Source organism: Phaenicophaeus curvirostris, chromosome 23 (assembly GCF_032191515.1).
Source record: "Phaenicophaeus curvirostris isolate KB17595 chromosome 23, BPBGC_Pcur_1.0, whole genome shotgun sequence".
In the NCBI taxonomy this organism is placed as follows: domain Eukaryota; kingdom Metazoa; phylum Chordata; class Aves; order Cuculiformes; family Cuculidae; genus Phaenicophaeus; species Phaenicophaeus curvirostris.
The window spans coordinates 8,155,632-8,297,730 of record NC_091414.1 but is presented as its reverse complement, the minus strand read 5'-3'; the positions used below and the strand labels follow the sequence as shown (position 1 = coordinate 8,297,730).

Sequence of the window (142,099 nt, the reverse complement as noted above, 5' to 3'; positions counted from 1 at the left end):
AAACCAGGCCTTTGCCAAGTTTAGCTGTTGGAGAGATTCTATATGATCTGTGTGCTCCCTGGGTGTAGGCAGCAGTTGAGATCCAGTAATTGAACTGATTCATCACCAGTGTGAAAAGCTGTTGGGCTGCAGTTCTTCTGGTCTTACTTGGCTTCTTTTTGGCTGGCAGGTTTGAGAATGCAGACCATAGGACTGATGTCAGCGTGGCAATACTGACCTTCCGTTTCAGAACATACATTAAAAGCCACAGTGGTGTTTTAAGATTTGCCACTGTAATCTCTCCCCACTTGGGACTGTTGGCTCTTGGGTTGATAAAGGAATACTGTCCCTCATATGCTTGACTGAAATATTTACAATGGTAAGAATCTTCTGCCCTAGTTGTAGCTGTTCTATTGGAAATGGAGTTTAAATAGGTGCAGTTAAACAAGAGTCCTAGGTTTACTCTTAAATTTAACTTACCCTTTGGGTTAAATCCTTGAGACCGAATATTAATATACTTTTGATATTTCACAGGTGCCATTTTGTGCCGCCAGTAATGATTACTGAAATCAATTTGAGACATACAGTGCTTTATCGCAGGAAGGAAGGAAGGCAGAAGATTGGCAGTGACAGTCTCATGCTACTCTATACATGCAGCGGTCTGTGAGCACTATATTTAGTTGTCTAAATACAACTGATTTCAAAATAGGTTCTGTCTAGCTGCCTAGAAATAAGTAGGTTTCTGGTCATCATCTCTTTCTTCATTCCTAGAAATACTGTGTTGCGCATTAAGTGGGCGTGTAGGAAGACAACGGTTTTTCAGTTGTCATTCAATAGCTCATCTTGTTGTGCGTTCAGAGGCTTCTGAAACCATAGACACTGGTGGATCTCTCTCTTTGTTTTCATTAATGCAGGCATCAGGAGCATCATGTCATCTTACATTGGCTGTTAAAGTGCATTGAAACTTCTAATCCAAGCAGCCCTCAGCAGGAGGAGGCACAGAGCCCACCATGTGTAGAAGCAGTGGAGGTTTTCTCACTCCATCACTTTTTTGAAGCAGAAGTGGTCAATAAGAAATATTAAATAGGACAGAAATACCAGAGCAGGATTGCATACGGGAAATTTGCAAACTGCGTGAAGCTAGCTCGTGTATTATTGTTAATTCATTCTCATTGCAAGCCTTAAGAAGTTCCTCTGTGTTTAAAATCTGCAAGCACAGAGGTGCCATGAAGATGTAACGCTGTCGTGTTACAGGTTAGGAGCTTTTGTTGAAAAGCCTAACTGTGCTAAGCTGACAGTATAATAGAGACCATAGCTGGTGTGTCATGAGTCTGTCCTCACAGACATTTAACAGCAGGAGGGGGTTAAGTGTCACACCTGAGACTATGGCAACATGCTGGTCTCATTTGGGATGGTTTCCATGATGTGTTCAGCTGTGGGGAATTCCAGAGGTTTTGGCTATGCAGTTTGTTACAAGTCTGAGTTTGCAGGATCTGCTGCATATTAGTGCAAAGCAGTTTAAAAAGACATAGCAGTAACTCATGATTAAGGTAATTCCTTAAAATATGTCTCTTCTTTTTTCATTTGAGAATTATTATCTGAACAGCATAGAGCTTCCAAAGTTGCTTCCAGTACTGACTGAGACTTGTGTTGCTGTGTGCCAATATCACTTTTAGAATTAAGAAGCTTGCTGCTTTTGTTTTTGTCCTCTAAGGGTCTTTTTTTGTTTGCCCTCGTAAATGAAGTTTTCATTTTTCTAGCTTCCTGAAGATTTTCTTTCCCAGCTCCTGTCTTTTTACTTTTGTCAGTATTCTTACTTTATGGTGATCTTCCATTTCTAGCTGCTGTTTTCTAAGGAAGTCTGGGACTGAATGCAGTCCACATTCCCACCAAGTGAATAGTCGAACTTAGTGGTGCTCTACCTCTGTTTTTCATCGGACTTGTCTATTTTCCTCATTAAATTTGGTGCTCGGGGTAATGGTGTGCCAATTTTAAGACAGTGGGTGACTGTGTGACGTGGACTCCTTTATAGACATTCTTCCTGATTGCTGTTCAGCTTCCTGATTGCTGTTCCTGATTGCAGGTCCATTATCCTGTAGCCATGAGCCTTTCTGCAGATTCTGTTTCTGCACATGCTGTGTTCAGCTGCAGTCATTTGATGTCAACACGAATCAGCAGTTTGCTTGCCACTCTGCTCCTTCGCAGCTGTAAAGTGTACAGGCAACCTGCACTAGCAGGCCTTCGTACCACTCCTCTGTGCTCGAACGGGGCACAGAGAATAAGAATTGGGTCTGAGCTGGCGATAACAGTGATGCTTTTTTTTTGACCTAACATTGAAAATGGTTTGGCTGTTGTTAGCAGGAGAGGAAAATGCTGATTTCTTTTTGTAAGTAAACAGAGAACGGTTTTGTCCCCTCTACTCGTTGTCAGTGCTGATGCAGGTGAACACCACGGCATCTTCTCATTTTCTTAACTTACAGAAGGCAGAAGTGTAACTTTTCCTGCAAATTAATGGCCTGTGTTGGAGTCTAAATGTTAGTGTTCCAGTTGTGTTAGTCGTTCCCAGAATGGAAACAGGCCTTGTCATTTTCCCAGCAAAATAAAGCACTTAACAGTGTTGGTGAAGTGAAACATTTTCTCTTGCTACTGCAGATCCATTAGTTCATAGAATCCCAACTTTAGGACTTCAGAGGCCTCTCAAAATACAGTTATTTGTTGTGGTCTCTTGTGAGTTTCTGAAGTTCCTTGCTGGTAGACTGGTTGTTACATGCAAGTACTGACTATTGCTTCTCTGATGTAGCTGAGTGGAAATGTCTTCCTTGTTTCATTTCCTATGTTATTTTACCTGTAGGTCTGTAATTTTACCGCAATCCAGATGTTAGTCAAGGTTATCAAAGTATGAAAATGTTTGGTTCACTCTGTGTCTTGTTCTAGGTGTTCAGTTTGTAGTTCAGATGAAATTCTTGTAATCGGTGTATCCTCTAAGAGCCTCAGGTTGCATCTGGAAAATTTGTCCCCCCAGTCCCAAACTCTAACCTTGACAATTGCGTTCAGCTCCAGACCAGGCCTTACTTGTACCCATTTGGACATGATGCCTCAAGCAGTTGTACTCTAGGTAGTGACTGTTCCCTTTGCTACCATGACCTCAGCAGTTTGTTTCCATGAGAGTTTGTTTGGACTTTGGGAAGCACCCAATGTGTGGACTATTGAATTCTCAGTTTGAAGGAGCAAGACACAGGAGCAGCCAAACAGTACGTGGCTGTCTCTGTAGTGGCCCGTGGCTTTCTGGTCTCTGGAGGTGACAGGACATCAGGCAGACGCCTAACTGTGGAAGAATTATCGCTTAGGAGCTAAATGCAGAGCTAGTGTCTCCTGTGAAGATGAGCAGCATCTGAGGTGACCTGTTTCAGCTTTGTTCCTGCGGGCATCACTGGTGCACTCATCTCTGCTCTAGAAATGCTCTGTTCCTGGTTGTGTTACAGTCCTGTCAAGGCTGCTATTTAGGACTTGCATGCAGGCTGAAGTAATTTTGAGACTTCGGATCTTTCAGATGAGTGCTTTGCCCTTCTTTATGTTTCCAGCCCCAGATATGTTGAAAGTCTGATGTGTTTCAGTGCTGGGTATTGATCGTATTACTGATCAATGAATCAGTGGTATTGCCATGCACTTGACTTCAACGATGTGCCAAAATAAAGAGGTGTGAGCCTTTTGAAAAAAGTTCTGTCATCAGACTTCAAGGAAGGGTTTATGGCAAAGAAAAAAAGAACAGGCTGTCTTGAAAGTAAGAGGCTTTTCAGAATGATTCAAAATACCCCCTTGCACATGGGAAGATTCAGGAGTACCAAGGGCAAGATGATCAAATTCTTATGATTGGAGATCCATAGAATCTGTTGGTGTCCATTCACCAGATCTTGGCAGTAAGAAATGTAATCTGATTATTCATATCTGAGCCATTAATGAAGTTGATCTTAAGTATTTAGCCACCAGGAATGCTACATGTTTTGTACTTCTTTATTTCCCATAAAGTCCGATGTAAACACTTTAGAAGACCACAGAGTTTGGTGCCTTGAACCCAGGTTCCAAAAGATGGGATTCTCAGAAAATGGGTTTAGTTAGTTGGTGAAATTTAATACCTAAAACGCCAACTGCCGGGCCTTTATGTCCAGTATGGTTTAACTTATGGAGTAAGGTCCCTGAGTTCTCCTCTTTCCTTCCACAGGGCAAGCAGGAGGACTTCAAGACGACAGTTCTGGAGGGTATGGAGACGGCCAAGCATCAGGTGAGGGTGGCGTTTGATGCTTGCCACTGGTAGCAGGAGCCGCCAGGTTAGGGATTGATGCTTGCGAGTGCGTATGGGTGTGGTTGTCTAGAACTTAGCCAGAGGGACAGGAGCTGGTTACCCTCCAGTTAGAAAAGCGGGGGGCATTTCCAAATTTCAGTTGAGATCTGTACCAACTGTGGAAAAGGATGCTAACCTGCGCTGAAATGCCTCAGGCCGATCTCTCCTCCCTCCGCTCCTCTCCATGTTTAGAGGAGTCCACGTGCGTGAAAAGACACCTTTTAGCTAGCCGGTTTCTGCTACCCAGAAAGATCCAGAAGGTGCTGGGTTCCTGCATTGCAGACCTTTTTTTCGCATTTGCTGAGGAAACATAGCATGGAGTACCTGTTTGCTCCTTTGGGTTTTTTTTTTGTTTTTTTTACTTTGAAAGGGTTTGTGTTTGAGGTGTGCCAGTGGGTAGCCCAGGAGATTTTTCTGGTGGGAATGAGTAGGAGTCTGCTGCTCAGTGGGCTGGATTGGGCATTGCATTTGCCAGTAAGGTCCAGATACTGCGGTTAGCTTCATTCACAGAACGGGTGTCATTACTCTGAATAATTAGAGTGCTACTGAAAATCTTCCAACAGTGCCACTTGCACTAGCACTGAGGATTGAGGATTAGGGTTTTAAGCAAAAGAATTGAAGGTTCCAGAACCGATTCTGTACCTCCGAGCTGCTCTTTGGAAGTAAATATAACTTCAAGAAATTCATCTGAGAGTGCATCCTAGCTGGTCTAAGTAAAGGAGCCTTGTTATGTTTTCTATCTTATCACCTTCCTGATTGTGGGCTTCAGGATGCATTGCCCGTTTCATTTTTAGTTAGGCACTGAATGTTTGAAAACCTACAGAGTTTGCATTTTATATTTACACTGAGGGTGTACTTTAGCAATTTTCTGATTCAGCAGCCAAATAACTTCTCTTCAGAGTGTTAATCATATGCAGGTGTTTTGATAAGTCTTTAAATGAGCAGTATCCCTCAAGATTTCTTCTGTGGGAAAGAAGATAAAAACTTGATCATATTAATCGCTGGTCCTGGAAGTCAGGAAGTGGCAAATGTGTGTGCAAGTGTTTGTGAAGAGGAGATCAGGGTCCAGTCCAGCAGAGCCATTGCTGGACTGAGAGTTGCCTGCCCCAAGGAAAGAGTATAGAGTTCTGAACTGGTGCTCCCTGTGATGTGTTGCTTTCATGAAACACAGACAGTAAGGATGGGGGGATTTAATCAATTTGAAGTGGAATGAACTTTGAGCTGTATAGGTGCAAAAGTAAATTCAAGGACAAGGTCTTCCTGTGGTTAGGCCAAATAAAACAATACCTTTACTAATAAGAGCTAAGGTTTTTCTAAATTCTGGTGTCAAACCCCATTGTGGTGTTTTTCTCATAAAAACCAGTGCTTATATGAAGCTATTCTGACATTTTAGTTTTAAAGTTCAAGTACTGCCACAAAAGACATGACCTTAAAAAAAACAAAACCCCACTATGGAGTTCTTCTCAAGGGTGCTGGGAACGCCAGTGTCTGACTTCTCAATTTGAAGAAATAGATCACAAAGCTTTTCAATAAACAAAATTAAATGCCCACGTCTGTGGGTTTGCTGGGAGCTGATGCTGCCTGACTGCACTCCGTAGCATGTATCTGAAGAAGGTGCGCTCGTTTTACAATGAGCCTGTAAGAGGGAGTCAGGTTCGGTATTTCATGTCTTTGTTGAACTAGTCATTCTCTGAAAATTGTGCTGCTGGACATTTTGCTAGCAATCCAGAACCTTAGTTCAGATTTGTAACTGTTAATAAAGTAGCAGAGAACTGGTAACTTTAGTTTGATTCACATACGCAGTTTCATGGGGTTCATAGTTTAGCACGTGCAGTCACCAGGAGGTGTTTGCACAGCTGGTCCAGCGTTGGGCTGAAGCACAGCAGAAGGGCTGGGGGAGGTTTGTTACTGGAGAAGCTGAAGTTCTAGCAGAGCTGTTGTTGTGTGTTGTTTCTGTTTCATAGCTGAACTCTGGTGTCAGGCAGCGTTGTTGATGTGTTAGCTCCTCCTGTTGATTCCATTTGACTTCCTTGCAGTGTTCTGTAGCCTGTTACTGATTTTCTCATGTGGTAAAATTCCTGTAAATGGTTACAGACAGTTGTCTTTACCTTCAGTCATCACACAGTTAGATCTTCTCATCTTTGCCTGTGAATTTTGCTAGCTTCATAACTGTTTCCTTGCTTAAATTTGTTTTCTTTGCCTTTGGGATGTAAAAATGCTTGGAAGTTAATGAGGTGAGTGGTTGCAGCAGAACTGAAAGAAGAGAGTACTTCTTCCCAAGACAGTGGCGTGTATACCTCTGCACATGGACTTCAAACCGTTGTCTTGGTTAGCTTAGAACATTGCAAGCTTATATTGTCTTTGATGTTTATTATAATCTTTTTAACAATTCCGTTTTCAGCAAATGATCTCAATCTCACTGCATTACTTGGGGTTTTTTTCCCCTTGGGATATATTGACTTTTGATCTTAAGTCACTTCCTAGAACACACAAGATTTATATTGTTCTTGCTGTATTTTGCATCTCAGTATTTCAGTTTGCTCGCTGTCCCTGCAAGATTCACTTTCTGCAATCTACTTGTGATGTTGCACTTTATGCAGCTGTGTCTTAGTTTGTTCCTTTATATAAAGTCTGGCATTCTAATGAGATTGGGGAATGTAGGATACGTAACTACTTTATTACTTAATGGCTAGTATTGGAATTGATAGGAATGCAGATGTCTATGAATGAAATCTTTTCCATAGCCGAAATGTCTCCTGTGTAGGATCAACGTCAGCCTTTCATATGTGGAGCTTTTAAAAAGGGAAGTCAGAAATCTGTAGCAGTACTTGAGGAGGGGACACAGGAAAAGCTTCAGTGGAACTGTATTTCATTGCACTGCCTGTTGTGAATATATAAGATGCGCACAATGATAGATATTCTTCTGTCTGGAGGAGTTCAGTGCAAATGGAACTTTGAAGAGCAGGTGAGGGGGACAGTAGGCATTGTGCTTGTATCCTGTAGATCTCTTGGCATTGAACGGGTTCCAAAATGTTGTTCATATTCTGGTAGAAACTAGAAACCACAGAAATTAAGAACAGCATCTAAAGCAGTTATATTTTATTGATATTATGTATATTATATATGATACTGGTCTGTGCCCCTGACACCCTTATTTTTCAGACTGGTCTTCCCCCTGACCTGAAAGTAGAGCTTTTTCCTTCGACCATAGGTGGTACCTCTAATTCAAATAACTATTGACTTGGGAACCTGCGTGTCTTGTAGAAATAAGTAAAAGGACTAAATGAAAGCATGACATGAAATTGGCCACCACATCACCTTGGGGCTGGATGTGTGGGCTAGGAAGGATCGCTTAAAAAGGCCTATTTAGCAGTTCATTTTGCAGTGCCTGTAGACAACTTGTGTTTCTGTTGTAGGTGTGGAGGGTGCAGCTTTCCAGAGCAGACTTCCTCATGACCGCATGACATCTCAAGAAGCTGCCTGCTTCCCTGATATAATCAGTGGGCCACAGCAGACACAGAAGGTGTTTCTGTACATCAGGAACCGCACTGTAAGTTTTGATGAAAAAAGAGAGGATGGTTGTGTACTATGCAAAGACTTTTTGGCAGTTACTATGTTTGACAGTTGAATTTTTTGGTTTTTGAGAAGGTGGGGTTCTATTTCTGACATGCTATCATGCTCTGACTTGCTAAGAAAGGTGTTGCCCAGTTCTTGATAGAGGCAATGCCGTGAGGCAACATAAGGACTCTAGTGTATTTACAATATACAAAACACGATCATAACCATCAGAATGACATGAGTTGGCTAATACAGCTTCAAAAAAGTAAACAAACAGAAAGCTGGTGCAAATGTTCTGTTACTCAGTCTCAGTTTAAAGAAGTCCCTGCAGAATACTTAAGTAATATTAAATCAAATACATTGTTGCTTAGAATAAGACAGACCTCTCAGTTTGTGTGTTTTGACTTTGCTGAGTGTTCAGTTGCTTTCGTACTGAGACATCAAGCCAGTGGTATGGCTGATTCTCTGAGCAGAGTAATGACTTTGCCAGCTCTGATTTCATAAAAGAAATTGTAACGTTGAAGAAATGAAACTCTGCTTCTGAATGTTTGTAGCATTTCTGCTCAGTCCAAAACTTCCATGCAACTTAAAGTATGGAGAGAAGGGGCAATATTCAAAGAATTAATTGGGGAGTTCATTTTCTTGGCCTCAGGCAAGCACACCTGAAGTTTAAACCTTAATAAAACTTAAACAGTGATATTATATTTTGCAGATAATGCTTTTAAGTTGTGACAAACCTTTTGGGTTCCTCAACACGCAAACATATGTATATGTTCTGTATATGTTAAAGAGTTGTTTAGAAAACTTGGGTCACGTTAGAACAATGAACAGCAGGAAAGCAAGAAATATTTTGAAAATTGCTGTTACCCATGTTAAGAGGGAAAATGCTTTGTGCATCATTCAGTTTTTTCACATACTTAGTCAAGTGTATTGACCGTGGCACGCAGCGCTTAATATCTTAGAGAAATAATTGAAATTTGAAATTTATGCATGGTAGACATCTGCATGTTGAGAACATGACTTTTTCTATTCCTGTGAAATCTTCCTCTAATTAACTGAAATTGTAACTTGGGAAGTCATGAGATATGTAAAAACAGACCAAGGCTAGCCGGAACATTTGTAAAGCAGTATACCCAGAGTGTACAGCGAGTAAATCCTTATACCAACACATTAGAAGCAGAAAAGCTTCCTACTGAAACTGGCAAATGGCTGGGATTTAAAGGGGTGCTTGGAAGGGGTATTTGCAGGGCTGCACTCAAAAAGCTGCTTTGTAGGTCTTAAGTCCCTGTTCGTTGTAGAGGAACGTGAGTAAGTTCCTAAGCAGGGACCCAAGGAAGACTTTAGATTTAGAGGACCTCCTGTGGTCAGGAGAGCAGAGGAACAACAGATGAAGCACGTGGTGATACAGACCAGTGCCCAGTAGAGTTCTGGAATAGCTGTGAGTAGCACAGCTCTGACAAATAGCTGGCATGATACCAAAGGATTGGGAGGTGTGGAAGAGGGCATGAACACCAGGAGGTTAGAGGAGTTAGACTACTCAGTCTGGTGCTTCCAGTTTGCCTGGTAGCAATTGGAGTCAAGAACTGAATGAATGATGTGGTAAGTGAAAACGGCTCTTAGAAGGCTCACAATAGCTTTTTTGAAGAGAAGTCATCTTTTGCCTCCATCTGAAAGACAGCAAAGGAGGTTCGAAGGAGGTTCGCTTCCTGTGCTCTTCTGCATGAGTTCCCCCCCTGCAGAACAAAACAGAAGCAACCAAGCAATGGGGAAAAAGAAGGCAAGCCAGTAAAAGCTCTTGGTAAATTCCTATTGGTTAAGGTAGACCATGATAATTCAGAAATTTGCAAATTGAATGCTCTGTTTTGGCAGTGCAGGGCAGTTGTGGTTTGAAGCCTTTAAAGTCTTTTCAGGTCTGCACTGTTCTGTGCATCCACAGAGGGTCTGAAAATCAGAATTTGAAAAGAAACAGTAAATTTCCAATTTACTTTAGGCAATAAAATGAGAGGTACAAAAGATGAAGACTCTTGTGAGTAACTGATAACGTAGCAGGTGAAATTAATTTTAAACAAAAATAAACTAACAGGAATAATAGAAGTAAGAGTATACATACATGATGAATTTGATGTATTAAAATATTGATCATGGGCATTGCACTGCCCACTGAGAATGGAACCTTAGTGTTATGGAACATTGCTATGAAGTGATTGGTTCCACACTCAGAAATGATCACAAAGAACATTGTTAAAAATTACTTGGAAAATGAGTAGAAGACAGTTCTGTGATAGAGATGGAATTTGCCTCAAGTGAACTCCCAAATTATATGGGAATCCTTCCTTAATCTTTCCTGTTCATTATGCCTGTATGTTTTCTCCTTTAATTTGGTATCTGTGAGGAGCTGAGAAGTTCAGTAGTGGAATTGTGGAGAAATACCCAAATAACTGATTCTGGAATGTGAAATGGCGTGAGATGCTCTGTATGAGCTAGATCTGAACATTGAAATTCAAAATATTAATTATTATTTATTAATTATTGCCATCCATGCCGAGAAGTAGATGGTTCTGTTGGGAAAACAGTTGGGATTCTGTTATTCTGTGCTTTTTTCCTACAATGAAGTGACACAATTGGTATTTCACATACAGCTCCTCCTGCTTTGTTTTTGAACTGTAGCTGTCCTCTAAATGTTCTTTAGCGGCTGAGAAAGCTGGGGTTGTTTAGCCTGGAGAAGAGGAGGCTGAGGGGAGACCTCATTGCTCTCTACAACTACCTGAAAGGAGGTTGTGGAGAGAAGGGAGCTGGGCTCTTCTCCCAAGTGACAGGGGACAGGACAAGAGGGAATGGCCTCAAGCTCCGCCAGGGGAGGTTTAGGCTGGACATTAGGAAAAAATTTTTCACGGGAAGGGTCATTGGGCACTGGCAGAGGCTGCCCAGGGATGGGTCACCTTCCCTGGAGGGGTTTAAAAGATGGATGAGGTGCTGAGGGGTGTGGTTTAGTGTTTGATAGGAATGGTTGGACTCGATGATCCTGGGGGTCTGTTCCAATCTGATGATTCTTTGTAGCCAGTGTAGTCCATGGCAGTGTCTTAAGTCAGTGAAGATTGATTAGATATTTAAAGATCTGAGAGAAATAAACTTCTTAAGATGACAAGCACTGTTGTAGCTTTTAGGAAAATAATGTGAAATTTGATGCTGAGAAGTCAGTTCCTGGCTGATGCTGTGCACAGCACTAGCTGGGCAGGTGGAAGGCAAGCTGTACATACAACCACTCTGACGTTTCCATTTTGTAGCCTGTGTTCATTCACTATGTGTTTTCTTGTGCGTGTGATGGGGAGGTTTCAAACTTGATGCATTTCCACGTATTTGAAGTGGTGTAGGATGTTAAAATGTTCTGTATTGCACCTGAAAGAGCAGTGGCAGGTGAATTTTAGTGCAGCTGGGATAGCACTGCTGAAGTTTAACTCATTAAAGGGGTTAATCTCTTAACAATATTTTGTAACAACAGACACATGGAAAACAACTGTTTTGTGTTGTTTAAAATAATCTATCTTACTGTTTGTTTAAATACAGCTGCAGCTCTGGCTGGATAACCCAAAGATTCAGTTGACATTTGAGGCAACTATCCAACAACTAGAAGCACCTTATAATAGTAAGTCAAGTCTTTTACTGCCAAAAACATCCCGTACATATCGATGCTGTTCTTTTCCAGTTTTGGTTGTGGAAAAGCTGCTTAGAATCAAGAGGGGACTTTTGACAGGTCTTTTTGTTAGTGGATCTTCATGAGCATTCCTATACAGAAAGGGTTATTGCAATGTGCTCATGTTCAAGGTTTGTTAGTTTGTTTGTCTCATAGAGACACATTCCTGGCAGAATGCCAGAAAGCTGGTAAAAAATGTGTTGTCACAGAAACTTCCTGCAAGTGTATTCACAGGCAGCTTTTAAAGTTTTCTACAGCTTCAGTGGTGGTTTGCAGCTCTGCGATTTTCTTAATCCTAAAGGTTTCTGAGAGGCTTTACAAAGTTGCATAAGTCTTGAACCGAATGGCAGTGATGAAAGAAGGCATGAGAAGTGTGAGGAGATACTGCTTGCAAGCATTTGCCCTTCTCAAAAATGATCGCAATTAAGCTGAAAAGGAGTGGAAAGGAGACACAAAGAAAGAGTAATCTAAGAAGAAAAAAATGCCAAAATGAATGCAGATGCACTGTCAAGTAGCGCAAAATAGTAGGTGATGGTGTTTATAAAAATGAAATGAGAATTCCCTGTTCCAGTAACAGGTTGGTTTAGTACTGGCAAATTGTGTTCTAGGTCTGTGTGCAGATCTCCTGATTTCTGCAATTGATTTCAAACAAGGTATTATTCCACACAAAATAAAAGTATTATATGTCCTGGACAGCTTTTCAGGCAGTATTCAAAACTGCCCGATAGCGTGGAAAACAGCTTGTACTTTCCAGAACACTTTAACGTGTGCCATCTTTCAGAGGTGGGATTCTCCAGTGGGGCAGCAGGGGTGCAGAAGGTCTGTGCTCAGGGTGACTTTGCTGGGTGGCTGCTGCGACATGTTTGCTTGTGAATGTTTTCAGTACATATGTGATGCTGAACATAGAGAATAATCGTAAAACATTGCAATTCTCTAGGCGATACAGTGCTTGTTCACAGAGTGCACAGCTACCTGGAACGGCATGGACTGATCAACTTCGGAATCTACAAACGCGTGAAGCCCTTTCCAAGTAAGAAACTTGAAAATTGTTTCAATGTGGAGTTCTGTTTTATTGTTTTGTGACTCCTTAGGCCAAATTTTTGAGTCCTCCTTTAAGGATTGTGATGCTGAGAAAATAAAAAGTGGCTGGAAAGCCATCTGGCTGTAGATGTCCATCGGTTTTATTTTGGCATGAGGAAGCTGTGTATTTGAGTAAATCACTTTGAGAGGGACAGTGTTTGCAAACCTTCTGTACATAATGTAGTGGCTGTCACTGTTAATGGAGTTATCCCTGTTCCTCATGTGAATAACAAAAGGCAAACCCAGTGCTCTGCTTACATCTGTTATGTGATGCTTGAATTTTACAGCTGAAATGACTTTGTCCTTTCTTGGTTTTAGTCTTCTAGGACAGAAAGAAATACAACTGTGGTGCTTTGTCCTACCATAATTAATAAGAACCAATTTCTTCAAACAGTTGTCCATCAACAGTATTTTTCCTCGTCTTCTCTCCCTTGTCACAGATGTACCACTTCTGTATTTTTCTTGTACCTGTCTCATAAAGAAAAATTGTAAAATGTTTTGCTGTTACCACATTGCATACATAATTACTTCCGATTTACTTTTGCAGCTATTTGTTTTGTTAAAGAATTTGTTCAGTCAGAACTACTGATGAGAAGGAAGCTTCTTTTTGTTCTCAGTATGTCTTAAATGTGGCTTTACTGTGACCGCGTACAATGCAGTAATTCACACATAAGGCCTATAGCTTATTTTTCCCCTTTCTTTAGCCAAGAAGACTGGCAAGGTGATCATTATCGGTTCTGGAGTCTCTGGGTTGGCAGCAGCCCGACAGTTGCAGAGTTTTGGGATGGATGTCACAGTTCTGGAAGCCAGGGTATGAATTTCTGAGCTGTTATATTTCTATATGGAAACTTTTATCAGTAACTACATTCCATACCGGCTTAAGGCGAAACATCCCAGTAGCATGCCTAGGGTGGGCAAGCTTGTGTACAGGCAGCCAGATGCATTGCTGAATGCTAAACCCTTCTCCCTATGAAACAAGCGTGTGTGTCCTCACGGGCACTGGCCCATGCCTTCTCAGGGTTTACTGCTTAGTCAGGTGCTGGAATTATATCCTTACACCAGAAACGGGCTGGAATCCTCTTTCTTTCTTGATAAGAAACTGATTTTGCACTAGACTGCAGAATGCCAGTCTGTATTTCAAGAACTTGCCCATTAAATAGAATGGTTGTTTGGATTTGTCATACAGTATCAGGCAGGACGTTTTCTCTTGCACCTTTTAAGTTGACATTAATTCTTTCTTTGTTTATTGCTGTGTGCTTAAAAGAGGCTATAAAGTTGATAGAGCTACGTTTTATGGTGCAGGAACTTAACTGATTGTTCTTCCAACAACAAGGTATTTTTTTTTATATCCAGCCCTAAGTGGAGTCTTTTTTTTTTTTTTAAAGTTGAAATTCTTTTCCATATAATCTAATGAATTGAGAACAGTTTGATAGCCTTAAAATAAATAAATTCATTGACCAGTTACTTTGGAATTTATCTTATGTTTTACTTCCTGACTTCATTTTAGCAATGTCTAGCACAAATTAAAATAATCTGTCTGAGTTTTTTTTATTAGAGTAATGTTTCAGGCTCTTTATTTTGCTGGATCCTGCACTTGTTGCTAGGGAGCAGGAGCTGCTGGCTCTATGCTTCCCAGGTTCCATACCACCAGAGCAAAGGAGAGAATAACAGCTGAAACCCTGAAGTATAGTTTTCTCAAGCACAACTGAATCATTTCCTATATAGCTATTGGATTTTCTGATGGGAAATGGGAGGTGAATATCTAGTATGTAACTTAATCTATCCATGGATAGTGAAGGGATGGTTTTAGAGTCACAGTGGATCCTGCAGAGAGTACAGGGAAATCTGTCCAAACTAGGTTAGGCACGTTTTTTAAAATTTTTTTTTCCTTTTATTTTAATGGAACTTAAACATTTTATTCCTTAACTTAAGCAAATTAATTGAGATCAAGTGTCGATTTATAGAGGTTCTTGGAAAAGAGTATATTCTACTTATTGAACCTCTGAACAAGAGAATACTTACACCACATTCTGTAGTAGTTGCAGTGCTGATGTTTAAATGAAATGCATTTCTAAATGTTACCAGAGGTTTAATATACTGTGCTTTTACAAGGACCGTGTGGGAGGAAGAGTTGCCACCTTTCGCAAAGGGAACTATGTTGCTGATCTGGGAGCAATGGTGGTGACCGGACTTGGTGAGTTTTTCAAAATATGGAGGGAGGAGGAACAAGATAAGGAGGAGGGAGAAAAATTGTGGGACAGGATATTACAACTCTGAAACCATATGCTATTTCCTTTAATGACCAAAATAGCTGGGTATTTTTGATTGTTAAAAAGTGTTTCCACTTCACCTTCTCTGGCAAGTTACCATTTTACATCAGTGAATCTTAAGACTTGATGGCAGCCTACACTAAAGCTGGGATTTCTGTTGGTGCCATCACTGTCATCGGTCTCTGAAGTCAGCCAGGTGCCTGTCACGTCACAGAACTGTTGTAGATCCATATTTTTACAGTTCCCTTGTGCTCAGTGAAATTCTTTGCTGTTTTCTTGGCATGCTGTCCTTTTATGTGTCTGTTCCTTTAAGGTGGTATATGCGCTGGGCTTGCTGCACTTGCTGAGCAAGTCTTTCTGAAGCCACTTTGCTCAACTGCCAGTGGCATCTGAGCCCGGGGTCAGGGGTGGAATTTCTTGGTAATTCTATTAGTTGTTCCCTTGGATCACGTAAGTATGAGCTGAAATTAAACGTGGAGATGTAGGAATTTAGTGAGGGGATTAGTTGGGTAGCTAAAAGCAAAGTAAATAAGAGCAAAGAAATAGTGGAGTTGTAAGCTGGGAGAAGAGAACCCAAGGAGATGGAATGTGTGTGTTTGTTTACATAGGAAAACTTGTGGGGACAGGGAATGGAACCCAAGAAGTCCTTTCTCTAAGTGATTTAAAAAATAGTTGTAAAAATAATGGCAAACGAGCCCTTTTTTTTCCTGTTTAATGCTGATATCATTTACTGGTACTGTCTGCTGTGCAAAGATGTGCAAGTGTTTGGTGTGGAATACTGTTTCACAATGCAGTGAAAGGATAAAATATTATCAAACCAATAGTAAAACCTACCTGAGTTTCCCAGACTGCCAAAAATTTGTGTCTGTCTTACGGTTACTCTTCATTAAATTGTATACAGAAACCGTCTCCAGACAGGGAGTATTGAAGTTGCACAGTCCTGGTAAAACAGATCTCAGGTTGCCTAGTGAAAGCCTGTGGTATTTTTATATTTAATTCACATGGATGTTTCCTTTCCAAAAGAATCTTTGCCTTGAGTGAGCAGCAGATGCTGTAAGGAAGGAAAGATTGCTGTAGGGAAGGAGGTGGTTTGAAGAGTAGTCTTCATATTTCTGACTCTGGAAGAGAGATGAGGAGGGAAGGCTACTGAAGGGGTTGAGCTGTGGTTTGCAAAGGTGGAAAGGCTGTTCTGGTTTTGTTAATAAACTGTGGAAGAACTAAAATTCTTGGTAGGTTGTTGAATTTGAATTTAGACCTCTTCAAAACTCCCTTCTGTGTGTTGAGCTGCCTGTCTAAAAATGGGAAGGTGTCAGAGTGGCTGAACTTGCTCCTCTGCTCTGAACTAAGGCTCTGGGTTTGAACTGATTCAGAATCGGAGAACGGTGGGAAGGTAGATCTGAAAAACTTGCCCAAAGTTAATTTTGGGGAGAATCCCATGTTGCCTGTCCTCTGTGTTGTTCCCATTGTTCATTCTTTTCCTTTCTTCTCCTGTACTTGCAGAGAGGCTTTCATCTTTAATGTTTTGGGATGCTTAAAGCTCATGCTTTCTGCCTTTCTCCTGTTTTGATGTGGAGTTTTCTAGATTGTTTTCTAATCTGTTTAGTTTTGAATCTTCCAGGTGCAGTTGGCATGCCTCATTCATCTTCACTGGTTGTATTCACTGATGTCACTTGTTGGAGCTTCATGACGTTTTTAGGGAGTGAATTGTTTCGGTTCCATCTCCATGTTGCCCCACTTCCAGAAGCTCATGAAGTTGGTGTGCAGATGTGGCAGCTTTCCTCGTTTTTCCAAACACTCTGCACACCAGTGTTTTGAAGAAATGCTGATAGCTCTAAACTCTCAGTCATGGTAGGGTTGCTGCCACCCTAGGACTCTGCTTTTGCTATCAGCTCTTTTTACCTGCTGGCCTGTGAGTGTTGGTGGGCAAGGCTTTTTTTCATGACCTTGTTGCAAGAATTACTGTGAAGAGCAGAACTTTGGCAATGTTGAACAACTTCACTAGAGTGAATTTTGGAATGGATTTGACATGTTTGGTCTCTGAAATAGCTTTAACTATGGAATTCTTACTTAATTGCAGACAATCTCTGCAGGGGTACTCTGTTAACTATAGAAAATGTTTTCCAGGAGGAAATCCTATGGCTGTGGTCAGCAAACAAGTGAATATGGAGTTGGCTAAGATCAAACAAAAATGCCCACTTTATGAAGCAAATGGACAAGCTGTAAGTCTGATACTGTTTTCATGAACCTTTTAAAATGGAATAATCTCTCAGGTTTATTTGTTACCAGGCTATGGTCTAGCAGGAGAAAGCTTCAAGGAGGAGGAAGTAATGACAGTGTGTGTCCAGTTTTTGGTAGTGTAATAATCTCCTTGCATTTCTGCACCCATTCTTCTAAAACCTGTTCTTTCCACGTGATTTCTTAACTTCAAACTTCAGAGGTTTCTTGGAAGCTCAGTTCCTGTTTATTCTTCCCAAATTCATTACTGATTTTCCTTAATTGTCTCCTTTGCTCCTCTTTGAATCAATTGCCTGCTCTGCTACACTTGAGTTTTGGTCCTTGTTGCTACTACTCCTTTTCCCTGAAATAAGCTTGTTCTGGCTGTTCTGCGTACCTGTTGCTCTTTAAAGATTTGACTGATCAATGCCACCTGTCTGAATGCATGTCATAGTTCAATAATATTCTTGAGCTAGGATTCACAAACTGTATTAGCTTGCTTTCTACTGTAGTGCCAAGGAATGTTGTTAGAGATAGGAATGATAGATCCTAGCGTAGTGCTCAATCTCACACGTATTGACTGAAAGTGTTCGTACCTCTTGAGTCTTAAAACGTGGTAGAAAGAGTAACTGCTGAAGGGAGACAAATGAGGACCCTGGGCTTCTTGCCAGAGGTCTGAAAAAGTGATTGTTGGCACAAACCTGTTATAAACTGGAAGGGACCTTAAAGATCATCTAATTCCAACACCCCTGCCTTGGGCAGGGGCATCCCAGTAGATCAGGCTGCCCAAGAACAGATCCAGCCTGGCCTTGAACACCTCCAGGGATGGCGCAGCCACAGCTTCCCTGGGCAACCTGTTCCAGTGCCTCACCACTCTTATAGTGAAGAAATTCTTCCTTATATCAAGCCTAAATCTGCCTCTCTCCAGTTTATACCAATTCCCCTTCGTCCTGTCACTACAAGCCTTTATGAATAGTCCCTCTCCAGCTTTCTTGTTGGCCCCTTTCAGGTTCTGGCACTCTTCCTGCACACAAGTGAACAAGGTGTTAAAATAAGCCAGGGGAAAGCTGCCCAGGTGTTGTAGACAGTCCAAACAGTCAATATGCTCTCAGGTTGGGAAGCTAGTCCTGCACGTACCACACTCACACCTGTGCTGTTGTTCACCCTCTCCCAGCCCAAGTGATGATGCAGTCATCACAGCAGGGGCCGATGTGTCCCTTTGCAATTTGAAGAGACTCCTCCTGTTAACACCACCCAATAAGACATACAGTTCATCTACTTTGACCTTTAGACCATGCTTTTACTATCCCAGTAAGCATTGTGATACCTGCAGCTTGACCACATAGCTATCCTTCCTGTAGCCTGCTGTGTTCTGCTTGCAGCACTCTGGGATTGTATCACTCACATCCAGCTCAGCCTCACGGGCATATGCAGCTGCTGTGGTCCAGGAGTTTTTCTTGCTCACCAGATAGGCACTTAGAGAAGAAGCCAGTGGGAGTGGAGTATTTGTCTGAAAAGGGATATTCCTTCTGATTACTCTGTAGTGTTTCCAGTACTGCATTCAAATGCTGTTTATCCTAGGAGACTTAGGATGGAAACCAGCCGTGGGGCTGCAAGCACTGGGGTAGGGAGGAACCCTTCAGCACAAAAATGGTTCCTACTGCTCCTTTGGCTATGGTGTTACCTAATTAAGAAAGACTTTACGAAGAGCGATGATAGAATCAAATTCTCTACGTGTAGAATGGGCTCATGATAATAGCAAGTTTCAAATCTGTTCGTTTATGGTGTGTTGGTTTCCTCCAAAAAAACTTGACTGATTTAGGAGTTGTGAATAGTCTTTGCAAAGTTCTGCTGCCTGCATATCCACCCAAGGTTCTGAATGAGGCATTGATGTTGGCTATAAAAAGGCAGGCAACGAGAATATCAAAATGTCATTTCTCTTCCCTTTCTTCATCCAAACTTCACATTGCTGGGAAGTGTGCATTTTGTGGTGCCATCTTCAGTTTGTTGTCTCCCAGGATCCTCACATACTTTTCTTCTGAACTGATGCCCAGCAGTCGGTCCTCAGCCTGTCCCGATCCATGGGCATATTTGAACACAGTTTCAAGGCTTTGCCTGTGAAATTTGTAAGGTTTTTGTCAGTCTATTCCCACAGCATCTTGAGATTACAGTGAGAGGAGAAGAGATCTGGGAGGCCTGAGAGCAGACCTTGCCATAAAGTCTGAGGCAAAGAGGAATCCAGTGCTTAGCCTCTTCCATACCCATTACCATCAGGTTGAGCAGCAGGTCTGCTGTCTGCATTATCCTTACTTCTGTGGCTGCTGTGTATGTAGAGAGCTCCTCTTCTTGCACTCTTGTGTCCAGCATCTCAGTTTCAACTCTCACTGCCTTCTGCTTTCCTATTGCAATCTCTGCTTGCTTGGGCAATGTGTCATCATCACAGTGGACTTTGGTGTAATGGTAGTTGCTTTAGCTGGAACTTGGATGTTGAATCTTAAATGATAGAAGTTACTGCCATCAATTTTTTGAAACTGGGGCTCTAATTTTAATTTTTCAACCTTCAGGTGAACTGTCCTATGCCTCTTCATCCAGAAAAGATCATTGAAATCTGTTCTGTGGAGCCTGCCCTGTGGCTCTGGGGAGCCTCTGCTCAGTCTTAAGGCAGTGCTTGGTAGTAGAAGGGCTTCTCTCTTCCACGGAGACTTCTACTGTGGACATGTACCAAGTTCAGGCCCACAGAGACAAGGCTCATACATGAGCCAGAAGCTGCAGCAGCATCCTGTTTATCCCCAGGGTTGTCTCCTCAGAGGTGGAATCACGTATCTGGGGATTGAGTGTATGGAAGAATCCTAGAAACCAAGTAATTTAAATCATGCCTTTTCTTTTCTAGCTCTTCTTTTTTTCACGATTAAAAAAATTACAAGGCATGGTAGTATGTATGCACAACGTTAAAGCAGAACCTCATGTTTGAGTGTGGAGCAAGAATGCAAAAGTGAAATCAGCGGTGGGTGGACCACTGGGATGTGACAAAAAGTTTATGTTTGGGAGTTGCCATTTGAAATGTTCCTTACACTTCTGCTCTGCACGGTGGCCTTGTTGAAGCTTTCTGGTACATACAGGAAAATAGTCTTATCATGAAGTACTTTGTATAACCCCCAAATCTTTTTTTAATAGGTACAATTCTTTGAATATAATAGGTACAAATTACAAGTTATAAGGTTCTCAAATGTGCCTGGCAGCAACTACTAGAGAGGATTGTGTAGAGAAGCCTGAGTACAGACCAGGCTAAGGAGGAAGTTTCAATGTGTAATTCTGCAGGGGGGCGGTATTGATCAGGGAAAGTGATAGAGGTCTTTGGGACAGATTTTCAGTTTTTACACGAATGAGTAGAAATGTAAGCATGCGTTTACATCTTGAAATTGTAGATTGGACAGGACTGGAAATATAGAAGTTTGAAATATCCTGATATGCAATTAAAAAATAATAATCTTCAGACATGTCCTATAGTCCTCTTGCAATCTGTCTTCTGTTGTGCTGTTATGTATAATATTCCAGCCCTGGAGATGTTAATCTCCAAATTCTTATGTTTTAAAAGTGCATGATCTTGAGGCATAAGAAGTGGATATAATATACATTATGGTAGTGTCATGAAATCTTTAATTTTTGAGACATAATAACCTTGAATGACAGCAAAATTTCACTGGTAACCAAGGGAAAAGGAGACACTTGCAGTGATTGCAGAGTAGATGAGTCACTGATGTGTGGCAGCTGGGGAGAGTGTAGATCTTCATTCTGAAGGATCTCCCAAAAAGTTGGATCCATCAGAAATGGGGAAATTCATTTCATGGTGCAGTGAGTCTCCAAGGAGATGCTACCTGCGAACCGTGCAGGATTCTAAGGCATTTCACTGCAAGAATAGTGGATGTTTGGGAAAGTTGGCTTGTTATCCTTATGGTATGTACTTGGAGGTGAAGGACGTCTGTTAATCGTGAACCTCAGTGTTTCAGTCTGGGAAAATGACAGGAAAGACCTTCAGAGCTAGAAGGTAACCTTTGGCACCAGAATGAGTGGCGAGAAGTAAAGTGGAAGAGGAATCCTGTTTAAAGCAGTGAGATACTGATAGAATTTCCCAGTCAGCACTGGGTATACTTTGAGTTAGAGGTGATTAACAGTTGGAAAGGAGACATCTGATAGAGTGGTAGGGACAAGGCTTAGCACTTCTAACAGCACCTTTTTGTTCTTGTTAGCAATCATCCAAGAGGCTTCCCAGACTCTCTGAAGGGTATCTTTCCCCTGTATTCATCTGTGTTTTCTCTCTATCCTTTGTTCGGCCTAAACAGGGCTTGAAAGTTATTAATACCATATAGTGCTTGGTCTTTTCAGCACATGGAGCCGTCATCACCTAACAGGTACCGCCACACTGGCAGCAGCACATACTGTTTAAGAGTATCCTCAGTACGGTCAAATACCACTGTTCTGGAAGCGTCCCGCAGTGCTTCCTCCGTCATCCTAGAAAAGCTCGGTTGGTAGTTTTTAGTCGCACTGCCCACTCCAAGAGACAAGTTACTTTCTTTCTCTTCCATAAACTATGCCAAGCCTTCTAAAGCCTTGTGACTGTGTAGCACCATCCTACCATCAGGGTGGTCCTTTGTCCCATTGATGAGCTTCTGGAGCTTTGAACACACCTTCCAGTAAGGCAATCGGCCTGTGCCCACAAATTGGTTCACTTTCCTCATGCGAGAAAAGTCAGTTGTCGTCATGATTGCCGGTTCTTGTAGTGCTTTGGCCAGGCCTCCTGGCAGACAGAGCAAAGGTTATTGAATTTCTTGTTACAAGGGCTGTTCTCAGCTACGTTTTTTGTTGTATGCTTGAAGTGTTGTCACCGCTGGAACACTGCCCACCCTGTCCACTCAGTGAGGGTGCAGGGTCACATTTCAGAATCGGCTGTTTTGAGACATTTTGACCCACACCATGCCAGGACCATACAAGTGTCACTCCAGTTTAGGGCCTGTGATGCCTCCTTTTTTGAGCCCTGCTCTAACAGTTTGTCTGCGCCCTGCGTTTCTTGTTCCTCTGATTTGGGGAACGGGAGCATTTTGAATTTATTGTAAGGTGGCATGTATTTAGACTGTACTAGAGAAGGCACTCTGTATTACTCTTCTGGTTTCTTTAAACATTTTCTCTGTACCAGTTGAGTGTCTCTGAGTGTTTGAGCTGTGGTGAGCTATTCATTTTTTTTTATTTATTTATGAGTAGCTTATTAAAAAGCAAGTTTTGTTCTTTTGACTCCTAGGTTCCAAAAGAGAAAGATGAAATGGTGGAGCAAGAATTTAATCGTCTGCTGGAAGCCACCTCCTATCTCAGTCATCAACTGGATTTTAATATTCTCAATAATAAGCCTGTTTCCCTTGGTCAGGCTCTGGAGGTTGTCATACAGTAAGTGACTTCTCTCTTCAGGGTACACTTTCCTATTTTGTGAAGCTTTCAAAAGCTTCCTGGAACAGTTGTGGTGCTGTTAGGGTCAGCATTGCCCGCTTAATGCAGCTGCTTGGGCTCTGCTGAGTTCTCTGTTTTTCTCATTTATTGAAGCAAGATATGCCAAGGATGGTTAACAGAGCAAACTTCTTTACTGAAAGCTTCCTGAAAACCAGCACTACAGTAACTGATAGTGCAGAATTGACACAATATGAGTTGGTGTACGTACAGCCCACTTATGCTACTTGAAAGCTAGTGGCATTTGTAATACGCTTTTAAATAATACTGGGTATCTTCAGACTCATATTTTAGCTAGGCAAATATCCCTTATTTACAGAAACCTGTGTTAATTTTCTAATATTTACTAAAATATTCCATGACATGCTTTTATTGGGTTATACTAATTACCTTATGATAATGGGTCTTCTCAATAATACGAGGGTTTTATGGTAAACTGACTCTCATTTTTCATGTTTTCCAGATTGCAGGAGAAGCATGTGAAGGATGAGCAGATTGAACACTGGAAAAAAATTGTGAAAACACAGGAGGAATTGAAAGATCTTCTTAACAAGGTAGGATAATGTCATGTAGAACAAGAGGAGAGCATTGTGTTCCTCAGAAAGTAGCAAAATGTACAAAAACTTCCATGGAGAAATATCGTGAAATTGCCATTAGTGCTGTTCTGAAACATATCTTTTCATTTAAGACCTGTCTAGAAGCACTGTTCTGAGACAGGAATCCCCATTTCTGAGGAGAACTACATAGTTCTCCTACATTAGGCAGAAGACTGTAAAACACAAAAATGGGCAAAAATAAGGAGAACACAGACATGATAAACAGTGTTGAGTTGTAGCTTCCTTTAGAGATGTCTGTAATGGCTGGGGTTTTGGTGGATTATTTTAATACGTTCACTTTCTTTATCACAAATCCTATTTGTAGTGCAGAAACAGTGTGTTTAGGCCTACTTAGAACATTTTTGGTTGTGGTAGATGACATCTTTACTTCTCCATGGAAGTTTGTCAAATAAACAGTGTCTGAGGACAGCTCTCATCTTGAGTTATTTGCAATGTATTTTGTAAGAAATCAGTATTGTGGTTTCTTCGAGGTACAGTTGCATGTAAGTTACCTCTGCCCAACCCAGGAAATTGCATGGGTATAATGGCATAGCTTGAGGTGAAGATCCATCTTGCATGAAATCTACCTTCCCTCATCTTTTTTTTTTCCTCATTTTCTCCCTTTTCCTACTCCACATGAAAAAGATGGTGAATTTAAAAGAGAAGATTAAAGAACTTCACCAGCAGTATAAAGAAGCGTCAGAAGTGAAGCCACCTCGGGATATCACCGCAGAGTTCCTTGTGAAAAGCAAACACAGAGATCTGACTGCACTTTGCAAGGTAAGGCTGACATACGTACAGCGCTGAAATCGGTGCTTCTGGGGACTTCAGAAACCAGATGAAGTCAGCCAATATAAATGTTCCCACATCTCTCGTTCTGCTCCAACGCTCTCAAGAGAATGTGATTGATGGTAACCATGGGTTTTATAACACTGATAACAGGGCTGCATTCAGTACCTTTAGGTACTTGCGGCTCATGATGGAGGGTATGAAGATGTTGAAGGCTCACTTTTAGGTATGAGTCTGTGCTGGCTCATCTCAGACAGCAATTAATATTTTGAAGGCTGAATTTCAGGTCAGACTTGGTCTTTAGTACAGCTGGGGCTCATAATAGTCTGGAAATAAAGTCTGTATTTGAAGAGAAATGCCTTTTCTGTAAGATAAGAGACAGCTTCACGAATAAAAGGTTTCTTTCTTCCAGAGGTTATCATTTACTGAGCTTGATCCTGACAAGTAAAGGAGTTAGTCCCCTCCTGGTTTATATCTGATATAGAAATACACCTTAAAAAGGAAACCTTCAGAACTGTTCTTTCTAGGATGGTGTCAGACACCATGCTAACCCAGATCAGATTGAACCGAGGTTAATTTTTCAGCTACTTCTTCAACAGCAGATCTGTACCTTTATTTGGAAGTTCAATTTGTTTGTGTATACATAAGTCATAGCTCTTCTGTTTTGTCACCAATTAACGACTTTTATGCTCTTGTGGCTATTACTGGACACTCCAAATTATTCTGCCTTGAAGAACAATGCTGCCTTTAGACCTAGTTATGTATTTTCAATTATAATAAAAACAAACTCTGAAAGCAGCTTGAATGAGGTCATGTCTTTGCCTTTTGTGTGACTGCTGCTGCTTTGGAAGTCTTTGTAAGTCTTTGTTTGATACTAGCAATAATCTTGAGAGAAAGAAGAATAGAAATAACATTTTGTGCAACATGAAAAAGCTCCAGTTCCATAGGAATGCTTAAAATACTAGGACTGTAATGAACCTTTGTGTTCTTCAGATTGGAGTGATTAAATTCCTGAAACGTGAGCATACGAATCTTTTCTGCAGTTTACTTTGGCCTTCTGGATATTTGGACAGCAAAGGCGCAAAACATGCAGAGCTAAATGTTTTAAGAAGCATAGAGTGGTTTAATTTGGAAGGGACCTTAAAGATTATCTAATTCCATCCCCCTGCTATGGGCAGGGACACCTCCCACTGGATCAGGCGGCTCAAGGCCCCACCCAGCCTGACCTTGAACACCTCCAGGGGTGGGGCAGCCACAGCTTCCTTGGGCAACCTGTTCCAGTGCCTCCCCACTTTGTGAAAACTTTCCTCCTTATGTCTAGTCTAAATCTGCCTCTGTCCAATTTAACATCCTGTGCCTTTATAAAAGTCCCTCCTCAGCTTTCTTATAGCCCCCTTCATGTACTGGAAGGCCACTGTAAGGTCTCCTTGGAGCCTTCTCTTCTCCAGGCTGAACAACCCCAACTCTCAGCCTATTCTCATATGGGAGGTGCTCCAGCCATTTGATCATCCTTGTAGCCCTCCTCTAGAACCATTCCAACAGTTCCATATCCTTCTTATGTGAGCATTCCAGAACTGGACACAATACTCCAGATGAGGCCTCACAAGAGAGAAATAGAGGGGCAGAATCACCTCCCTCGACCTGCTGGCCACACTACGTTTGATGCAGCCCAGGATACAGTTGACCTGGGCTGTGAGCGCACATTGCTGGCTCACATCAAGCTTCTCGTCAATCGGGACCCCAAGTCCTTCTCTCCAGGGCTGCTTCTAATCACGTCATCCCCCATCCTGTGTTGAAACCATGGATAAAAATAAAGAACTTGATTTAGAGTCTACTAAAATCATTAATCTTCCACTCATTTCTCTTGAGATTAGGCCTAGTGTGACGCTATCTGATGTCATTGAGTCCTTTTACATGTACCATGATTTTAATGTTAGCTTTTAATCTTACTAGGAGTATGATGAATTGGCAGAAACACAAGGGAAACTGGAAGAGAAGTTACAGGAACTTGAAGCCAATCCACCAAGGTAAAGATACAAATTATAAAAATCAGAACTTGGGAAAGTGGATTTTTTATTATTTTTTGCTGAGTTTCACAATGCTTTTTATAAAGGGATTAGGAAGCTATAAACATGGAGTGTGAGCTCCCTCAGCTTTAAAGGGGAGGAAGATGAGGTTTAGAGGGAATTTGGACAAAAATGGTGGCTCTTAGCTCAGAGGCATTTCAGTAGCAATCCTTACTTTTCCCTGGGCTTGACCTCAGGAAGCCTTTGGGATTTGCAGTCCCCATCAATACTGACAGCGTTACCAATCTTGCTGATTTTGGCAGAGTGTTCCTTTGTGCTCTGTGTGATTATACTCACTTGTTGTCTAGTTGTCTAGTTGTTGGCTTTGTATATGCTACTTCAGCCATTATTTATGTAAATTCTTATTTCTAAAGTTAAGTTTATAGCTTCACTTAGAATATTTTACATGAACTGTACCTTGAAAGTGTGAATTTGCTGGGGTTTTATATTCAGCTTCCTCTGAATGTTTGAATCAGCATCTGTTTCTGTTCTTTTTTAATTCTTATCCCTGCACTAAGGAGGGACTCTAACAAAAAAGATGGTGAATAAATTTCCAAAAGCAATGCATTTGCAACATCCACCTCTAGCAAACTAAATGTCTTTGTGTTATGTTTGGCTTTTTTGTAGTGATGTTTATCTGTCATCAAGAGACAGGCAAATACTTGACTGGCACTTTGCAAACCTGGAATTTGCTAATGCTACGCCCCTGTCTACGCTTTCCCTGAAGCACTGGGACCAGGTACCAAATTAACATGTTCGTCCAGTAACACACTACAAGCTTAAGCTGTGTTTATTTTATCCTCAGAGAAACCTCTCTGTGTTCACAGTTTCTAAACATTTCAGTGCTGCCTGCTTTTATGCAGATAATGAGCTCTTGCCTTCTTATTTGCTGATGAAATTCCAGGCAGCTTTTTGCTACTGCCCAAACAATCTCTAGTAATAGGATCTGCTGAAGTTTCCTGTGCTGCTACATGACAGAAAACAGAAGGCTTTCAAATTGATTTGATGCACTCTTTGAAAAAAGTTTTTGAAAGAATTGTGCTGTTGTGTAGAGTTGCTGAATATTTTCTGTTGGATTATGTGATTTTGTTATTAAATGGATGGGTTTTATGCATCTTCACACTAGGATGACGACTTCGAGTTCACAGGCAGTCACTTGACAGTGAGGAATGGATACTCCTGTGTGCCGGTAGCCTTGGCAGAAGGGTTGGATATTAAGTTGAACACTGCAGTTCGACAGGTTCGCTATACAGCGTCAGGTAAATGAAACCTCCTCCTCTAGAAAACCACTCTGGGGGAGTGTGATTCTGGAAATGAGATTTCAGTGTTTCTGGAAGCAGATGTGTGAAGACTGTTTTCGTAAAACCACTGCCATTATACGTTTCAGTTGGATAAACAGCCACATTTCTTACTGTGATTGATTGTGTAAGAAGAAGTTAGAGGGTTTTTTGCTTATTTCTGTGGCTGGTTTGCTGCCATCCTTTTCAGTTCTATTTACCAGTTCACAAGTCCACATTTATTGAAGCATTTGAAGTAGGAGGTCTTGGACTGCTTAAGGCTTAGTGCAACAGGGTCTGGTGTTAGATGTACAAATGAGTGTCAGATGGACTCAAAATAGGTGGAAGAAATGTCTTTTTGTTGGTCTTCAAAATTTTGGGCTCGGGAAACTGTCAGTTGGGAGACCAACTTAATAAGAGGCTCACTCTCTGCTTGCTATTTATTTATACATATATTTAAATATCATTTACTGACCTGGATGAACCTTCAGGCTTATCCCAGTGTGGCCGTTTTCAGGTGCTGTGTAAATTACATTTTTTGGAGTTGAGCCATGTGGCCAGTAACATTCACTTGCCTGCCAGTTATTAGTGTAAAAGCCTGTGTGATTGTTAGTGTAAAGCTGTCTCTGTGAACAAAATATTTTCTGATTTGGGTAAGGGTTTTTTGTGATTTCTTTAATTTTTAATCCAGTGCTTTTGCCTCCTTGCCCAGTACATGATTTTCTCTCCCTTTTCCAGGCTGTGAAGTGATAGCTGTAAATACTCGATCTACCAGCCAGACTTTCATTTACAAATGTGATGCTGTGCTCTGTACTCTTCCCTTGGGTGTGTTAAAGCAGCAGCCTCCAGCAGTGCAATTTGTGCCGCCTCTTCCTGAGTGGAAAACGTCTGCAGTGCAGCGGATGGGGTTTGGCAACCTTAACAAGGTGAGGTTGTCGCTGAGCAAACTGCAGCAGAACAGGGGCTGTAGCAGGTAGAGTCCTAAATGTGTATGGGATATGGATGATTGAACAGAGGAGGAATGTTATTTCCACTGCTGTTTTGCTGGATTTTGATGCTGGAATTTTCTGATGAACTGTAAAGACTTCTGCTTAATTGTCCACACAATTTTTAAATAGTTACATATCAGAAATAGATTGACTCGGTGTGGCTGCTGTAGCTGCTTAAGCAGCAAATTTAAGTGTGAGAGCGTAGTAACTGATGTAGTTAATTATGGAAGGCAGCATAGGTGTACGCCTTCATGTATTATAGATATCCATTATATATTTGAGGTCCTTTCTCAACCTTACCAGTGATAAGCATCAATGAGCATAATTGTCTTTATTTCTACTTTTTCTGTGGGCTCTTCCTAATTCTTGATTCTTTTTGTTTCTAGGTTGTGTTGTGTTTTGATCGTGTCTTCTGGGATCCAAGTGTCAATTTATTTGGTCACGTTGGTAGCACTACTGCAAGCAGAGGAGAACTTTTCCTGTTCTGGAATCTGTACAAAGGTAGTTGTGGTGCATGTCGTCTTTGTGTAGTTTCAGATTTAGAAAAGAGCACTTTTTAAGGTGCTGTTAGTGTTCATGTATGGATATAAGAAGATAGTATTTGTAGGGAGTCAAATGGAAGCAGGGAGCACCACTGACTTGCAAGGAATTCTGTAGTAAATCAGGACAGAACATGGATGAGTATGAGTTTCCTAATGCTGAATTCCAGGCTGCGTCTGTTAAGTTGCCGTGCTACCTGTCTACTCTGACACTTGCATTTTATAGGCTACATTTTTGTCTTGCATCCTTGTGAAGTCATGTGGTGACTTACACAGTGTTACCTTTTTTGCTTTGTTAAGCAGCTGTGTAGTTGCCACTAGTATTCTGAAAAACTTAACTTTTTTATTTGTATTGTGCTATATTAGGAAAAAAACCTAATCTAACATGCTTATGTAGTGTTTCAGGAACACAGCAAATAATGTATGTTCTGTTTGTCTAAGAGCAGTGCTGTCTTAAGTGTCTGCTTTGTCTGATGGATGTATGGAGTTCTTCAAGAAAAGGTGATTTGTCGCTGCAGCATTCCTGAATTAAAAGTTACTTCTTAGTTCATAAGTTCTTGAAAAGAAATCCTATGCTAAAGCACAAGTCAGATACTGAAATTGGAAAACAATTCCCATTACTCGTGGTGGCAGTTAACAGGATTGCACTATGCGATGTTAAAGTAGACCTGACTGAGCTTGTGAAGCTGTTATTTATTTCTGTCATATTCTGTATTTCTGTAGCCATAGTGTTTTGATCTGTACTTACAGGAGAAAGATTATTAATCCAGAAATAAAAACCCTAGAAGTATTATGGCATGCACTTTGTTAGCTCTGTGGAAATTCTTCAGAGGCCTTGCATTGGCAGAGGCCAGCTGGTCTGTGAGCAATGTTCAATGATTGGTGGTGAGTGAGGCAAAACCTAGATGCAACACCTCACCTGGGTGGGCTGCTGTAGCTTGGACAGGAACCCTCTAGGGGTTTAAATCCATTTCAGGTGATGATGGCTGCGAAAACCCATAGACTCAGGAGTGCTATGCGTGCTCCTGAGCAGCAGCCTGTGCTGTTTGTGCCTCTTGCTCCACTGTGCTGTTGGATTGTTGTCATAGCTGTAGAACCCATAAAGATGGAGAGGCTCCAGGCAGCGGAACTCCTGGCAGAAACACTCAGTATTTTCTGAAATCCACTGACATTTCAGTCTGTTTTCTTGCCTGCTTGTCATAGAGACGAGGTGAAGATGATGAGGCCTTTTCTCTGCCATAGCTTTGTGGTTGCTCAGTGATCTCTGGCCAAAACCACGTTCTCTGGTTGCTCTTTAGTATCAAGGCTCAGTAAACATTACTGCCCCGAGGACAGAATCTTTTGTGAAGCAGTGACATATTCTCACCATGCAAGAAGCTTTTTCTCAGCAGCATTTTGGTACTCGCTGCTCTGCTGTAGCCTTCTGGCTTTCTGTTTAATCCAGGTGACTGACTGGTGACATTTTCAGGTCTGGATAAATGCTTGCGAAACAGGCCTCATGCCTGGAAAGGCAGAATTCCCATAAAAACATTTTGGGACATCTGAATACAAATTTTCATGAACAAATTCACTGGAAGCTGCATTGTCACAAGAAAAAAAGTACGTTGACTCAATAATTGCTGAGAAGTTCATGGATCATATTGTGTTAAGAATGGCAAATAAGGAAAGCTGGTACTGAAATGACAAAAAAAAATTCCCAATGCCTTTGCATTGATGGGAAACCAGTTTTTTGTTATTTCCTTCAGTTGTTTAAAAGGTGAGGCTTAATCTTTCAGAAAATGGATTTGAACTAGAGGAGCAATCCTGTGTCATTTTTCTCTAATAAACAGCTTCTAGTCCTAGAGGTCTTGCGTATTGAAGAGTCTTAATCATATTTTGAGTAGTGTCATTGTCTTTGTAGTGGTAACAGCCTCACCAGTCAAACTTCTTCAGAATTTTAAAGACTTTTAGTTTTAATCAGAATACGTGATCAGGTCTTCCAGCCTGTACACAACTGGATTTCAGCCAGATTTGTTTCAAGAACAGTAGATGTATGGGGATACATGCCCGGAGTACTCCCTCTCCTCTATACCAGGATATAAGGAATTTAATAATCATTTTGGGACACTGTACAAAAGTTAAAGCCAAATTTTTAAAGATGACTTTATTTCCCGTTTCAATGTGCTCAACATCTGTTTCGGGCTACGGTGTTTCCTTTGCTAAATGTAGTTCATAAATATCTCCAGGAGGAGAAAGATCAACTGAGAGAGTTTTCATTAAGTAACTGTGCTCAGTTCCAAGTCACTTCTTGTAAATGCAATTTTCTCGCCACTCGATTATTTTGGTGGCTTTTCTGTAGTTACCGAAGATTTTTCCTGAGTCTGTGACTCTCAGAACTATGTACTCGGTCTCACCATAGCCTGTTGGAGGTGAAATGACTCATCTACTTGTCTATGTGTCCTATAATCCGATTAACCCTCTCCACCACAGCATCACATGGGTAGATGAGTTATTTGATATCTGTCCATTTGACTTTGAATTTTTCTCAGAATTGCTGCTTTTCTGGATGTGGTTCCACAGTTTGTGGTTTACACTCCACTGAGATTAATTAGTGTGAGCATGCATCGGTAAAGAAGGAATCTAGATACTTTGTGTGAATGAAGTACTTGCACAGGTGGCTTAACTGCTCTGCTGGTGTTAATTGTCCCTAAATTTTGATTGCTTGAAAGGCATTGAGGTCCCTTAATTGTAGCACAGATGATTCCAGGGGAAACTCCTTTATCAAACAAGTAATGTCTGCACTAAAGAAAACCTTTCCGCTTTTATGCAATTCCCAAATGTGTGGATTTGATTTTTAATACATCAGTTCTCTTAATAATTCTGAACAATACCGTAGCATATATTAATTCGTTTTACTTTTGGCAATTTGACATGACTGTGGAGGATTTAGGGCTGCTTTGGGGTTTATTGCGTTTTTAACTTCATACCTTAGCTGTAGAGCCATGCCTGTTCAAGTCCAGCTTGTCTGGTTAAAAAGTTGAATATATGATTTCACTAATACAGTTGTTTTTCTCTCCTTCCCTCCTTTCCCCCCAGCACCAATTTTGTTGGCCTTGGTAGCAGGAGAAGCTGCAGGGATCATGGAAAATATCAGTGACGATGTCATTGTTGGACGGTGCCTTGCCATCCTCAAAGGCATCTTTGGCAGCAGCGCGGTGCCACAGGTCAGTATGGGTACCTGCTCTGCATTTCAGAACACACTGTTGTTCTCTGTAGCTTGGCTGCAGGGTTGAGCTGTTTGGTGCCTGCACCAGTGTTTGGTGGCTCACGAGTTTGGGGAGGAGGGGTTGTTTGGTTTGGGGTTTGTTTTGGTTTTTTTTTTTTTTTTTTTGAGAAGATTGCTTCAGACCTAGGAAGACTCCACCTTTTCCAGAGTGTCAAGTACTTCAGTTAATTTTTTGCCTTTGTTTCTGGGGTTACGGCATAGCTGCCCATGGCTAGCGGCAGCCCAGCTCAGATACTCCCTGCCACGGTCTGCCCCTTCTCTAAATATAGTAAAGCTCTGGACCAGTGAACTCCACAGAGAAAATGGTTTAGCTGGAAAATAACTGAAGGAGGAGGAAAGGAGTAAAGGCAATCCTTAAATATTACTCAAAAAAAAGACTTGTGCACTTAGGACATTGATTTGAAAAGTCTTGCAACTGTTCAGCCTGCAGTGTGTGAGACTTGGTTGAATACTTGGTCTGTTCTCTGAGCAGTTCTTACAAGTGGCGTTGGTTGTACGTAAACAGCTTTTCTCCACTGGGGTTTCTGTATGGTACAGTAGCAGGAAAACCACATGGTATATAGCATTCTTCTGTGAGCATTTGGCTGGGCATGAACTGGAGTGTTTACTTGCTTAGTATTTCACATGAGGAATAGATTCACTTCATTTGTCTTTCTTGTACAATGGTTGTAGAGGTCTTCTTGAACCCAGCTTTATCATCCCCAGTATCCTCCTGTTTTCTGCACGATGGACAGATCCTCACAGCTGACTATAAGCATGGACTTCTAGTTAATGACTGGATCTCATATTCTGAAAATAGTCAGTTGAACCTCTGAGGCTGGAGAGTGCAGGAGAAGGAAGCTCCAGGCTTGCCTTTCTGATAAATCCACAGCTCCTTCTCTGAACTTGCAGAAAACAATTTCACTTCCTAATGGGATCCCTCTCTGAGAGGAGCTTTGAGACTCCTCTGTCTACAGGTGCTGTAGAAATCATGCAATGTGTAGAAATCATTCTGGAGTGAACCAAGAGCCAAGTGTTCTACTGCAGCTACTTTCTAGTTGCATTTTCAAGTGGAAAAAAAAAGCACACTAGCAAATAGCAGAATCTGGAGAAGTAAGGTTTCTGCTGTAAATAAATATAACATTTAGAGAATTTATTTGAACTCTTAAAATATTTCAGTGCATTAAATTATGATCTCCTGGTATGGAATGACTCCATATCTGGTCAGGCATTCAAAGGAGAAAGCAGTTCTCTGTTGTGATAATTGAGATCTCTCAGTGAGCCTCTGTTTCGTGTATTCACAGTTCGGGTCCTTACGTACTGTGAACACTTGGTAGTGGAGAGGTTTGCTCAAGTCTGCCTTGTGGGCTGACATTTATCATCCAGATAAACTGCGTCTCGCCTGTTGGATTGGATGAACTCCTCTGTAAATAAAGTGGAGCTTTCTGTGCAAGTGCAGCGCCTTTATTTGTTCAAAAGAGAGAAGTAGAAGAGTTAAACAAAAGCAACACTTTATTTGAATGTGAGACATCCTCCTCATTCCTGTGCTGCTGCTTGTTCCTGTCATACTTTCTCATTCTGGTTTGACTTCCATTTCCCAAAGCTAGCTGTGACCACTTTTCCCCACAGCTGTTCTTCAGCACACGGAAACTTTTCCAGCCTTTCTGTGCAGCTGACCTGTGTGAGCCTCCTGTCCTCTGCTGAGGAGGATTCCCATTCTGTACCACTTCTGCTGCAGTACATGTAGTACATGTTTTATCCTCTAGCCACCCTCCTCCCCGTTCAGTGGGAATCCTAATTGCAGCCTTTGCTTGTCAGGATGAAAATAAAAGCCGGCTCATGTATGTGGTGTGTGGCACGTGAGTACTGCAGCTGCTGTTACGACTGGTGCAGTCTCCAAACTGGGGAACCAGTGCTTCCATATTCTGCCCTGCGTTGTATCTGGGTTGGCCGTAGCTGCAAAACCAACACGGTGAAGGAAAATTTCTCTCTGGCTTTATTTCCTGTTAGATGGCAATGCTTCATGTGATTACTAGAGAGAATTAAGAAATTCATGAAATACCTTAAAGACACAGGTGAGATAACATGCAGGGCTGTCACAGTGGTCTCCATCCAAGAGAGATGGCAATGTGAGGTTACTTTTTTCCCGGGAAGCAGTCTGTGAGGGCTTGGATCATCACTCCGTTTCTTACCTTTGGGATAAAAAAGTGCTGGAAATTATGGTGAGGGATTTTCTCAATTAAGTCATCAAACCATATTGGGAAATGTGGTCTCCAGGCCCCTGGAGAATTACACCTCAATACGTGGCCCCAGTCCTCTGTGGCCTTTTCACAGACTCAGCAGAAGGCATCAAATTAGTCCTGCTGAGGCCAGCCTCAGGGACACCGTCTCTGATCTGTTGGTGCTGGGGTCCAGGAGACTTTCCTTGCTAAGTTGTGATATGGTGCCTGCTGGAACAGATAATGCCCTCACTAGATAGACCCTCTTGCTCTTCGTTGGTGGGAAAGTCTGTTCAATCAGGAGCAATTCCATTAAATACCTTCATGCCCAGGAACAGGAGATGGGGTTCTTGTCTTGATGTTTGTATTTTTACAGGGTATGATTTCTGTTAAAACTCAGTTATGCATTTGGACCGAGTCTGTGCTGGTTTCAGATTCACACCCATCCCTTTTCAGTGTTTGCCTGTGAGGTGAAGAAGCTGTCCTGTGGTCTCAACTGCAGTTAGGCCTCAGTGTGATGCTGTTTTGAATCCCAGTGATGCTCCCACTTCTGCATCTTTCAGTGGAGTAACTTTAATCATGACCATTACCTTGGCAAACCAGATGGGTTGGAGAAGTGCAGGTGCCCGTGCAGGTGCCCTTCATGCAGTCATTTGCCCAGATGAGCTACAGACCATACATAGGTCTATAACATAGATCAGAAGAGACATTAAGATGAGCTGGGGGTGGAAGGAAGTGAAGGAATAGAAAGTGTGTGTTGTCATTTTGTCCATGAAGGGAGAAGTAATGGTGTGTGCAGCTGACAGCAGAGTCTGAGTTCCAGTGCAGAAGCTGTGTGCAGTGGGTTCTGGTAATATCCTGGAAAGAATTAAGGTACTGCCACCAAGCCACCATAGAATCATAGAATAACCAGGTTGGAAGAGACCCACCGGATCATCGAGTCCAACCGTTCCTATCAAACACTAAACCATTCCCCTTAGCACCTCGTCCACCCGTGCCTTAAACCCCTCCAGGGAAGGTGACTCAACCCCCTCCCTGGGCAGCCTCTGCCAGTGCCCAATGACCCTTTCTGTGAAGAATTTTTTCCTAATGTCCAGCCTGAACCTCCCCTGGCGGAGCTTGAGGCCATTCCCTCTTGTCCTGTCCCCTGTCACTTGGCAGAAGAGGCCAGCACCCTCCTCTCTACAACCTCCTTTCAGGTAGTTGTAGAGAGCAATGAGGTCTCCCCTGAGCCTCCTCTTCTCCAGGCTAAACACCCCCAGCTCTCTCAGGCGCTACTCGTAAGACCTGCTCTCCAGCCCCCTCACCAGCTTTGTTGCTCTTCTTCTCTGCTCTGCTCTTCTAACGAAAGACAAGTTATTTACCTTAGTGTGTGCTGTCACTTGGAATTCCGCCATTAACGTAGCCTGAGGACTTTGTGTCTTTTATTCTTGCAGTTTGCACCTTTTGTATCTTGCACTGACTGTAGAACTTGCACTGTGTCACAACTGAAGTTTCTGTCTTGTCTCAGCCTAAAGAGACTGTGGTGTCCCGCTGGCGTGCTGACCCGTGGGCGCGGGGATCGTACTCCTACGTAGCAGCTGGATCATCTGGGAATGATTATGATTTGATGGCTCAGCCGATTACTCCAGGGCCAGCCATTCCAGGTGCTCCACAGGTGAGAGATGCCTCTGTTCAATTTAGAAAAACCTCAGAACGGGATGGTTTTTCTAAGTTTTTTGCATACATGTCTAAACACAAGTATAGATAAATGGTATCTTCTGATGAATTACTAGAACCTGTGAAATAATTCAGTTTTCCATTCATCATTTCTGCCTTCCCAGGTTTGGTGTTATTTGATTGTTAGAAAAAGAGTTGGTTTATTCAAAAAGTCCATTTGATAATGTCTGAACAGAGTTGTAACATTATACATGTACTGTTTCAAACTTCGTATTTATGTTGTCCATCACCATATTTAAGGGAGTTGTAGTGATTTGGAAGAGGGTGAATGCCAGAGTGAGAGGAAAAGGAATCAAAAGGTCTCTGCCAAACTGGAGCAGAAACAATAAAGTATAAGTCATCCCCAGTTCACTTAGTGAGGATGAAGTTTTAAAAGCACTAGCCATTCCAAAAGCACTGGCAGAGAAAGATGTCTGGCTTTGGCTTTAATTATGTCATTTTTCTAGTGATGCAAGTCATTAATAAACAGAGCTATTGATAAAGCGATTCTCTGCACAGTACATAATAGGGAAGTTTGGTTTTCTCCTACTTTTTATGACACTGTCATAGTTGGTTTAGGTCTCAGTTTGAAGAGAAACTGCTAATTTACATGAATTGCTAAAGTTTTTGTTTGCTCGCTGTCTTGGAGTCTGGATCTCAGGACCAGAAACATCGTAGTACTTAAATATATGTAACAATTTGGCTGTATGGTTGTAGAGACAATATTCAAATGCTTTTTTGGTGTACAGCTGGGGACACTACTCTGCCCTGCGTATCTGGGTCTGAAAGGGCTGTTTTTCAAGTAGAGCATTATTGTCTTTGTATCAAAGTAAGAATATTGGCAAATAATTGGAAAATATATCCTTACGTTTACAGTCGTTACGAACATAAAGTTTCCTGTGAAATGAGAGACTTTCTTGGTAATTTGTAGGACAGGTTGAAGTATTTCTGACATAGACAGTCTTTTGTGCGTCACCTTCCTGTTGGTGGAGACTGGAGTAGGATTAGAGGACTCTGAGCATTCTTTTGAACATATTTGTTTGCTGCAGAATCTGAACAAATGTGAACAAACCATAACACTATTCTGTTTCACCCAGCCGATTCCTCGCCTGTTCTTTGCGGGAGAACATACAATTCGCAACTACCCTGCCACTGTTCATGGTGCTTTGCTGAGCGGACTGAGAGAAGCTGGCCGCATTGCTGACCAGTTCCTTGGGGCCATGTACACTTTGCCCCGCCAGCCAACGCCCGGGGTGCCTCCACAACAAGCAACCAGCATGTGAGAGAAGTAGAAGGTATCAATACGGAAGAGGAGCGATGAGACCACCTTGCCAGTGTTGTGGACTTCAGGATGAAGATCTTCACGTAGTCTGTAGCAGTGTCTGCTGGAAGGACTCAGCCAAGAGTGATGGAGAAATGCATCAGTTAGAACTACCTTACAGAAACATACCTGACGGTGGCTTGGCATCCTTCTACAAAACCTCTTAGAGCTGTTTGAGGTGTCAGTGGACACAGGATCCTTTCCTACCAAGCCGGGCAGGGACTTTTTTGACTCTGCAGATCCCTTTTGAACTCAAGCATATAGCAGGAGGTTTTTTAGGGTTTTTCTACCTGTCTGTGTATTTCAAGTTGGTGATTGCACAAGGCCCTCTAGGAGCTGTAGTGTAGCGTAGAATTTATGTAAAGTTCTTTGTTTTTTCTATTGTTTCATTTTGAAGAATAATATTTTTTGATGAATTCTATCCATGTCTGGAATTAGAATTTGGTGCAACTTTTTCCCTACCAGTAGCAGCAAAACGCGACCCTCCAAAATGGTTTGTTGGCTACTGTACTGTTTGCATCCTGCTTTAGAAATAAAGCTGGTGTTGCTAAGAGTGCTAAGCATACTGCTTATTAAATACTTTCAACAAAAGAAATCATCAGAATTGGATATTTGTAAAAGTTAAAAACTGGAAAAATTACTAACATTCGTTTAGGTAGAAGCAGAGTTGCTTCAACAGCGAGCAAGGTGGAAGGACCAAGTCTCTTACCATGTGTCGATGGACACTCTGGGTACCTGGTGATTTCATTTCTCTTAAGCTTGTGAGATGATGTTGCAGCTACCGTTGTTATGCTTCTGAACTCACTTTGGTTTTGCTGCTTTTCCAGACATTTTCCTTCCTATTAATTCAGTGCATGGAGCTTTCCTTTCATTGTACAGAGCAACCTTATTTCAGCATTCAGTTCCTTTTTCCTTCTCCTTTCCCTGTTTAGCATTAGACTTTTCTCATTTCTTCCGTCTTTTCTCATCCTCTTTCTACAATTTATTTCACTCTCGTCTAACCATGGTGTCTACTTACCCTGTTTTTTCTCCTGTTCAGTTTTCCTGTTCTCACTCTGACCCTATGCCTCTACATGTGCAGTCTGTCCCAACTTCCTTCTGTCTTTGCATCTGCAGTTCTTCTAGAGGACTGGTGCTCCCTCTGGTTCCATGTTTATCCCACTGCAGCTGCATTGCCCACAGTTCCTGAAGAAAATACACACACAGACTTTACTGCAGCACCTGGTTGTCGATAGCTCTGTTGGTTTTGGCCACAGACTCTCCATCTTTCAGCGTCATTGCTTTTACTGTGTTTTTGTGTCTACTTCTTAGTAGCTGGGGATCATTCTTCCTCCTCAGTCTGTTATCTTCTGGGCTAAGAAAGTGCTGCCTTCCCCATGGCAAGTGCTGTTGCTACTCAAGTCCTGTTTTCTCAGCAGCACTGCTGGTCCTTGTTTTCCCTTCAGGGGATGAGATAGATGTTGGGCAGGTTGGTCTGCTGCCAGTGGTGGAGTGGGGCAGGAACTGAATATCTGGCAGGACATGGAGGGCGTGTGTCCAGAGGGTGATGGAGAGTGAGCAGAGTGATTTGAGATTTAAAACTCGCTGCCTTATGTTTGGGTAAAGGCCTGTCAGCACCACTGTCCAGAGAAATCCTGTTCCAGGAGAGGTGTGATGGGCCTTCAAAATCCACCACAGCTGATCTGGTCTCTTGGCTGGTCTGGCTGAAATGGGAAAAGTATTTGAGAAGTAGAATAAAAGTCTAGAGAGAGTACAAAGAGCAGCCTCCAGTACCAGGTAAGTTGGGGAGGGGCTCTTGATCAGGGAGCGCAGGGACAGGATGAGGGGAACAGTTTTAAGCTGAAAGAGGGGAGATTTAGATAAGATCTTAGGAAGAAATGTTTTCCTGTGAGGGTGGGGGAGGCCCTGGCCCAGGTTGCCCAGAGCGGCGGTGGCTGCCCCATCCCTGGAGGGGTTCAAGGCCAGGTTGGATGGGGCTTGGAGCCCCTGATCCAGTGGGAGGTGTCCTTGCCCATGGCAGGGGTGGAACTGGATGGGCTTTGAGGTCCCTTCCAACACAAACCATTCCATGATTCTGTGAATCAGAGTGCTGTGTTCTGTAGCTGGGGTTCCAGCCTCTCTGGGTCTCTGGATTTGTGGAGTGGTTTGCTGTTGGGATTGGTGATGGTGCTGTGTCTCACTCTGAGGGTTGTCATCCCGCTTACTCTTACACCGTGGGCCCACTGGAAAATAAAATAGTCAAATGATGTCTTTTCCAGACAAATATCAAGCTACTTCTGCATCAGCTGTTTTATGTTGTTTTCAGCTTCTTTGTTATACTATATATTTGTTCTGACCGGGACTTAGCTGGTTTCATAGCAGATAATGCTGTCAGACAGCACTCAGTGGTTTGTCAACGACAGTCGAATGCAAACAGACTTTCTCTGGCTGTTGCAGTTGATGTGGCTCAGCAGGGACAACCTTTCACCTGACAACTGACTGACCTTCATTCTCTTTTCAAAGGCATCTGAAAACTATGGTGGCCACTGGAAGAAGGTGGAGATGAAGCGCTGATAGTTCCCAACCTTTTTGAAGGTGTGCAAGGAGCTGGTGGGTGTTGGCTGATGCTAGTGATGGGCATGAGCAAAGGAATGGGAATGACAGGAAGGAGACTAGGAGGCCCTGTGACTTGACGTAGCTTGTTCATTACTTTCAGAGTCTTCACTGGAAGATGACGACCATCATCTGTGGATGGCTGCACCCTGCCCTCTCAGTTATCTCTGGGAACTCTGGGCTTGTTCCTCAGCTGGTCCCTGCTAAGCAGCCATTGTAGGTACTGGAGAGTGAACACTCGGAATGCTGTCAGCTCCTGGGGTGGTTGCAGCTCAATGAGGACACATCTACAACTGTGCTGTTGCCTTGCTAGACCATTCAGAGCTGCTGTGCTGCAGCTCCTGCTGAAGACAGCCCAGTTTCTCATGGTCAATGGTGTTGGTTGCACACTAAGAGAGGGGAGCCATTGAAAGTGGTGACCTTGTAGCAACAGATGAGGAGAAGACTGAGGTACTCAACAACTTTATTTTGCCTCAGACTTCACTGACAACTGCTCCTCTCACCCCTTTTAGGTCAAGGGACAACAAGATGGTGACCAGGGGGGTAAACCTCCTTCCACAGTAGAGGAGTATCATGTTCATGACTGCCTGAGGAACCTGAGCATATAGAAGTCCATGGGAGCTGATGAGATGCATCCCAGAGTCCTGAGGGAACTGGCAGATGTGGTTGCCAAGCCACTCTCCATGATATTTGTAAAGTCATTGCAATCAGTAGAAGTCCCTGGTGACTGGAAGAAGGGTAATGTACCTGTTTTAAAAAAGGGTAGAAAAGACGACCCTGAGAACTACTGATCTGTCCCCCTCGCCTCTGTGCCTGGGAAGATCATGGAACAGATCCTCCTAGAAGCTCTGCTAAAGCACATGGAGGTGATTAATGGCAGCCAGCACGGCTTCACCAGGGGCAAATGCTGTATGATGAACTTAGTGGCTTTCTATGATGGGGTAACCACAGAAGTGGACGCGGATAAACCAACAGATGTGTGATCTATTTGGACATCTGTAAAGCCTTTGACATGGTCCCCCACAGCATCCTTCTCTCTAAATTGGCGAGATACGGATTTGATGGGTGGACTATTCAGTGGACAAGAAACTGGTTGGATGGTCGTATTCAGAGGGTAGCGGTCAATGGCTCAAAGTCCAGATGGAGATCTGTGACTAGTGGTGTCCCTTGGGGGTCTGTACTGTTGGGGATTGGTGCCGTTTAATATGTCCAGAAATTATATAGACAGCAAGACTGAGTGCACCTTCAGCAAGTCTGCAGATGACACCAAGCTGAGTGATGTAGTTGCCACATCAAAAGGACAGGATGTCATCCAGAGGGACCTGGTCAGGCTGGAGAAGTGGGTCTGAGAGAACCTCATGAAATTCAATAAGGCTAAGTGCAAGGTCCTACACCTGGGTCAGGGCAATTCCCTGTTTCAATAAAGGATGGGGGATGATGTGGTTGAGAGCAGCCCTGCGGAGGCTGGGGGATCAGTGATGAGAAGCTAGACATGAGCTGGCACTGTGCACTCACAGCCCAGAAGGCCAACCATATCCTGGGCTGCATCAAAAGAAGCGTGGCCAGCAGGTTGAGGGGGGTGATTCTGCCCCTCTATTCTTCTCTTTTGAGATCTCATCTGGAGTGTTGTGTGCAGTTCTGGGATCCTCAACATAAGAAGGATATGGAACTGTTGGAATGGGTCCAGAGGAGTCTACAAAGATGATCCCAGGGCTGGAGCACCTCCCATAGGAGGACAGGCTGAGGGAGTTGGGCTTGTTCAGCCTGGGGAAGAGAAGGCTCTGGGGAGACCTTAGAGTGACATTCCAGTACCTGAAGGGGGCTACAAGAAAGCCGGAGAGGGACTGTTTACAAACGCTTGCAGTGATAGGATTAGGGGAATGGGTATAAACTGGAGAGGGGCAGACGTAAGAAAGAATTTCTTCACTATGAGAGCGGTGAAGCACTGAACAGGTTGCCCAGGGAAGTTGTGGCTGCCCCATCCCTGGAGGTGTTCAAGGCCAGGTTGGATGGGCCTTGGGCAGCCTGATCCAGTGGGAGGTGTCCCTGCCCACGGCAGGGGGGTTGGAACTAGATTATCTTTAAAGTCCCTTCCAACCCAAACTATTCTGTGATTCTATATCTGGATCATAAATCCAGAGGAACAACTTTGCTGGAGGTGCTTCAGTTTCCTTTGTTATTATGAATCTTGATCTGACTAGGTCTCTTGCTTGACTTCTAACAAAGTTCAGCTGTGGGTCCACAAGGTGCTCGGGGGCCATCATACAGTCTTTAAGCCATGAAGTGTTTCTATAAAGTGAGGCAACTAAACTTAATTGATTTGTCTACTGCAGATTCCATATAAAGGTGCTAACAATTCCCCGAGTTACTTTTGCGTAAAATGTTTACTGAATGAGAATTACATGCCCAGGGCTGGTTTGTTTTCAAATTTGTTGCTTTCACCAATTGGGTTTTTTTGTGATTTCCAATGCATCTGATTTCTGAAGGTGCAATTTTTCGTTCATTTGGAAGAAATATTGACACTTAAAGGCAGTGCTTCCATTGATATTCTTACCCTTAGCACTTGGATAGTACAGAACTCTTGGCTTGCAGACGTCCTGCTCTGGCTAGTACAGTATTAGGTGGATAAATACCCAAAACCCTCACAAGTTGTCACCTTTCAAAAGAGAGTCATTTCCCCTTTTATTACTTGTGCATAGAACTTGGAGAATGTGTCTTATCCAAACAGCAGATTACCTTAAAATTATATTTTGCAAGCTTTGCCAATTTTATGAAGTGTGGGTTGTATTGTTAGAGATCCTGCAGGGCTGAAGACCCCATCCATTGCTTCCAGTTGCTAATGGGCATCAGGTTAATGTGGTGGTTAGGAATTCCCTGGAAAACTTCAACCACAGAGACTGAGAATAAAACAAAATATCCAATGCAAATATTCACATCAGGAATGTGACTCAGGCTTTGCACTTTGGTGTGTGCAGCGTCATAGAATCATAGAATGGTTTGAGTTGGAAGGGACCTCAAGGTCCATCCAGTTCCACCCCTGCCATGGGCAGGGACACCTCCCACTGGATCAGGGGCTCCAAGCCCCATCCAACCTGGCCTTGGACACCCCCAGGGACGGGGCAGCCACCACTGCTCTGGGCAACCTGGGCCAGGGCCTCCCCATCCTCACAGCAAGACATTTCTTCCTAAGCTCTCCTCTCAGTATCCCCTCTTTCATCACATCCTTACACCCCCACAAAGATACAAGGCAGAGTAGCTAACTAAATTCTCAGTACAGCATGGCTCTTCACCATTTCCAGCCAACCCATGACTGTGGTGATGTGGTACTGAGAGCCTTTCAGTCTTACAAGTGTGACCATGCTCAAAGAAACAAAGCAGACACGTTTTCAGGGTAGCTGTAAGTTAGCTTTTCTCTGTCTTTCCCAGTGAGTTTGTGCGGAGGCTGGTGCCTCAACTGGACTTGCCTTAGTGATGTTGTTAGTCTTGCACAGATAGAGTAATTGTTGTAGCTTCTCATCCAAATATTGTCAGGTTTATACATGTTTCATAAAATAACAAGCAAAAAAAAAAAAAGCAGCAGGGTGACTTTTCCGCAATCACCCAGAGGTGCAGTTGAGCCACAGAAATCCCTTGTCACGTATTGAAGTGTTAGAGGTGAACTTGGCTACACAAGTGCAAATTTCAGACCACTGCCAGACAAAAGATGTGCAAAGACGTTCCATGGAATATTTTGCAGAAGGAATTCTGATCTTGTTCAAAACGCCTGCTCAGAGTGGAGTTCATCTCACCCAGCCGTGTGCACCTCCTCTGTGCTCGCAGTCCAGGCTCCCTCCAGCAGCACTTCTCCAGAGGAACTCATAATTGCTGTGCCCGAATGATTTCAGGAACTGTGAGTTCTGGACTCAAAGTATCTACATGCGAATCTTTTACTGTTACGTGGCTGATTGTGCCACACTCGCAGACCTCAGGCATTGTTCGTGCAGTTCTGTCCTGTCAGCTCAAGGATCTGCTGGAGACTCTTTCTGTTTACCTCTTCTGTGTTCCTGATGCAGCTCACAGCTTTCCACTCACTGAGAAACTGGTTTGGTATACCCTGTGCTTGTGGTTCTGCTCTGTGATGGGGCAACAGTCTGGATCTCTCTTCTATTAAATTGTTTGTTCATCCCCATCAACGTAGTGTAAATTACACCTCTCCACAAAGGGACTTAGCACAGTCTTACTCTGTTGCTCTCTTTTCTAGAAACTGGATCACCACACCCCAGTAACTGTAAGGCTGTTTTTCTTGAACAAGGATGGATCAACCAGTTTTCAGTCCTCACACTTAAAAGACAGAGATACTTTGGCCTGCAACCCAGCCTGAATGATGAAGTATCTTTTCCATCTATCAATTTGTGCCTTTCAGAAGCTCCTGAATGTGTTTAACTTGTTTGTGGAGAGGTCTCAGGTGCCTGTCTCTCTGCAGGGACTGTCTGTTTGGAGAACCACTTGGTTTAGATTGCAGTTACCTGAGCAGAGTCCCAGCTGTAAATGCCTCATGGCAGGGCCCTGGGATACCTGATAGTGGTGCTCATCCTTACACAGAGCTGCTGCAGCATTCTCTCTTCACGCTGTTTCTCTGCTTGAGGATCTTGTAATTAGTGCTAGATTTTGCAAATGGTTAAAGGCCTGGGAAGCTGCACTGATATGGAATTCTGTTTGGAGTTACCCAAAGTTAGAACAGACATGTAGACCACAACCACATGAAAATGGACATTGCTTACCTAGGTGCTGCCTGGCACATGCTCTGTGTACTCGGTGCTTCTCTTCTCTCCTCGCAGGCCTATATGCCTTTTGTTTTCTTCAGGATTTTTTTGTTAAGCCTCGTGTACCCATGGCTCGACACGTGGGCAGGTTCAGCTCTCAGCCATGATTCTAGGACAGAAATATCTCCAATCTCAAGGTCTTGAGCAGAGTTAGAACTGATGTTTGGAAACACACTCCTGTCCTTAGTAATTTGTCCTTGCTCATGAAATCATATTCACACATATAAAGCTTGTTGAACTGCTCAGTTTGAATGCTTTTTCATGATTCACCAGGGATACTTCAGTTTAGGGGTCTCAGGCAGGCATGAAAAATAAATATTTCTGCCGCTTACAGCTTACCTGCTGGACTACTGAATCCCTGTGTAGCAGTGGGGCAAGCTTTTTCTGTAGCTGTCCATGCTGGAGGATGTCATAGAGTCATAGATCATCGAGTCCAACCATTCCTATCAAATATGAAGGAATTTCAGCTTCTTTTAGAGAAAAAGAACAGCAGAATAAACACGGTATTCATGGTACTGAAAACCTCTTTAAGAGACTTTGTGAGACAAGAGAAAAAAAAAAAAAGATTCAAAGATTCAAAAGATGTGATTTAGAATGGAGCACGTTTGCCTTAAAGAAGCCTTGCGCTCTCCCTGATGTTTTGTGTGTCCCCTTTGGCCCAGAGGGGCCGGGCACTTGCTACCCCTTGGTGTTCCTGCTGTGCTCCGGTGTGCGGTTTGGTTTGGGTTAGCGCAGGAGGGAGCACGCTGAGTTGATAAGGACTTAGGACATTATTTACCCAGGCTTCAGGGTGTCCTAGTGGGTGGGATCTACCCAGCATTTCCTTGTGGTTGGAAATGCAAAGAGTGGGCACTGCGCCTGTTCTCAGAAGCAGCTGAGATGCTGCGGCTTTTGAAGAAAACAAGATTCCCATTTATTGGCAATTCTACACAGTTCTGGAGGCAGCTGGTCCATCTGCAGAGCCGGGATAGCCAAGGTGCTCCTGGAATCTGGCCTGGAATTACTGCAGCTGGTAAGGTCTTGGTAAGAGATGATCTTGTCCTAGGCTCCATCTCTCCCTGGTTGCTGTGTTCAGCCTGCTTGGTTTTATGTCATTATTTACTCTGTATAATCCCAGCTTTGTTGGATGCACCATGGGAATATCCTGGATGGGCACTTGAAATTAACAGCTTCAACTTTCTGGCTGATCCAGGTTGAGTTCAGTCATTACTAGCAGGATGTTGGTTTTTCCTTCTCAGCAGTGTGACTGGCCCTAAGTGTGCAGAGGCACTGCCCACGGCACACAAAGGAACAAGGGAAATGAGAGCAGATCTGGAGGAGATGGGGGGTATGTGTCCTGGGGAGGAAGAAATAGCTTGTGCTCCTGATGACATGACAGGTTTTAAAGAGGTTGAGGGGAGTCCTGGGTAGCTGCATAAGGGAGCATCACAAAGGAAGAAGGTAGGCATTTGGCTGGCCCCAGGGAGGTGGTTTGGCTGTGGCCATCCCATCAAGGGGCTGGAGGGAAATATTTGTCTTCATGTTGTGGTGTAGTGGGGCAATGGGGTTACAGTCTGTGAACAGGAGCCACATGCTGCATCTCAGCCATGAAGTCCTAGAAGTGACTTGGAACTGAGTGAGTCCAGGCAGGCCTTGGACCATGTTAGGCAATTCTCCTCCCAGCTGAGCTCTGTAATGGCAAAGCCTCAATCCTAGCCTCCTACTTGTTCATTTATTCCCTCCTGACCCAGCTGTGTTCTTGCTTGCGCCATGTCTGCTGCAGCAGGAAGGTGCCCTCCACCCTGCTTTACCCCAGTTTTCTGAGGCCTGACTGGTGTGGGCTTGAACTCTCTGCAAGCTGAGGAGAATGAATGGAGACCTTCTCTTTCCTGGGAGTGTCAAGGCCACAAGTGATACAAATACCACCCCTTTATCAGGTGGTGTTTTGGAAAAGAAACAGCTGTAGCTGCTGTGCCCAGCTTGGTGCCATCTGTGTGCTTGGGCCGTGTGTAACAGTCTTTGGGGATGGGAGAGTCCGCATATCCTTAAACCACGTTTCCACAATCTGATGACAGCTACACAGAATTCCAACTTCAGGTTGAATGCAAAGAACTTGAAAACAATTCATAGAATCATTTAGGTTGGAAAAGATCTTGATTAAGGTCAAGTCCAACCCTTAACCCCACACTGACCAGACCATCACTCAGCCACGGCCCCACATGCCACAGCCACACACTGAACCCCACCAGGGATGGTGACTCTATCACTTCCCTGGGCAGCCTCTGCCAGTGCTTGACAACCCTTGTGGGGAAGTAATATCGCCTAATATCCAATCTAAACAACCCCTGGTGCAACTTGAGGCCATTTCTTCTCATCTATTAATTGTGCCTTGGGAGAAGAGATTGGCACCCACCCCACTACAACCTCCTTGCTGCGAACTGAGGAGAGCGATGAGGTCTCCCCTCAGCCTCCTCTTCTCCAGACTAAACAGCCCCAGTTCCCTCAGGCACTTCTTGTAACCTCTGTGCTCCAGACCCTTTCCCAGCTCCATTGCTCTTCTTTGGACGTGCTCCAGCCCCTCCATGTATTTTTTTGCTGGGAGGAGTCCAAAACAATGCAGGTTCTGAGGTGCAGCTTCTCACCTGTGCTGAGTATAGGGGCATAATCTCTTCCCCAGAAGATCAGGTCAGTCAAGAAGGACCTGCCTTTCCTGAACCCATGCTGACTGGGCCTGATCACTCAGCTACGCTGTATGTGCCACGCGATGGCACGTGAGATAAACTGCTCCATAATTGTCCCCAGTACTGAGGTCAGGCTGATAGACCTGTAGTTCTCCCTCTGACCCTTCTTGAGGCAGGTGTCACATTTGCTGACTTCCAGTCGTGTGGGACCTCCCCAGTGAGCCAGGACTGCTGATAAATGATGGAAAGTGGCTTGGTGAGCCGCTCCGCTGGTTCCTTTAATACCCTTGGTGGACTCCATCTGACCCCAAAGACCCCCCTGCTGTGCGTCTTGGAGGTGCAGCAGGTCGCTAACCCTTTCCCCTTGAATTATGAGGGCTCCATTCTGCTCCCCATCCCTGTCTTGCAGTGCAGAGGGCTGAATACCTCAAGAACAACTGGTCTTGCTATTAAAGGCTGAGGCAAAGGAGGCATTAAGCTGCTCAGTCTTTTCCTCACCCTTTGTCACTACAATCCCCTCCACATCCAGCAAAGGATAGAGATTCTCCTTCCTTCACCTCAGCAATGGGATTCATTCCTAGTTGGGTTTGGCCCTTCCAGCTTTCTCTCTGCATAACCTCACGCCATCCTCATCGCCCTCCTGAGCTGCTGCTCCAAAGAGGCCGCAAACTGTTCTTTTTCCTCAGAGTTACATCCAAAGCTCTCTGTTCAGCCAGGCCAGTCTCCTCCCTGCTGGCTCATCTTCTGACACATGGACACAGCCTGATACCGCGCCTTCCAGACTTCTTCCCTGAAAAGTGTCCGGCCTTTCCGGATTCCTTTGCCTTTCAGCGCTGCCTCCCAGGGGACTCCCTAAACAGGCCAGGGTCTGCCCTCCAGCACTGCAATGGCCACTCTGCTGACACCCCCTCAGCCCCTGCCACCCTCCTTGCTTCCCCATGAATCAAAACCTCTGTCCTTTCATGGTGGCTGTGCCCAATCACCCACAAGTCCTTCTTGATTCTGAACCACAGGTCTAGCAGGCACCTTCCCCAGTTGGATCCTTCACCAGCTGTATCAGGAAGTTCTCCACACACTCCAGGAATCTCCTGGACTGTTTCCTCTCTGCTGTATTGTATTCCCAGCAGACGTACGGGGGTTGAAGTCCCCCACGAGAAAAAGGCCCAGCAATCATGAGGCTTCCCATGGTTATGGTTAGACTTGACTTGATGATCCAGTGGGTCCTTTCTAACCTGGTGATTCTATGATTCTTCCAGCTACTTATAGAACAATTGATCTGCCTCCTCATCCTGGTCAGGTGGTCTGAAACAGGCTCCCACCATGACATCTGCCTTGCTGATTCTTGTGAACACTCGACCCTATTGCTGCCATCATTGAGCTCCAGACAATACAAACACTCCCTAACATCCAGGGCTACCCCTCTGCCTCTCCTTCCTTGCTGTCCTTTCTGAAGAGTTTGTAGCCATCCATTGCAGCACTCCAGCTGTGCAAGGTGTCCCACCATGTTTTCGTGATGGCAACTATCTCATGGTTTTCCTGCTGCACAATGGCTTCCAGCTCCTCCCTTTTGTTTTCTGTGTTGTGAGCTGGGCTAATGATCCTGCCACCTTTTGAGGGGAAGAAACCCCAGTTCCTATGTGACTGTTTTTAGGAATTTCTGTGGTTTCAAACACATCAATAATCCTCGTGTCTTTGCTGCCACATGGATCTCCATCCCCTACCTCTATAAAGACGGCAGAGCGAAGGCCCTCACTATCACATCATGCCTCAAACACTGCTATGCCACCCCCATGCTGACCTCCAGCGAGCCTGCATCTGTCCCTTTCCCCTATCAAATCTGGTTTCAAGTTCTTTCCATGAGCCCTGCTAACTCCTGTCTAGAGCTCCTTTGTCCCTTTTAAGACAGGTGAACTCTGTCTGGCAGCAGCAGCCCTGGCCTCGTGTAGACTGAGGGGTGATCAAAACACCAAATTCTGCTGCCGACACCAGGCGTGGAGCCAGAGACTGGTCTGCTCTTCCTTTGTGTCCCCATCTGTGCATGTGCCAAAAGCAAGGACAAAAGTCTGATTAAAAAGCATGTTAACAAAGATATTAACAGGGATAAGCGTATGGGGAGCTGATGGCAGGCAGGCTGCTGGTGCAAACAGGAGCAGTGGGGTGAAAGGCAGGGAATGTACCCTGTGCCAGTGAGAAGTGATGCTGCGTGCGAAAAGCAGCCAGAGATCAGTGGGACTGGCTCCAGCATCGGGCAGGGCTTCCCTACCTGACAACAAGGGCAGTGAGCAGTAGGACTCTTTTCCTGAAGGAGAGGTGGTACTGTGGGGGGAAACACAGGTAAGAAGAGCTGTTAGCAACCCCTGTAGCCTGAGTCACTACTGCTCTGGGTGTGCTGCCAGGATTAAAATACACCAGAGACCTCTGGGAGAAGCAGTGGCCTTCTCACTGAAAAACAGCAGAAAAGTTTGCAGCTGGACTACTTAGAGAATACACTTGTTTGTACGCAACATGAGGTCTCTTTAAGCCTGAAACCTGCTGGTTAAACTAAAGAAGAAGAGGGAACTGTACAGGCAGTGCAGGCAGGGGAACCTGTGAAGCTGCTTATGTGAGCTGGAACAGAAAGGGGTCTTAGCCAAGCCAAAAGTCAGTTTTCTTAGAGGGCATGTCTGCAGGACCGTACCTCTAGTTAACAAGCTCTACTCAGGGAGCAGCAGCTCATGTGACAGCTATGGATGGTCCTACAACATCAGTCCATACTAACAATCCATTTAACAGAACTTCTGGAAATGTGGCCAGTTTTGCAGTCAAATAGAAAAAAACAGATACAAAGAAAAGAGCTTTTCTAGAATTCAGTGTAGTGCCCAGGGGCCCTTACAACTGAATGTACTTCTCTTCAGGTGCCGTGGTTATAAACACGGAGACTCATCCTGTGAAGGAAAGGTGCTTAATTGCACCTACAGACTGCAAAATGTTGGACGGTGCAGGAGACTTTGCCACTGGTACTGACCACTGTATTCTTCAGCTTCTTCCAGGAGATGGTCAATGGCTCTGGGGTCCAATGCTATCTAACTGGTGAGGGAAGACAGGCAGCTCATTCTCCTCTGTAAGAATACTTGTTCCTCCAGCCCACTCTCAGCAAGTCCAGGCCATCCAGTCTAAGTGGAGAGTGGCTGTGTTGATTTGCTGTGTATGCACTGTTTGTGACTTCAATGCAGCCTAGGAATGGATGTATGGGATCAGCCTGGATGCAGGCAAAAACCTAAAAGCAAGGCAGTCAGGCTCAACACTAACGCAAAGTGCTGCAGCCTGGATCTGCAACAGCTCCTTACTGAGGGCCATCAGCACCTCTGAGTAACAGACACTGCAGGGACTCAACCAGAGCCATAAACACCATATCACAACATGTAAAAAGGCAAGAGTTTTTATTGGTTATATACTGCAGAGCTGACAGCATTTGAGTCAGGAGAGACATGCAGATTAAAGTGTGTGTTTACATTTGGCATGCAGACTAAAAGCACTGCGTAATTGGAAGGAGGTGAGCACCATCTGGATCTCCTGTGTGGGCAGCCTGAGGAGGAAAGGGCTGGCTTCCCTCTGCTGAGCATGCCAAGACAGGGAGTGTGAAACAGTGCTGACTGATAGCTCTAGTGGACACAACATTTGTTTTAGGGTGATACTGTAACCCTGGAAAATTTGCTTAACTTGTATGAGTCTGTGATTATGAAAAGATATCTTGCATTATTTGTCTTATAACTAAGCTGCATCAGTCCAAATATGTATCTGCAAATACAAAAAAATAGATCTATTCTCTTAAAAATATATTCCATGCAGCCTGGAGTGCTGCTTCCCCAAGTCAGAAGCCTGCCCCGCATGCTGAGCAGCCTAGGAAGATGATCCTTTGGGTCCTTAGGTTACCGACTGTCAGAGGCATCTGCAAACAATGGCTTCAGGTTTCCTCACATACAGACTTGGCCCTGGAACAGTGCTGTGACCACTCCAGTGATGTGCAAGTGGCAAAGATGAGGTCTACTATGTTAGAGATGACACCAATGTGACTATTGCTTTGACCTGTAACTAGAAAATTGTTCATGTCAAGTGTCCCTTGAAGCACCGAGCGTGCCCACCCCTTTCCTTTCCTGGAGGTGCTGTCAGCAGGAGGGCTGCGCGCCGCCCGCTGCACTGCAGTTTGACAACACGCGGCGGTTGCTCTGTGCAGCTGTGACACCCTGTGCTCCCCGAGCAGCTGAGAGGTGTTGCACTGCCATGGTGTTCTTGGACATAAAGGAGCCCCTCCGTGACACTGCTGATGCCAGCCGTCCTGGGGAAAGCTGCTGGCGCTCCAAAAAGGACCTTGCCTCCACTTTCTTGGGAAGTGCAAGCACTGATGCATTTCCTCTGTACAGCAAATACATTTACAACTTTGGAATTACCTGGGGACTTGATGCGCAGCCTTGTGCCATCACCAAGCCCACTGACAAGCCTGCTATAGTTATATGCTACATTACAAATACTTCTCCAGTGACAGCAACATTTACACATATTCTCTATCTTACAGCTGTTCAAAAAAGTGTGCAATTTGAGTAAAACACATTGTGTTTCCTGAAGTCTTTGTTAGAAATTCAGTAATACAATCAACTCCTATTGCACTCGCGATTAGAGGGCATGGCCCCTTTCCATTTCTGAGGAGGGTTTAATTTCTTGGATTTAATCTCAATTGTGATAAAACCCCAGAGAGACATTTGTGTTCATCATTTACAAGCAATGAGGCCGAGTTGAGCAGGAGTTCACGTGTGTGCTGCAAAATAATGAATAAGGGTCTGAGGCAGCAGGGGAACGGAGAGACATCACCTGAGGAGAGCAGAGCCAGAAGAGCTGTGCCGCTGGCTCAGTAGCTGAGGCTCCTGCAGCATGAGCCCACCAAGCAGCAGGGTGAAGACCTCTGGTGCCCATGGCTAAGGAAAAGCCCGATCCTGGTTGACAGAAGGGAAAAAACAACAGCTGTTGCTGCTGGTGGTCTTTTCTGTTGCACTTCAGATACAGAGTTGTGTTATCGAGGCAAGCTGTGGGGTTGAAAAGCCAGTGGGTAAGCCAGTGTTGTGAGTAGGTACAGCCTGAGCTAACCCAGTACAGCACATCTTAGGGATGCAGAGCTTTCATGGCCAGGACTGAGACCAGTTGCCTCAGAAGGATCTTTGGAAGCACCATGCTAAGATGGATCCATGCCAAGACCATGAGAGAGGGTTTGTGGATGGGTATGGGCATCCAAGCATCCAGTGGGACGTGGGCTACTGTCCTGCAGCAGCACAGGACTCCTCACTGGGAGGAAAGCCATGCAGTTGCTACTCAAAATCCCCTCATCCTTGGCAGTGTGGATGTGCTGTCTGGCTATTTCTAACACCAGCCTCCCAGCCCTGGATGGTGACACAGGAGGGGGTTCCCTCCAAACATGCAGCATCTCAGAGACTGAACTGCAGTGCCAGGTGGGTCATCGGCAGTGTTTCTGCCATGGTGACGGTAACTGGGGATGTTACACAGCAAGAGAGCTGCTTTGCAGCACAGAGGTAACTCATCGCTTTCTGGAGAGGCAGGGACATGCTGAGCTCCCAGGTGCAGCAGGCAGGTCCTGCAGGAGGCTTTGGGGCAGCATTGGCCTGGAGGCAGTTTTGCAGCAGCATATCCCACACGATGGACGGAAACAGCCCTGAGGCAGCAGAGTTAGTTCTGAAGGAAGATGTTTTCTTTAACATGAAAATAAAGGACAGAGTCCAAATGGAGCATCCTGAGGCTGGCAGAGTAAGCCAGCCCCACAAGAACCCTGCTGGGATGCAGCACGTCTGGTCAGGCTGTCATTCTGGTTACCATCACTGTACAGCTCACAGGATCACACGGCAAGGGGAGCGGATGCCATTCAGTTATCTGGAATGTCTTTTGTTGTGTGGTGGTGATCCCACCTTAGCATTAAGTCTGTGCAGGGCAGGATGCTCAGGGCAATACTGCAATTACACAGGCTTGATTTAAAAAAAAAATAAAAATCCATTGCAGTTTCAATTACAAAACCTGTGCGAATTTCCATATTTCCTGATAAATATGGGGCAGGGGAGGCGGTTCAGAAATCCTAACTTAACTTCAGAATTTCACTTCCCTTCACTTTTAGTTAGGATTTTGAGCTTAAAATTTTTTTCCTGTTATATTTGTGGATATATTTATCCCCTTCTTTAACAGCACTGCCATATCAAGTGTGAGAGAGAGCACTTAATAGGATTTATTTTAATATAATTTAAGATTACTAGCACTGCCACTTTGTACCAATTTAAAAGCATCTTTTTTGTCATTGCGCAACTTGACACAAAAACATGTCATGAAATACAAAAGAATAAAATGAAAGGTTAAAAATGTAACTTTGGGAAACCATCTTAAAATTGCAGAAGGGAACACTTTTTTTCAAAAATATTTTTCCTTTTCTCCAAACAATCTTTATTAACAAAACAAAATAATTTCCTTTTTATATAAATGTTTTCATAGATATTTTCCACCCAGCTCTGTTGTTGATTCCTTTGCCTCTCAGAATTGAGGCGTATAACTCCAAGGGACAGGGAGGGGACATGGCACAGAAGTGTACGCACATGGGCAGTCCCATGCGCTGCTGCACTGGCTGCTCCTCTGGAGGGGAGGCATGGGGATGGGTGTGGGGTGCAACCCAGCGATGGGAGCTGTGGGGTCGCAGCCATTCCCGCAGCACCTCCAGAACAGGACCTTTTCCCTGCTGCAGCCTTTTCCTTGTCCCTCAGCAGAGAGGGACACGTTTCCAACAGGCAGAAGCAAGCCCTTAGGGCATCAGTGGTGTTTGTGCACAGGACAGGAAAACCATGGGCCAGCCCTGCAGCCGAGTGATGGAAAGAAGGACTGGTGGAGCTCTGACTGGGTGAGCCAGATGCCATCACCCTGCTCAGGACTGATGCTGATCCAACACCTGAGCACCTCTTGAAGCTGTGGCAGCACTATCTCTCCCACAGTGATGCCATCTGCACTCAGTGGCCTGTGGGCACTGATAGGATAACACACTGCTGCAGGGCAAACAGTTTCTGACCACAACTGAGTCCCAGACATGACAGATGGGGTGTTCCTGAAGAAGGGCACAGACCGAGGCTGCCTAGGTAGCCACACTGGAGCTCAGCTTAGATTCCAATCCTGCTGTCTCCACCCTGGCTTTGGAAGGAACAAGCACACTCTGCTTGTATGTGAAGAAACACCCTTGTTTCTTCTTCCTTAGAGCTCAGCTGCTAAGATTAAGCAGCAGAGTTGTTGCCTGCAGAGCACGATGGACAGAAACCTTTGAGTAAAAAGTACTCCAGTCCAAGTCAGGAGGAAGTCACTGCTGCATGAACTGCTGTTGGTTTGGCTCAGAGGATGACTTCTTGGTGCAAGATCTCAGCTGGTGATGAGTAGGTCATGCAAAGCTTATTGCAGAGACTGACAGTAATTGCTTTTAAATAACATTTTCTGCTCTCCTTCCCTCTTACTGTGTAAAGCAACCTCTGGGGAATGGTTCCCTCTTGCCTGGACACAAAGGGTGCTGGGAACACAGGTACTGAATTGACCACAGCCCAAGCCAACAAGGGTGTGTTAGGAGAATGCTAACGCTAACCCTTCCTAGGAACTGTGGGTTTTCAGCTGTGAAGCTGCGGAGGACGGCTGTCATAGGGTGGTTGGCCATATTCAAGGAGAAACTGTTGGGATCTTGAATAAATGCAAGTGATTAATGAAAAGTTCTCTCTTGTCCAGGGAGTACCATTGTTCAGAGAAGCTATGCAGTCAGGGTTCCCATACGGAGACAGACCTGTCATCCTATGGAGAAGATTAAGATTGCAGGTACAGAGATGAGAAGTGGGAGTCACCTGAGCAAAGTCTTTGCAGCTGCCTCTTCAGCAATGAAGAAAAAGAATTGACTGGTAAAGCTCCTGTACCTTGCAAATCGCATTAGAACACTGGTTTCAGGCTCACTGAAGCCTCTGGAGAGATGACACCCATGAACTCGGTGCTGTCCTGCCTCTTGCTCCACTGTACAGCGTGTTCATTGCGTGGAAGAGAATACAACTCATCTCCGAGATGTTGTCCGGCAGGCACGGGAAGCACCCTGTAAGAGACAACCCGGCAGCATCACAAACTGACCAGGACCTGCCAATTGCCTCTGGCAGCATTTTTGCTCTGTGGGAGAGTATTGTGAGTGCCCTTTAGTGAACTTATTACCTTTCTTTATGCTGTAGCGTACCCCGCACCCACCTCCACACCTGGCAGATAAGGTGCACAACCCCTGACAGAACAGAGGAAATGGAGCTGATCTCATGTCAGAGCACACCTTCACGTGCAAGGTGTTCAGGCTCCTGTTACAGCCAGTGGAGGTCTGGGCAGGACAGAAGATTCAAATGACACTGTGTATCATGGGGATTTGACTTTATCCAGAGATTTATTTGCTGTTGACCCAGTCTGAGCAGACAAAGGAAGCACAGCACAGCCTCAGGTACAGGAGTCTGCATCTGACCAGATGAATATCACTGTTGGTAACACCCTTGGTGACCACACACCATCACTCATGTCCCGAAAGGCCACCGACAGATAGTGCCAGTTCACTGCTCTCCACTGCAACCACTGCCTGTCCCTAAATGCCACCCTGCACAGCTCAGCTGGGACCATGTCTCTCTGAGCTCTTAACGTTTTGCAGCATCACTGAGAGGTAGGACTGTGCCAGGTGCTCAGCCACCTGGCTGTGGTCCCGCTGCTGTCATGTCCACACTCAGCAACTCTGGCACATGTCCAGTAAGAGACACTAACAACAGGTTTGAGCACTGAAGAGATTTCCTACTGCAGGTGATCCATGAATGCACACCTGCACATTGGTCCAGGCAGCTGCCCAGGAAAAGAGGGAATGCCAGGAGAAAAACACAGTCTTTTGTACAGTCATAAGCATGGCTGTGTACCTAGAAATTACTGGCTGCCTGGCCCTCTGCCTCCTCTGAAGGGTGCCCCATGTGAAGAGGCTGGAATACACTTTTTTTTATATTTCAGGCAACAAGGGACGGTCACTCTAATGTGGGCTGTTTTCCACTTTGTGTATCCAGAAAGAGGTGTTTTAGGAGGGACAGGTGCGAGTATGTAGCATCTGACAAGCACCCTAGTGGTGCAGCAGCCAGCTGAAACAGGAAAGTCTGGGGCTCTGATTTGTCTCTTCAATATTTTTTCCAATCCTGACCAGGGGATGGCTCGATGCAGTGCCTCTTATTCCTTGGGAAATTTTTTAGCCTTAAAGCTAGCTGAGACCAGTTTAGAACAGAAAAATCAAGTAGCACTTTTTTACCAGTGTAGGCAACCAGTAGAATAATTTAGTGATGTGACACAGCAGCCTCTGCTTCTGGGCAGTACTAATTGAAGACTGGATTTCTTCTAAATGGTTTACATTCATTTGGACAAGTTCTCTGAATTATGTTCCTGGAAGGTTGGTTTAGACACTGATTTCTTGCCCTGCAACACCCTGTAATAGTCCTTGATCTCCCATACCTGCTCCTCTGCCTGGAGACCCACCGGTGGTGGGGGCTTGGATTCGGGGTCCTGCAGCTCCATTTTAGTGGCTGGCCTTTTCCCTGGTGTGTCCACCTGCGAGAGGTACTCTGAAGAGCCATAGTGTTTCCTTCTGGAACTAGGCACAAAATCTTTGCTTTCATCCTGCGCAAAGGAAAATAAAGAAGGTTGTGACTTAGGGACTATGAAGGGGTCTGGAATAATGTTAGATTTTTGGTCCTGGGCTTGCAGGGCAAGGTGCTGAAGTGCTTTCCGCAGCCCCACCAGGCTGGCTATGCCTGGGTCCTCCCTTATACACATCAAGATTTTTTTTTTTAAACCATCCGGTAATTTTAACCAAAGCAATAAGTCTGCTTTCCAGCAGTGATCCCTGCACAGACCAGCCTGCGTGGCTCACTGGGCCCTGTCTGCTTGTAACCATGAGGGACGACTGGCTCAAGAAAACCTCACAGGTCAGAGACTGAAGCAGTTTCTCAAAAATATTAGCTGAGTTTGGGAGGGGTGCCCAGCAACCTGATTCTCCCATTTTCGTGGCAGTGAGGCTGTGTGGGGCGGTGTCCTGCCCTGCTTTTCTGCTACTGGCATCAAACTGGCACTTTTAAACTCACTCGTGTTTTCTTGAATGTCTGCAGAAATGTTTATGGAATCATTCCCTGGGATTCTGACTCCTGGTGGAGGCACCTTTGTCTTTTATGAAGGCTGCACACTGCTGTGGGGCACAGGGATAAGGAGCCCCTGTCAGCCTCCACTCCCCAGGAAGATGGCAGAGCTTTTGTTGTTGCTGTCACTGGCTGGAAAACGTCCTTATGTACATGTTCCAGCACACCGTGAGGCACCACCCTATCAACATCGGAAACAAAACACATCCAGTGTTGAACTTATAATTGCAGTAAGGTATTTGGCTGCTGGGCAAATTGCAGCTGCTGCACTGCGCTCCTGAAGGCTTTATTGGCTCTGCTCACTTCAAGGATGGCATCATATTTGCTGAAACATGCATTGCACAGCCCGGTGAAGGGGCTGCAGGCACTGGTGGAAGAAATTTGGGCACTGCCTTGTGGTAGGGAAGGGAGAGGCAGCAGCCTGTGCCTGTCAGAAAAACACTTCTGAAGTGGCCACCAGGCTTTGGTAGGTTCTCAGAAAGAAGCTGTGACATCCTGTGGGTCTGGATGGGCAAACACCTGCCCTGATCTAGCCCCACTGTGGATGACATCCAGGTAACACTGGACCTGACCTCCACCTTACAATCCAAGCCCTATAAAAGAAGTGAGAAGTGAATAGCAGCAGCAGCAGCACCTCAATGAAAAGGCACAACACAGAGACAGGTCCCATAGGGACTTCCAATGAACAACGGGCCAGAGATAACCATGGTGGGACAGGCTGGTCAAAAAAGTGAGGTGATAATTTTCATTTTATGAATTGCAGTCATCTTGATGGACCCAGACGGCTTACCATGGCATGGGCATCTCTGTATTTCTGATACAGTCATCGTCTTCAGAGATGAGGCCACAGGGTGAGCATAGAGGTCCTCCAACCCCTTGGGTATCTGACAGTGTCAGTCCCGTCTCTGCTGTCAGGCACCATGAACTCTGCTATCAACCCAGACACATGAGTCTCAAAGAGTTTTGTAGACAAAAAGTTGAGTCAAGGCAATCAGGCTGGCCACCCAGCATGCGCCAGCAATGCAGACCAGTACCTCCTGGTACTGCAACAGTGCCAGGTTGGTGTGGAGCTCAGCATGCTCCATGGCACCTTGAAGGACAATCAACTGGGAGCGAATGCCTGGGAAGCTGCTCAGAACAGACTATGACCCCCAGGTTCACAAAGACCAGAATGGAACCCTTGGACAGAGTTACTGAGGTCCAAGTAAAGATAAACACACTGATGTAGCAGAGCTGGCTGCTTGAGTAGGAGCTTATGTAGAGTAAGTGAAGGTGACAAGTTGATGGATGCACTTTTTGTCAGTCCCTAAGCAAAGAAAAGAAAGGGCGAGATGCAGCACAGCCCTGGACACTGTCAGAGAGACTTTTCCATGAGATCCGCCCACAATAAGGAACACATGGCTTCCCTAGAAGAAAAGCCTACCTTTAGGCTTTTAGCTAATTCCTACAGCACCCAGCTCAGCTCCAGTCACATCAAGGTGACAGCCCCAACAATAATGAATCACAGGTACTCACCTCACAATGCTGCCTGCGCACTGCCCGCCAGTGCCTTTGAACTCACTGGGCCACTGCACATTTTCACAAATCAAACATCCCACCAGAGAAAGACCGACTGCAGTATCTGAAACTTGAAACCCGATGAAATGACTGCTCGAGGTGCTGCATCTCTTCAGGTCTTTCCTGGGAGCCTGCGATGGCTGCCAGTGAGCACAAGAGGGAGCAGCATCCACCCATCACACCTCCTGCTCCTGGGGGCTCCCAGGGGAGTGCTGCAAGGAGCACAGGTATTGCTAAACGCTGCCAATACCTCCTGCCCTTCACCGGGGACGGATACTACGTCAAAGGCTGAAAGCCTCTTCTGCCCTGGCATCTCCTGGCATGAACTATTTCCAGCACTCAGGCTGGGTCTGTCCTGAGGGGCTGTCAAAGTGCAGGGGCTGAGCCCCCAGCGGCACCTCAGCCAGTGGTCAGACATCAGCAATTTTTCATGAAAGAGAAGAATTATAGAATGGTTTGAGTTGGAACGGACCTTAAAGCCCATCCAGTTCTGACCCCCCTGCCACAGGCAGGGACACCCCTCACTGGACCAGGCTGCCCAAGGCCCCATCCAACCTGCCCTTGAACATGTCCAGGGATGGGGCAGCCACAACTTCCCTGGGCAACCTGGGCCAAGGCCTCAACATCCCCATCTTGAAGAATTTCCTCTTGTCTAGTCTAAATCTTCCCCTCTCCAATTTAAGGCCATTCCTCCTTGCCCTGTCACTACAGACCCCTGTAAAAAAGCCACCCCCCCCTCCACCGCCACTTTCTTGTAACCCCCCTTTAGGTACTGGAAGGTCGCTATAAGGTCTCCTCAGAGCCTTCTCTCCTCCAGGCTGAAGACACATTCTGGCAAAACCAGCACACAGCCTGTGCTTCCCAAATAGGATTCTTAAGGCAATTCTTAAGGACTTTGGATAGTGGAGCTGGGAAGAGGTGACTGAGAAAGCTGAATGTGCAAAGTTAGCATGGACCAGTGCCAGTCTTCTGACAGAGAAACAGCTACATCTTCAACTGAAACACAGATCCCAGCAGAAACAGACTGCTTGTGATAGGACACATTATAAGCCCAAAGATATCCTTCAAAGGCAGGTTTTTGATACCCTTCAAACTTCGGTCTTTTTCCAAGGGCACCTGAAATAATTTGAGCTGCCAAATACACTAAACTTGGTATCTGTGTATCTGCAGTCTTCCAGGGTAACTTCTTGCTCCCAGCTTACAAGCTAAAAATACACATATTTTATGACGAAGAATTTGGATTTGTGATAATGTGGTGTTAGGGTGAATTTATTTTAAAATCTGCTGCAGAGCTACTCAACCCTCAATGGCCCTGTGTCAGCCACACTGCCTCTTCCCTGATTGCTCTTCACTGCAGACATGGGCAAGGATGGGAGGCAGCCAATTCATCAGGGATACCAACAGGATGCTGCAGACGTCAGGCTGCTCAGTGAGGTGCAATTCTGCTGCTGTTGCACGCACGCACCAGAGCTGGCAAATCTAATCTGACAGTGACCTTGAGACTCCCTCCAGGAAGTACTGCAAGCTGGGAAAGGAATATCTGAGTGCCCACTCTGCAGAGCTCCATAAATGACCATGCGTGAGCCCTGCTGTGAGTAGAGACCTCCTCAGCTCTGAGACTCAAGCCTGTGGGAGCTGTGAATTCCAGCTCCTGGCATAAAGGGAGACTCAGGGATGGATCTCCCAGGGATGGATCTCTCTTGTTCCCCAAGCACATCAGTTGCCATTATGCAACAGGACAACTTCGGTCACATCAGTTCTGCCTGGATTCATGGAAGAGAAGTACAGACTGTCTGTAACCCATGAGTGACCCTGGCCAGGGAGACGATCTTGGCTTGGAATCTCCCAGCCTACTGGTGGGACAGAAGTGGGGTTCAAGCCCTTGTCCCCATGATTTCCATCACCTGCTTCAAACACAGTGTATGGGTAATACCATTCCTAGCTGTCCCCTTCAGTACAGGTAATTCAGGTCGCTCACTGGTGCTGATGAATGCAGCCTTTTGTCCCTGATGTATTCTTAGTGTCCATTTATAGCTGGAAGGCCAACCTGCATTTCCTAACACCAGGCAACAGACTCCCCACAAAGCAAAACAATGGTGCAGATTCTGTGCTTCTTATTGCCAGAGAAGTTGAAGAGAAGATTTGTAAATGTAAAACTCCTTTCACATCTTCACCACCTCATCCTTGTCAATGCCAGAGACATTCAGCTATGAATCTCTCCCCTCTACCACGAGCCCTGTCAGATTCCTCACCAGGATCTTGCTAGAGACTGACAATGGCAGCGGCTGCTTAGAGCAGTTCTGAGGGATAAGCAGAGGTAGGGGCTGCCACAGAGACTGCTATGTGGTTCCATGCACTGGAGGGGCACTTGGTGCCAGTAAGCTCACTTGAAATATGCTGGAATCTGCAACTCTAGTGGCAAGTACAGCTCACCAGACACTGTCTGCACATCTCAGCCCTGCACTGAGGGACTCCCCTCACTGGTACCCACCAAAGGAAAAGAGCACAGCCATTCCCATGGCTCTTGCTTCTTTCCAGGTGGCTCTCAAGAGGGAGCAGCCCTGAGGAACTAGCCACCCCTCACCTGTTTAGGAGTTGCCTAGGAAACATTTCCAGCCCAGAGTCCAGCTCTGGGCTCTGGTTTCACATGGGGAAACCACACAGCTCTTACCCAAAGGAGCTGTATCTCCACAGCTGCTATTAAAGCTACAGCTCCACCTGAAGCACAACCCTATTAAAACCTACTCCTTGCCATCATTTTTTCATTACTACTCCAAGCTGACAGTGCCATGCAAAGCCACTCTGAATAGCATACCACATCCTACATAAGCTGTGACTGTGCCCTCTCTGATCTTGGCAAGAGCAGATGCTACTATATAGTTATTCATATGGCATTACAAGACACAAGCAGATGGATCTCATTTCAAGAAGTCTAAATCAGGTACTTCACATATGAGATACTCCACTGAAGACAGCAGGAACAGGGAGAGGGCAGCATTCAGGAAATAAGCTGTAAGAATTTCAAATCAAGCACCCTAAAATGAACAGGCACTTGTAAAATCTTATGAACTGAGAGATAAATGTGTTTAACACAGGATACTTACAGGTAATGTGGTCTGGTGCCAAGCAGAAGCTGCTGTAGGATCACTTGCATAGCTCCTGCGTGTTAGCAGTTCAGATGCACTTAAGTTACTTTTGGTCCTTCGGGATCCCAGCTCAGGGGTGCTCCAGGAATCAGCCATGGCACTGGTCCTGGATGAGGTTTGCTCCAGGGAGTTTGTTCTTGCACTATTCCTTTCCATTCCTGACAGGTCCACTGAGGACCTACATACATTTGTAGTACTGGAAGCTGCACTTTTCTCCACTTTGGTTTGAGAGTTCTCCAGGGAATGTAAGCCTTGCCTTGTTCTCCAGGAACTTCTCACAGTGACGTGTTTTGTTTCAGATGAAGTTGCATCTGAAGAGCCATGGCTCTTCCAGTTGATTGTCTCTGAAGGCAGCTCACTGTTCCTCTCCATGAGTTCGGAAGTCTTTATCATAATGCTGCTCCTGGAGACCACTGTTTCTGCTTTACTTCTTGGCACTGCCTCTCCAATTCTGTCAGTCTCAGATTTCAGACCACTTTTATTAATCGATATCTCAAAGGGTGTGGGGACATTGTTTGTTACTGTTAAAGGCTCATTTGGAAAAACTCTGATGTCGCTGGTGGCAACATGTCTTTCCTTGGCTGCTGTGTCTACACTAGTCCTTGAAGCTGTCGGCTCAGAAGGGAAGATGGTGATGCTGCTCGTCATTTTATTTGTTACCATTTTAACAACAGATTTCTGTTTTTCTGACTCTGCCTCAGGAATAGTCCCTCCCATGACTGCTTTCATATCCTTTTCAACAATTGCAGGTTTAATGACAGCTTTTGATCTCAGAGCTTCTCTTGGGCTGAATGACCTTCTGGATTTCAGTCCTCCAGTGCTGGCATCTGATAGTTTTGTACATTTGGTGGAATCTTCATCATTTACAGAAATTTTGTCATTTTCAAAAAGTGACGCTCTGAAGACCCCCCTGGAATTGGAGAACTGCTTGGAACTGACTTTCTTTCTTGGCTCAGACTCTGAATGAGGGGTTGTTTTTTTGCTTCTTCCCAATTCTTCATCTGAATTAAGTTTTTCCTGGTTAGGCTGGATGATTTTGGAGTCCGTTTTTAAGCCAGCATTAACATGATCTGTTGCTGAAGTTGAAGACTGCTCTCTGTCTTTTTTATCAAGACTTGTGAGAATATGCAGGATGTCCTCCTGACTCCTGGAGTGATGGGAATGCTTTGTTAGTGTGGAAGGCTTTGCACTTTCCAGTGATACGTCTGCAGATTCTTTTTCCTGGGAGACTATTGCTCTTTTAGTTCTCCCCTCCACTGGCTGTCTGTGCGATGCAGAAAAAGCGTTCACTGCTTCTGCTTTAGAGCCAGTGGAGTCCAACGCTGACACCTGGGAGGTGAGGTGGTACCTGTATGCCGAGGCTGTGCCATTGGAAGCAGCGTGATTGCCCTTGACGGACAGCGTGTCCCCTGAGCAGTCACTGACTTCTGCCTGACAGGTTTTCAGCTTCTCGGCCAAAGAAGCCACTGATTCTCCTTTGCTTGACTTTTCATCCCGTGCATCAGCACCGGTTTGGCAGTTGCCACGATGAGATGCCACCTGAGATGGCTTTTCAGCATTGGATCTCAGACCTGTGTCACCAGCAGGTTTGGAAGGTGATTTCCAAGATTTCTGTTCCTGTGCAGCAGGAGGATATCGGCTGAGGACAGATGGCTGCTCTTTTGATCTCTTCCCCTCGTTCTGTGTGACACAGCCTTCCTTCTGACCAGAAGAAAAACTGGAAATCAAAGATTTCTCTTCCAGTCTTTTTGTGTCTGTCACAGCAGTGTCTGAAAGGGCAGATGCACCAGATGCTCTTCCTGCTTTTCTGTTCATTAGGTGGGGACTGGGTGCCTGCCTACTCCCATGGCTGTAGCTGTCGTTACTGACAGAGAAATCTCTGTTCCTTACTCTTTCCCGCCGCTGCTGTGGCGAGAGCTCCCTCGGTTTGTGCTTGGCAGCTGTCAAATCAGCGGTGACACCTCGGTATTTAGGTCTGTCATGTTTTCCCCTGCTAGAAAAGCTTATATCTTCATTTTCGACCTCTCCATTCTCCAGATCTTTCTGTTTCTTTATTTGCATTTTTATTTCTTCTAGCTGACCCATTAAGAGTTTGTTTTTATTCTGTTCACTCAGGTAACTGTCTTGTAGGTCATTGTTTTTGGCCCTCATTTTTTTAAGTTCTTCTTCTAAAGATTCAAAACGTTTGATCTGAGTTTTAAGTTTCTCGATTTCTTGGGTGAGATCTTTCACTTTGTTGTCTTCCTGATTTTTGTTCTTTTGGTTTTCTGATTTATTCCTGGTTTCATTTTCTACATGTTTCAGGTAATCCACACTGCCCTTCCTCCTGGTCTCCTTAGAGGGCAACGCAGAAGTCAAATCATCTTCAATTCTCAAATCATTTCTGTCCAGGAGATTATTTGATGACCTTTCTAGCAAGTTGGATGCATTTCTAGTTTGATCTGCCCTATTTAGTTTATTGTTTTGTTCTAGTTTCTGTGTTAGCTCCTGGATTATTTTTTCATTCTGCTTTTCTCTTTCATTAAAATGCTTTCTTTCCGTGATAAAGCTCAGTGCTAAGGATTTCAGTTTTTCTAACTCCCCTGTTAAGCTCTGCTCGGTTTTATCCAGCCTGTCCTCAGATGCTTCCAGTTCTTTCACTTTCACTCTAAGTATTTCTAACTCTGTAGATATCTTTTTGGTCAAGTTCTTTTCTTCATTGAGGCTAAGACACAGCTGCGTGCAGTCATTCTTGCTCCTGCCAAAGGCCTCCTCCAGCTTCTCCAGCTCTGCCATTCTCCTCTGAAGGTGTTCAATTTCTGCCTTTAGCTCTCGGGTGAGGCTCTCCTCCTCTTCAAGTTTTTCTTTCATTAACCGGCAAAGCTCTTCAGCCTTCCTAATTTCTTCATCCTTGCCTTCGATCTTCAGCACTCTTTTCCGAAGGGCTTCAACATCAGCCAGCATGCTGGAGTTGCTGCCTTCTGCCTGGATCACTTTGTCCTGGAGGTCAAGCAGCTCATCCTCTGCTTTCTGCAGATTTTTGGTTGCTTCCTCCAGTTCATCAAGGCGGCGACTAAGACTTTGTAGTTTGAATCGTAGGTGCCGGTTTGAGGTTTCCTTGTAACCTGTAAATTCTGCCATGTTTATTTCTTATTCCTTTTAGTTGAAAGTTTCGTTGGTGAATAGCGTCGTCTGTTAACACTTCATGTATTCCTGGTACATTACTGAACAGAGGCAAACTCACCCTGAAAGAAGAAATGCTTAAAATCAATATAAACCCTCAGAATATAAATATTCTCACTGTTTAAGTTAGACTATAAACATTTATATAAATAACTTTTTCATTAAACACATTTCTGAGTGCTAAATCAGGAGAGATGAAACTGTGGAGAAGAGCCACAGTCCATTTACTTTGGTTATACAGGGTTTCCAAAAACAGCTAAGGGAAGGAGTGCCCTGGTCTGCTGGTCTGCACAGATGACAGACTCAGCCCAGCGCTGGTCTGCACTGGTGGTGGGTGCCCAGCCGGCAGATCTTCACCCAACAGTCAGCACAAGCTGTCCATGTGCAAGCCCTTGGGCTGTGGAGATTTCTGCGTGCGCTGGGCTTGGGTCCCTGGACAAGCCCACACAGCAGACATCTCTCTTTGCAGCACTGCACCAGTCTCCTAAAGATGCCTTAAGAGATAGAACTTCAGGAATCATAAGCAAGACCTGGAAACCAAAAACCACAACCGCCAGCCATTTGATGGCCACTGAGGAGGGGGTGAGAGCTCCCACATAAAGGGAGCTGCTGCCTGTCAGCACTGCCCATCACTGCCAGGCTTTCTCCTGCGGCACAGGCTGCTCAGCAGAAATCTTCACCATGCCAGAGGAGTTCCCAGTTTCTTCCTCCTGTTTCGAAAGCTGTCACTTCCCTCTGCTGCCACCCACTCGCCCACCCAGGAGTCAAGCAGTTGCAAATACTTACGCCTCTCCTCCCTGCTTCCACTGACGACTACAAGCTGAGATTGTAACACACAGGCATGCTCTGACTCAAAGAATATATATCTCTTCCCAGCTCAGCTCAGAGGTGGCAGTGCTTTTTTGACACAGCCCCTCTGTACTTCACAGGGAGGGGGCCCTGAGTGGACCAGAACGGCAGCTGGGAGTAACCGAACTCCCTCTTCGGCGCTCAGCACCAGCACTGCCCTCTCCTGGGCCACATAGAATCATAGAATAACCAGGTTGGAAGAGACCCCCAGGATCATCGAGTCCAACCATTCCTATCAAACACTAAACCATTCCCCTTAGCACATCGTCCACCCGTCCCTTAAACACCTCCAGGGAAGGTGAATCAACCACCTCCCTGGGCAGCCTCTGCCAGGGACCAATGACCCTTTCTGTGAAGAATTTTTTCCTAATGTCCAGCCTAAACCTCCCCTGGCAGAGCTTGAGGCCATTCCCTCTTGTCCTGTCCCCTGTCACTTGGGAGAAGAGGCCAGCACCCTCCTCTCCACAACCTCCCTTCAGGTAGTTGTAGAGAGCAATGAGGTCTCCCCTCAGCCTCCTCTTCTCCAGGCTAAACACCCCCAGCTCTCTCAGCCGCTCCTCATAAGACCTGTTCTCCGGCCCCCTCTCCAGCTTTGTTGCTCTTCTCTGGACAGTGTTCATCCCTGCACTGGCATTGCCCTCTCCTGGGCCACAGGCACGTCCCAGCACGTAGGAGTGTGACTACAGGCTTGAGGGAAGGAAGGCGACGGCCGTTCTCTGACCTGTGCCCTCACTCAGGCTGCCTGCCTGGCAGCAGGACATGGCCTCCAGTCGTTTTGTGGAGCTTCCTGAAAAGGAAACACTCAAGAGTTTCCTATTTCACAGCGCCAAGACGCCAAGAGCAGGATGTGGGGAGGAGACAGCCCTGGTGAGGAGACAGCAGCGCCCGACACGCAGCCCATGGCGGAGGTGATTCACTTCCTGCCGGGCCGGGTCCTGGGCTGCCACCGCGCACCCACTGCCCCGCGGCCGGTCTCCAGGGCACGGCCTTGCACGGGGGTCACCCACCTGTGTGCTGAGTGCTGGACACCTTCGGCAGCCGTGAGGAGCCCCGTGAGGAGCCCCAGCGCCCCTTGGCCACTTGCCTGCCCCTCTGTCCCCACCACCCCAGGTCCTGCAGGGGTGCTGCGGCCGCCACAGCCGCACGGCAGGGCTGCCTGCCCATGGGACGGGCTGCACTGGTCGCCGCTGGTGCCATCGAGGCCAAACAGCTCTGCGGTGCCCTGAGAACAATGCCCTATCCCCAGCTCAGCATCGGCCACAGCTGCAGCCAAGCTCTCCCTCAGGGCGCAGCTGTGGAGCACAGGACTGCAAAGGCCGAGGTGCAGCACTGGCGTCCAGGTTGTGGCTCTGGCTGGTTGTTCCTGCAGGCCTGTTGAGGCTTGAGCTAAATTAGAGACAGTTCTGACTCCTAACTCAGTCATTCTAAGGAACTTCAAAGCCAACTACGTGTATTTCAGACTGTTCTCTAAAGTGATAACACAGGGCTCTGGTGTGCAAAAAGGCCAATGCTTACACTGAACCAAGGCATCCTCGAGCTGGCAGAAGGGGCTGCACCTGCGAGGAGGGGAGAATGGGGCAGGAGACCCCAAACTGACCAACAGATGACTCCATCCCATATATATCACGCTCCGGATAAATGTACCTATCACAAGGCCTCGCTCTCTTCTGCAATGGCCAACATCCAGTGAGGACCTCGTCTGCCTGGTTGCCTGATCCCAGATCCCTCTGTTCCTGAATCCGTTTCCTGAGCCCAGCTCCCTCCCAGCCTTGGACCCTTTCCCTCGTGTCTGCTCTGTAGCATTGGTGGCAACTACAGACATTGAGGGGTGGGGGCACAATCTCTGATATTTGTTTATATTTTATTATTTTCTTTTTCTAATTCTCCTTCTTGTTATTTTAATTAAGGCTGTAGTTTTAGTTTCCAACTCACAAGTCTTTTTCCTCTCATTTCACTTTCCTCTTTCCCTGCAGGGTGTTGGGGGGAAGGGGTTTGGGATCTCAGCTGCACAATTTTAGCTGCTGAAATTTAGCAGGGTGGGCTGAACTGTGACAAGAGCTCAGGACAGAGCAGGGACTGTGCGTGCTCCCAAGTTACTGGCTTCTCACCATGGAGAGACCACAGTGGCTCAGTAAGCCCTGCTGGTGGGCTTACTGGGTGGAAGGGGTGGAAATGGAGAGTTGCCTCCACAAGTGGGTGGGCAGAGGCAGTGGGGCCACTCTTCCCTTTCCTCCCTCTTCTTCTAAGCCCTAAATATTTCAGCAACATCAGCTGCCACCTGAATGAAGTAGGACTACAAACACATATGTGGTGCCACAGGGAAGCCTCACTGTGGAGGCCAGCACAGGATCACACTCATCGAGCACCTGAGTGCAGAGAGGTGACCTTGCCCTGAAGACAGGCTTCTGCAGACAGAAGAAACAATTGCCCCAGGAGGAGATGGAGAGTGGTTCAGTGCAGCCCCTGCCAGGAAGGAAAGGGTTATGGGCAGAGATCCCTGGGAAGGGACCCAGTATTGCTGGGGAACTACTCATCTTGTTGCTCCACCAAACCACATTCCTAAATCAGGTTCCTATGCAGTCTGGACCATGGCCAACAGCATACACTTGTGTCTGCACAGGACAATGCTGGGTGAAGAGCTCAAGGTGAGCCATGAGTCAGGATTAAGGCCCTCTAGCAACACTGTCACAGCTCATGGGTCATAAAGAGTAGAAGAGGGATTTTTGGACTGAGTCACTGATCTCTGTGAGCAGAACCTAATTTAGGAGGAAACACTCAAAACTTTGAATGAAGTAGAAAATTGAACTCAGTCATTAATAGCCTGAATGATTTACCAGTGATGTCCCTCAGGGGTTGATGATATTTAATGTCTTTATTAATGACTGAGATGGTGGGATGGAGCATGCTTTCAGCAAGCTTGTGGATGATCCTGGTCTGGGAGTTGGGGTGAAGCATGGCTGAGAAAGCTGGAGGGCCGGGCTGTGATTCAGAGGGACCTTGACGAGCTGGGGAAAGGGGTGGGTAGAAGCCTCCACAAAAGGAAGTCTGAGTCCTGCTCCTGTCACACCAGGACAGGCTGGGGATGATAGCTAGAGAACAGCTTTCCAGAAAAGGATCTGGGGAGTTCTGGAGGAGGAAAAGTTGAAAAGAGGTCATCAGAATGTCCTTCTGGCTAAGGAGACTGGGCTGTGTCAGCAAGCGTGCAGCTAGTAGGTCAAGGGAGGTGATCCTTCCTCTATGCTTTGCTCTTGTGAGGCCACATCTAGAATGCAGTGCTCAGTTTGGGACTGCCCAGTACAAGGAGGACACAGATATACTGGGCTGAGTCCAGCAGAAGCTACCAAGAAGGCCATGGGCTGGAGCAGTGGACATACAAGAAGACACTGAAGGAACTGGGTTTACTTAGCCTGAAGAAGTCAAAGATCTTTTGCTGCCTGCAGCTACTCAATGGGAGGGTGTAGAGAAGACAGTCAGGCTCTCCTCTGAGGCACACACTGATAGAAGCAAAAGATATAAGTTGCAAGAACAATAATTCCAAGTAGATACTAGGACTTACCCGACCCCGACACACACCATGAGAGTGGTCAAACACTGACACATGGTTCCAGAGAGTCTGTGGGACCTCCATCCCTGAAGATACTCAGAGCTCTACCACAGGTGGCCCTGGAACCCCCCAATACCTCTTGAGCTGACATGATGTACTGCTAGAGATGAAAGAGGCTCAATTTACTCAGCTTAAGAGGGAGAAGGAGGAGACATAAACCAGCATCTCCTACAAACAAATATGTGGAGAGAAAGCATTCATGAGAGGTCTTCTAACATAGCCAGAACTAACCACAGTGCTTGGAAACAGAATCTAAACAAATCAGCATTACAAATAAAGTGCACATTTGTAAGATTGAGGGTAATCAGCCAACATAACATATTTCCTTAGATGTAGTGGCTGCTTTAAGCTGGTCACGCTCTGAGTGAGGGCTTGGCCCAGAGACCACCAGGGGTACGTCCACCCTGAATGACTCTGGCTGTTCATGACGGTTCTCCACCCTGTCACTGACATCACAATATTATAAGGAATGGAGCAGCATTCAAACATTGGGACTACTATTAACACAATTAATATTGTTGAGGGATGTTTAAATAGGACTTGTTAAAGAAATGTAAGGTGGCAATAACTTGCTCAGCTTGTAAAGGTACCGAGCTCTCCGACACAGGTGTACGGACTGCAGATTTCTCTCTGGTTTTTAGGGAAAAGTGAGCTTTTCTTCTCCGAGCTCTAGTTTATGTTTTTTGCAAAAAAAAAACACCCCAAAAAACAGGAAGAAGAGAGGATGATCATTTTCACAAATAGCAAAAAAAACTGCAGCAGCAGCAAATCTGCTCCAGACAGTTCATTCAGACAGAGCCAGATGAGTCCCTGTCACAATGAGACCAAAGGCTCTTAAGGCTGCATCCTGGAAACACAGAAAAGGCTTAAAAGGTCACAGCAGCAATTTAATCTACAGAAGAAGCTGATGCTAGGCTGAAGCTCGGGCAGACCCTCTGGGATGGGTCAGTGGGAAATACTGAGAAGTACAACAGTAGCGATTACATCATGTTGTGTGCAGCATTGGACTGTGCATTTACACACTCGAGTCTGACTGCTTAGGGAGACGGAGAGAGAGAGTGAGACAGAGAGCCTTCAGGCCAGGCTGAGGGAGTAGGGGTTGTTCAGCCTGGAGACGAGAAGGCTATGAGGAGGCCTTAGAGTGACCTCACAGTACCTGAAGGGGGCTATAAGAAAGCTGGGGAGGGACTTTTTACAAAGGCATGGAGTGATGGTATTAGGGGGAATGGCTATAAATTGGAGAGGGGAAGATTTAGACTAGATATAAGGAGGAAATTCTTCACAATAAGGGTGAGGAGGCACTGGAACAGGTTGCCCAGAGAAGTGGTGGCTGCCGCATCCGTGGAAGTGTTCAAGGCCAGGCTGGATGGGGCTTGGAGCAACCAGATCCAGTGGGAGGTGTCCCTGCCTGTGGCAGGGGGGTTGGAATTCGACAATCTTTGAGGTCCCTTCCAACTCAAACCATTCCATAATTCTACAATTCAAAGAGAAACAGACACTCATGGCTTCATCCGATCTTGCCAGGGAAATAGGACTTCCCATACGTGAAGAATAGCCCTGTGAGGGACCATGCTCTGCCTACCAGTGATGAAAGGAACCCAGACATGGGCTCAGCTATCTGTATGGCAGTCGTCTCCCCTGATGCCGCCCTCTCTCCAAGGGGCCAGGCATCAAAAGTAGGGGCTGAAAGTCTGGGAAAAGATGATGGAAATTTTAGTAAAGCTCAGAAAAGTAGTCACGAGCACTTTTTCACCCTTAAAGACTCTTAACAAATCACTGATTTCACCTGAACAACAAGGCCAATCCTGCATTAAGCCAGGAGCCACAATGACATCTGTCTGTATTTGAGTTCTTGAAAAAAAGCCCTTCCAATGAGACACAGACGAAGCCTGGGAAATCTCAAACCATATGTTATTCAAAGCAAATGTCAAGGTAAAATGTGTGGTCGGTAAACACCTACAGGCAAAAAAGATTTTGTCTGATCAAATGGTTCTTTATTACAGCACATTAAGCCAAAACTCCATTTGCCAAGAGAAATGTGGTACCCAATGTCACTGAGTCAAAGCAGTAATTGACTTACAAACACCACTGGGAATTCAGCAAGATTCACTATTTAAGTGACTCATTCTAATTCTATTTTTCCCCATGGATTTGTCCCTGAGTTTTCTAGTCTTCCTCACCAAGTTCATTTACCTCCTAACTTTAATTATACCCTTCATTATCAATTGCATTCTCCCTTGTTCAGTACCAATCGTCCTCCAGGGCTCTTTTGACTGTGTGGCTTTGGCCACAGCATCCCACTAAACACCTCTGAGAATTCACTGCCCAGGGAATCCCAGAGCGCCCAGCACCCTCCTAACTCTCGATTATCTTTCACATTCTTTAATTTTCTCTGCACACTCACTTTTGCTTATCGTCACCTACAGCTTTATGAAAACAGCTCTTTAGCAGCATGGCTGGATAACATTTTCCACTACGATTTTATGATCTTGCCTGCACAGAGCTGTGCATAGAGGCAAAGAACCTCCAGCTAGAAATATTTGTGCCAGCTGAAACACTATCTGAATTGACATAACCATCTTTCATTTCATGAACAGCAATTAAATGACTACTGCTTGAGAACTACTACTCTAGTTGATCTAGATGATTTCTGTCAGTGGTCCTTGGGACGGCTGTTCTCCAGATGTACAGAAGCATCTTACCCTCCATGTCTTGTTAATTGCTCCAATTCGGGAGTTGGTAGGAGTCTCACAAGCACCCACTGCTCCAGGTTTCAGGATGGCCCTAACAGGCCCATGTGGGAATAACTGCTGGTACCTGCTCCTACTGTGCTCTGCACTGTGCCGAGAACACAATGCTGCCAGGTGCCACGGGTGTCTGTCGAGTGCTGGAGGACTCTGCTATCTCTCATGAGCACATTTTGCACTTAATCTTTATTTCTTTTATCTTATTGCTTGCACTTTTATACTGATAATGCAACATTATTTTATACTGATGATGCAACGTGGTCAGGGACTTTCACAGACCCATCATTAAAAGGGCAATGTCACATCATACACATCATGTTTCAGCCTTACCCAACCCTAAAGATGAATGAGAGTTATTATTATTACTATGCTTTGGACTACACTCACTTTTTACTTATTTCTTAGAATCACACAATGGTTTGGGCTGGAAGGGACCTCAAAGCACATCCAGTTCCAGCCCCCCTGCCATGGGCAGGGACACCTCCCACTGGATTGGGTTGCTCAAAGCCCCATCCAACCTGGCCTTGAACACCTCCAGGGATGGGGCAGCCACCCCTGCTCTGGGCAACCTGGGCCTCCCCACCCTCAAAACAAAACATTTCTTCCTAAGATCTCATCTCAATCTCCCCTCTCTCAGCTGAAAACTGCTCCCCTTCATCCTATCCCTACATTCCCTCACCAAAAGCCCCTCCCCAGCTTTTGTGGAGCTCCCTTCAGTACCAGAAACTGCTCTAAGGTCTCCCCAGCACCTCCTCTTCTCCAGGCTTATCAGCCCCAACTCTCTCAACCTGTCCTCATACGGGAGGTGCTCTAGCCCTCCGATCATATTCATGGCCTCCTCTGGACTCACTCCAGCAGCTCCATGCTGAGGACTGCAAAACTGGATGCAGGGCTCCAGGCTGGGTCTCCTGAGAGTGGAGTAGAGGGGCAGAATCCCCTCCCTCACCCTGCTGGTCCCACTGCTTTGGATGCAGCCCAGGATATGGTTGGCTTTCTGGGCTGCAAGCACATTTCTTCCTTTGCTCTTGAAGCTGTAGGGTTTCCAGCAGATCCCGAAAAGCAATACTTATTACAGGCAATAGAAAATCAATAGGTTCAAACACAGTTCTAATCAGAGATAAGAATATCAATTTGCCCCACTATAGCTGGAGACCTTGAGGTCATTTGCTCTGCTGAACCCACACAGGCTCGGAGTTCTGCATTTTGCAGCTGAAGGGTGGCCTCATTTCAGTGGAGGAGCAGAGAAGGGCTCCTGTCCATGCTGCTGTGGATGGGGTGTACACCTGCACCGCTCCCTCCACCTAATGTGGACACTAGTGGTGAGCTTAGATCCTCCCTGTTCTGTTTTCTGCTCCATTCGTACTCAGAATACCTGTGGGGACTCTGTTTTTGCAGAGCACAATGCTGGGAGCATTTGCACACACCTGGGGAAAGAGTCTTAGGGGATGCAGATCTCCAAAGTCTGTTCAAATTGCATTAGGAGGCTGACAGCCACTTTGGGCACAAGGACGGTGCTGGAGACATTCATCAGCAAAACCCGGGGTGGCAAGAAGTTCCCTTGGCAGTCCCGGGTGGCCGAGCAGGGCAGGGGGAGCTGCTCATACTCCACCCTGGTTCCAGGGCGTGCTTTCCCTGCAGTGTTAGCTGAGGTGGGGGTGTTGGGTTCTGCCCTGTGTGCACACACACAGGCAGCTTTAATTAAAAGGTTTCTGGTGCTGCGTACGTCTGCACGGGAGGGTGAACGTGTCATGCTCCAACGCAGTAATGCTGCTGACAATTCGGGCTTGTATCACAGCTCAATGTGGTGAGAGCATCCGCGGGATTTTTCTTTCCCACCCCAGGGTGGAATGGGCTGGGAGGAGTCCAGCGTGTCATCCTTCATTTGTAAAGCAGAACTTCTCAGTCATTTACACAGAAAAAGGCCATGGGTGTCACAAATTGTAGCAGATGAGGAGACTGAGGACAGAGTCTTCAGTCAGTTAAAGACAAATGGAAGGAAAGTTTTTCTTAATTTGATTTTGCCTTTTATGAGCTCCTGCAAGCACCTGGTTCTTGCCCCACACAATGATACAGAGCTGTGGGAACAGGATAAAATCACTCTGGAAAGAAAGGGTATAAATCAAGATACTCGAAGTCCATGAGGTGTCATCAACCTCACACGCCACCTGCGGACACCTCACAACCTCCTGGGGCAGCTGGAGAGGGGCAGATGACATGTTTCGGTATATGGGGTGGGGAAAGGAGCAACCTGGCCCCACTCAGCACAAAGGCAGAATTCCATGTGGCTTTTAGGGAAGTTTGTATTTAAAGGGATAAACTCTCTCAGAAAAGTCTGCATCTAGTGGGAGAGGAAATTCTCAAAGTCAGAACAAGCTAAACAATCTGGAAGTTTTTTGACTATTGATTAATACAAAGTTAGACCAGAGACATGAAATAATGAGACAACAGCCAAAAATAACCAGAGCAACCACAACATCCAACAAAACTAAAATAGAGACATCAAAGAACACTTTAGCAAGTGTGGGAACCTGCAGCAGGTTCTGCTGATGCAGGAGAGGATCTGGCGCATCACTGTGTCACACTGACCCTAAGCCAAGACTCCTCTCAGTCACCCAGCTCCTCAGTGCTGTGCTGCTCCCAGTATTATAAAAGAAATTTCTCTATATGGAGCTGGCAGGGCCAATGTGAAAGAAGCAGAGCATAAAGCCACCAGTTGATCACAGCAGATGCTTTGAGCAGCACTGGGGGTTAAGCAAACACAGTCACTGTTGCTTTACCCTGCTGAGCAGAGATTTTGCTTTTCTGTACAAAGCTGTCCAAGCTCTCCTCTGGCTTCCCTCTGAAAGCCCTGCTTGCCTTGCACTGGAGGGACATGCAAGTGAAGGCTCACTGAGACCAGGTCTGAGCATTTGGGGAATGGGTGCAGCATCTTCTTTCCCGCAACACACCAATGTGTTAACCTGCACAGGAGCCAGACAGAGCTCTGCAGCTGGCGGCAGCCTTGCCTGAGGAACCTCATGGCAAGGAGAGTATTACCTGTACCCCAGAGCTCCTAATCAGAAGCGGGTCAATACTTTCAAAGCTCCTCAGAGTGCTGCTCCTATCTGCTAGGTATCAAAAAATGTCTTGTACACACAGCAGACAGGTTATCTGTTGTGACAAGCTCTATATTTGCCTTACACCTGAATTCAGAAACACATTTTTATGTAGTGTAAGCAAGCAGAAGAATTGGTGGGACAGCTGGGACCTCATCACATTATAAGGCCTCAAGAATTACCTTCTTGCCTTCTTCATGACATGGTTTCCCTCCATCCTGCGCTAGAAGGAAAGCTGAGGAAGATGTTCTTCTTCTCTGACTCGGAGTCCCATGCTGCTACTAGTACTGTCCTCAGAAACAGAATTCACTGTCACAATTGATTTCACAAACACTATACAGGGATCTCTCCAGTGAGACACAAACTTGGCAGCATCCTGCAGATGGCATGGGAAAAGCGGCCCTAACTCAGTGGTGCCTTTGTAATCTTTATTGGACACGGAGAGCTTCCACCTCTTTTGCTCCTCCCTCCCATGTCCGTCACGCTCAGCACTGTGAGGGCTTCAGGGACCATGACTGTCACCATCATGCCTCCTTACCCCCATAACATGCTAGCATCGAGGTGCCACCTGGAGCTGAACAGACAGGATCCAAACTTTAGGAGAGCCTCAGGCTCAACAAATCTTCCCAGCCCACAAGGCCAGCAGGCAGCCTGTGACTGTTGTCTGCTTTCTACCCGTTTGTCATTGGTTTTATCTGTAATTATCCAGCATTGCCCCTTTCAAGGAAAGGGGCCTTGAACTTCTCAGGGATTCTTTGGTATTTCTGAAGGCACTGGTTCAATGGTAACAGCAGGGCAAACACATGGAGCATTAGAGGAGGAATGTAAACCAGGAGAAAAAGCAGCCTGAGACAGACACAGCTGATGGGGGGGTACTCATACGGAGCCATAAAAACCTAGAGAGGAGCAGAGGAAGCTGATGTTTGCTGCCATGCACAAACACAAACTGATGGGCATCAGCTGGAACGACTGTGGGGGGGTTCAGAGGAAGCAGTAAAACCATGAAAATCATCACTTTCAGGGTATTATGGATGCCAAGAGCTTATACAGATCCAGAAAATTATTAGGAAAACTCATGGAAGAAAATTTCAAAGATTATTAAATGCAAAGAGCACAAAGTCATGTGACTCAGGAATTCCCTGGAAGTGGGCAGGGCAGGAATTCATCCCATATATCAGCTGTTCTTGCAGTCTTTCATAATGTCTGCTTTTGGCCAGTCGTGCAGCCAGGATGCTGAGGGATGGGCACCTTCCTCTGATCTACAGTGCCCTCTCCTTTGCTTCTCTCCCCCATGGCTTCAGTCTACCTCTCTCCACTTCTCAAACTTCCATTTTCCCCAGATATTTAGCACAGAAAAGCTCTTCTCAGACCTTTCCTCCACACAGCCACTTTAACAAGCTTCCTCCTTCACTTGCTCTTCTAGCCTCTTCATCTGGCCACCACAACTCTGACCCTGCAAGCACAGCTCCATTTCCTCCACCTTCCTCTGGCAACACTTGTGCTGAAGGCTGGGACAGTGGTATTGTCTCCAGTTCCTGCTGCTGTTTTCACTCCCTCTCCCTATCCTGTCACCTCATGCTTCTCTTTGGATGGGCTCATTCTGTTCAGTGCTCTGCTTCTGCTTGGACATGGTGTTAACACTGAGGAACTCCTTGCTGTGGGATGTTGGGGAAGCTGAAAGTGCTTGTGGGTTCATAAAACAGCAACAAGACAAATTCATGGAAGAAAAATCCCCCCAGGTCACACATACAGGAACAGGGACCCACTCTGAGTTCAGCAAGTATGTGAGCCAAACCTTGGGAGATTGGAAGAATCCTCTGGCTGTATCACTGCATGCTTCCCCTGTCCCTACCCTCCTTCCCAGGAGTCCATTCCTAAATATTGCTGGAGATAGGATGGGGGCAGGTAAATCTCTGCTCTCATCCAGTGGAGTTCTTATCATCTTCATTGCCACATCCCAGGTACCTATCCAGGTCAGACAGCCTGCATGTGGGGCAAGATACAGGGTACAAATGGGCTAAGCACCCAAAAGCATAAACCCACAGAATTTATCATCCAGCAACTTCTACAGAGCTGGGAAAGGCATTCCTGGTAGGATACACCTGGTAAGATCAGCTTCAAGTACTGATCACCAGTTCTGCATCATTTTGCTCATCAGGCATAGCCAGCTTTAACCCTCGCATTCTCCCTCACATACCCGAGCCCCACATGGACACCGACACACGCCTGGTGGCATGAAAATTATAGGGCACAGCATGCTTCTCTGCGCCTTGTCTCAGAGAGTACACAACACTTTCCTAACAGAGGTGGAAGGACATCCGAGACAGCTCCTTCACAGGAGTGCTCCTGTGATTGCTGTGAGCTTTCCTGGCCAGCAGACTGGCTAAGCCGTTTGGATGTTTCCACACGGATCCCTACAAATGCTGCAGAAAACAGGGATCACTCCAACAGCCCTCTGAAAAAAATGAGCTCATGGACCCAGTAGCACAAAAAAATGGTGATGCTTGCGGCTTTCTTCCTGGAAGAACCCAACTAATAAAGATTTTAAGAGCTAAAACGAAAGCTTTTCAGCCCACTTACTCCTAGCACAAGCACAGTCTGGGGAGCTGCTGCGGTTGCCAACTGCCCTCAACTGTTGCAGCTACTGAACCATTGGGTTTCTGCCTCAGACAGAAAGGAAAATACAGGCAGGCAACCAGTCCATGTGTGGGTGCCTGCCCAGTCCTGGCACAGAACTGCAAATCGGCAAGCTCCCACATCCCAGAAGGGACAAAGTGGAGTTTTGCAGAAAGGAAGTGCACAAGCCAAACAGAAGCTCCACCTGCACCCATGTTTGGAGGCCAGAAAGTAATGCGGCTGCAGGGCAAAGCCATGGGGGGAGACTGCAAAAAACAAGCACCCAGCATCTTCCTGAGTGCTGTTCAACGGTGGAGTCAGAGAACCACATGATGCACCTCATCCTCAGTCAGAGTCCCAGCTATCCCAGTGCTCCACCTGACAGTATGGGTTCCCAGCTTTCCAACGCCGGCCACCAGGAGGGCTGCTGTCCTCACAGTTCTAAGTGTATTTCAGAAGAAAGCCATAGCTCTGCTCATCATCCTGAAGAGCAGGGTCCAGGCTGCCTGCGGCTGCCAGGGAGCACCTCTGAAAGCCACTACAGCATTACTGGATTCACTCAAAACGGATTGCAGGTCATCACAGTGAACCCCAACCCACTGCCCCTGGGTTTCCCCACCAGTCCTGATGGGTCTTTCAATGCATCGCTGCACTGCTGGTCCCATGGCCTGTTATCAACATTGTTTTGATTGGACATCTCATCAAAATAAAGCAGTATATAAAAAATCAGTTGCCACAGCAATGGCTCTCTGGCCCTCAGAACATACAGCAGTGCTCCAGAAAGAAGCTGGCACTTTCCAGATCTCTTGAGCTTGTCTACTCAAGGAGGTAGAATCACAGAATCATGGAATGGTTTAGGTTGAAAGGAACCTTAAAGCCCATCCAATTCCAACACCCCTGCCATGGGCAAAGATACTTTCCACTGGATCAGGTTGCTCAAGGCCCCATCCAGCCTGTCCTTGAACACCCCCAGGGATGGGGCAGCCACCACTGCTCTGGGCAGCCTGGGCCACGGCTTTCCCACGCTCACAGTACCCTTTGCTAGCATTTGTTCAAGAATCCCCCCAGGGTCCTCTTTCTTCTCCTGACCATTTGTCACAAAGTTTGCAAGTTGTCTTTCCTGAGGTACATGCTCTGATGAAAATATAAGTTTCTTTAATTGTGTTACAATGTGTATTCCAAGTACTGGGTCTGTTGCTGCTGACTCAGGGATGTCTCAAACTGCCCTAACCTCGCAGGCTAAGGGAGGTGATTCTGCCACTCTGTTCCTCTCTTGCGAGACCTCACCTGCAGTATTGTGTCCAGGTCTGGAGACCTCAATGTAAGAAGGATATGGAGCTGTTGTAACGGGTCCAGAGGAGGGCTACTAAGATGATCCCAGGGCTGGAGCACCTCTGCTAATGGGGGCAGGCTGAGAGTTGGGGTTGTTCAACCTGGAGAAGAGAAGGCTCTGAGGAGACCTTAGAATGACCTTCCAGTGCCTGAAGGGGGCTACAAGAAAGCTGGGGAAAGATTTTCTATAAAGGCATGGAGTGACAGAACCATGGGAAATGGCTTTAGATTGGAGAGGAGCAGATTTAGACTAAACAGAAAAAGGAAATTCTTCAAAATGAGAGCAGTGAGGCAGAGCTACAGGGTGAAGCGAAAGCAACCCAGCAACCAGGTCTGCTGGTAAATCCCCTGATCCTGAAGCTGACACACTCAGTGACACAAGGGACGTGCTCCTGCCCTTGGCATTTTAAATCAAGAGGACAGTGCACAGCAAGACAACTGGAATATGTGGGCTGGGGCTGGGCATGGGGAGCTCTGTGCTCATTTCTGTACTGCTTAGCGCCTGCTATTTCAGAAGGGCTCTGACTGCACACTTGCCCGCAGGTGGAGGCCCTGTAAGGAGGCACCAACATACAATTTCACAGAGGGAATGTTCTGGTCTCATGTCACAACCCAAGAGAGAGGTGTCAACAGATTATTTAACAACATAATTTGCATATTTTTTTAAGTAGGTAGATTTCTCTCAGCTTCAATGAACAAGGTTCTGATCATCATAAAGAGCAATATATAATCCTGCTAAATAGCCTAAACTCTGATAAAGGAGGCTGATCCCAGGTTAGGGAGGTTCTCACCTCTAAAACCAAGCTGAAGGCAGAGCCTGAAGCATGAAGAACACATATTTATGAAAATGGAGAAAGAACAGGGACATTCAAATTCATAGCTGTGCTGGTAACTACTGTAACCCTTGTTAACCTGGGTGAGATTCACACTGAATAGCGGAAGAAGCAGTAGATGTGAGGTATTTGACTTTATTAAAGCTCTTGACACTGTTTCCCATGTGAATTCCCGTAAGCAGAGCAGGGAAACACATGTCTAGATGAAACCATGATGAACCAGGCTTCCACCTACCTACGTGGTCATATTTTGTGAAAAAGGAAAGTCATGCTCTGGACACATGAAGAGAAGAGCTGCACACACACAGCAGGTGAAGGAATTGTTCTCTTTTTCTGAGGACTTTGGGGCCTGAGACACAATACTGTCTTCAGGGCTTGGCCACAGGGCCACACTCGGGAGCACACAGCCACATGAAGGGGTCACTGAGGCAGAGCCATTCTCCTAAGATCAGTCAGAGACAGTAGGTAGCTCCGCGCTGCACTGAAGCTGTAGCCATGCTGCTGTGTGGGGCACAGGGGTGCAGCCCCTTCCCAGCTGCCTGGGCTGCTCCTCCAAGGCTCGCTCCCATGTCACTCCCACCCTGACGCAGGGCTCAGCCACCCATGGCAGGGAGCACCACCTCAGCACCTGGTGCCCAACTTGGATACAGCACCACACCAGCACGAGGAGACACGCAGCTGCTGGAAACTGAAGGTTAGCAGGGCAGCCCTTTGGCAACCCTCCCACCTTTTGTGCACTGGAAAGTCCGTCTGCTTGAGCTATCGGTCCTACTCAGCTCTACCTTGTATGGTTTGAGGAAAGAAGCTGGCTTAGGTCTCTGCTTGAACTGTCCATCTCCTCAGACAGTACCTGTGTCCCCAGAATTTGTGCATTTGATGTAAGAGGTTAGAAACTCCTCCACAAAGCAAAAAAGAAAGTGGGCAGCGCTGTCAGACTATTTCTCACCTGAAACCAGTTTGCTGCCTGAGGCTGGGTGGATAGAAGGCTCCTCAGAGACTGCACTGGTATCCTGTGGGCCAAATAGAGCACTATACCAGTACATGAGCCTTGCTTGCTCCATGCTCTGCCCCAAGGCCAGCCGGTACAGAACGAGTGCCCCTGTCACCCTGCTTTAACAGGACAGTCCTTGTGAACTCCTGATCCATGCCACGCGATGTCTGGGAAGGTCAAGGCCAAGGGATGCCAAGGACTGTACAAATATAAAGCAGCACTGATGATGGGGATACAAGGCTTGGGATGCTCCTCTAGCAGTTCTTCACACTCTGGTAGGGAAAAGCTTTTGAGAACAGCTTAAACAAACTGCCAACTTTTAGCTACATTTTGGGAAAAGTGCCCTGCCCTCTCGGCATACCTTGCCCCACACTTCCTTCCACTCTCTGCATGACGAACTCATCCTCACCAGACCCAGCAGCCACCATGCAAGACTCTCAGACTGGCAGCACAACGAAAGAAAATGTGACCTTAATTAAAAATGATGATTCAGATTTAAATTTATGTCTAAATTTTAATTTTTCATTAATCTTCACTAACAGCCTGTTAACTCAATAACCTTCACAGACATCTAGGACTAATTACTCTGATACAATTAAATATTCAAGCACAAGTCCACTTTTAACTGTTCTCTTGTAGATCCACTTTATAAATCATTGACATTGATATCCACCCACTGAACAGAACAGCCCTGCCACTCAGAAGAAACACGATCATCAAAATCCCCCAAATGAGTAGAAGTTTTACCCCAAGCCTCTGTGAAGCTGCTAGGGGATCCCTTGTCAGGGTCTGCTGCTGTTCCCCTCGGCTCCTCTGCAAGAAACTTGCCCTGGCCCAGCTGACACCCGACACAGCCTCCCTGATGCAAATCCAACACTTGCCCTGCTTAACACAGATGCAGAAGATGAAGCTGCTGGCACAGTTTTCAGACACAACACATGGACAGAGAGCAGCGCTGCTGCAGTGCCCTGCTCTGGGCAAAGGCTGCCATCAGCACCAATTCAGACCTGGAGTGGGGACCCTGAGGAAGCCTAAGAAGACAAATCAGGTTACAGGTGCCACTGCCGCTGCTCCTGAAGCAAACAAAGGTTTAGACTTGAACTGTAAACTTCCAGAGGCAAGGCTGTGTCTGTTGCCTGGCAGTGGCAGGGCTGTGCTGGAGCTCAGCAGCACCAGAAACGCTGTGCATTCAGCAGCTTTTGGACAAGCATTTGTTAGAGAGGGGAGAGACCAGCAGCATCCCGAGCTCAGCTGGCAGGATAACAGCAGGAGCCAAGGAGGAATTGGTCAGCTCTTTGAAATGCCTCTGGCATGAAGGCTGGCAGGCTTGGGTCACACCAAGCAGCCGGCCTGCAGGGCTCCCCTACACCAGTAGCATCACTGTGGACTCAAAGTGAAGCTTCTGGTGATGGGAGGAGACTGTCTTCTATCTGCTCCTTTTGCAATCCATGAAATCCACACCTTGCTCTAAAGCGGGATCTTGGGTGCTGTAGTAAAACCAAGGATCCACTGCCAGCTCGAGGACTCTTCCAGAGGTGCTTGGGGTGCTCTGCCAGGAGCAGCCAGCGGAGCTGAGCCAGCCCCCCACAGGCAGGGCAGCAGGCAGAGGATAAGGCCGGGGCACAAGCAGGGCATAAGGCAGGGCATGAAGCAGGGCAGCAGGCAGGAGATAAAGCAGGGCAGCAGGCAGAGCAGCAGGCAGGCAAGCCAAGGCACAGTGCACCCGCAGGCAGCCCTGTCGCCAGCAGCACCGCACCTACTGCTCGCACTGACTCACGGGCAGCGAGGCAGCCAAGGCCTGTGGGATTTCTGCTGCTGCCATTTGATCCAGGAGGACCTCAGGTACAGTGTTTCACAACGATGTGTGCACGTAAATGAGGGCTGGCTGGCTAACACCCGCACTGTGAGTAATCTCCAAATCCTTCACGGCCTCCCAACACAAACTCTCAGGAACCTTGTCCCCTGGCTGTACCACAAATAGTAACTGGGATCTTGGACTCTCTTATAACAATGGGTAGTTTTTTATCTCATGAGCTCCTGCCTTGCAGCTTCAGAACCTATCTTTTTTGTTCACTGGCAAGTGTGAAGTCAAATGAAAGGAGGTATTCAAGAGCTCACGTCACTCTCTTAAATGTGATTTATTCAATGAAGACAGTTGGGTGGATTGTCAGACTCTAAAAGAAATCTTTTGTGTTCAATTTACTGCTGAAAATACCCTCAGGTAACAAAAAATTAAATAAAATAACTCTTACAAACAGATCATAGTCTGAATTTTTTAAGAAATACGCTGCCATTGTGAGAGCACACTTGTAGCTGTGGGGACTTAAACATATTGGCCTCAAAATTAACGCTCCACTGACAATAGGGAGATGATGAGACAAGCAGCCATGATGGTGTTATGACACCATGCAGTCGTGCCATTGAAAATGGCCCATTCTAAACCCTTGATGAATTTATGGACGGAATATTTACACTTGCAGGCTGAGCGTCTCAAAAGGACACTGGGCATTTCACATGTGGGACATGCAGTGTTGTGCCATAAACCAGGCAAACGGCCCAAAAGGGTAAGTGTATCCTCTGCACTGGCAGGCAGAGACCAGCCATGCGCACTGTGCTACAGACCCTGCTCTGTGTGGAGAGCTGAGGGAAGGCTTGATGCTCTCCATGAGTTAGAATTCTGAGGTGTTGGGACTGGATGGTTCATTCAGTAGGCACTGTTGGGATTCTCCTCAATGCAGAAAGAGAAGGCAGAGATGCCTCTGCTCCCTCTGACCAGCAACAGGCTGGAGTTATTCCTCATTCACTTGCACACAGCAACTCCTTTGATGAGGGTGGGCACTGACATAGCAGAACACCCCAGGGAAAAGACCATCCAGAGCATCCAGCTGCCTCCTTCTGTACACAGGCAGGAAGCTGTCTGGAGTCAGAAGTGAGAGACAGGATTTCCAGCAGGAAGGTGCTGAGCAGTACTTCTCGCACAGACAGGGCTGAATACATCACCGCCTTCCAAGTTCACAGCTCCTACCAGCCTGCCAAGGGACTCATGACTATCATGGGGAAAATTTGTTCCAAATTCTTAGTTTCATGCTGCTAGAAAAACAATAATCTTGAAATACTCATTAATAACAAGAAATTGGCAGTTCTGCTGGACAGCTTGCATTTGCTCTTAAGCCCACTGGGATCTAATGGACAATGGACAACAGGTTCTCCAGGCAGAAGACAGACAAATGCTATTGCTCCCGAAGCACACGTATTCCTGCAAGCATTAGACAAGATGCTAATGAAGAAATCTGCTGGCTTAATACCAAGCATCAATTTATCTGAATCCCATCCTGAATGACGAACAGAGCCAAGAGGGCATATGCTTTTCTTACAGAACATTTAAGAAGTGGGGAGTGAAAAGCTGAGCATAAGTCACAAACTGCAGCAGAGGATCTCCCTCCAGCACTTTTCCAGGGCATGTCTGGCTAACCCTGCTCCCTTGCATAGTTATTTATGTGTCCTTCTCCCCCTTGTACTCCCTGGACTGAAGGAAGGAAGGTTGTTTCACAGGAAGGAAGGACTGGCTTGGCTGCACCAAGACAGGCGCACGCTGCTTCCCCCGCCAGGCTGTTCCTTTCTACAGAGGAGAAAAGGAGTGGGAAATCCACATTTTCTGTCTCATCTTGCTCACCAGTAATGGGATGAGATCAGCCTCAAATGTCACAGAACTTTGTCCAGCTCCAGCTCCAAGCAGGTTTAGTGTCAAGAGCTGGAGCACGTTGCTCAGGATGGCATCAAATTGTGAAAATCTCCAAGGTCAGGGACGTCAGAGCCCCTGGGCCCTCTTCCCGTGACAGACCAACCTCGGGGAGACAATTCATGTCCCTTAGAGACAGTCAGAATTTACCATGTTGCAACTTCCTGGATCTGGGTCAAGGCAATCCCAGCATCAGTACAGACCATGAAGAAAACAAGAACAGCCCTGCTGAGAAGGACTTTGGGTACTGGGGAACAAAAAACTGGGCATGAGCTGGCAACCTGCATGCACAGCTCAGAAAGCAAGAAGAGGAGGCTGAGGGGAGACCTTATTGCTCTCTATAACTACCTGAAAGGAGGTTGTAGAGAGCAGGGAGCTGGGCTCTTCTCCCAAGTGACAGGGGGACAAGGGGGAAGGGCCTCAAGCTCCACCAGGGAAAGTTCAAGCTGGACATCAGAAAAAAATTTTTCACAGAAAGGGTCACTGGGCACAGGAACAGGCTGCCCAGGGAGGGGGTTGAGTCACCTTCCCTGGAGTTGTTTAAAAGACAGGTGGATGAGGTGCTGAGGACCATGCTTTAATGGTTGATGGGAATGGTTGGACTCGATGATCCTGGTGGTCTTTTCCAACCTAGTGATTCTGTGATTCTATGTCCTGGGCTGCATCCAAAGCATCAAGGTCAGCAGGGTGATGAAGGAGATCCTGCCCCTTGACTCTGCGCTGGTGAGAACCCTTCAGAGCTCTGTGTTCAGCTCCAAGGAACACAGAAAGACTGAAGCGAGTCCACAAGTACAATCCCAGGGCTGGAACACCTCTCCTGTGGAGAAAGGCTGAGAGAGTTGGGGCTGTTCAGCCTGGAGAAGTGAAGGCTCTGGGTGACCTTGTTGTAGCCTTTCAATGTATAAATGGGGTTTTATAAGTAAGACAAAAAGAGATTTTTTTTTTTACCAGGGCCTGTAGCGATAGAACAAGGCACAATAGTTTCAAACAAAAAAAAAGGCAGGTTTAGATCAGACATAACATACTTCTCATGATGAAGGTGATGAGGCATTGGCCCGGGTTGCCCAGAGAAGCTGAGGAAGACCCATCCCTGGAAGTATTCAAAGGCCAGGTTGGACGGGGCTTTGAGCAACCTGATCTGTAGAAAGATGCACCTGACTCTTGCAACATTTCAGACACCACCTCGCCAGAGAACAACCTTCTCCCTCAGCGTGCCCGCAGTGCTGTTACTCACACAGCCCCCATGTCACTGCTGTGCCACTGCCGCTTTGCTGACCCTGACCAGCTCACTGCTACCAGACCTGTTTTGGCAGGGGAGAGGTATTCAGTGGGTCCCCTGTTTCCAGAGGCTCTGGGGCCAGGCCAGTGTGGAGCATTCCCAGCCACACACTCCAGCAGCCACAGGAGACACACGACGCAGAAAGCTCTGAAAAAATCAGAAAGGAAGAAAAAACGAGGCAGGTGGGGAAGGGCCTTTCTCTGCAACAGCTTAAAACATAAGCACCAGAGGGAAGAGTGAACAGAGAGGATCTGTGAGTAAGAGCTTGAGAGAATGTTGCTGTTGTAAGACAGTCAGAGAAAGAAAGCTAGAGCATGAGGCTTGCCCCTGGTGCTGCTCAGAGAACACACAGTGACAGCAACCCCAGCTCAGGGACAGCGGCATGGCAATCAAGGTGGCATATGGCAATCAAGGCAAACAACAGGGCACAACTGTGTTTCTTCACTCAGCAGTTGCTGTTTTACTCTGCCTGTGCCTAAAGCCAGGCTTGCACCCATAGCTATTGAACACTCAGCTACCAGGAGCTCATTTGCTGCCTGCACTTTTGAGACACCAAGCACCCAAAGAGCTCCCTCTCCATCTTCCAGTCACCACACCTAAACAGCCCCACTCCCTCCACAGCAGGGACAGCATTGTTCCCATACTCACCTTTACACACAGCTTCACAGCTCTGCGCCAACCCTTGCTTCACAGCACCTCTCTGACAGTTTCTTTCAGACAAAAAGAAATGTCCTATTCCAAGCTGTGCTGCTTGTTGCTACACTCTGCACAACGCAAAAACCTACCTGAAGGCAACATCCAGAGAATTTAAGGGCATATGCAGCCAAATCTCACTTAGAAACAAGAAGACCCCCATTTTACATACGATCCCTCTATGCTGATGGTAATCTTACCCAGCAACACCATGGACAATCCCCAACAGCATATATATACATACATATATATATATATAAAATACCTATATTATATATAAATATATAAAAAAAATTATATGTATTTTATATAAAAAATATATACACAGAATGGTACACAAACAATGGAGCAAGAAGATGCTTCATCAAGATTTCTCAACTGCTCCACATTCAAATTCTCACAACACAGCACTAACCGTTATTTATTATAACACAGGAATTCTTGTTCTCCAGTAAAAACAAACACATTTCCAAATAATTCACACTACCTGAGGAATTAATGGGTTTTTTTCAGCTCTGTTCCAGATCCTATGTCAGGAATCTCCTTTCTATTCTGGTAAATTCCACTAAGATATCACATGTAACGACAAGTTCCTAAAGCAGTTTCATCAGATTTTCCCTTTAAGGTAACCCACTGCGCTCCCACGTGAGGCAGAGGTACCTCAAAGGCAAAAGCAGCTCAAAGTGCTGCAGTGGAATCAGATGATCAGCACAAGCTTAGAGCCTCTGCAGCCGTCTTTCAGCTTTGGAAACACATCCTTCAGTTTTTAAAACCAACCCAATGGGCAAGCCACAAGCCTGTGCTGTAGCTTAATACCCAGATACTGCCTTTAAAATCAATTTATATACCAGCAGTTTTAAGAAAGAACATGAAAACAAAGTCTGACAGATTCTGCTGCAACACATAGGGAGGGTGCAGCACTGCAGCAGAACCTGTCACTCCAAGCTGTAAGATGCTGTGCTGCCTGCAGCACACAGCAGCAGAGCAGATGCCACTAGGAAGCAGAGCTCTGCTGCCAGGAGCCCACACTGCACAGCCTACAGCTCTTTAACATTCCTGCACGCGTCTGAATTGCATGCGACAACACAGGAAAATGTGAAAAGTAAACATTCAAGGTAAAAATAAAAATGCCTGAGTTAAAGTTGCTTGAGCTTATGTTCATTGTAATCAGCCACACAGAAATGTGTATTTTCAGCTTTGGCTGAAGCCACCCTTTTAGAGGTCAGTTAGAACACTGCAATACTTAATGAGGTGTACAGACACAGGTCTACCCAGGCGATACAACAACGTGCTCACTCACATCACCCACAGAAGCAGATGCTTGTCTCTCCTGCCATGCAGCTTGACACATGAGTCCTGAGCTTCAGGGGTTTTGTAATATTAACCACCAAATTCGATTCCTACTAGAGCTAAGAAAGCCTCAGTTCACATCTCCTGCTGCTCTGCTGTTTCAGAGGCTGCAGTGCACACTCAAGGATATATGCCTGGTCTTGGCCACAACACTGTCTGCAGCATGTCAGAATGAAATCTGTCCTCCTACTTCTGAGACAAATGATCACAAATCCAACTAAGGAACATGAGTTTTCATGACAAAAAAGTCTTATATTTATTATACCAATACCCCCGAACCATCAATTTGAAATTGCAAACCTCAAAATGGCTCAGTTAATGAGTTAATTTGATACTAAGCGAGGTCTGATGCTATGGCCTGGTCTGTATGGCAGGTCAAACTATGACTTAATCTCTGTCTTAAAAACCAATTAGTTAAGTAAATTCAGAACTATAAATGTTTACATGCAGGGACTAGTCCACATGCTACTGTCTTTTTAAGTGGCCCTGCACCGACCCTACCCCCTTCTGACCCTGCTCTCCCCTCTCCTGGCCAAACAAAAGTAACTCTGCAGCCAGGCTGGGAATCGGGGCAGGGATAAAGGAGGTGTGGGGAGGCTGATGGTTAATTTTCACCTAGATCAGCTCCCTCCCCATGGCTGCACGGAGTCTGCGTCGGCTGAGGCAGAGCTGGAAAGGGCACCTGGAGGAGAACGTGACCAGGAAGAGGGGCAAGACAAACCCACCTCCTCCAGCCACAGTGCCCACCTGCATTGACCTAGTGCTTTCCAAGACCAGGACTGGGGACGATGGGAAAATCCTTGCCTCTCCTCCAAGCTGACAGAGTTGCAGCAGTGAGCAGCAGCTCTCATCTGCCCATTGTCACACAGAAACAAACCTACCAGCTGATGTTTCCTTACAGTCATAGCTGTGTATTTTGGCAACTTTGTTCCTAAGCGAATAAAAGATCCATTTGATTTCTGGGGTTATTCGTGTGGATCCTAAAGGGTTCCACCACTGGCAAAGCTTACCCACCTCTCCTGGCAAAAGGCTTCACAGGAGACTGATCGCTAAGGATAACACTAAAACTCATATTTTCTAAGCATTGCCTCTCTTTTCAGCCCTGTACTGTAAGAGTGCTTTCACCTTTACAGATTGCGTTTCTATGAGAATCTTAGATTAAATTTCCAGTACAATCACTGCAAGAAAGCATCGAAATAATCACATCCCTGTTTTACAGGAAAGGAAAAAACTGCCTGCACCCGGTGTTTATGCTGCTGTGTGCAGTGCCAGAGTGCTTGGTTAAGGCTGCTGCTGCACCTGCGCGTCACACCCTACCCCGGCGAGGGTTAAAGGACACAGGGCTGAACTGTGCCTTACTGCCCCAAATGGACAGAGTAGGGCCTCCACAGGGAACATCACTGCAAAATCCTACCAAGACAAAGTCAGAGACACAAGAAGATTAAGGCCTAAATTGCCACATTTGGTGGCTGACATCCAATGCCATGCTTCAGATTTGATCATCTACACAGACTCTGCGGGACGAGCACGTCCACGGTGCCCTCTCGGAGTCAGGGTGGTTATGAAGGCTCCTAACTCCAGACAATTAAAGGCAAACCATTTGTGGTTCTTCCACCAAAGTGTTCCTGCCTCCAGCCCTAAACCCTCAAATCCAGAGAGCTGTGACTGTCCACAAGGTCTGCAGTGGGTGGCCATGATCACCCAAGGGCTGCTTTCCCCTGTTACTCTAGCAAGCATGTGAGCTTGGACAGGGAGATGAATCCCACCTCCAGCAACTATAGAGAGAAAGATCTGCTCTACGGTCAGATTAAAGGACTGAAAGCCCTCCACAGACACAGCCTGTCTAAAGCAAGGGAAATAACAGCACAGAAGGATGCAGCAGACCACCAGCACCAGGGATACACGCAGTGCTGGCATGCAACATTCCCCCATCAGCTGTCACCAAGTGTTTGACACCATTTGTGCTTTCTACTCCACACATGCAGATCCAAACAGTACACAAGGCAAAGAGACAGTACACCAGGTTTTGGGAACACATAACAAAGCTATAACCACCACAACCAGTACTCTCCCTTCCTATGTGTTTTAAGGGTTCCCATGACCTGCATTTGCACCAACGATCACAATCATCCAAGTGGCCTCCTAAAAAGATTATTTGCAACAATTCTATCAAAATTGTCCTGTTCTGTCATTTGGCTCAGTCAGGCCAGCCACACTTTCTAAAAAGCTTCTGTGGGGTAGGAGGCACACGTTGCCTGGTTCTTCACCGACTGCAGCCCTCAGTGGGAAGGAAAGGTTTCATGGATCATGAACACAACCTCAGAGTACCTGTGCATAACACTGTGGTATGGTCATGCTCAAAGACGTAATCACCAACCCACTTTAACAAACAAAATAATGTGGTCTAGATTGTCAGGCACACCAAGCTTTTAAACACGACCATTTCTGATAACAGCCACATTTGGTAGTACTCTTTTTTAACAAGAGCTGGTCCTACACTTCCTCACTCATGTTAAACAAATTCAGTCACTTAGTTACTCAGTTAGGTCAAATTTTCAGAGCTCAGAGAAAGCCAGAGGGTTAGTGAAGAGCTCACATTGTCGTAACTTATTTTGACTACCTAGAAAGTAGAAATCAGTCACATCGCCCTGTACAGTGAAGAAACTTTATCATTTATAGGATTATGGTGAAAACTAGCGGGCTTAAGAGCTCAGATCAGAATAGCAGCACAGGCATTAGTTACTGAGCCCTGCCTACTCTTGAGTCGCTCTGATTCCTCACAACCCCTTACCCCGGATTCACTCCTGCCCACAGGAACTTTCAGCCACACATCCAAGAGAAACACAGCCGCCCGCTCTCCCCATCCTCCTCCCCACAGCTCCTGGCGCAGTACAGAGGGCCGGCTGCCCTGGCCACCCCCACTGCCAGGATGCAATCCTAGAAGATGTCCTGCACCCCAGCATCCCGCATGACCCGCACTCCCTCGAGCCTCTCGGTGCACTGGGACCGGAGTGTCGACCAGGCAGGCAGTTTTCTGCTGCCCTTACCGCTGCAGAGCCCACACAATGGAGGAATTACGCTCCTGTGAGTGCCACAGACACAGAACGGCCACGGAGCGAACTACTGGCCACGGGTTGCCTCAACTGACCAGAGCACATAGCTGTGGGTTTTGTACTCAGTCAGAGAGCAGAAACACTGAGGAATACTGTCCCTCCTCGCCCTCCAGCAGGCCAGGAGATGCGTGCCTCTGCCAAGAGACTGGAGGCATGCGGTAAGGAACTGCATTTTTTCCCTAAGCTCTGAATGCCTGAGACGACTCTAGGGTTGTAAAAATACTTCCCCCTTTCACTGTCATTGCTGTGTGGGACTGCTCAGAGAGGTACTCACCCGCCCAGGGCCGCTGTCACCTACAGACCCGGTGGGAACGCAACCACTGCACGCTGCGAGGACCGGCACTGGGGTTCTGCGGAGGACTTTAACAGATTTTACGCAGCAATTACCATCTAATCCCACTGAGCCCAACTCAAATGCGCAGATCAGCTGGGATGGTCACTTTAACTCGTGTTTAATTGGTTTAAAGGCTTCAGATGGAGCATTAGAAGGGAAGAAAAATGCAGATGTGCAATGGAAGCGCGGTCACCAAGGACACCGCTGAAGGGCTGCGATTCCTTGGCTTTGGGCAGCACGTGGGACGCCGGGAGCAGGCGAACGGGGAACTTTTACAAAGACAATAATCACAGCACCATTTGGATGGAAAAGACCTTGAGATCCTCGAGCCCAGCCGTACCTGCCGACTATGAAAAGGAAGGTTACGAGATGAACTCCCTCACACCAAGAAGCGATTCACCAAGTCCGAAAAACTCGTAGAAAAGCGAGAAGGTTATTCCCGAAACAACCAACGCGGGTGGGCTGGGGGGGGGATTCGGGGCTGGGGAAAGGAGGAGGAATTCCGCACAAACAAGCAACAGGAAAGGAAGAACACGGGGAGAGGGGGTGGGGAAACTGGTTATTCGCCGCAAGCCCGTGCTCTCAGAGTTCGGAAAGCTCCAAACGCCGCACTCCAGCGATGCGCCCGCGGGGTTAGCGACCTCCCCGGGCAGCCGCGCGCTCTCCGCCGCGCACCGAGACAAAGCGGATGCCTCGCATTCCTCCCGCCCCGCCGGTCCCGCCGCGGCCCCCCCGGCCCGCCGCCCGGCCCGCACGCCGCCAACCCCCCATCCCCGCCCCCGCGTACCTGGGGCAGCGCGAGCCCCCGCCTGCCCTCCCCGGGCTGCGGAGCTTGGGGGGCAGCGAGGCTCGAGCGGGTTTGCGGGCGCTGACAATGAGGGGAGGGGAAGGAGAGGCCGGGCGGTGCTTGAGACGTCAATGGGAGCGGGGCGGGGGCAGCGGCCATTTTAGGGGAGCGGGCTGGGGGGGGAGGAGGACGCGGGGTAGGGGAGGGGAGCTCGAAGCCCGTAGAATTCCCACCCCCCCAGCCACGGGCAGGGACACGTCCCACTGCAACAGGGGCTCCTAGCTCCATCCAACCTGCCCTTGGACACCTCCAAGGATGGGGATCACTAAACTTGAAAAGAGCTCTTGGGGAGCCCATGGCCCTTCCTCCCCCAGCTCAGACCAGGGCCAAGGGGCAGCAGGGCTGCGGGGAGCACACCTGGCCTCCTCCTGCCCATCGTACGTCCCCTCTGGGGATAACTTCAGCCTTGCAGCTGGCAAAGCCACAACCCCCCGGGCTCCTCGGCCGCTCCTCACAGGATCTGCCTTCCAGCCCTCACCACCTTGCTTCCCCTCCTCTGGACACCTTCCCACCCCTCTCAAACCCCAGGGCCCCACCTGCACGCAGCGCTCAAGGGGAGGAGCAGCAACGCCAAACCCTGCAGTCACCGCTCTTGGCCGGTCGTGCTGTGCTGGATGTGCCCCACGATGCCGTTTGTCCTCCCAGCTGCCAGGGGATTCTGCTGGCTCCCAGCGAGCTGCTGCCCACCAGCAGCCCACCGCCCTCTGGGCACGGCGCGTCTCATAGAATAGAATCATAGAATCACTAGGTTGGAAAAGAGCCCCGGGATCATCGAGTCCAACCATTCCCATCAATAACTGAACCATGTCCCTCAGCACCTCATCCACCTGTCTTTTAAACACCTCCAGGGAAGTGACTCAACCCCCTCCCTGGGCAGCCTCTGCCAGTGCCCAATGACCCTTTCTGTGAAATATTTTCTTCTGATGTCCTCAACCTCCCCTGGTGGAGCTTGAGGCCTATTTTCTTCTGATGTCCAGCCTAAACCTCCCCTGGTGGAGCTTGAGCCCATTCCCTCTCGTCCTGTCCCCTGTTACTTGGAAGAAGAGCCCAGCTCCCTCCTCTCCACAACCTCCTTTCAGGTAGTTGGAGAGAGCAATGAGGTCTCCCCTCAGCCTCCTCTTCTCCAGGCTAAACACCCCCAGCTCTCTCAGCCGCTCCTCATAAGGCCTGTTCTCCAGCCCCTTCACCAGCTTTGTTGCTCTTCTCTGGACTCGCTCCAGAGCCTCAACATCCTTCTTGTGGTGAGGGGCCAGAACTGGACACAGGATTCGAGGAGCGGTCTCACCAGTGCCGAGTACAGAGGGAGAATAACCTCCCTGGACCTTCTGGTCATGCTGTTTCTGATAAAGGCCAAGATTCCACTGGCCTTCTTGGCCACCTGGGCCACTGCTGGCTCCTCTCCAGCCACTCCTCTCCCACTTTATCCTTGGTCCCAGCACGACCCGTCCCAGGTGCAGAATCCAGCATTTGCTCCTCTTTCCTTTCCTGCCAGTTATGGTTGAAATCCCAGAGCGGGGGTTGTTCCACAGCAGAGGGCACGGGTGTTTCTGCATGGGGGGGGAGGAGGCCAAGGGAAGAACTGCAGCTCTGGGGCTTTTTGATGTCCAGCACTGCAGCCTTGTCATCCCTCCCTGGGGACAGCCCCATCCTGGAGACACCCCCAATCCTTTGGGAATGACCCCATCCCTGGATGTGCTCCACTGTTCCTCATTCCCACTGATGACTAACAGTGTCCCTCTTGCACATCCCTAAAGGCCGTTTTTCTCCATAGCCTGGAGAAGAGGAGGCTGAGGGGAGACCTCATCGCTCTCTGCAGCTCCCCCAAAGGAGGCTCTGGTGAGGTGGGTGCCCAGGGGAGTGGGGGATTTACTAAGGGAGGGATTGAAAAGCCATGCGGATGTCGTGCTTGCTCCGTGGTTTAGTGGTTGGCTTGCCAGCGTTCAGGGTGCAACTGCACTTGATCTGAAAGTCCTTTTTAAACTTAAATGACTCTATGATTCAAGGATTCCTTTAGGAACAGGCTGGTGCTGCAGCACGGCCATGCAAGAGAACCCAAAATCCGTATTCTGAGTTGGGGCACCAGTTTATTTCAGTTGCAAGCTGCATTTACGTAAGACAACAGGACTTTTTAGAAATTGCGCTGCCTCCCAGCTCCTGTCGCCAGGAGACGCGTGCCACACGGTGAGGTCACAGTGATGGGACGCAGGCGTCACAGTGACCCAGGGCACTGGTCGAGCTGCTGCCCGGGCACCAGACGCCACAGCCCTTCAGCCGCTGACAGGCAGGACTCCGTCTTGCTGCTCAGCCAAAGGGACGAGGCTCCAAGCTGCAACCCGGCTCAGCCATGAGAGACGGCATGGAGTCACCTTCACCAGACTCATCCTCCGACACGGAGGAGCCTGGTTTGGTGCCTTCATCTTCTCCCAGCCACGCAGGACGTGACATGGCAGCACCCGGGGATGCTGCCAGCACACCTCTCACAGGAGAGAACTTTCAGTGTAAGCCTGATGAGTGCGGATTGCCCAGCCTCTGGTATCAGTGGTGGGAGGACAGCTGTGCCAAACCCAGCCCCTCTTCAGCCCGCAGGTTCCTCAAGAACCTCTGGAAGATCGTCTGCAGCCATCACTTCCAGTCAATCTGGTGGGCCGACGACGGAAACTGCGTTGTCATCGCAGAAGAACTCTTCTGCAAGGAAGTCCTGGGGAGGAGGATCTTTGAAACTGAGTCCATGGGAGGCTTCATCCTCCAACTGAACCTCCATGGATTCCGCATGATGGAAGGAGATTCTTCCATCTCTATCTCTGTCGGGAAGCTGCAAGCAATGGCAGCAGCAGGATCTTCTCTGGGCAAGGTACGTGAGTTCCTCCCCCATGAGGAAACACTCAAGACATTTGGTGGGGAGAGGGTCACATTCAGCTAGAAGAAACCTTTCCCAGACAGGGAGCCAGGATGGGGGTGGGAGCACGCGGCCTGAGTTTGTCTTGGGGTGGTTGTCAGGAATTCTAAGGGCAGGATTTTGGAGGAGCAGAAGTGCTGACCAAAGGGACTTGGTTGCAGCTGTGAAAAGCAAGCACAGTCCCATCACTTGGGGCTCTTTCTGTGCTTGCTCTCTATCCGGCTGAACCAAAAGTTCCAATCTTCTTGTGGCATCTACCGAACGCTGACCATTCCATGCTGAGTGATTTGGGGTTCTCCACCATTCCCTCATTTTTCAGGCTTGGAAAACCCTATGCTTCTCTCCTCCCAAATACTGAGAACCCCAGCATGGTCCCTACTTACAAAAGCTCCATCCCAATATTTTATTCAGCCTAAGCTGGAGGTTTCATAGGCCACTGAGAGCCCTTTGTCCCAGCCAAACGCTTGGCTAGAGAATCTCTCTCTTCCTCCTTCTGGCAATGCTGGCACTGACTCCTGTCCTCTGCGATCCGCAGCTGCACTTCTTCCACAGCCCCTGCTTCCAGAGAGCTCAGCCCGAGCTCCTCAGGAGGGGACACCAAAGCCCTGGGGAAGGAGAGCGAGCCCCGGCTGCAGCCCCACGCGGCCCCGGGCAGGAGGCCGAGCGGCCAAAGAAGAGAGGAGCGGATGCTCCGGCGTCGACAGGAACCACGGAGGAGAAGGACGCCCAGAGCCACGCAGCCCCCAGCCCCACAGCAACCGAGCCATGGGCCGACCCCGACGCCCCGAGCACCAGTGCCGGTCCAGTCCCAGCCAAACGGCGCCGCAAACGCAGCCCCGAGAAGATCCCGGAGGCGGCTCTGACCCCACCTGTGGCTTCACCCCAGCGCCGCTCACCTCCTGCCCCACAAGACATTGAGCCCCCTCACCAGCCAGCTCCCAGGCCCACTTGGCTTCCTTGGCTGGTCGGCAGGATGAGCCCAGCTCAATCCTGAGCTCCAGAGCCTGCGAGGGATGCGCTGCCAGCACCTCCTGCCGCTCCTGGGCCATGGCCACCGCATGGCCAAGCGGCAGCACCAACGCGTGAGGAGCAGGAGAACGACTCCCAGAGCCCTGCAGCCCCCAGCCCCACAGCGACCGAGCCATGGGCCGACCCCGACGCCCCGAGCACCAGTGCTGGTCCAGCCCCGGCCAAACGGCGCTGCACAGACAGCCCTGAGCACGTCCCAGAGGCGGCTCCGGCTCTATCCGCGCCTTCACCTCAGCGCCGCTCACCTCCTGCCCCACTGTTCATTGGGCCCCCTCCACGCCCAGACTGGTGGCCAGGTCCGGATCCCGGGCAGCTCCCCGGGGCTGCCGGCCTTCCATTCCGCCCTCCAGCACCTCCTGCCGCTCCCGCGCCATGGCCACCACCCTCCCAAGGTCGCATCTTCCGACACTGCCGGACCTGCTCCTGCCCACCCCACGACCCGGCTGCCCGACACGGCGATGGACTTTGAAACAGGTCGGGTGGAAACAGCAGCGATCTTGGGCTGCGAGTCATGTTGTAGAGGGAGAAACACCTTAGTCTAGGATTAAGGAATAAACAGTGTTTGTTGTTGTTCAAAACACCTCTTTTCACATTCCCCTCTCCTGTCTCTGCAGTCTCACAGTTGCTCTCTCGACACTCGGTGTCACCTTCAGGCTGGGAAGGGTTTGGTCCCAGCCCGGCAAAGCCAAGGGCCCCGGAGCGCTGAGCACAACCCAGCCGCGAGCCGACCTGGGGCTGCTCCAGCAGCTGCACCAGCACCCAGGGCCTCTGCAGCCAAACCAGTGCCCCACAGCTCTTGGGGAGCCCATGGCCCTTCCTACCCCAGCTCAGACCAGGGCCAAGGGGCAGCAGGGCTGCGGGGAGCACACCTGGCCTCCTCCGCTGCTGGCTCATGTTCCGTCGCTGTCAAGCCCCCAGGTCCTTCTCCTCTAGGCAGCTTTCCAGCCAGACTTCTCCTAGTCTGTAGCTGCCCAGGGTTCTTGTGCCCCAAGTGCAGGACCTGGCATTTGGCCTTGTTAAACCTCATCCCATTGGTCTCAGCGCAGCGGTCCAGCCTGTTCAGATCCCTTTGCAGGGCCTCTCTACCCTCCAATAGATCAACATTTCCATCCAGCTTAGTGTCATCTGCAAACTTGCTAAGAGTGCGCTCAATGCCTTCATCCAGGTCATTGATAAAGACATTGAACAGGGCTGGACCCAGCACTGAGCCGTGGGGACACCATTTGTCACTGGCCTCCAGCTGGAGTTAACTCCATTTACCACCACTCTCTGGGCCTGGCCATCCAACCAGTTTTCCACCCAGGAGAGTCAGGGTGCTTGGAGCCCAAAACCTCTGGTTATGAGGCCAGAGGTGAAGGTTGCTCAGGTGGCATTGGTCCTGCAGAAGCTGCTCACAGCAGGAGCAAAATAGGGATGTGGGATACACTCATCTTCTGGATCAACTAGTGCACTACCCGATATTAAAGTCAACATAATGCAATCTACTTGATCTTGCTGACCATAGTTCAGGAAGTATCTGATGTTGATGACACTGGCCAGATCCATTGTCAGTCTTTTAGGAACAACCACTACTTGTCTATGAAGGCAGGCTTTCATAATGGGGATTATTCAAGAAAATCTCTCCATCCCATTTTGTGGCTGTAGCAAAATGGGACCTATAGAGTACAAAGAATCACCTGAGACCCTAGGGTGTTTAGTGATGCTGGTTTTTGACCTTTCATGGTGAACAGGAAACCATTCAGCAAACTGAGCTGCTCCCCAAAGGCAAGGAAGATACTGTGAAAGCTGTGTGTCTGCTCCTGCCTGGCAGCACCCTGTGTGCTGGCTCTCAGCTGGTGGTGGGTTGCCTGGGGAATCCAGGCGAGGAGGACAGAGGCCGGGCAAAAGGCCTGTTTCTGCCACCAGGCTCAGTACCTTCACCATGTGTAACAGGTGTAGAAGGCTATACTTAATGAGCAGGACCAGCAGCAGGGCTTGGTTGGCACCCTTAACCATTGGCAGGCCCAGCTGATACGTGCTGGATGCTCTCCAAAAGGCTTCACTATTGAGGGACATCTTAAAGGCATAGAGCTCTGCTCTTGGGCCCTTATTGCACTATTGAAATCTCCCCTGGTTTGCAGAGGTCAGACTTTGGAAATGGCAACTAAGGCACAGCTCTTGCAGAGGATTCTTCCCCGGAGCCCAGGAGTGAACTCTGTTCCAGCACTGATGAGGTATTTTGAGACCTCTTGTACCATGAGTCTCCAGGAGGTTAAGGCCAGTGATCTCCTCACAGCTTCACTCCTCTGATACGCTCTGGAGGAAGCCTCATCCCAGGGCAGAAGAGAGGTGTGGGTCTTACAGTGTACATTCACCATACTTGGTGAATTCACCATACTTATAAAAGTGGAAGCTGGGGCACTAAGGTGGACTCAGGGGACAACATTCAGGAGAGGATGAGATGAGGAGGGACAGAAGTGAGGATGTGTCTCCTCAATGCAGGCCCTGTCCTTGGTGTATCCTCCCTACCATCTGCATGGATCCCACCTGGTCATTGTCATTAGCACTGTCATTAGTGGTGGCAGATTCCGTGCAAGATCTCTCCTGGCACCCAGGTGTGCTATATAGCAGCCACTGAAGGGACGTCTGGGGAAGACAGGTGGTGCCAGACCAGTGCTGGCACCCTGCTTTGGGTTGTGGAAACTCAGCAGTTGTCCTTCCAAGCCTTGGCAAGTCCTCATCATGCAGTAAAGCAGTCAAGAGTGGAACGCTCTCTATGCACTACGAAAGATGCTCCTTAGCCTCCTGAGCTACAAGATGCCAGCAGTATTTGAACAATGAACTGGTGCTGGAAGCACAAAGCCAGGGATGAAGTCCTTCCCAACAAGCTCAAGCGATGGGAGGCAGTTGAAGGAGGTGTGGGGGAATAAATTGAGCTGAGGGGAAATAGAGGGAGAGAAAGAAGCTCTTCACCAAGGGAGCATCTGAAACAATTTCTAGATGGAGATTTCGGTATGAGGAAGAGACAATGAGTGGAAAACCAGAGGATGACAAATGTGTGACCTCTGGATCCATGTGGGAGGGAACCCACCTGCTGTGAGTGGCATGGTAGTGGCAGGGCTGCAGCTGGTGATACAGTGGCTGTGGTGGCAGCTGTCTGGGCAGACATCTTGGAGAGAAAAGTTTAGCATTGTAGGGTTACAGAATTAGAAAGTTCTGTCCTGGAAAGGAAATGTGATACATGACCTAGAGGAAAAGAGGACCAAAAAGGAAGATCTGGCTGCTCTGAGGAGAGGGGCCATATTTTTTTTTTTTTTTTTTTATTCATTCAGTCAATGGAAGCAGCAGACAAAGGGACAGAAAGAGACAAGTGGAATGGGGGATGTAACAAGGTGAGGAGGCAGCCCTAGCTCTGGGCTGGAGTGGGAGGTGCTATACAGAATGCATACAGTTGGCAAGGAAGACTGTTGCAAATGAGAGGAGCCCAGCTAACTCTGAAAGGTAAAGGGGACCAGGAGGATAGGAAACTGCACAGAGGCTGGAATGGGAACAGGGACAGAGGCACAGGGGAGTGGAGGAGCAGAGTGCAATTGCTTAGGGTGGGCTGGGGAAGACCGCTCTGCTTGTGGGCAGACATGAATAGCAGGGTGGGTAAAAGCTGGGAGGGAAACAGCAGTCTCTTTCTACCTGGAAGACTGTCATGTGGAGCAGCAACCTCCTTTTCTTATGGTACTTGATAGAAAAGGTTGTTGAGTTCCACGTGTGCAGGGTGTAAGTAATACAGACACGTGTGACCAGAGATGATGGGGGAAGGGGAGATGACAAATACCTATAAAATCATGAATAATATGGGGAAGCAACAGAAGCTGTCAGCCTGTCTGACAACAGAGGACCCGTATGGGCGTAGCACGTTTAAACAAACAAAAGTAGCTCATGCACTTTATGCACAACTTGCTAACGTGAGAAGTGAATGGCCACAGGATGCCATGAACACCAGAGGCATGAGATTGAAAAGGGTTTAGACAAGCTCACAGAGAACAGATTTCCCAGTGGCTATTAGAAATGTCTATCTGAGTAATCTTCTGGTTCATGAAGTCCCTGAACTGACTCTTCAGACATTCTTGCTATTCTGTACTAGCTCTGTTTCTGTGGTGAATTTAAATGAGGTGCCTAAGTTGATCTAACAGCTTGCTGCTGCTGGTACATGCAGTTCTGCTTCCCTCTTTCTGAAACTACTTGTGAGTCTGTGCTGCTTCTGTTGCACCAGTTCTGGCAGTTCTTCAGTTCATTAAACTGGCAGAAAATTAATACAGAGTCAATACTTTTCTGCCAGTTCAGTGAGTTGAATCATCCCACTGTTTTCTAAGAAAGTGGTACCCAACAAGTCAGAATTTCTTGCTTTTCTCTTTAAAATAAGACTAATTTTTTAAAAAAGTGGAAGGGGAGATTCTCCTGTTATTACCTGATACCAGATGTTCAGGCTTTAGGTATTCGTAACATCAGAATCATAATAAGAGCCTGATATTTATTGAATTAGTTTCTAAAAGCTCTTCACTGAGCTGGAGCCTGGGCCATGCTTCGCACCACGCAGAGTTTGGGAGTGTTATTAAACTTGGTAAGCTGGTAAAAGAGAACCATGCATGCTTGTGTAGGCAGCAGTGCTGCACAGCTTATTAGTCTTACATCATTATCAGCCCTCTACATGGTAAACCAACATAAATCTTGTTTGGTTTGGGTTTTTTTCCTGTGTGTATGTTTAACAGTTCCTCATTCCTAGGAACAGCAAAATGAACCTCATTAGCTCCCCTAGGAGCCTGCAGCCATACCAAGGTGCAGTATAAAAGGCACTGAGAAGCAAGCAGCAATGTCAGAAGCAGGTCGACATCTTAGTCAGTTCATACCCCTGCTATTTTCCCTTTGGTCAAAAACCATGTATTTCCTTCTGGAAGCTATTTCCAAGCACATGAAGGACAAGAAAGTGATTGGGAGCAGCCAGCAGGGGTTTACCAAGGGCCAGTTGTGCCTGACCAACCTGATTTCCTTCTACAATGAGACAACAGCCTGAGTGGACAACAGGAGGACATTGGATATTGTACTGATTTATTGTAGCATTGGCTTTATCAAGGCCTTTGACAAGGTCTCCCACAGTCCGCTTATAGGCAAGTTGGTGGGATTTGGGCTGGATAAATGGAGAGTGAAGTAAATGAAATAGTGGCTGGACAGTTGCGCTGAAAGGGACATCATGACAATGTGAAGTCCAAGTGGCAACTAGTTACCAAGGGCATCCTTCAGGGATGGACACTGATGGGTCGATAGTGTTTAATGTCTTTATTAATGGCCTATTAATGGCACAATGAGCTATTGTGCACTCAGTAAGTTTGCAGACAATGCCAAACTGGGGAGAACCATTGCTATGCTGTAGGGCAGAGCTGCTGCTCAGTAGGACCCTGGCAGGCTAGGGAAAAAGGCCTTCCTCTCAGTAACAGATACTGGAAACAACTGCCGTGAAAATGTGACCAGTGCCACCAGAGGCTGGAGGCGATGTGTGCGTGAACAAGGTGCCTTAGAGGAAATCTGACTGAGAGGAGTCTTAACTTCTTTGCCTACTAACCTCCATTTCTTCTGTTTCACCAGTGATGAAATCTAAATGTAAAGTCTGCTATTGACAACGAGCGTATGGAAAGTGTGTCTGACCACTGACATCTTCCATAGAAGCATCTTGGCTGTATTGAAACAGAATTCCAAACGGCTAAATGAATTTGATGGAGCTGTGGGAAATTCCTCCTCTCTGCGTGACAAGAGCTACTCAACACCTGTAGTCAGATTGTCATAACAGGAATTGCATAGAAGCCATAACTACAGCCATCCCTCCTGACATTCCTCCAAAGGCTCTTAAGGTTTACAGCAGAGGGAGTAGTTTTACACATACGTTTGTTCCTCCCTACCTTATTTACAAGGAACCGTCTCTGGATTAGTAAGCATGGCTGTATCACTGCAACCCACACGCTTCCCAGGACCACCTGCCCCTCACATTGCCAAGCTTGTCCTGGGAGGACTGATCAGCTTCCACTGTCATTGTCTTGCTGACCTTCAGTCATGGTGACTTCTCAGTGCTGACACTTGGCCTCTTCCCCAGTTGCAGGAATAACCTGCACTGAAATTTAGTTGCAGGGTGCTGCAGTGAGCACATATGCTTTGATTTCTATTTAGCTATTTCTTCTGTTTTCAATGAATTCCACATTATCACTGAAATCGCTGTCTGCTGGGGCAACTACAAGATGTACTTCTATACAAATAAATGTGTTTTACCTTACCTGTGTGCTTAGCATTGCAAGAGTTTCACCAAGGAGGCACTTGGAAATCATGCAGCCCTCACGTATCTTCTTGTGAAATGCATTTGTGTGCTTCTGACTGTCATCCGCAGTCATGACAGGGTAAATACAGACATTGATCTCTGGGACATGATAGCTTCCTCCTCTCAACTTGGAGTCTATGGGATGTTATTTATCTTTAATTTATGATACTTAGCTTAGTGTTTTCCCTTACCAGTTCCATATCACTGTTTTTTTCCAAAAGGAGTTCCTGAAGCACTAAATCAAATTTATCAACCAGCATTAAGAATGGTGTAATATTAGACTGTGTACCTTTTCGAATTAGCCTACAATCTAATCAAAGAAAGGGGCTAGTTTGTTTGCTCTTGAATTAAACAGTGTCCTATAAATGCCCAAAGAAAAGTAGTTTGTCATCTTTTTATGTTATGATACTTTGCCAATCTGTTCACCGTTAGAAATCTTCAGGAATAAGCAAGACAGGAAAAGGACAAAAGCATAGTTGATCAATAGAGCAATGGGCCTGGACTAAGTGGCCTCTAAAAGGCCTTTCCAGGACCTTTATTTGGTGTTTCATGATTCACATTGGGCAGGTGAGCCATCATGAGAAGTACTATAGAGACATTTGTCCTCCAGATCCCTGTGCACAGATACCTGCTGCCTCAGGTTTCTCAAGTGGGAGCTTCCTCTGGCTTTGTGTACTGGTGCCAACCCAGCTTTTCCTGGAAATGCCAACCGCCAAAGTCTGCAACCAAAATACTCTGCTGGGAAGCCTGTTTTTAAATTATGTCACTCCCCAGATTCTTGAAGGGCAAATTTCACAGTTTACCCTGCCCAATTAATTCTGTTGTGCATAAACCATCTACTGCTTATTAGAGAAGAGACTTGATCCTATGTCTCCTGCTTTCCAGATGTGTTCTGGACTGTACTGTCAAAATCTTGCTTTCCTTTCCCTCTTCCCTGCTTCATATGTACAAAGAGGGCAATTTTTTCTAGCTAAGAACTATCACAAGGCTGAGGAAAGTCAAGCAGTTCAAGATCCATCAGTTATGGGACAGCTGGTGAGTAGAGATGTTCCAGATAGCCGTCTGAATAGTGGGAAGAAACAAAGGGCACTAGGTCCTTCACAAAGAGTAGGCTTACAACACTGGGTTGGAAGCAGAGACAAATGCCTCAATCCAAAGGGATGAGATGGAGACAAAGCACTTTTTCCAAGGACTTCCTAAGACTTGGGTTTCCACATGCCCTGCCTCCATTTGACCATTAATCTTTAATCCATCTTCACCATGATCCTTTGCAATAGTGGAGGAATTCACTGACCACTTAGAACCAGCTATAAAAGCACAGCAGGGAAACATTATTTATTAGAACTCGTCACATAGCTGATATCAACCACGTGTTCCCATCCTTCTCTTGATCTCTGATACACCTTTCCATGTGGTCTAAACTGCAAGGTGCTGCAGTGGTCATTTAGACTGACCTCTTGCAGGCTCCTGCTCCTGCCTAGAGATTTTCTCTAACCAATCCTGTAAAATGGTCTGAAAAACAATGACAAAGTAGCGGCCTTCAGTTGCACTGCCTTGGGAGTGAAAAAGAAGGGGAACTGTCAGCAGGGATTTGCAAAGGGCAAATCACGCCTGACCAGTCTGATTGCCCTGTATGATACATTCACTGGATTTGAGCATGAGCAGAGAAGTGCAATTTACCTTGACTGTAGCAATATCCTTATACCCTGTTTGTGATGTTATGGGCTAGATGGGTGGACAGCCAGAAAATGGGCAGAGCACTAGGGGGTGTGCTGTCCTAGGGCCTGTCCTTTTTTACACCTTTGAGGGCTCAGGGGAGGTGGCAGAGTGCACTCAAGTCTGCAGAGGACACTGAACTGGGAGGTTCAGTGCGTATGCCCAGAGGCAGAGCACAGTTGATAGGACGAGAGGAAATGGCCTCAAGTTGTGCCAGGGGAGGTTCAGTCTGGGTATTTTGAAAAACCCTTCACCAAAATGGTTGTCAAGCACTGGCAGAGGCTGCCCAGGGAGGTGGCGGAGTCACTATCCTTGGAGGTATTTAAAAGACGTGGAGATGTGGTGCTTAGGGACTTGGCTTAGTGGTGAGCTTGGCAGTGTTAGGTTTACAGTTGGACTCGATGATCTTGAAGGTCTTTTCCAATCTAAATAATTCCATGATTCTATGGCTATTCAGAGGGACCTAGACAGGCTGGAGGAAGGAGCTAACAGGAACCTTATGAAATTCAACAAGGAAAAATGCAATATTTCTTCCAGCAAAGGAAGAACCCTTCAAAATGACACAGGCTGAGGATTGCCCTTCTGCTGGGAAGAACCTGGAGGGCTTGGTAGGCAGCAAGATGAACAAGAGCCAGTAGTGTGCCCTTGCAGATGGGAAGTCTATATTAGCAGAAGCATAGCAAATAAATCAAGGGAACTGAGTATGCTGCTCTACTCAGCCCTTGTTAGACCACACCGAGAATACTGTGTCCAGTTTTGGTCCTTTGAACTAAGACATACCTAAACCACAGTGAGCTCCACAGATGGACATTGGAATGATCAGAAGACTAGAGAACTTGCACCAGAAACTCAGAGGGAGAAGCTGAATGAACCAGGCTTGCTCGGTTTGGAGAACACGACGCTGTGGAGGAACGTAACAGCAGCTCACCCAAGACCTATGAAGAAGTCATTGGTGGGAGACTGAGAGCCAACAGACGTAAGTTGAAAAAAGGGAGGTTCAAACTGGATATAAAGGAAAATCTTTTTCACTATGTGTACAGAAAAGTACTGGAACAGGTTACCCAGAGAGGCTGTGCATCCTTATCCTTGGAATGCTGAAGAAAAACTTGAGTAACCTGGTCTGGTGTTACAGCTGGCCCTGCTTTGAGCAGGATTTTGGACTAGTGACCTCCAGAGGTCCCTTCCAACCTCAGTCACTCTGTGGATTGCATGTCTCCAGATCTGAGCCAGGACTGACAGACTGGCTACCATTGCCTCTAACAGTATTTCTAATGAGATGTTGGCATCAGTGGCTCAAAGATTCTGATTTCAAGGTTAGAACCTGGCATGAAGTCACCTGAAAGAGACTGTGGAGAAGCTCTCTAAATGAAATGCAGACCAAAATTCAGCATCATTTGGGCAACCAAGTCACAGCCTTGCTGCCAATTTTTTGCAGGAACACAGTGACCTGAGGGCTCACTGCTAGCATGACATCCTGGAACATGAAATGGGAAGAGAATCAGTTGTTCATAAAAGACTTGGTTGAAGCAAAGTAGACAGAGGTCCAGAAGGCACAGGGTGCAGACAGGATGAACAGCATCAAAAGGACATCTCGGGGAAAAGGAGGGGAAACTTCAGAGATACCCAAACCTTTGCCTATGGTGCAAAAAAAAAGTCTGCAGAGATTCCAAGATTTGTGGAAGTGCACACTCTTCAGGCTGTGACTGTCTCCCAGGTTAAATTGTTGGGAACATGAAAGGATGGCTGAGGCAATGAGGGAATGTCATATCATGGCACTTTTATCCTTGTGCTTATGCGATACGGCTGAGGAATCTTTCTCTTTGTCTGGGGGTCAGCCACTGCTGGCAGCGCTGCTGGGTCATTTTAAAAGCAATGTTGTCTTGCTGTATCAATGTTAAACAGGAAGGCTCCACCAAATCCTTGTACAGTGGATAGAGGATGCAAAGAGCTCCAGTAATGTGGACCCATCGGCTCTTTAAAGAAGTAAGCTTGAAGGCTGACAGAAACCTTGTTGGGGGCCACTGCTGTCAAGGAAGACCTGTATTATCTAGACTCATGAGGAAAAAGATTGTTTTAAAATAACACAGATCATGAGGTCTGGGGAGGAATCGGCTGTTTGTCTCTTTTAAAAGATGTCAGTGTTCTGGAATATTCAGTGTCCTATGTTAAGCAAGGAGATCTTCCTGCGGTCTCCACAAATGGTTCTTCAAGTGACAAGACCCTGCAGGATCCTTGAGTTGTACCCCTTTGAACTGATCTAGTCACACAGGTCCCCCGTCTATCCCATTACTCTAGCAGAGGTGGTGATACCAACCTGTTGTGATACCTGCATACTCTCAACTACCTCTACCAACACTGGACTGGGAGTGCCACGCCAGCTGTCCCACAAGGGTAGAAGCTGGGAGCAGACTGGACACAGAGACAGCAGCCCTGAAGGGAGCCTGGAGCTCCAAGATGGACACTATGTGTCTGTAACAGCAAATTAAACAGCGCCAGGGCCTGACCTCAGGTGCGAGCGCTCTGTTAATGGCTCCTGTCTTCCTCAGTGTGGCTGTGGCCCATGTCAGCCTGTCCCTGGCACAGCAGGGGGGCACGGGTGGGCTGGCAGTGGGCACTCTGGACACTCTGGAAGCAGACTCTGGGCACGGCAGGGCACTGACACCATCAAAATCTCTTAGTCTGGACTGAGCTTGAGCACTTGAGAAGGGACACTCTTGAGAAGGGACAGGAGCTGTGCGGGCTGAGCTTTAATTATCCTCAGTGCTACTGTGAGAGAGAGGACTACATTTCTATGACCTGTGCAAATGCTCCGTCTGATTCTGCAGCATGGGAATAGTCCTGGGGCACTAATTTATGGTCCACTTATCAACAGAAAAACCAGCAACTGCACAACTGTGCAGCAAATGCAAAGGAGAGGCCAAAGAGCTGTGGTGGCCCTGGGCTGCAGTGGACTCTGCTGGGATGCCCACTCTAGTGGATGGTGGAGATTAATTTGGGCAGGCTGAGAGATGGAAGGGTGGTGAGAAGGATGATGGAATAACTCTTTCAAAGCAATGCCTGGTGCTCATATGCAGTATGGACATGATGCTCCTGTGGTAAAATGACCATAGACACAGAATTTTAAAGTTGAATGAGATTTGGGCTGCACCACTTGGTGTGCTGTCTTGTCCAAGACTTCAACGAACACCTCCATGTGTCGGCTTCCCACCTGCCAAATGGAGGAAATAATTGCAGAGACAGTGAAGTGCAGGTCAGGGGGGGCCTGCTCCACTCTCCGCAGCCACAGGAGAGGAGCTTGGCATGGGGATCTCTGACAGAGGTTTGCATGACCAGTTCGTAAAGATTTCCAGAGACAGCAATGTCACATCCACAACAACCTTAATTACTAAGAACGTTTTCCTCGATATGCCACCTCCTTCTCTCCTCTCTAACTTCTCATTCCTTGTCACCAGAAAGGGAATCTGCTGGCTCTTTTTGAGGTCCCAGTCATTCCATGCAGAATGTATTTTCCTGTTTCTACTGTGCATGAAAAAAAAAAAACAAACCAGAAATGTAAGATCGAGGTACTTTTCAATAATTTTTCATGCTCTTTATTTTGTCCTGTTTCTGCACTGGATATTCCACTAATGATAAAATGTGTAAAAATTATTTCAAATAAATTGTCTTCTTTCCACGGTTCACAAAAACCACAGTTTCAAGTGCAGCATTTGTGAAATACCCACAGAACTTACTTACGTGCTAAACTTTCCATGCTCTGCACAGTCAGATTGTGTCCCATGGCTTTGGAAAAGGTTTCAGGTTTTATCCATTTTGGATGGATAGGACACGTGCCACAGGAAATGCAGCCAGCAGATCCTGTTCTCCAGAAACTTTCTCAGCCTACATAAATTGTCAATAATATACAGCAGAAGTACTGACATCCTGCAAATACACAAACATTTTCCTCTGATCAGGTTACAAAGGCAAGGCAGAATTGGTTGATAGGGTTCATATCATCGCACAGACTCTTTTCTCTGGTTCCCACTCCTTCACTCATTACAGACCCTGCTTCATGTGTTGATCTTACTTACACAAACGATCGCTGCAGAGACCACAGACAAGTCCGGTTATGGGAGATAGAATTCCAGGTAGAAAGTTCCAAACTGGGAGAAGTTCACCATCACATGCACAGCATAAGGTAGCAGCAGAGGTGGCAATTACCAGTCTGGACCATAGGAATAAAAGCACAGAGAGCTTCCAGGTAGGCTGCAAGATTTCACAAGGGTCAGGATCACACCAGGAGAGGCTCAGGACGAACACTTTTTGAAATGTATTAGTTTCTGGAAAGCCTGTTTAAATTCTTCATTAAAAGCTGTATAAATGACAGGATTGATCAATGAGTTTACGTAACCCAGCCATGTAAAAAAGTCCAGTAGGATGGGATGAACCCAACAAGCATCTTGGCAGATTGGGAGGACCAGGGACGTGACGAAAAAAGGCAGCCAGCAGAAAATGAAAGCTCCCAGAATGATGCCTAATGTTTTGGTGGCTTTCCTTTCTCTTGCAGCAGAAATTCTTTTTCTTTCCAGGACACTATCTGCAAGTTTTATTTTAACATGATTAATAAATAACGGGGATCCACCTGAATGGGAATGCCCTTCGTGAAGGCTGGCGTTAATGGAGCAGAGGGACGACCCAGCCGAGCCGGTAATCAGGTGTGCGGTAGTGAAACGTTTCCCATACACTGAAGGGGGCTTCAGAATCCTGGATCGAGCTGCTAAATAAATTCTACCATACAATATCAGAAGGAGCATGGTTGGGATGTAGAAAGCTCCACAGGTGGAATAAATTGTGTAGGAGATTTGATCTGTGTTCACAGCACACTTTGCAATTTCTTCGTGAGCTTTCACTTGCCTCCAGAAAAACGGCGGCACAGAAATACTGATTGAGATCATCCAGACCACGGCAATCATGAGTGCTGCTCGGCCAGCGGTCCGGCGTTTGGCATATTCCAAAGCATTTGTGATAGCCCAGTATCTATCTAGTGCGATAACACAGAGGTGCAGGATTGAGGCTGTGCAGCACGTGATGTCAGATGATAACCAGATATCACACAGCACTTGGCCAAAGGCCCACGTGCGGGTGACTGTGTAAGCAATACTGATGGGCATCACCAGCACAGACACTAACAGATCTGTCACTGCCAAGGAGCCAATGAGGTAATTTGCAGGTGTGTGGAGCTTTCTAGTCAGAAATATTGTTATAACAACAAAAACGTTGGCAAGGATGGTTGCCAGAGTTATAACAGACAGCAGGACCGACAGTGAAATCTTCAGCCCTAACAGTGTCCTTTCATCCCAAGCCAGGGGTGTTTCAGTGAAATTCAATGATTTATTTACCAAGCTCTGGAGGGAGAGCTCTGCAGAGTGGTTGTACTGAGTCATCCTCTGCTCTGATTTCACTTTGCACTTCCCAGTGTAATCTTTCTGGGACAATGACAGATGCTTACTTTTTTGCTGAAAAAGAACTTTTCATCCTAGAGTCCAACACTGAAGAAATATGAACTTGTTGAAAACGTCAGCTTGCACAGTAGATGAGGCACTCTCCTAAGCTAGATTTTCCATCACATCATATCGATGACATCATTGTGAAGCAAAATATTAATATAACCATCCAGACAGGATTCTGGTGCATGGCAGTACAAGTGATTCTTTAAGAGGTGGGAATTTATGTGGTTTTCATTTTCATCTTGCAGATGACTGAATCATTTTTTATTATCTGTTATTCACACCTCCTTTCCGAACTAATCTTCTGCAAATCTGCATAAATCATCACTGAAGAGTGAGAGTCCAAAAAAGAAACAGCTGGGCATATTGATGTCCCTGTGCTTGGGACAAAGCTATCCTCAAGAGTATTTTCTCTTCCTCTCTAAAAGCTGAATGTCATATTTTCAATATTTATGACGGACACTTCATTAGTAGAGTAACCAAGACATGCTGTCTGCATTTCTTCTGTAAACATAATTTCTGTCAGATTTGTAAATCAAAGACTCTTTTTTGAAAAGTGCCAAGCTCTGTTTTCATTTACTCCTCTAAATGATTCAGTTTCTCTCTTCAACACTCAGTCTTCAAATGCTGAAGTCAGGTGTCGGGTAGCAGGGTTCAATGCCTCAGCACCGAAGCTCACAGTGTTTTCCAAGTACTGCGATGTTCCTGATCACACACATTGTGAATGATTGTAATGACTTGTGGAGTAATGATTCCCTCAAAAGAGGAAGAATAGACTGGTTGAGGGGATCTGGAAAAAGAAAGTTAATGTTTCAGTCCAGAATGGTAATACAGAAGTTGTAGAGGTTGAGGTATCACAGCATACAAGCTACAGCTTTTCCATACTTTTCTTTAGATTCAGCTGGTGTAAGCAGAAATCTTTACAAATCTGCAGAAAGCATCTAAAGATAGATTTTTGTGAGACCTTACACTCAGATCCACCTGCAAGTACCAGAATGTCACATTATGCCCGCCCAAGGTTTCTTGAAAGAGGTCCTGCATATGGGTCATGAACAGCTTTGAAGCTGTAAGAGCTGAACTTCTCCAAGAAGATAATCACCAAGCCAGCCTCTTCTGAGCCAGCAAGGAGAAATGCCTGTCAGTTGTAACTGGTACAGTTCTGTGCCATCTGACATGGAATTGAGTCACTCTGTTAGGAATCTGTGGGGCAAAAGCATCGTATATTCCACATGAAACACTGACACTTCGATGTCAAACAACCTTTCTTGAGCTCCTGAACCCTGACATAAGAAACAACACTTTTCAGTTTTGTGTGCTTGATATTTTATAAATATCCACCTTCTGTGAGTCAAACTTATTTTTTAAGGATGCTTTTGTCTTTTGAGGTGTATTTTTCCAGTAAGGGGACCTAGAAGTGTCTTGTATTTCACACTGGACTATTACCTATTACTTTCTTGGGCTTTTTTTTCCCCACGAAGGCTAAGCTCTTCCAATGACTGATTTTGAGAAACTGAGTAAAGGTCCAACTTATAAGGATTCTTAAACAAAAGAATGGCCACAGTGACCAAAGTCCATCAAACCCAAACCTGTCTCCAACAACAGTCCATAGAATCAGCTTAACACTGTTGTCTTTTCCTGACCCTTTCCAAACTGTGATCCACTCTTTTGAGAGAGAGGGACAGGAACCACAAACAGTGTTGAAAATGTGGATACAGCATGGATTTATACTGCATAATTTCTGTTACCTTTTCAATTTCTTTCCTAGTGATTTCTGAGATTTACCTCGCTTTTTTAATCTTTACCTTGCACTGATCTGACATTTCCACAGAACAGTCCCAATTAACATAATTTCAAAGCCAGGAGTGGTAACATCTACATTTTTTTCATGTTTGCTCACTTTTTGCATCCATCTGCATTATATTCCTTCTCCCACTTTTTCACTAAGGTTCTTCGCAACTCTGCACAGTCAGTCCGTGTCTTTATTACCCTGAAAAGTTATGTTTCATCAGCAGATGTCATCACCCTAGTATTCATGTACTTTCCAGACCACTTAATACACTGGGCTGTCTGAGCCTTCTTTATTTGCCTTCTTTAAGGGTCTCTGGCACAGTGCCTAGTGAAAAGTTCCTTGAGAGTCCAGGTAATTGGGACTTCACCCAATCCACAGACTCATCAGCTTCATTTAATTACTTCCACAGATTTGCAAGGCATAGCTTACCCTTAGAAAAGTCACTTTGTCCCTACAGACACCACACTCACGTGTTTATTCCAATTCCTGCAAACCATCTGGGTACAGACATCAGGCTTACAGAGAAGCCGTTGCCCAGATCTCTTTGGAAACTGGTACCCCAGCAGCTGCCTTGCAGCTGATCTGTGCAGAGGGCCAGCTGAACAGCCCCGCTGGTACCATTGCACTTTGGATCTTGAGTCATGTTGAACTCTTTAGGTGAAGACTGTCTGATAGTGAAGATTTATTATTGTTCACTTTGTCCAGAAAAAAAGGTTCTGCTTGTAAACATCCTCCAAGTTCTCCTTAGTGAACAGAGATGGTATAGTTTATCTAGTTTCTCTGTAAGAAATGTCCTTTATCTTCTCTGAGTTTGTTTGTTTTCCATACCTTTACCATCCCTTTAATGCTCTCACTGAGTAACAGCTCACTTCATAGAATCATGGAATGTTTTGGGTTGGAAGGGACCTAGAAGCCCATCCAGTTCCAAACCCCCAACAGGGGCAGGGACACCTCCCACTGGATCAGGGTGCTCGAAGCCCCATCCAACCTGGCCTTGAACACCTTGAACACTTCAGAGATGTCACTTTTAGAATATAAGAAATCTCTTTACCTGAATGCTAGGCTGGTCACACATCTCACGCAGGAGAAAATCCAAACAAAAACAGCTAGACAGACTGATAAGCAATATTAAAGACAGTGGCTGTATTACATAAAAACTAAAGCCAAGTCCAATCTTGATTTCAGTTACTAAGAAAAGTGATCTTGAGTCTTTCCCATACATTGCAAAAATCGGACGTAGTTCAGTGTTAGAACAATTCCCGCAATGTGAAATAGAATGAAGAACACATCATCCACCTACCTGTATATGAACAAGCCTGTCAGTGGTTCTACTGCTTCCAACAGCTGCCAATCATAGACACTGAGTTACTGAATTAATTTCTATAAATAAATTATGTTTTCCTGTGATTTGATCACCAAAGGAAAAAACCCAGTGTTTTACAAGCATGCCCCAAGTCAGGTATTTATCACATACTCAGACCAAGTGCACTGCCTGGTTCCTGTCCACAAATGAGGCTGTCAGACTGACAGTCATTTTTCAAAGTAGCTCCAGGTCAGGTTTCTAAAGCCTATGGCAGAGACTCATCTGGTATGATTTTTACCTGGGTCCTCAAAACCCTATGTAGCATATATGCTTAAATTGAATAGTCCTGCACTTGTGCATAAAGGCTGTTGATTGTGAGTCTGTCAACAAGGAATACACACAGCACACTGAGCAGCTCTTAGCCATGCTCGTTGGGAGAGCAGCACCTATCAGTGATGTATCAGTAATTATGCAAGGCAGCCAGTTGATATTAGTCACTGGCTTCAGATTAAAACAAATTATGAGAGTGTGTGGCCCTGACAGAATTTTTGTTCCCTACTTAAAGCTTTATACTGTGCAGACATTTAAAATCTATTTCTCATGTGTTGAATTATCTCCTGGGGCTACAGAACAATTCATCAAAAGAATTCTCCCCTTACAAGCAGTGAGGTACTTTCTACTGTGCAGTAGAAAGTATGGAACTGTAAATATGCAAAATCAAAAAGCCCCAAATGCTGTGGTACCCAACTGGAACTGTGATCCACTTCAGCAGGCTGGAAGCTCCTGAGTGCCAAGCACAGAACAGGCAGGCAGCGCTCAGCCTAGGGCCATGCACAGGGTCAGATGGGAGAGTCAGAACGTTTCTTAAAATCTGTAGCCCCTCTATTGCAATGACATAGGCATCTGCTTAATGACGAAGGTGATCCAAGGGCTGGAGCATCTTTCATACAAGGACAGGCTGAGAGAGTGGGAGTTGTCCAGCCTGGAGAAGAGAAGGCTGAGGGGACACCTCAAAGCAACTTCCTTGACAGGGGGTCCAGGAAAGCTGGGGAGGGGCTCTTGATCAGGGAGTGCAGGAATACAATGAAGGGGAATGGTTTTCAGCTGAAAGTGGAGAGATTGAGCTGAGATGTTCGGAAGAAATGTTTTTCTGTGAGGACGTTTAAGTACTGGCCCAGGTTGCCCAAAGGGGTGGCTGCCCCATCCCTGGAGGTGTTCAAGGCCAGGCTGGATGGGGCTTGGAGCCCCTGATCCAGTGGGAGGTGTCCCTGCCCATGGCAGGGGGTGGAACTGGATGAGCTTTAAGGTTTCTTCCAACCAGAACCATTCTATGATTTTATGATTCTATGATAGATTATAAATAACTGTTAAATTCCGTGGACCACTAAGAACACAATTACACACTTACATATTTTTTTAGAATCAGGGTCTATGAATCTACTTTATAAAAGTTCCTTTGAATGTACTTAATGGCAATGTCTGTTTTAGAGTCTCTGTTACTCAATTTGTGTGAGTTGGCGATCGCTACCACTGAGATAAAAAACAGTAATGCGACTCCTGTCAGAATCAGAACATTAGGATGTAACGAAGATTAGCTACCATCTAGCGAAAACAAATGTCTTCCCAATATTTTAATATTTCAAATATGTTACCTTTTACTGAAGAAAAAATCCTGAATAGTGGTAAATTATTTTCTTGTTGAGAGCCACTCTTCTCCAGATGGAAATCCTCTCCAGCAAGTCGGCTGCTGTACTTGGTCCATCTCCTCTTGGACTTCACCTGGTTCCCTTGGCCATGGGTTGTGGGATTTTTTTCAGTTTGAAATGCCTGAAACAAATAGAAGGAGGTGTCACAACTGGCCAGAGCAAAGTTTGCACAGCCTGGGGCAAAGCGCAGGTGGGTGCTTGCAGGCAAGGCCTCCTACAAGAGCAGTCAGGAACAGCCCAGAGCAAAGGAGGCCAAATGTGTCCTTGGTTTATCCACACTGCTGTCCTCAGTAGTTTACCCCCACTGCTGCCCCTGGGGTTTATCCAAAATTCCATCCCCAAAGTGGTGTGCAGGTCTGGTAGTCAAGGGAGGACAAGGCAAACTTAGACCCATGATGAGTATGATGAGAAATTGAGGCACTGGGTGACCCTGGAGTGTAGATATTTGACAGTGGTGACACAACCACAACAAGCAGCACAGCCATGAGAGCCTCTTCCATGGGGAGAACGACACCTCCTCATTGCAGAACCACCACAGATCAGGACTGCTCACGGCAACGGCCTCTCTCCTTCACCCCAGTTGTGATTGGGGCTCACCAGATCCCTCATTTACACATCCAGCAGCGCTGAAGGTTGCATGGGTGAGGGACCTTTCAATCAGTTCCTGTGTCCACATATTCAGTGGTTCCTCAGAAAGCCCAGGAGGTGAGATGCGTAATAATGTTCTAATTTCCTGGAGAGATTGGAGAGATTCTTTTTAGTTCATCAAAAAGACGGAAAGATAAGTTAATCTATATGTGGAGAGACAACTGTAGACAGTGCAGAAAGCTTGGTTCAGAGTCTGGAAGGTGAAGTAAGGCACATGTGAAAAGAGAATATGCCTTAGCTGTTGGTGACAACAACTGGGACTACTCCACAGCTCGGGGCTCTCACACAAAACCAGGTGCTTCTTTTGAAAAGACGCTTTGCATTCCAGCTCTGTGGTTAAACACACAGCAAGGACAAGGCAGCCTGGAAGGGTCTCCAGCCTGGTTCAGTTGGAGGAGAAACCAAGGGCCAAACTGTGATAAGGTGGGGAAAGCTGCAAGCAGGGGGCTGGGTGGCCCTGGCAGCCTCTGACGACCGAGCGCCGTGGCCTGGGTTTTGCAGCTGCAGAGAGACCACCACGGATTGCCGAAGATTCAGTCCAGAGGGCAAATGCAGGCGTGACACGCTGCTGTCTCTCCGGGGGCACAGGGGACATTCCTGGAGAGCAGGGTGGTTCTTGCAGACAGCAGGTTTATGGTGCAGCTGAGGAGCTACAGAAGAGAACACATCGGTGCGGATCTTTGCTGGGGTGGGGTGAGGAGTGCGTACAAAAATGAGAGTGTTGAAATGAAAACACAGGATTTGATCTTTCACTGAATAGAACCGGAAAAAAGGGAACAAGATGAAATGCCTTTTAATAAGTTGAATGTTTCCTTTAAGTTCAAACTGAAGCCAGAAGAATTGGAGGATTCACCATCTCACCTTGGGCTGGGTAACTCCCAGGGGAACTGTGAAGGGAAGGCTCGGAACAGAGCGAAATTTCAATACACTTCTGATAATCAATTTGCTCTCCCATCTTTCATAACCAATTCTCATTTTTCATCTAAATATCGAATCCACTACCCTGCCTAAACAAAACAGATATTTTAACATGCTGGAACCTTGACTAGGAATAAAGCTAAGTCCCTGTGTGAGCTAACGAACACCAGATGGCACTGCCAACAGCTATAACACCTTTCAAAGCTGCATTTCGCAGGAAAGCTCAAAAGTAGAAGGTTTTGAATAAGTTCTTGCATATTTGAGACAATTGACTCAAGCATGAAGCATAAGAGCATCTGCAGAGTACAACTTGGAGATGAGAACCCTGTTCAAACATCAGGAAATACATTTTAAAAAGGCTGTTGTAACATAGATTAGAGTCAACTGAGGATGCAGCTTCTGGGAGAAAACCAAGGCAATGCCACAGTGTATTCCACTGACAAATGAGATCCACATAAAAGGCAGAGTCTGTGTAAAAGTAAAAAGTTGGTAAAATCTCTAAAATGCAATGGGTGTAGGTTTGCATGCATCAACATGAAGGACTGGACATGCTGCAAAAGAAACTGTAGTCCTAAACCAGTTTCCTGGCTTTGGATTAGAGCTGCCTGAAATACATAACAACTTGCAAATGCTATAAATAAGATAGAATAAACCTGACAGGAAACATAATATCTATGTCCCTTGCACAATAAAGCTGGATCAGGCTGCACTGTGTACGGAAAAGATTGCCACAGTGCCACCACAAATACAGAAGAAAAGTTGTGGAGGATCCGTTCAAGAACTGCGATGGGAGCTTGGTGACTTGCTGTTATGCGCAAGCTAATTCACCATTTGAGCTCACAGTTGCACCATGGAAGCAGAATAATCTAGAATGGAAGTGAGTGTCCTCACATGATGAGGACACGATTTCAGCATTGCCTACACTGCTGAACTCAGAGCAAAACGAGGGGCATCTGCAAAATATTGCTGTTGTCCCAAGAGCAGGTGCTGTGTCCCTGGCAGAGAGGGATGAGCAAAACAGCAACCTCTCATTTGTTTTCCACTCAAGCAAGGATCGTGAGCCAGAGGAACATCACAGTTTTGGGGAGAAGCCAAGAGCACCTGCAATCTCAAGAGCACAGGAAAGCCGTGCAGCACTTAGGGCAAGGTTTTTCTTCGCCCCTCTGTCCTCACCCGCTGCTGTGCAGGCCACAGAGAAATTTCCCATCACTCTGGCTCCAGCTCCTCCACCGCCTTCTGTACCAGCCAGGGAGGGCTGAGCAAGACTCAGCTACGAGAGCGCAGAATCCCTTTGATGGCAGGAGGAGATAAGTACTGCTCAGAGCCTCGGCCTCCTCTTCCAGAGTCTCTCCACAGGGCTGGGTGCTCCAGGCGGACGACGGGGACAGGTTCTCATCTGGCCAGTGCTCAGCAGGTGCCTCTCACAGCACAGCACCCAAGGGCGGGTTCCTCCTGCCCACATGCTGGGTCATGCTCACTCCTGCAGGCGCTGCCAAGGTAGGCGAACGCATCTGGACACACACCCAGCTCTGCTCACACCGCCCTGCACCTGGGGAGGAGCTGTCACTTACTCATTCCACCCTAACATTTTACACAGGATTCTGATTTTTGCAGGTGCCTGCATTAGAGAATAAATGACTAAAGATTGTTCAGACTCTGAGATGAATCAACAGGAGCAGCAGTTTACACCTGAATGCCTCGTGCACTTAGAGAGTAGCAAGGCAGCTCTGTTACTAGCAAGGCTGGTTATTCTGACTACTCAAGACATTTTTAAGAGCCCAGATATACTTCACATCAACACCAAACAACTTTTTAATACTGAAACCCATGTCAAGACACAGAGCTCCGATATCTCCAGTCACAGCTAGTTTGCACCCTCCGGGCCTTTCTTTGTGGTGCCTCTGAACTCGGTGTGTTGTTGCACTTCATGAGTTGTCCAACCAATATGGGCAAATCACAAACCTCAAATACTATAAGTATATATTGACTAGTGATTACTAACACTGTATCATTTGTGTTATAATTCAATGAACTCTATACTTTCTATGCTTTTTATTAGAAAAAATATTTTCTTTGTCTCATTACATTAGGTGTGACCTGATCTATCCATTCCATTTGCTATGGATACAACATTTTCCACTAGTTATAAAATCAGCAATGTGAGCACTGGTTTTCCTTTCCTTGCTCCCTGCTTCAGTGATGCATCACAAAATAACAAATTTTAGGTGGGATTCATCACAGTCTGATGAATAGAGATCTGAACCTCAGCAGAGCTGTCAGCCCTGACAGGTGGCTCAGCCCTTAGGGCTGAGCATCTCCCTCTGCTGACTGTAAGGGGAGCTGGTACAAAAGAGTTGGTTCTAGAGAATCACACATGATGCTGCATATGCAGCACGGCTCAGGCAGCACAATTACATCTCTCATAGCAGGATTATTGCGACTACTTCAACGTAAACCAGCTATGCCTGTTTTGTTCCTTTGCTATAGAGAACAATGCACTAGATGATCAACTGTATACAAAACTTTTCCCATTTTAAATAAGCAACTATAATTGGTAAGCAAATATTGTCGAGATTTAACAACTTCTCTCTTCTCTTCTCTTCTCTTCTCTTCTCTTCTCTTCTCTTCTCTTCTCTTCTCTTCTCTTCTCTTCTCTTCTCTTCTCTTCTCTTCTCTTCTCTTCTCTTCTCTTCTCTTCTCTTCTCTTCTCTTCTCTTCTCTTCTCTTCTCTTCTCTTCCTATATTTTTGCTCGGCTTTCAAGAAAGTATTGATATTTTTCCTTTTGTCTTTGTATGCAACCAACACCTATTAGCTATCCAGTCGGTTGCTAACTACCAAGTTACAACTGCTGTTACACCTTATAACTAAATATTTCTTACCAAAGAGAAAGGCTGGTATAGAGTGGGCAGTGATGCTGGCAAAAACTGCACTGCAAAAACACACTCTACATTGTGCTGCCAATCGTTTCTCTGGAAGGAGCAGGGATGAGAGCACTTAGATCTGGTGTTACCGAGACTCGCTCAGCTGTAAAGTCCTTGATGACAAGCACACACAATGGAAATCTCCAATAAACTTTTTCTTTCTCATGTTTTCCTCTCTCATTATTATCTTATGTTATATAAGTGGAATTGTAAGAGCCAATGAAACACAGTGGGTGTGAGATTGTAATACAGACTGTGCCCAAGTGCCTGCAAGGTGGGATCTGAGACAAGCAGAGTGACACTGACTGCGATCAGTATCACCAAACTGACACCGAAGGCCCGACCTGGCACATCTGACACCTAGGGAGTGGTAATCTTCTCAGGCTCTCTCTAGGGAGATTACTTTTCCCTCCTTTCCTAGAAGCCTGTTTTAGGTGGTGCCCATTTCTTTCCTGCAAAGGAAGGCTGGAGTGACTCTGGCACTTAAAAACCCAATTTGAACCTCGCAGCCTTGTCCAGAGTCTGGAAGCAGTGGTGAACAACAGGAAAGTCAGAGCAGGGATCATCAGGCAGGGGTCTCCCAGGTCCCTGCCCTGAAGTACCAGAGCCTGTTTAGAACTGGATCAGGAATCACTATTACAGCTTCCTAAAAAGTGACTCTGGACTGTTTTCAGACTCAGGGACTTCTCCAAGTGTTTGATGAGGTTCTAAATGTTAGCATCCATTCAATGGAGCAATAGGAACCAGGCTCATACGGAGGGCTCTGGAAAAGCCCAGGGCATTCAAACCTTGCTCAAACCTTGGCACTTTTAAAATCAACTGGCATTTATAAAAGGTGGGAAAAGCTGCAAAGAAGGGAAAGTTCTTGCAGGTCTCGTCCAAACTATTCTTGCTCGGTTCAGCACTGCACTGCACATCACTCGTTGATGCTTTGTTTCACTTGGATTCAGTGTACTCAGCCATTCCCATCAAACTACATCTCTGAGCACAGTGCTCCACTGGGATTTCTCAGGGCCATCCATAGGCATAATTTCACTCTTACACCTCAGCCATCCTTTCTTGTCTGACCTTTTGTCCAGTCAAGAAGTTGAGAAGAATTATCCCTAACCAGAAAGTATCCTACAGCTTTGCCTGGAGAGGATTTGGAAAGCATTGCTTGATGTGCTAAAACTTGCACTTAAATAAATAGTCAAGCCTTAAAAATGCAAGCTATGATTGTAGAATTGATGTGCCTAACTCTAGACACTTAATCAGAGCACATCATCTTACTGCCTACACAAAGAACAGGTCAGCTTCTGCAGGCACACACTGACCCGTCACACAACATTAAACAAAATTCAATTGCACATTTGCAGAAATAAGGTCTTACACTTCTTGGAAGAAGCACTCATCCACCCTGCCTCCCCTTACTGTCTGTCCTGGAAGCAATTCAGAAAGAAACCCAGAACAACTTGTGCTTGAAGGACCTCAAGCTGGCACCTGGATGTGTCTGAAAGCACACAAGGATTAAACCTGCACAGATGCAGAGTGAAGCACGGAGTGATTCTACTGTGATGGTACGAGGAGGCTCAGCAGCTGCTACTTTCAGGAATGGCTGGGGTGATTAAATGGATGGCGCACTTCATCCAGTGAAATGAGACTGAAGGGGTTAAAGCATGCTAGGGAATGTTAAACTCAAGTTTAGGAACAAGAGCAAGGTATGTAGTTCAGGTGGAGACAAGCAGCTGCCCTCTCCTATGACAGAGCAACCAGCAGGGTTAAAGCTCTGCACAGCGTAGGTGCATCAGTCATGTTGCACCTTGGCAAAATGGCAAAGACCTTGGCCAGTGTGTAACTAGGAATAAGATCTTGACTGAATCTTGTTCTGTTCACCTTGGACAAGGGTAAGTGGGATCCCTGTGTTCAGCTTTGGGCACTGCTCCCAAGAAGATACAGACCCCATAGAAAGAGATCAGAGGAGAGCAGTGAGAACTGTCTTGCAAGCAAACACATGGGAGTAGACCAAATGAATAGAAATGTCAGGGCTAGAAAGGACATAGCTGAAGGAGATGTTCAACGGTCTTTATATGCATGAAATCCTGCTGCAGAACAGGAAGGAATAGCGTGTTCCCTATGGCTGTGACTAATTTTGCTGAAAGGAGAGGGACAGAACTGCAGAAACTGAGCTGTGAGGAAACCCTCACAGCTGGTAAGGGCAGTGAGACTCTTGAAGCATTGCCTGGGGACATTGTGACATCTCTGTCACCAATCTTTAAGGACAGGCCTAACAATCTTTCTGGAATAGGATTTCCAATATCCATTCAGCACCGGGGAAGTGAAATGGATTCAACAGCTCTGCCCTGTGTAAAATGGGGCAAAACCCAAGCATTTTTTCAACTGCAACTCAGTGTCAACTCAGCCAATTCAAAACAAAAGATCCAAGTCAGCGCAAAGTTTGTAGAACATCACAGTTCAGACGTGGAGCTGGCTCAGGACTCAGCACTGGGGCACTGTGGGGCTCCACACAGACAGAGAACGGAGATAACTGGAATTGCCTTCAAGCACAGACTGCTGAGGGACGATGTCGCTGCTGACACCAACTGTCACTGGGTGTCACTGGGCACCAGAGCCCCTGGCTTCCACCATGCCAGAGCATGAATGAGAGGAAAGAACTCTCTATGACTGCACCAGGTAGGAGCACTGTAACAAAATGTTCTTTTGATAGACTTGCACCACCCCCACCTGCATTTTTCACATGTCCCTGGCTTTCTGAGTGTTGCTCCCTACTGATTCTCTACTCTCCTCACTGAACTTTGTTATACTCCTCTGCTGTCTTACACACTTTCCAGGATACAGACACAAGGTCCCCTGACATACAGTGCTTGACCCTTTCAGTCATGAACATCCATAACACGCTAGGAAGCAGCATTCCCCTAGATGACCTGTTAAGAGCTCTCCAGACATAGAAATCCAGGCAAATACAAACCGGAACAGCTATGACTCTGACTTCAGTATTTATGGTAAAGATGCTGCTTATTTTCTCCCCATGAGCTCAGAGATGTTAAAATGTCTGTGTTCTCCCCTGCACAACATCTCTGTGCTCATACAGGGTTGGTAATGGACAGGCTGAGAACAGGCAGGACAGAAAAAAGGAACATCTCTGATGAGTCCTGCAGTGCAGCTCTGGGGTCGCAGTGGGTGAATCCCAACTTGTGTGCACTCTGAAGGGCGTCTCTCTTCACAGGCACCGCTGAGTGCATCGTCAAGGGGGCTGAAGGGAATCTTTACCCAAAAGGCAGAGAGGAAAACAGTCAATTCTTTTATGCTAACCTTTTATATCAGGATGGCTCCCCTCGAAGCTGCATGCAGGACAGCTCTAACTGGCAAAGGCTGCGTTGTGGTAGATGTGCCAGAAGAGAAGGATCTTTGCCATTGGTTTCCATTCAGCAATCAGGTGAGGACAATGCATTGCCATCATGCTTACTCTGCGCTAGACACTGAAAATAGACAGGCCCCTTGCATCTTCCTGCACTTTGATATGTCTCAATTTAAGCAATGTATTTCTGACAGAGCTGCAAATCAGCATTGTTCACTCCACAGAAAAGGATTGGGGTTTTTTGCCAAGTCCTTTTTCCTACCATTTGCTCACGCGTGCCTGCATCACACGTGCTCAATTTCTAACTCCTCCCCGCTCAGCAGAAGTGGATACACAGAGTGACCATCAGCTGCAAAGGTGACAGAACAATCTGGGATTTCAGGAAAAATGAATGAATGATCATAGAATCATAGAATAACCAGGTTGGAAGAGACCCACTGGATCATCGAGTCCAACCATTCCTATCAAACACTAAACCATGTCCCTCAGCACCTCGTCCACCCGTCCCTTAAACCCCTCCAGGGAAGGTGAATCAACCCCCTCCCTGGGCAGCCTCTGCCAGTGCCCAATGACCCTTTCTGTGAAGAATATTTTCCTAAAAAAAAACCCATGCCATCGAAATGATGTCTGGTGAGGACGCTACTCTGAGACCAGCAGGATCTGGGGAAAATGAGAAAACCAGGAAACATTACACGCAACATGAAAAGAACGGATTTACAATTTGTTTGACATTTGTTCGACATTTGTTCATTTTAATACTTGAGAAGCATACATGCTGCACAGCCTAAACCCTTTGTTATGATGCCACTTTAACTTTGCAGAGAACATGAAAAACAAAGGCAAATTTGTCTTGAGAAACCTCACTGCTCCCAGGCACTGCTCCCCGGAGCCACCTCCTTAACGCCCTGCCGGCAGCAGCTCCCGCAATGAGGAATTTGCAATTACTGGCAGGGTAATTCCCACCACTCTGAAGTCCGTTGTCCGCTTAGTTTTGGGAAGGGCTTTTCTCCCTTGGGGTTTACTTCAGGCTCACAGCTGGCGAGGTCACTGTCACCCTGGGGAACGTGATTCTCCTTGAAGCCCTTGATCGAGTCTCCCGCGTTGCTGGAAATGCGGGTGGGTCCCGAGCGCGGGGCAGAGCCCTGGTCCCCGGCCGTGCTGCAGCTCCGCAGCGCATCCCCCGCCGCCTGGTCACCGGCTCCAGGTGAGAAGACGCGGGCTGAGCCCTGAACAGCCCGGCCGGCACCCGAGCGGGTCCCCGAGCGTGGAAGGCGCCGACTCCGGGGGCACCGCGCTCGGCGGGGCCGGCAGCGGGCCGGGCTCCCCCGTGTCCCCCCGGCGGGGGCGGAGACAGCGGCCCGGGCGGCTCTCGGAGCGCCCCTTTGCGCTCCCGACGCGGTCGCTCCGCTTCCCCATCACCGCCGGGGGAAGAGAGCGGCGGGATCCGCTCCGAGCGTCCCGCTGCTCGCCGAGCCCGGGGGGGGCGACGCCGACGGCAGCTCCGAGCCCCCCGAGACCCCCGCTCCGAGCTCCGAGCCCCCCGCCCCGAGCTGCCCGAGCTCCGAGCCCCCCGAGCCCTCCACCCCGAGCTCCGAGTCCCCCGCCCCGAGCTCCGAGCCGCCCGAGCTCCAGCTCCGAGCTCCGAGCAGCCCGCTCCGAGTCCCGAGCCCCCCGAGCTCCAGCTCCGAGGCCCCCGAGCCCTCCACCCCGAGCTCCAGCGCCCCCCTCTCCGAATCCCGAGCCCCCCGCCCCGAGCCCCCCGAGCTCCAGCTCCGAGCTCCGAGCCCCCCGAGCCCCCCACCCCGAGCTCCGGCGCCCCCCGCTCCGAGTCCCGAGGCCCCCGAGCCCTCCACCCCGAGCTCCAGGCCCCCCCCCCGCTCCGCTCCGCAGCGCCCCCCGCCCCGAGCTCCCACGCCGGGCCCCGCAGCGCCCTCGGGGCCCCGCACCGCCGCCCGCACTCACTCACCGCCCGTCGGCGCCGTCCCGGCCCCGCCCGGCCCCGGCAGCGCCGCCCTAAATAGCGGCGGCTCGGGCTGCGCTGCCCGGGGAGGGGAGCGAGCGGCTGCTGGGGGCTGCGGGGGGAACCCTGGAATCGCCGCTTCGGAAGGGAAAAATGGAACCGACCGTGTGAAAGTCAAATAAATGGATGCAAGGAAGAGACTCGGTAAGACCCACGGTTTCATCCCACAGCCCAAGGAATCAGGGAATCCCGGAATGGTTTGGAAGGGACCTCAAAGCCCATCCAGTGCCACCTCCTGCCACGGGCAGGGACACCTCCCACTGGATCAGGGGCTCCGAGCCCCATCCAACCTGGCCTTGAACCCTCCAGGGATGGGGCAGCCACCCCTGCTCTGGGCAGCCAAATCACCCCGCTAGGCAACGCTGACGGCCAAAAGGCAGCAAAGGCACCAGCTCTGGCCAAGAGCAGCTTGGATCTGCTGGGAGCTACGGGACAGGCTCGGCTGGAGGCTGCAGGGGACACCTGGAACTCCCGACTCCGAGACCAAGACGCCAACTCCAGCCCTTTTGAGAGCGTAGTTAGTAATTTTTAACTGGTTTTAGTCATTGCTGATAAACAAAACCTGTTTTCTTCAGAGAAATAGTAACTTTATTTAAGCCATTTATATATAAGCAATTCAAACATAGCCAAGGTCTTGCAAGAGCGATGCTGAAGTCGCAGCCCCTTTGCAGTATCGCTTGACCTTACATAGATGTTAAATTAGCCATTGCCAACCAGCTGTCTCCATTTCCTTCTGGCAGATAATTTACATATTGGATTATTTTCAAAAAACAGATGATCTCATGATTCTTGAACACGTACAACTGCTGACAGCCGAGCTGCCATCCACACCACCTTGTTGTCTCGGTGGGATGGGTCAAATTTATTAACACTCTAAAGGTTTGCGATGGAGCCCAAGTCCACCCGGCTGCCCTGGGCTCGGTTGCAGGAGCGAGGCCGTGCTCTCTCCAAATGTTTTTTGTCCCAACCTCAGCACCTCAGATCGCAGGCTGCTCCCAGGAAAAGCAGCATTTCATCCATTCTCCACTGCAATTTAGGACTTAAAATACATATTTAAAGCCCAATAGGCTGGAATTGTGTAGGTGATAAAGCTGCATCCTCACTTCAGAACAAGAGGGAACCGGGGGCCTTGCAAACTGCACCACCATGGTGTGAATCTTATACCAAAAATCATCATTCCCTGCAGCATCGCTTCACTCCCAGGCTGGAAGAAGACACGTGTGAATCTTTTGAGCCTCCACATTCCCTGGAGACAGACTGAGACAAGGATAGCTACAATAGATTTTCTTCGAAAGTCTAGAGAAAATGCATTTTGGTTTATTTTCCTTCCAAACAAAGTGGGTGTTGTTTCGTGGGTGGAAACGTGTGTGGTGTGATACAATGTGCAAGGAAAGAGATTGGCTTTTTTATATCTCCAACTGAGGAATGAATTCCACCCTCGGGGCAAGAGATTCTTCAGGGAATCCTGCAGAGCTCTGCAGCAGAGAGGGCAAGCTGGTCCCAGGGCTGCAGCCACCGAGCCATCCGCTGCTGTCCCACAGTCACTCAGGGGGAGCGAGAAGCCCACGTGTTGGAGATAGAGACTGGATTCCTCACAGCACAGGAAAAGCATCTGCTGTGAGGTTGTCCTTCTCCCACGCCAGGGCTTCACAGATGTTTTCACAAACATTAATTCTGTGCAGGACAAGGAAGCATCTGGTGGCTTTCCTTAGGCTGACTGGGAAAACCAGAGAAAGTTTTTGGGGGTAAACTGATCTTCAAATATGAAAAAAAAATGCATTTTTATTCTTCTCCAACTTTGATCACCCAGCCACTCCCTTCCCTAGTAACAGCTATAGCTCATTCCACTTTTTCTTTATAAGGTCAAAATCAATGCTGTGTTTAATATCCTGTGTTCAATGCCCTGCTTAGAAAAATAATGCAACTGTTCTCTTGTTCTCTTTGGAGATAGGTTATCTTTTTTGTTTTGGGGAAGCAGAGGGTGCAGAGGGGATTTGTGCTCATGCCCAGAGCCAGTGTGAGTGCCCAAGTAAGACAGATAGATCTACAGATAAACGAGCCTTTGGAACAAGTCTACTCTTCAGTTTAACACTAGGAAAAAAAATATAGCTGTGTTGGCAAGGTTGACAGAGCCGCAGAGAGTGCAGTGGTGATGCTCAACCTACCAGCTCCTGTGTGGGAGCAGTTGTAGCTGTTCATCACTGCAGCTCAGGTACATTTGCAAACACTTGGTGCTGTCTGAGCCAGGTCCTTGGGAGCAGACATGAGCTTAATGCGTTGAGAGCAGCCCTGAAGAGAAGGACTTGGGGTGCTAGTGGGTGAGAAGCTCAACATGAGCTGGCAACATACACTCACAGCTCAGAAAGCCAGCCGGGTCCTGGGCTGTGTCCAAAGCAGTGGAACCAGCAGGGCGAGGAAGGGGATTCTGTCCCTCTGCTCTGCTCTGGTGAGACCCCATCTGGAGCCCTGTGTCCACTTCTGGAGCCCTCAGTACAGGAAGGACATGGAGCTATTAGAGTGAGTCCAGAGGAGGCTGCAGAGATGATACCAGGGCTGGAGCACCTCCTGTATGAGGACAGGCTGAGAGAGCTGGGGTTGTTCATCCTGGAGAAGAGAAGGGACCAAGGAGACGTTAGATCAGCTTTCATTACTGAAAGGGGCTCCAGGAAAGCTGGGGAGGGGCTCTTGGTCGGGGGGTGCAAGGATGTGATATGGTTTTCAGCTGAAGGAGGAAAGATTGAGATGAGATCTTAGGAAGCAATGTCTCCCTGTGATCGTGGAGAGGCCCTGGCCCCGGTTGCCCAGAGCAGTGGTGGCTGCCCCATGCCTGGAGGGGTTCAAGGCCAGGTTGGATGGGGCTTTGAGCAACCTGATCCAGTGGGAGGTGTCCCTGCCCATGTCAGGGGTTGGAACTGGATGGGCTTTGAGGTCCCTTTCAAACCAACCCATTCTGTGATTCCGTGTTTCCTTGGGCTTTGGGACCAAAACATGGCTCTTACTGAGTTCCTTTCTTGCATCCATTTATTGACTTTGACATGGTTGATTCAATTTTCCCATTCAAAAAGAGCCCATCTCAGCTGTCCTGTCTTTCTAATCTTGTTTCCAACAGTGCGTAATACTAAGAATTTCTCACCACTGTTTCTCATGGCTTGGTTCCCTCAGCAGTTGGAGCCACAGTTGGGATGCAGCTGAGCCTGGCGTCCCTAGGGAACCAGGAGGCAGTAGAGGTCACAGGCACATTACCAGGACAGTTAAACCTCCTCCTTCAAATCTCAAGTGAGTGCCTCAGCAGTATGGGCTGGACTGCTGATTGTTAAGGTGGTGAAGTGCATCTCCTGGGTGTTTTATTTCAAAGTGGTTTTATTCCCTTGCTGCAAAAGAAAGGCAGAAAACTTGAGGTTTTCACATTGTGGGGAGCTGTTTCCTTCCTTGGTGTGGCTGAAAGGCAATCAAAGACAAAATGGGTGCTTTCCTCCCCAGGGGTGGGAGAGTATTGGCTGTCCAGGCTTAGAGTGAGTCCAGAACCTTTGGTCCTGAGCCCTGCTCTGGCCTGGGCTGCTCCAGATCAAACAAATACAGGAGAGTGCTGTTGCTTCCCCTGCTGTGGCTGCCGTGAGTCCCCAAGGGAAGGGACATGATGATTAATTATTTAACTTCTTCAGACACGCCAGGGGAGTGTTTTTACTTGTTTGAGCTGACAGGAGGGGTGGCAATTGGAATAAAGAGCTCTGTGTGTTTCTGGTTTACTCAAAGACTTTTGTATTTTGCTGAACAACAGCATCACTCACACAAGTCAAGATGAAAACTGTAAGGCTGGAGTTTTGCTGCCCTGGTGGAAGCTCTTGAGGAGCTCTGAACTGTCACAGACCTGTATCTGCTGGTAGTCACATCGCTCAGTGGATGGGAGAGCGCAGACAGAGCAATTCAAGTGAATTCTGAACAGCGTGGAAGCCACCACCTGAATTCATTCTCTTTGGAAGAAGAGAAATGACATTAAAATGGCTCCAGCCTGGATGGTGTCCAAGTAAAAATACCTCCTTCCTCATCAGTGGCATAGCTCCCAGTGGATGCCTCGCAGTCAGAACTACTGCCTACGGGAACAAAGAAAACGCTTCTTCCCACTGTAAACCTCACCTAGTCCAGACTAGAGAAGAATGGTGGGGGCTGATGTCATCCTGAGAACAACAGTATGTCCCTCAAAACTGCTTCTGCTCACTGTGAACTGTCATCGCAACCCTGACACATAGGACCCTCCTAACTTTCAGCCCAATTTTGCCCAATACTAGTTTACATCTATTTCTTCTGCATCCAGCATTGTCCTTCCTTGAGGTTTACCCTTGGGATTGACCAAGCAACTCTCTTGTGAGTCAGCAAAATGTGCTGGCTTCTTGTCAATGGAATTTGCTTCAGCTGAGGAAGGCAGATGCAGCAAGTGAGGGCCACCTCTTGCTTCAGGAACTCTCTCTGCTCTTTGATATCCGATGTCACCTCACTTCTAACACTGAAAACTGAATTAAAGACCTGAACATTCCAAAGAAAGAAGGAAATTCTCAGGACTTACTTTTCCTACATGAGTCATTTTCCTCTGAATTCCACATTTTTGTCACCTTCCAAGCCTCACAGTTAGACGCTGGCATATGGAGAGTTCTTCAGGCATAGAAGGTGTATTTTGGCTTCCCAAAGCTCCATCCTCAGTCTTGCGAAGGACTCAGAGCCCAATTGATGCTTCGTTCTTCTGAGGCCCCTCACTTTCTGTATCAGACAGAGAAACACACAGAACTTGGTACACGATGGAAACACCAAACCTGTCTTACAATTGCAAAGGTAACTTGTGCGGAGCCCCACACTGTTCTACAGCTACCTTCCTCAAAGAGGTATGTGAACCTGCTTGAACTTTTGGATCAGTTCAGAAGATGGCTGAGCCAGCTTGCAAGCAGTTGTGTTTCCTAACTGAAGCTCCATGGAGTCACAGCTTTATTTACCCATAAAAACTAATTCTGTTGCAGGTAAACAGGAATTTCCAGCAGGAGACAGAATTGTAGAATCATAGAATGGTTTGGGTTGGAAGGGACCTCAAAGCCCATCCAGTTCCACCCCTGCCATGGGCAGGGACACCTCCCACTGGATCAGGGGCTCCAAGCCCCATCCAACCTGGCCTTGAACCCCTCCAGGGATGGGGCAGCCACCCCTGCTCTGGGCAACCTGGGCAAGGGCCTCCCCACCCTCATCATGAAGAATTCCTTCCTAATGTCTAGTCTAGTCTTCCTCTCTGCAATTTAAAGCCAATCCCCCTGATCCTATTACTACAGGCCCTTGTAAACAGCCCCTCCCCAGCTTTCCTGGAGCCCCCTTCAGTACTGGAAGGCCACTATAAAGTCTCCTCAGAGCCTTCTCTTCTCGAGGCTGAACAACCCCAAGTCTCTCAGCCTGTCCCCGTCGCAGAGGTGCTCCAGCCCTTGGATCATCTTTCTGGCCTCCTCTGGACCTGTTCCAACAGTTGTCCAGAAATGGACACAATATTTCAAGTGGGAAGTTGTATTAGCACTGTTTTTCCACTGGTTTAGTGAAGCATTTTCCTTTGTGCTGGCATCAGGGCTGCAGAGGACCTGCTGGAGGGCCTGAAGGAACTTGGGGCATGAGGGCGCATTGCTCGAGGAACGTTTGGAGGGCCTTAGCTTGTTCATATGGGGAAAGATACAGGAAAGGGGGATCCAATTGCAGTGTTCAACTGACAAATGTGTTATAAAGAAGAAGCCAGACTCTTCTCAGATGTGTGCAGTGAAAGGGTAACAGACATGGTCCACAGCATGGGAAACTCTGGCTAGGCGGTAGGGAGAGTGGCAGCTACCACCCATTGCACTGACTGGAACATTTCCAGTTGTTATGAAGGAGTAAAATAATCAAAGGTGTGAATAATCACTGCAGCTTTGGGAATTGTCTTTTAGGGGTGTGGTGAGGACAGAATTGTACAGATCACCTCATTGAGCCATGGAAGCAGATATCTGGACTCCGAGGTGTGCTGCAAGCGTCCTCTGTAACCAGCCTTGTGATAAACTGTAGTGCTGCAGTCAGAGGAGAAGAGCAATAGCACTGCTTGATATAGCAACAGCTTTGAATGATTCATGACATGAGAGCAGATCCACGAGCGAGTTCCCAGACAGGGCTCCTCTCAGGATTGCCAGTGACTGCTTCTGCCAGCTGACTCTTCTAAGGCAAAGACAACCCACCTCAAAGCTCTGAGAACTGGCTAAAATGAAAACACGTATGTCATACTGTAAAGAATGAACTATGTCCTTTGATCCTGGCCATGTAGTGAGATTCACATAAGCTTTTCCATTTGTCCAGTAGCTGATGGCCCAGGAACAAAGTGATGTATGCCAGGCTCTGTGAAACACATCTGTCTCCACAGTCTCACATTCACACTTGGAAAGCACATATTTTAAAAATGGAGGAAATTCTAAAGAGTTTGAACTTGAACCAGGAGCTCTGGCTCTCACCTTGTTATAGATCTCATAAAGAGACTCAGTCCCTCCAATGTCCATCAAAAAAGCTTCATGGAAATATTAGATATTGGGAAATAAACTTGATTTCATTCTTTGGGGAGATGCCATGATTAACAGTGATAATGGTGCTGGCACATCAGTAGTACACAGCATTTTAACTTTGCATGATTGTTGTCCATAGCAGGGCTATTCCACAATCATACTGGGAGCCTCTCCCAGGTTTCCCAGCCATGCTGCTGAGGGAAAGATGGACTGTCAGGTTTTGGTGCCCCCACTGAACTCCCAAGAGACACAGGTTCATGTTTCCAGGTTAACCAGACTCAGGAGCTTGCCTTCTGGCTGCTCAGAGCCAAAGGGCAAGGCAGCAGTCCACCAGGAATCGAGGACAAAGCTCTCATGTAATATATTTTAAAATGGAAACTGTCATCAACTGTAGTTGCGACTGCTGCCTCATCTCAGATAAAACCTGTCCAGGAACAGAGCAGTACACCCTTCATACCCCATTTCCAGTGGGGCAGAAATTGCGTGAGGCACTGAGCAAGACGTTGAGAGCCAGCACAGAGGAGTCCTCAGCGCACGTGCAATGGTTCTGTGCACGGTCTGGCTGTTGCCATGTCTGTTACTGGCTGGGTTTGGGCTCAGTGCACATAAAGCAATCATCAGTCACAGCACGGAAAGGAAAGAGCTAGAAACAGGCTGAATCAGCCTTTATTTATTTTGACACTGATCACTACAGGCAACATCCAAGGATCTTGGATTTGGGGCTAATATTTAGCTCTGGCATTGTGGTGACTTCTCTCTGCAGGAAATGTCTGTCTGCCCCGGGTGCTCCTCAGTGTGAAGGCCATTGACTAAATGTTTGTATTCTTGATTATAAGTGATGGATCTGTGTCTGATATTTGCCATCCTTCCCTTACCTTACAAGCTATTATGAAATAAAAGCAAGAGAAAATACTGAATACTGAGGCATAACACAGTTTGATTTATTTACAAAACCAGTTGTCCCTGTCAGGTTCCTTTATGTCCCTCACAATCTGCTTCACTAGGAGAAATATAAATATTCAAAGCTGTGAGAAAAAGTGATCTGTGGGAAGTGTGTGTTCAGTTACTTCATAGTAAAGAGCTGCAACACGTAAGACTTTGCTGGGCAATGGGACAAGGCTGAAGGGCAAACATAGAATCATAGAATAGTTTGGGTTGGAAGGGACTTTAAAGATAATCTAGTTCCAACCCCCCTGCCGTGGGCAGGGACACCTCCCACTGGATCAGGCTGCCCAAGGCCCATCCAACCTGGCCTTGAACATCTCCAGGGATGGGGCAGCCACAACTTCCCTGGGCAGCCTGTTCAGTGCCTCCCCACTCTCATGGTGAAGAAATTCTTCCTTACGTCTGCCCCTCTCCAGTTTATACCCATTCCCCTAGTCCTATCACTGCAAGCGTTTGTAAACAGTCCCTCTCCAGCTTTCTTGTAGCCCCCTTCAGGTACTGGAATGTTGCTCTAAGGTCTCCCCAGAGCCTTCTCTTCCCCAGGCTGAACAAGCCCAACTCCCTCAGCCTGTCCTCCTATGGGAGGTGCTCCAGCCCTGGGATCATCTTTGTAGACTCCTCTGGACCCATTCCAACAGTTCCATATCCTTCTTATGTTGAGGATCCCAGAACTGCACACAACACTCCAGATGAGATCTCAAAAGAGAAGAATAGAGGGGCAGAATCACCCCCCTCAACCTGCTGGCCACGCTTCTTTTGATGCAGCCCAGGATATGGTTGGCCTTCTGGGCTGTGAGTGCACATTGCTGGTTCGTGTCAAGCTTCTCATCGAACAGCACCCCAAGTCCTTCTCTGCAGGGCTGCTCTCAATCATGTCATCCCCCACCAGGTACTGAAATCAGGGATTGCCCCGACGCAGGTGTAGGACCTTGCGCTTGGCCCTGTTGAACCTTATGAAGTTCTCACAGCCCCACTTCTCCAGCCTGTCCAGGTCACTCTGGATGACATCCCATCCTTCTGATGTGGCAACTGCACCACTCAGCTCGGTGTCATCTGCAGACTTGCTGAGGGTGCACTCAATCTTGCTGTCTATATAATTTCTGAAGATATTAAACAGCACTGATCCCAGTACAGACCCCCAAGGGACACCACTTGTACAGATCTCCATCTGGACTTTGAGCCATTGACCACTACCCTCTGAATACAACCACCCAACCAGCTTCTTAACCACTGAATAGTCCACCCATCAAATCCATATCTCTCCAATTTAGAGAGAAGGATGTTGTGAGGGACCGTGTCAAAGGCTTTACAGAAGTCCAAATAGATCACATCCGTCAGTTTATGCATGTCCACTTACCCCATCATAGAAAGCCACTAGGTTGGTCATACAGGATTTGCCCCTGGTGAAGCCGTGCTGGCCGCCATTAATCACCTCCGTGACCTCTATGTGCTTTAGCAGAGCTTCCAGGAAGATCTGTTCAATGATCTTCCCAACTACAGCGATGAGGCTGACAGGTTGGTAGTTCCAGCGGAGGTGTCCTCTATGGTGGTGGCATCTCAGCTCTGCTGGTATTTTCTTAAATGTTAGAGGCTCTGAAATAGCCTCTGTGTGAGGGATCACAAGGCAAATCACAGAATAACTGGAAGGGATCCCAGAAGGTCTCTGGTCCAGCCTCCAGCTTAAAGCTAGTTCACCCTGCAAGCTGTAGATCAGATCACTCAGAGCCTCATCCAGCCATGATGTGAAACCCCTCGAGGGTGGAGGCTCATAAAGAGGAGGCTACATGGACTTCCAAATGCCATGGTAGCAGGGGATGTAAAAGAGGAGGGAAGTGTTGCCTCCCTGTAGAAGTAAACTACCAGCGATCCCCGTGGTCGCACTGGCACATCCCATGGCAGGGTCTTCTCCAGCTTCAGAACGGGCAAGCGGCCAGCAGACGGTTACAGGCGGTTGTATGTCCAGAGACAGAAGAAGGAGCCAAGGTGGGCACTGAGGAACGCTGCAGGAGGACAAATGAAATGATCATGTCTTTAGAGCATGTTTCGAAATTACATATTTGATTGTTTCAGTGAAAAAAAGTAGAGTAGAAAAAAAGGAGAAAGCTCAACCTGGAAACAGAAAATCTATGATTTGGTTCGTGATTCATCTGGAAGAATCTTGCCTGGGTGTTTATAGTCAGGAGAAAGACAGAATGTACAGACAATGAGTAATTTCTCCTAATTGGCAACTTTATAGGTAATTACAAATTAGAAATCATATCTGGAAAATGATATTGGACAAAAATATCTCAAATCAATTTTCATGTTACACATTTGGAAAAATTACTTTTTTTTTCCAAAATCTCTTATGAAATTTTTGAATATTTGGGTTTCTAAATTTTTCATTGATGATTTTTTTTGTTTTCTGCCTTTTTTTTTTTAATCCCACAGTTTTGAGTGGATTTTTGTTACATTTTGCTTCATCTTCTCTTCCTTGTATATGGCCTCTTCTCACTGTGGTTTTCTTTTGAGGGGGTGGAACTGAACAGTGAAGAAGAGAAAATATCTGTGCTGATGTAAAAAAGCTGTCCAAAACTACACTGAAAAAAGAAAATGGAAAAAGTTAAAACCTATCTGATCAGATGGAATCTGGACTTAGAAAGAACAGACACAAAGAAACTTCTGGAGGCCACTGGACCCACTTTCCCCTCTAAGCAGATCAGGTTCCTTGGGGCCTGACCTAGCTGAGCTTCAAATGAAGGATCAAGAGTCCACAACTCCTCTGAGCTCATGTTCCACTGTTGACTTTCTGTCTCCACAATGAAATAATTTCCGAATACCTTGCTGGAATTCCCAGTGTTGCAGTTCGTCTCTGTTGCCCCTTGTCCTTTCGCTGCAAACCTCCAAGTAGAGTCTGGCTATGCTTCCTTCCTCCCATTAGGTACTTGCAGCTAACAATGAGAGCTTCTTTTTGTCTTTTCCAGGCTGAACAAGCTCAGTTCTGTGAGGCCCTCCTTGTCCATCATATATTGCAGCCCCTTGATTGTCTCAGTGGCCTCTGCTGAACTTGCATCAGTATATCAGCATCTTTCTTGTGCCAGGGCTTGACCAGACACAGGGCTCCAAACATAGTCTCAAAAGTACCAAAGAGGGGAAGATTCACTTTCCTCAGTTTTCTGTCTCCAGAATCACAAAACCTTTTGAAGGGACTTTATGAGGTCATCTTTTCTGCCTCTCCTACTCAAACAGTGTCTCCGAGAGCAGATTGCCTAGGACCTTGTCAATTCAGGTGTTGAATATCTCCAAGGATAGACCACCCTCATAGTCAAGTGTGTTCCTCTGAGTAAGAGCCATTCTCAACATGGTCTTGGCCACCCTCCACCTGCTATCCATGAGCTTGCTGAGAGTGCACGCTGTCTCATCATCTAGGCTGTCAATAAAGACACCAAACAGCACTGGTCCCCATGTCCTTCCCTGGGGAACCTCACTAGCAGCTGGCTGGTGGCTGGACTTAGTACAGCTGATCACAGCCCTTGGGTTCTGTCACTGTCTCACCAACCGGCTGTGAGGTAACATGGGAGTAGAAGATGCCACCGCCGCACATATGTGGGGTAAGACCCAATGCCCTCGTGTATGCTTTGTATCAGCAGCGAGTACAGAGCAACACAGCTGATGCTCTCATGCTCACTTGCTTAAGACCTTGGAATCGCTAGCGCAAAACCTGTGAGACAAACCAGCGAGAGAAGGTGAACACGAAGATAGGCACATCTGTGGCAAGTAGTTATAATGCTTTATCGCTGTAGCTGTGAGATCCTTAGAAGTGGAAATTCACTGGGGTAGCTGCAAACGAGGTAGTTGACGGTATATAAGGCCTTGCCTCTGCACAATAAAGTGATTTCATTTCACTCCTTAAAGGAGTCATGCCTCTATCGCTACAAGGCAACAACAAGAGAGCATAGAAACACAGAATCACAGAATGGGTTGGGTTGAAACAGACCTTCAAAGATCGTCTGAGTCCAGCCTCGCTTCCAATGGGCAGGGATTAGGTTGCTCAAAGTTCCATCCAAACTGACTTTTCAGTGATGGGGCATACACAACTTCTCTGGACAAACCTATTCCAGTGTCTTACTGCCCTCAGAGTAAAGAATTTCTTCCTTCTATTTTACCTATTAATTTTACCTATTTACCTATATCTCCCCTATTTCAGTTTAAAACTGTTAGCTCTTGTCCTGTCAACACAGACCCCTGTAACATCTGTCTCCAGCTTTCTTATTTCTTATTTCTTATTTCTTATTTCTTATTTCTTATTTCTTATTTCTTATTTCTTATTTCTTATTTCTTATTTCTTATTTCTTATTTCTTATTTCTTATTTCTTATTTCTTATTTCTTATTTCTTATTTCTTATTTCTTTCTCCTTTAAGTGTTGAAAAATCTACCCAGAGCTTTCTCTTCTCCAGGCTGAAGGATCCCAACCCTCTCAGCCTTTCTTCATAGGAAAGATGTTCCAGCCCTTGGGTCGTTTTCAGGGCCTCCTCTTGATCTGCTCTAACAGGTCCATGTCAAAGGCCTTGCAAACATTAATCCACTGTTTCCTACCATGGCAAGACAGGTCATCTGATCACAGAAAGCCATCAGTTAGGTTAGTTTGGCAGTTTTCCCTTGGTTAACACCTGCTTGTCTTTCATATGCCTGGATGAGACAATTGCTCTATCACCTTCCCAAGGACTGACATACGGTTCCCTGTTTTCCGCATCTTGAAGGTGTCTGTAACACTTGCCTTCAGGAGTCTCCTCCACATTACTCTTCAGAGATGACAGTGGCCTCACAATGATATCAAAGGACACTTCACTGGAATTAATCACTTGGCAATGGTTGTACAAAATGTGCAATGGAAAAGCAATAGCTCTCCTGCTCCCTGGCTGCAGGAATTTACTAACTGCTAATTCCTTTCAAAATCCAACCAAAGCCAACTGAGACTCTGATGGCAAAATGACAGCCTGGAAAGATCCCCCAGAGGACCTCAATGCAGAAACTGTTTGTCCCAGTAGGAGGATCATGAAAGAATATGTGCGCGTGGCCCAATGCTCCGTTTTAAACAGATCTATTTGATCAGAGCAATACTCCTCTATGCAGATTTTACTCACCAACATCTTGCCATAATTGTTTCCTTTTCCAGATGCCAATGGCTTTGGGCAGTGGAGTGTAGGGAGATTGTTAGCGTTTGTGGCATCATTCATCAACTTTCAGAACATCTGTCTGAGAATGAAATGAGCTCTGGGTCCTGGATTCTTCTATGGCAAATAGCCATATACCCAGCCAGAGTGGGACAAACCTTTGACAACCACAACTGTCCCTCCAGAGCCACAGTAGTAGCCTCCAGGTATGACATTGCCACGGAGCAGCTGGCCTCACCCCACTAGGAAACTGTACTGGGGCTGTCTGGCACCCAGAGCTCTTGCACTCAGGGGTAGAATCACAGAATCACAGAATGTTTTGGGGTGGAAGAGACCTCAAAGCCCATCCAGTTCCAGTCCCCTGCCATGGGCAGGGACACTCCCACTGGATCAGGGGCTCCAAGCCCCATCCAACCTGGCCTTGAACACCTCCAGGGATGGGGCAGCCACCACTGCTCTGGGCAACCAGGGCCAGTGCCTCACCATCCTCACAGAAAAACATTTCTTCCTAACATCTCCCCTCAATCTCCCCTCTTTCACCTGAAAACCATTCGCCTTCATCCTGTCCCTGTATTCCCTGATCAAGAGCCCCTCCCCAGCCTTCCTGGAGCACCTTTCAGCACTGGAAGCTGCTCTAAGGTCTCCCTGGAGCCTTCTCCAGACTGAGCAACCCTAACTCTCTTAGCCTGTCCTCGTACCAGAGGTGGTCCAGCCCTCAGATCATCTCCATGGCCTCCTTTGGACAGGTGGGAAGGGCCTTGTTGAGTTCCCTGGACAGAGACAGTCAAAGCAATCAGGTTGTTTATACTGTGAGGTGAGTGTTGACATGAGGACAAGAGGCTACTTATTGAGTTTTTGTTATATTTGTATGATACCTCAGATAACATCTGAGCCTGGGCTGCTTTCTGTTGTTCGTGGACCTTAGTGAGGTTTTTTCTATTACTATCTACCTTTTATAACCATGGAGCTAATTTCATTTTAATATTGTATTTAAATTCCATGCTTTCAGAATAATTGCTTCAGTATCTGGCACTGTCATTAAAGTCAGGTATTTTGGATGTTTCCCCTGGGTCTGATCCAATTTTTTCCTGCAAAGTTTAGCCTCCGCCCATCCCGAGGCAGCTCCCAATGGAGCTCTAGTGCCTAAGGAGTTTTGTAATTTACTTCTTTTAAAATTCTGTCAGCCAGATAAAGTAGATCAATGCTTCGCACATGAAGTTCAGCAGATAAAGGAGGGAGGGGAAAGGGGAGGGGGAGGAGGAGGGGGAGGGGGACGGGAAGGGGAAGGGGAAGGGGAAGGGGAAGGGGAAGGGGAAGGGGAAGGGGAAGGGGAAGGGGAAGGGGAAGGGGAAGGGAAGGGAAGGGAAAAGAGAAGAGTGGTGTTCCATGTCCTTCTTTTGATTCCAGTCTCTAGCTAAGAACAGAGCTTACAATCAGTCTTCCTTTTAAAACGAGCACTGGCACGCTTCTAGTTACTGTTCTGCATAGAGAAACTATCGCTGCTGAGATTTTAATTCATCGTCCTTGATGTGGGTGAAGTCACACCCCCTTTTCTTGTTTATCTTCACTTGTTCTGCTCTCCCTTTTTTTAGCTTTTCTCATGAAGCAGGATTCACATTGTTTGCTTTAAGCTTCTCCGTTGCAGCCGTTTGCATGAGTCACTTGCACACCATGGAAAGCCAGTAGGAAGTAGACTCTCACGAGAAGTGCCTGATCTGATCTAGGTCCTCCTTGGGTTTGAGATCCTGTACCTTCCAGTGAGTTCGCTGCTAAGGGGAGCTCTGGGCTGGACAGAAAAACACTGTTTTATCTGCTAATTCCACAGTGCAACCAGAGCATCCTCCAGTGTGACTCTGTCCCAGCATTTCCCCTGGAGAGGAGCAGAATCATAGAATCATAGAATAACCAGGTTGGAAGAGACCCACTGGATCATCGAGTCCAACCATTCCTATCAGACACTAAACCATGTCCCTTAACACCTCGTCCACCCGTGCCTTAAACACCTGCAGGGAAGGTGACTCAACCCCCTCCCTGGGCAGCCTCTGCCAGTGCCCAATGACCCTTTCTGTGAAAAATTTTTTCCTAATGTCCAGCCTGAACCTCCCCTGGCAGAGCTTGAGGCCAGCCACTTGCCTTTGGAGTTGCCGTTTGCACCACCATTTTAACGTGTCACCTGGGAACCATGCACACCCTTTGCATCCCTCACACCACAGCAATGGAGGATTGAGCCAAGATTGCTACCTCAGATGGGCTTTTCTTAGTCTTTCACATCCAAATCTACCAGCAAACACTGGTCACAAGAAAGCACCACAAGGCAGCAAGCAAACCCCCAGTGAGGAGTTTCAAGAACAGCGTCAGCCTGGAGCATGGGCGGGCATTTGTCTGGCAAGCTGGACCTTCACCCTGTCCCCTGTTCCTTTGCTAGATTTTTATTACATGGTCTAAAAAACCCAGTCCATTGTTCTCTCCTGGTCATTGTAAGAGGTGCCACATGCACAGTCTCCTCAGACACAGCCCCTCTGCTGCTTTCCATGGGAAGCAGGAGACTTCTGATGGAAGTTTCCCTTGGGTGGGCTGAAGCTGTGGCCAGCAAAGTGAAGGAGAATCAAGCACATTGAAACAGGTTCCTGAAGGGGAAAGAATGGAAGTGTTGATCTGCTGGAGGGTAGGGAGGCTCCAAAGGAATCTGAACAGGCTGGACCGCTGGGCTGAGACCAATGGGATGAGGTTTAACGAGGCCAAATGCCGGGTCCTGCACTTGGGGCACAACAACCCTGAGCAGCTACAGACTAGGAGAAGTCTGGCTGGAAACTGCCTGGAGGAGAGGGACCTGGGGGCGTTGGTTGACAGTGACTGAACATGAGCCAGCAGGGGCCCAGGTGGCCAAGAAGACCAATGGCATCTTGGCTTGGATCAGAAACGGCGTGACCAGCAGGTCCAGGGAGGTTCTTCTCCCTCTGGACTCAACACTAGTGAGACCAAACCTCGAATCCTGTGTTCAGTTCTGGGCCCCTCACCACAAGAAGGATGTTAAGGCTGCGATGTGCCGTTGCATTGATCTCTGCCTGCTCTTTCTTACTGCTGGTGTAACTACTCAGGTGCAAATGTCCATGTCCCATCTGCTTCTGGCAGCAGTCCTGTGCACAAGAAGCTGTGCTCAGTGTTCAGGAGTAATTTGTCAGTTTGGGTTTTCCTCCTACTGCTGAACCCTCTCATCAACTTCCGTTTCACTGGAACTGGCCGAACCAACCACTGATTCTGTACGTAATTACTGTGGTTTGTACTCTGCATCCAGAATGGAAAGGAAATCAAACTCCTATTATTCAGGCAATTAAAGATACACTGGCATATGCTTTGCACACTTTCCTGTGCTCCCTCAACATTTCCAGCAGAGAGATTTCTTGCTTTAGAACTAAGAACACACCCCAAACTCAGTTTCGTTGTTGACTACTGAATGGGGATATTCAATAAAATAAATTTCTGGTTGTGCAGACACAGAAAAAGAGAGCAATAATCCAGGCAAGCTGAGGAGGTAGATGTGATGTCTTCCTGTTATAGGACTCTTGAAGGTACTACCCATCAAAAACTTCCTTTGACTGCCCAAATACAGTGGGGGAGCCGGCTTGGTGTCCTTTTATCATCCCCAGGTCTGTTGGTCATGCTGTTTCTTGGGCTTTTCTTTATCCCTGGGATCTTGATTTGGCTTTCATTGTATACAGGTTGGAAAAGTTTTGCAGTGAGGAGAGAAAATGTAGTGTGGGAATATCACACTGGACACATGGGAAAGGGAGACTGGGGCTTTGCACAGACCTTTCTGGGCCACTCATCCTTCAAAGCCACAAAAACCAGATTTTTATCTTCAAACACTTCAGGAAGCACAATCTTGTTTCACAGGCATTTGGGTTTCAGCTGAGGTGCAACAGCTTCTCTGTGGAAAGGCTGCTGGTTTGACTCCACCAGAGTCACCTTTTCTAAATCTCAGCTGACAGCAGAGCATCACTCCGCAAAGCACTGAGAAATATTCTACTGAGCTTCTTTCCCTACAGCTTCTTCAAATCTGCCTACATGAAACTTTTTACGTTAAATGTGCAGCCTCTGAAAACAACTTCCCAGAAAAGGCTAATCTGTTACTGTCCCAGGTCAGATGTATGACTGGGATCAAAAAGTTACTGGGAAAGAAAGTATAAAATGCATCTCTAGTCTCTGTTCCACAGTGTTGCTCTCCGAGTGTCTCCAGTTCTAGGACGCTTTTCAAGGTGCCTTCCAGATGAGACTTGGGTTCAGAGATGTAGTCTGCCTTGTCAGCCATCAGCTAAACTGGACTCTTTCTAGTAGTTCTGCTCTGCAGGACTCTGGATATTTAGAACTGGACGTTTTGTCTCCTCAGCCCCTTTGCAGACC

The 142,099-nt window shown here is 46.8% G+C and overlaps 4 protein-coding genes across 7 annotated transcripts in view; 2 read left to right on the top strand and 2 right to left on the bottom strand.

Annotated features, from left to right (window-relative positions):
• Positions 1-38,100, top strand: part of KDM1A (lysine demethylase 1A) — a 40,665-nt gene extending 2,565 nt beyond the window's left edge. The window contains exons 3-20 of one of the 2 annotated variants that reach the window (XM_069875102.1): positions 4,199-4,258; positions 7,735-7,868; positions 11,441-11,519; positions 12,505-12,597; positions 13,352-13,458; positions 14,760-14,841; positions 17,042-17,136; positions 22,425-22,567; positions 23,088-23,178; positions 23,866-24,000; positions 25,963-26,036; positions 26,703-26,814; positions 27,202-27,334; positions 28,091-28,278; positions 28,728-28,842; positions 31,956-32,083; positions 35,854-36,000; positions 37,139-38,100. In XM_069875102.1, the coding sequence (XP_069731203.1) occupies positions 4,199-4,258; positions 7,735-7,868; positions 11,441-11,519; positions 12,505-12,597; positions 13,352-13,458; positions 14,760-14,841; positions 17,042-17,136; positions 22,425-22,567; positions 23,088-23,178; positions 23,866-24,000; positions 25,963-26,036; positions 26,703-26,814; positions 27,202-27,334; positions 28,091-28,278; positions 28,728-28,842; positions 31,956-32,083; positions 35,854-36,000; positions 37,139-37,324 (2,102 nt within the window). In that variant the 3' untranslated portion in view covers positions 37,325-38,100. The remainder of the gene's footprint in view (positions 1-4,198; positions 4,259-7,734; positions 7,869-11,440; positions 11,520-12,504; positions 12,598-13,351; positions 13,459-14,759; positions 14,842-17,041; positions 17,137-22,424; positions 22,568-23,087; positions 23,179-23,865; positions 24,001-25,962; positions 26,037-26,702; positions 26,815-27,201; positions 27,335-28,090; positions 28,279-28,727; positions 28,843-31,955; positions 32,084-35,853; positions 36,001-37,138) is intronic. The other variant, XM_069875101.1, reaches the window with a different exon arrangement.
• Positions 38,101-50,819: 12,719 nt separating this feature from the next.
• LUZP1 (leucine zipper protein 1) lies at positions 50,820-92,958 on the bottom strand. The gene is made up of 4 exons (XM_069875028.1): positions 92,873-92,958; positions 62,307-65,572; positions 56,966-57,130; positions 50,820-55,547 (listed from the first exon to the last, which is right to left on the bottom strand). The coding sequence occupies exons 2-4, from the start codon at positions 65,466-65,468 to the stop codon at positions 55,509-55,511; spliced, it is 3,366 nt and encodes a 1,121-aa protein (XP_069731129.1). The 5' UTR covers positions 65,469-65,572; positions 92,873-92,958; the 3' UTR covers positions 50,820-55,508.
• A 15,542-nt stretch (positions 92,959-108,500) lies between these two features.
• Positions 108,501-125,074, bottom strand: HTR1D (5-hydroxytryptamine receptor 1D). Of its 3 annotated transcripts, none has more exons than XM_069875097.1 (4): positions 125,001-125,074; positions 115,138-115,312; positions 111,396-111,593; positions 108,501-111,334 (listed from the first exon to the last, which is right to left on the bottom strand). In XM_069875097.1, the coding sequence occupies exon 4, from the start codon at positions 110,328-110,330 to the stop codon at positions 109,194-109,196; it is 1,137 nt and encodes a 378-aa protein (XP_069731198.1). In that variant the 5' UTR covers positions 110,331-111,334; positions 111,396-111,593; positions 115,138-115,312; positions 125,001-125,074; the 3' UTR covers positions 108,501-109,193. The 3 variants fall into 3 exon arrangements, with proteins under 3 accessions (XP_069731198.1, XP_069731197.1, XP_069731200.1); XM_069875096.1 differs by having other exon boundaries at positions 108,501-111,321; XM_069875099.1 differs by having other exon boundaries at positions 108,501-111,183.
• On the top strand, positions 124,145-125,176 carry LOC138730416 (uncharacterized). Its single transcript, XM_069875589.1, has 2 exons — positions 124,145-124,238; positions 124,269-125,176. Exons 1-2 carry the CDS (start codon positions 124,145-124,147, stop codon positions 125,174-125,176), a joined length of 1,002 nt encoding a protein of 333 aa, XP_069731690.1.
• The last annotated feature ends 16,923 nt before the right edge of the window (positions 125,177-142,099 follow it).

Excerpts from the sequence above, each read along its gene's own strand:
- HTR1D (XM_069875097.1), bottom strand. The coding sequence starts at position 110,330 with ATGACTCAGTACAACCACTCTGCAGAGCTCTCCCTCCAGAGCTTGGTA.
- LUZP1 (XM_069875028.1), bottom strand. The coding sequence starts at position 65,468 with ATGGCAGAATTTACAGGTTACAAGGAAACCTCAAACCGGCACCTACGA. Across the intron at positions 57,131-62,306 it reads GGCACCAGACCACATTACCT|GATGAAAGCAAAGATTTTGT; the intron begins GTAAGTATCCTG and ends TCCTTTGCGCAG. Across the intron at positions 55,548-56,965 it reads GTCTCCAGGCAGAGGAGCAG|GGTGCTTCCCGTGCCTGCCG; the intron begins GTATGGGAGATC and ends TGTCTCTTACAG.
- LOC138730416 (XM_069875589.1), top strand. The coding sequence starts at position 124,145 with ATGCGGGTGGGTCCCGAGCGCGGGGCAGAGCCCTGGTCCCCGGCCGTG. Across the intron at positions 124,239-124,268 it reads CGCCTGGTCACCGGCTCCAG|CCCGGCCGGCACCCGAGCGG; the intron begins GTGAGAAGACGC and ends AGCCCTGAACAG.